Source organism: Pelobates fuscus, chromosome 9 (assembly GCF_036172605.1).
Source record: "Pelobates fuscus isolate aPelFus1 chromosome 9, aPelFus1.pri, whole genome shotgun sequence".
Lineage (NCBI taxonomy): Eukaryota > Metazoa > Chordata > Amphibia > Anura > Pelobatidae > Pelobates > Pelobates fuscus.
The window spans coordinates 151,481,618-151,593,722 of NC_086325.1; the positions used below are offsets into that span (position 1 = coordinate 151,481,618).

General features: G+C 43.8%; 2 protein-coding genes across 2 annotated transcripts; one reads left to right on the top strand and one right to left on the bottom strand.

Annotated features, from left to right (window-relative positions):
• Positions 1–4,615: 4,615 nt before the first annotated feature.
• On the top strand, positions 4,616–50,447 carry LOC134573696 (uncharacterized). The gene is made up of 5 exons (XM_063433479.1): positions 4,616–4,793; positions 37,299–37,574; positions 46,237–46,302; positions 46,548–46,580; positions 50,296–50,447. Exons 1-5 carry the CDS (start codon positions 4,703–4,705, stop codon positions 50,445–50,447), a joined length of 618 nt encoding a protein of 205 aa, XP_063289549.1. The 5' UTR covers positions 4,616–4,702.
• A 10,468-nt stretch (positions 50,448–60,915) lies between these two features.
• On the bottom strand, positions 60,916–81,033 carry LOC134573697 (carcinoembryonic antigen-related cell adhesion molecule 3-like). The gene is made up of 5 exons (XM_063433480.1): positions 80,979–81,033; positions 79,648–80,028; positions 75,694–76,074; positions 64,336–64,716; positions 60,916–61,420 (listed from the first exon to the last, which is right to left on the bottom strand). The coding sequence occupies exons 1-5, from the start codon at positions 81,031–81,033 to the stop codon at positions 61,317–61,319; spliced, it is 1,302 nt and encodes a 433-aa protein (XP_063289550.1). The 3' UTR covers positions 60,916–61,316.
• Positions 81,034–112,105: the final 31,072 nt, after the last annotated feature.

Sequence of the window (112,105 nt, forward strand, 5' to 3'; positions counted from 1 at the left end):
CAGCACCACTACCACCCCTTACCCAAACAGCACCCCTTACCACCCCTTACCCCCAGAGCACCCCTTACCCCCACAGCACCCCCACAGCACCTCTTACCCCCACTGCACCCCCACAGCCCCCTTACCCCCACAGCACCCCTTACTCCCACAGCACCCCTTACCCCCACAGCACCCCTACCACCCCTTTCCCCAACAGCACCCCTACCACCCCTTACCCCCAGAGCACCCCTTACCCCCAGAGCACCCCTTACCCCCACAGCACCCCTACCACCCCTTACCCCCACAGCACCCCTTACCCCCACAGCACCCCTTACCCCCACAGCACCCCTTACCACCCACAGCACCCCTACCACCCCTTACCCCCACAGCACCCTTACCACCCACAGCACCCCTACCCACCCTCAGCACCCCTTACCACCCCTTACCACCCACAGCACCCCTTACCCCCCACAGCACCCCTTACCCCCACAGGACCCCTACCACCACAGCACCACCCACAGCACAGCTCCCCTACCATCCACAGCACCCCTACCCGCCCACACACACACAGCACACCCCACACACACTGAGCACACACCCCACACACACACACAGCACTCCACACCCTTACACACACACACACTGCACCCCTCAATGCAGTATGTGTGTGTATTCAGCAGTCTGTCTGTATGTGTACTCAGCGGACTGTGTGTGTGTGTGTATTTAGCGGACTGTGTGTTTATGTATTTAGCGGATGGGGAGTGTGTATTTAGCGGACGGTGTGTGTGTATGTATTTAGCGGACGGTGTGTGTGTATGTATTTAGCGGACGGTGTGTGTGTATGTATTTAGCGGACGGTGTGTTTGTATGTATTTAGCGGACGGTGTGTGTGTATGTATTTAGCGGACGGTGTGTGTGTATGTATTTAGCGGACGATGTGTGTATGTATTTAGCGGACGATGTGTGTATGTATTTAGCGGACGATGTGTGTATGTATTTAGCGGACTGTGTGAGAATGTGTTCTGCAGTCTGTGTGTATGTATTGCATTTGTTGGAGATACTAATAAATATAAGCTGAATTGTATCTATTTATATCATTATTTAAAATCTGTATCATTGAACTCTCTGTTGTGTTCTTCTTTTAAAACAAAAGTTGTTAATTAGTTCGGACAACTGTACAAGTTGTTTTTTCTAAACTTAAACCTCAGTATTCAGGTTTAATTGCAATGTTGGCACTTTGAGGAAAAAAAAGTTGACATATATTGCGGTTTGGGCACTCGGGCTCAAAAAGGTTCGCCATCACTGGCCTAGAGGAAGGCTTTTTACTCCGTGTAATGATACAGTATAGCTCATAGCCTGCACCCCAGCTATGACTGATTGTTACATTGTGTAACCAGCTCTCTGTGAGAACTGCTAAATACAGGCATACCCCGCTTTACACACACTCACTTTAAGTACACCCGCGAGTACAGACATTCCCGCCCCTCTTCTTTTCGCGAGTGAACAATAAACAGAAGGTTCTATGCTCGCCCAGAGCAGCTCAGTTCAGTGTCTTTGGGGCAAGAACTTATCACACCTTCACACCTTCTGACATGGCACAGGTTAATCATCTCAAATTTATAATGCCTACTCCTAGCTGAACATATATATATATATTTTTCTACCCATACATTGTCCATTTTCCGCAATCGGCTGCCATCCAGTGCAAGGATTTTTGCCGCCCTAGGCAAAAGAAAAATTTGCTGCCCCCCCCATGTGACATCACAATGCCCCACCCATATGATCTGCCATATGAACTAACGCCAGTGCTGCACACTGTGTTTACATTAATAATATACTAGATTGCCTACTTACAACCAGATGAAGATGGTGATGGGCACTGGCTGCAGTTTCGCTACACTGGTCTGGTGTAGAACCGGATCTCTGGAGGCTGTTTGTAACTGCGGTCACAAAATTCAATGTTCTGGGAGAACAGGAAGCAGCTCAAGGTCTGGGCCCCAGGGCCTGACGGTGAGTATTCCCATAAGGCCCACCCATAAGTCCACCTATATGTTCCACCCATTAAATTCGCACACAGGGAGTGTAGTGTGTAGGGGATGTGTTATGTGTTATTGTAGAGGATCTAATGTGTGTGCTTATGGAATGTAGTGTATAGGCATACCAGTTTGTGTAGGTGATGCAGTGTGTTTGTGTGTAGTGGAAGCAGTGTGTGTTTGTGGTTGTGTGTAAGGGATCCATTTTGTGAATCTGTGTTTGTATGCATAAGGGATGCAAGGTGTGTGTCTGTAAGTGTGTGCATTGAGTGTGTGTAAGAAATGCATTGTTTCTGTGTGTATGTAAGAGAAGCAGTGTGTGTGTGTGTGTGTGTGTGTGTTGCATGTGTGTGTAAGGGATGCATTGTGTGTTTCTGTGTATGTATAGGGATGCATTGTGTGTGTGTGTGTGTGCGTGTAGTGTGAAAGAGCTCTCCCTTCTGTCCCTTAGAGCTCTCCCCTGCCACTTAGTGGTCTCTCCTCTCCCCCCACCCTCCCCTGGGGGTGTTTTCCTCACCTCCCCTTCTCCTCATCTCCACTTCTCCTCACCCCTCTCCTGTGTTCTTCTCACCTCCCCCTGTGTCTTCTCACCTCCCCCCGTGTTCTCCTCACCTCCCCTTCTCCTCACCCCCTCTCCCTGTGTTCTTCTCACTCCCCCCTCCCTGTGTTCTTCTCACCTCCCCCCTCCCTGTGTTCTTCTCACTCCCCCTCCCTGTGTTCTTATCGCCTCCCCCTCTCCTCACCCCCCTCCCTGTGTTCTTCTTACTCCCCCCTCCCTGTGTTCTTCTTACTCCCCCCTTCTTCATACCCCCCTCCCCCCTTTCTTCTTACTCCCCCTCCCCCTTTCTTCTTACTTCCCCCTCCCCTCTTCTTCTTACTCCCACTCTCCCCTCTTCTTCTTACTCCCCCCTCCCCTCTTCTTCTTACTCCTCCCCTCCACTTGTCTTCTTCTTACTCCCCTTCCCCCCTTTCTTCTTACTCCCCCTCCCCTTTTTCTTCTTACTCCCCCCTCCCCTCTTCTTCTTACTCCCCCCTCCCCTCTTCTTCTTACTCCCCCCACCCCTCTTCATACTCCCCCTCCCCCCTTCTTAGCCCCCTCCACTTGTCTTCTTCTTACTCCCCCCTCTCTTGTTTTCTTCTTACTCCCCCCTCCCTTGTTTCCTTCTTACTCCCCCACCTTCCCTCTTCTTCTTACCCCCCTCCCCTCGTTCTTCTTACCCCCCCCAGTTCTTCTTATCTCCCTCCCCTCCCCCAGTTCTTCTAACCCCCCTCCCCCAGTTCTCCTCCTAACCTCACCTCCCCTTCCTGTAGCGTGGCTGAGCTCCTCTCCGGTCCGCGGTACAGGAGTTTCTGTTTCCTGTACCCGGCCGGACTGATAGGAAGTAGTGCACACTAAGTGTGCACTTCCTGTCAGTCCGGCTGGGTCGCGGACCGGAGAGGAGCTCGGACACGTTACAGGGGAGGTGAGGCAGTGCGGTAGCCGCCAGAGCGCTCTCTATAGAGCGCTCAGGCGGCTGCAACATTTAAAGGGCCGGCGATGGGGGCGTAGGGCGCCCCCTCCTATATGGCGCCCTACGCGGCTGCCTAGTTCGCCTTATAGGAAGCGCCGGCCCTGGTTTACCCTGCCATTTTCTATTACTATGACTTAGCAGCTTAGCTGCATTAGCCACAATTCTGAGGATTCAAAGTTAAACCATAAAAGTGATGAAGGTGTTTCTAAACAAAGTGTGCAACTAAGCTGCTAACAAATACAATTTGGCATTGTATTGGCAGAAAATGGCCCATGGGCAGGTTTATTTTACTTTTCCTCCCAGTTTAAGGTTGTCAGATGAGTAAAACATTAAAGATAAATGGTACAATCTGGACTGAGATTTTTCTTTTTACTGTTTGTTTTAACTGAATAAAAGCCCAATGGAAATCACTAAATAAATCACTGGGGGAAAAAAATCACTGGAAATCTGCAGTTGCAGTATAAGTTATGCCTGTAAATTACTATTGCAATGCAGTACATGCATTGGGAAGTGAATAAAGGTATTGCTTCACTTTAAGTACATTTTTGTTTTACATACATGCTCTGGTCTCATTGTGTACATTGAGGGGTATTCCTGTATATAAAAAGAAACATCTTTCATTTTCTACAAACAGACATATCAGGGAATCTCACAGGCAACAGTGAGAACTTTTATTGTGGAAGTCAGAGTGCAGTCAAATCAGAATCTGTATAAATGTGTTTGGTTCTATCAGTTTACATTATTTCTACTGTAAATGTTGCTATGCAGTCAGTACCAGTAGGATGGGATGTGCGATCCCAATAGCTTTTTCACCCTCTTTGCCCTGTGTATTTTCTCTGAGGGAGAAAGTTATAGTGGCGTAATAAGGAGGGTGGGCATGTGGGTGGGTATAATAATAGGGGGTGTGTTAATCGGTCGTGCGATAGGTGGTATAATAGGGGGTGTGAGATGATAGAGGGTATGATAATAGGGGGTGTGGTATTCAGTGGCGATTAGGAATTACATTTCATCCCCAGATAGCTGGACGTTCTATTCGGTCTATAAGAACATTCCATCATTCTGTATCCAGTTCACAGAAGCCGTTTTCCTGGAGGACCGTGCAGGCAGTCAGTGAGCGTCTCCGTCACATGGCTGCTGGTACTCGGTGTGTGCAGCACGGAATGTCCCCCGGTACCCGGTATGATGCGGTATGTGCAGCACAGGGTACCCGCCGTCCGGCACATCTCACAGACCCTCTACATACTGCTCCTGCTGGGCACTTACCTGACAGGTGAGAAACTCCTTCCCTAGTTCCCTCCACACATTGACTGTCACCCCTAAACTGCCAGAGAACTTACTGTCAGCCCGAAACTGCCAGTGTGAGGACAGAAGTCAGTATGTGCGTAGTAACTCTATTTTGTCTGGAGTCAGGGCTTGACGTCTTGAGTTAAAGACCAGGGACTTTCCAGGCTTCTGTAGAGCCACTATGATGTACATGATTCTGCAAAAAAAAAAAAAAAATTCCCTTCTCTTGTATGATAGCAGATCCCTGCACTGTAACCCCAATCCTGTCCCAGAACATGATTAATCCCTGTCTGTGGAGATACTCCTTTCTAATACAAGTTTATGGAAAAGTAACATTAATTAATTTATTTTTGGCATGATTTATTTACGTATAAAATATTTTACCAGGAAGGAAACATTGAGATTTCTCTGGATGATGCAAGATCGTGCTAGTCATGGTAATGTGACGTTTCAAAATGATATTCTTTACAGCGTTTACTGCAGTCTCTAATTAAAGGGACTCCTCAGTGCCAGGAAAACAATGCTTTCAATGCTTTACTATGGGGATTTCAGCGACACTGGAGGTCCTCACATAGTGTGAGGACGTCCAGCGTCGTATAACACACTTTTCATGTGCTATAAACACGGAAGTGCCCTCTAGGATAGTGGGAGTTGGCACCCATACCACTCCAATGGGCAGAAGTGGTCTGGGTGCCTGGAGTGTCCCCTTAAAGGACCACTCTAGGCACCCAGATCACTTCAGCTTAATGAAGTGGTCTGGGAGCAGGTCCAGCTGGGGTTAACCCATTTTTTTATAAACATAGCAGTTTCAGAGAAACTGCTATGTTTATAAATGGGTTAAGCCTTCCCCCAAAGCCTCTAGGGGCTGTCTCACTGACAGCCGCTAGAGGCGCTTGCGTGATTCTCACTGTGAAAATCACAGTGAGAGCACGCAAGCGTCCATAGGAAAGCATTGATAATGCTTTCCTATGCGACCGGCTGAATGCGCACGCAGCTCTTGCCGCGCATGCGCATTCAGCCGACAGGGCGGAACGGAGGAGGATCGGAGGCAGAGAGCTCCCCGCCCAGCGCTGGAAAAAGGTACGTTTTACCCCTTTTCCCCTTTCCAGAGCCGGGCGGGAGGGGGACCCTGAGGGTGGGGGCACGAGTATGTTTTCCTGGCACTATAGTGGTCCTTTAATACAGATATTAATCAAACTGTTTGCAAAAAACAGGCAATTTGTTTTTGCTGATTTTTTTCCACCTAAAGCAGATCCAGTAGAAATCTGATGTTTAATAGATGCATAAATGCAAATATTGTAAGCTTGCTTGAGCATGGCCCTCATCTACCTATTGTTCCTGTGTCACTGTGTAATTGTCTCATTTATTGTAATCCCCTCCCCCATTTCATGATATTGTAAAGCGCTGCAGAATTAGTTGGTACTATATAAATACCAGTAATAATAAGTGTTGTGTGTGATGTTTGATTGCGCAGAGATTGGCTATAGCAGGGGTCCTTAAACTTTTCAAACAGGGGGCAAGTTCACTGTCCCTCGGACACGGTTGGGGGCCGGACTAAGGTTTGACATTTTTTTTTAACGAATTCCTATACATACTGAAACAGACATATAGACATATACATACACACAGACACATACTAACATACATACAGACACACACAAGCATAAGGACATACATACACACACACACATGCTGACAGACAAACATACACATACATACAAACACAGACACATACATACACACACACACGTACATACACACAGAGACATACATACAAACACATATAGATACATACACACACAGATAAACATATTGACATACATACTGAAATACATACATACATACAGAAATACATATATAAACATATACAAATACATACAGACATATACTGACATACACACAGACACACACACATACTGAAATACAGACATTCATATTGAAGTATACACACAAACATACATACTGATTGACATACATACACATACATACAAACTGAAATACATATATATACATACATGCATACACATACATACAGATACATACACACACAGACATACTGACATACATACATACAGACATACTGACAGACATACATACACACATACTGACAGACATACTGACATACAGACAGACATACACACAGACAGACTTACTGACAGACATACTGAGATACATACATACATAGACATACTGACATACACACAGACAGACATACTGAGATACATACAGAGACATACTGACATACACACAGAGACATGCTGACATACACACAGACATACATGCTGACATACATACAGACATGCTGACATACATACACACATACATACACACAGACATACTGAGATACATACACACAGACATGCTGACATACACACAGACAGACATTCTGACATACATACACACAGACACACACAGACAGACATACTGACATACATGCATGCACACAGACATGCTGACATACATACACACAGACAGACACACACACACACATAGACAGACATACTGAGATACATACACACAGAGACATGCTGACATACATATAGACAGACATACTGACATACATACTGACATACATACACACACGGACATGCTGACATTCATACATACAGACAGACATGCTGACATACACAGATAGACATGATGACATGCTGACACACACATAGACATACTGGCATACATACACACACACACAGACATACTGACATACATACACACAGACAGACATACTGACATACATGCATACACACAGACATGCTGTCATACATACACACAGACAGACACACACACACACACACACATAGACAGACATACTGAGATACATACACACAGAGACATGCTGACACACATATAGACAGACATACTGACATACATACACACACGGACATGCTGACATTCATACATACAGATAGACATGCTGACATACACAGACAGACATGATGACATACATACATACAGAGACATGCTGACACACACATAGACATACTGGCATACATACACACACACAGACATACTGACATACATACATACATACACACACAGACAGACATACTGACATGCTGACATACATACACAGACAGACATACTGACATACATACAAACAGAGACATACTGACATACATACACACACACACACACAGACATACTGACATACATACACACAGACAGACATACTGACATACATGCATACACACAGACATGCTGACATACATACACACAGACAGACACACACACACACACACACACATAGACAGACATACTGAGATACATACACACAGAGACATGCTGACACACATATAGACAGACATACTGACATACATAAACACACAGACATACTGACATACATACATGCTGACATACAGACAGACATAAAATAGATTCACACCCACTAGAAAATACAGTGTATAAATAAATATACCACCTATTGTAGATATAAGTATTGTAGTTACATCTGCAAAACAAATGGAACATACATAGTGCTTTCCATATATATAAATACAAACAATCTATAATGTATGAGGATTGAACTCACAAAGATGGAGCCTTATAGGCTCTATGTACATCACCATTGGGTGCCTGTCCATGCTCTTGGTAAACTTCTGGTGAAGAACTCGAGGTCCACGAATTCAAATATAAATACAAATTTATTAGATAATAATAAAATATTAATATATAGGGACAAAGGTAAGGCAGGTATAGAAATGGAATATAGCACAGTATTGCACCGCAAATATGTCCAGAAAGTAAAAGCAGTAGAATACCACAACATATAAACAAAGTTACTTAAACCCTGAAGTTTCTCCAGTAATTCAGCACTGAGGAAGGCCCCATCAAGGGCTGAAACGCGTTTGCTTATTACTGAACTTTTATTGGGACTTTTCCTGTTTGGTGGTATTTTTTGTTTATATGCTGTGGTATTCTACTGCTTTTACTTTTTGGCCATATTTGCGGTGCAATACTGTGCTATATTCCATTTCTATACCTGCCTTACCTTTGTCCCTATATATTAATATTTTATTATTATCTAATACATTTGTATTTATATTTGAATTCGTGGACCTCGAGTTCTTCACCAGAAGTTTACCAAGAGCCTGGACAGGCACCCAAGGGTGATGTACATAGAGCCTATGAGGCTCCATCTTTGTGAGTTCAATCCTCATACATTATAGATTGTTTGTATTTATATATATATATATATATGGAAAGCACTATGTATGTTCCATTTGTTTTGCAGATGTAACTACAATAGGTGGTATATTTATTTATACACTGTATTTTCTAGTGGGTGTGAATCTATTTTATTATTTTACCTTGTCTTTAGGTGTTAAGGGATTACACCTTTTTTCACACTCACTTTTATTGTTTATATTTAAGATTGGAAGCGCCTACACAACTGTATACTTTCTGTATATTTTGTTTGATACAGACAGACATGCTGACAGACAGACATACATACACACAGACAGACATACTGAGATACATACACACAGAGACATGCTGACATACATATAGACTGACATATATACTGACATACATACACACACAGACATGCTGACATTCATACATACAGACAGACATGTTGACATAGACAGACATGCTGACATACATACACACAGAGACATGCTGACATACAGACAGACATGCTGACATACACAGACAGACATACTGAGATACATACACACAGAGACATGCTGACATACATATAGACAGATATACTGACATACATACACACACGGACATGCTGACATACATACACACATAGACATGCTGACATTCATACATACAGACAGACATGCTGACATAGACAGACATGTTGACATACATACACACAGAGACATGCTCACATACAGACAGACATGCTGACATACAGACAGACATACTGACATACATACACACAGAGACATACTGACATGCTGGCATACATACACAGACAGACATACTGACATACATACATACAGACAGAGACATACTGACATACATACATACAGACAGAGACATACTGACCTACATACATACACACAGAGACATACTGACATACATACACACAGAGACATACTGACATACATACACACACACATACTGACATACATAAACACACAGACATACTGACATAGAAACAAACAGAGAGATACATACAGGCCCACATACTGACATACATGCACACAGACATACTGACATACATACATGCTGACATACAGACAGACATGCTGACATACAGACAGACAGACAGATATACACACAGACCGACATACTGAGATACATACACACAGAGACATACTGACATACACACACACACAGAGCGATACTAACATACATACTGACATACATACACACAGACATACTGACATACATACATGCTGACATACAGACAGACATGCTGACAGACAGACATACATACATACAGACACACATACTGACATACATACACACAGACATACTGACTTACATACACACACATACAGACATGGTGACATACATATACACAGACTGACATACAGATAGACAGACATACATACACACAGACAGACATATTGAGATACATACACACAGAGACATACTGAGATACATACACACAGAGACATGCTGACATACATATAGACTTACATATATACTGACATACATACACACGGACATGCTGACATACATACACACGGACATGCTGACATACATACACACACAGACATGCTGACATTCATACATACAGACAGACATGTTGACATACATACACACAGAGACATGCTCACATACATACAGACAGACATGCTGACATACATACTGACATACATACACACACGGACATGCTGACATTCATACATACAGACAGACATGCTGACATAGACAGACATGCTAACATACATACACACAGAGACATGCTCACATACAGACAGACATACTGAGATACATACACACAGAGACATGCTGACATACATATAGACAGATATACTGACATACATACACACACGGACATGCTGACATACATGCTGACATTCATACATACAGACAGACATGCTGACATAGACAGACATGCTGACATACATACACACAGAGACATGCTCACATACATACAGACAGACATGCTGACATACAGACAGACATACTGACATACATACACACACAGACATACTGACATGCTGGCATACATAGACAGACATAGAGACATACTGACATACATACACACACACACACATACTGACATACATACACACACGCACATACTGACATACATACACACACAGACATACTGACATACATAAACACACAGACATACAGACATACTGACATAGACACACACAGAGAGATACTGACATGCATACATACAGACCCACATACTGACATACATACACACAGACATACTGACATACATACATGCTGACATACAGACAGACATGCTGACATACAGACATACATACATACATACATACACACAGAGACATACTGACATACATACATACAGAGACATACTGACATACTCTCTCGTTCCCTCGACCTCGGCTTGTCTCTGACCATTCTTTGCTTTCTCCTTACGTTAGTCCGGCCATTCTAAGGTCCGGTATACGTACCTATCTCCTGTTTGTATTCTGCGTGTTGGATCCCTGTCCCGATCCTGACATTACGACAGGGCCATGGATCCTGCAGGTACAAACGCTCAGATTGTTTCTCCTGACTCGAGATTTGAAGCCATGGACCATAGAATGGACCAGATGGCTCTAGCGCTGCAAGCATTGCTATCCCATCCTAGTAATCAAGCAGAGGAGATGTGTACACCACCCATCTCTCTTGTTAATACAGGCCTAGAGGTAGCCACAGTGGGAGCCTCTTCCCGTGTTACTTCCCCTTTACGGTATGGCGGTTCTCCGGATACCTGTCGAGGTTTCCTAAACCAGATAGGGATTCATTTTGAATGACAACCCCGCACCTACCCTACAGACAGGGCGAAGGTTGGATTCATAATCTCGCTACTCATTGACAAAGCTCTTAGATGGGCTAACCCTCTGTGGGAAAATGATAATCCAGTAGTCTATAATTATAATGCATTTGTCACTACTTTTAGGAGGACTTTTGATCCTCCAGGAAGAAAGGCCAGTGCAGCTAGACTACTATTACGTCTTAGACAGCATAGCCTAACCCTTGTGGATTATGCGTTAGAGTTCAGATCCTTGGCGGCAGAGGTCAAGTGGAATGAACAAGCCTATATGGACGTATTTCTGAACGGATTATCAGATGAGATCTTAGACGAGGTTGCCACAAGAGATCTTCCTGAAAATTTGGAAGAATTAATTTCATTTATTTCTCGAATAGATGAACGCATGCGACAGAGGCAGAACACTCGTGATAGAAGTTATAGACCTTCCTTAACCCCTTAACCCCTTAAGGACACATGACATGTGTGACATGTCATGATTCCCTTTTATTCCAGAAGCTTGGTCCTTAAGGGGTTAAGGACACATGACGTGTGTGACACGTCATGATTCCCTTTTATTCCAGAAGTTTGGTCCTTAAGGGGTTAAGACTAGCCCCCGCATTTCAGAATTCTGAATCTACAACTCTAGCTCTCCCAGAACCTATGCAAATTGGTAACACTCGTCTCTCAGAAAGTGAAAGACAATACAGGAGAAGGGAGGGTCTGTGTATGTATTGTGGAGTAGGAGGTCACCTACGCCTAAATTGCCCTAACCGTCCGGGAAACGCTCGCACCTAAGTTTCTCAAGAGGACAGGCCTTGGGTGTTTCTATTTTGTCCTCTACATATGATTACAAGGATCATAGGCTTCTGTTACCTGTTTCTTTAACTTGGGAAAAGGGAGTACTTAATGCTATGGCATTAATAGATTCCGGAGCAGCTGAAAGCTTTATTGACCAAGCCTTTGTCACGAACCACTCTATCCCATCTCAGCTAAGGGATACACCCTTGGCCATTGAGGCCATAGATGGTAGACCATTATCAGATCCTGTTATTTCTCGTGAGACTATACCAGTTAAGTTGACCATTGGTATTTTACACGATGAGGGTATATCTCTCATGCTTATCTCATCTCCTTCAGTTCCAATAGTCTTGGGATACCCCTGGCTTAAGAAGCATAACCCTATTATTGATTGGGAACAATGTGAGATAGTCTCCTGGGGTCAGGGTTGCCAGAAAGGTTGTTTACAGAAAATCTCACCGGTTTGCGTAGTTGACACACCTAGTAACTCTAACCAGCCCACAGATTTACGGATACCATCTCAGTACCTGGATTTAAAGGCAGTCTTTGATAAAAAGAGGGCTGATACTTTACCCCCACACAGGTCCTTTGACTGTAAGATTAGACTCCTGCCTGGTACTATGCCTCCGAGGGGTACTGTATATCCGCTATCCACTAAGGAGAACTTAGTCTTAAAGGAATACATACAGGAGAACCTAGACAAGGGATTTATTAGGAGATCCTCTTCTCCAGCCGGGGCCGGTTTCTTTTTTGTAGATAAGAAAGACGGCACTCTACGGCCTTGCATTGATTATCGGGGCTTGAATACGATAACGATCAGAAATGCTTATCCTATTCCCTTGATTACTGAGCTATTTGATCGCCTGAAAGGCTCCAAGATTTTTACCAAGTTAGATCTGAGGGGAGCTTATAACTTGGTGAGAATTCAGCAGGGTGATGAATGGAAAACGGCTTTCAATACCCGGTGTGGCCACTATGAGTATACGGTAATGCCCTTCGGGCTTTGCAATGCTCCTGCTGTATTCCAGGACCTAATTAATGAGGTTCTTAGGGAATTTCAACATGAATGTGTTATAGTTTATTTGGATGATATACTAATACACTCTAGACAGCCTGAGACTCACCACAAACAAGTCAGAAGGGTATTGCGTAAGCTTCTACAACATGGTTTGTACTGCAAATTGGAGAAGTGTAGCTTTGACCAATCTCAGATAAACTTTCTTGGTTACGTTATTTCTGGAGACGGGTTTAGGATGGACCCGGTTAAACTCCAATCAATCTTAGATTAGCCATTGCCCAAGGGACTCAAGGCCATTCAGAGGTTTATCGGATTCTCCAATTATTATAGGCGCTTCATTAAGGGGTACTCGTCTATTATTGCCCCTATTACCAACATGACTAGACAGGGTGCTGATACCAAGACCTGGTCTCCTGAGGCGCTTGTTGCTTTCAGTACTCTCAAGGAACAGTTTGCCTCAGCACCGATATTAGTTCATCCTGACACCTCTTTGCCTTTTTTACTCGAGGTAGACGCCTCAGAGACAGGTGTAGGCGCTATCTTGTCCCAAAGGCTAGGTTTGAATAAACCGCTGCACCCATGTGGTTTTTTTTCCAAGAAATTGTCTGGGCCTGAAAGCAGATATGATATTGGTGACAGGGAACTATTAGCGGTCATTATGGCTTTAAAGGAGTGGAGACATTTTTTGGAAGGGACTTTACACCCGGTTACTATTTTGACGGATCACAAGAATTTGTCATATATAGGGGAAGCCAAACGCTTGTCCGCCAGGCAGGCTCGTTGGTCTTTGTTTCTTACTCATTTCAACTACGTGCTCACTTATAGACCTGGTTCTAAGAACTCTAAGGCTGATGCATTGTCCCGCCAACATGAACCTTCTACTATGTCTGATATGGTTTTTTCTTCTATAGTTCCCAAGTGTAATATTATTGCCAACACAAGCATCAAGATTCACTCCCCGTTGCTTGCTGAGATCAAAAAATTACAGCATCTGGCTCCCAGACTTGTTCCTGGGGATCGGTACTTCGTTCCTCCTGAACTCCAACTGGAACTTATGCAGTGTTTTCATAACAGTAAATTTGCCGGACACCCTGGCATACGCAAGTCGTGTTCTCTGATTTCTAAAGATTTCTGGTGGCCTTCGTTACGTAAGGATGTAAAGGACTTCGTCCTCATACGCTTCCATGTGGGCTTTTGCACCCCCTAGAAATTCCCGAGAAACCATTGTCGATTTGCCTGTTTCTAAGAAACATACTGTTATCCTCACAGTGATTGACAGGTTTACTAAAATGGCTCATTTTGTACCCCTGCCTAAATTGCCCTTGTAACGGAGCTCTGTGTACTCCGACCGAGTACCCTCCGTTGATGGATGCTCCTAGCGCTCTCAGAGGACTCCAAGCACTGCAGATGACACCACAACCACCGCAGACTCCACAACCGCCGTAGCTTAACTGGAGCCGCGCCGTCTTCCTTCCACCCTGGATCGGCTTCTGTCCTCCAGGACCGTGTGGGGAAGACCTCTCCTCCAGGAGAGCGTATCCGGAACAAGCTCTTAAAAGAGCTAAGTGATTAAGCTCAGGGGAATATGCAGAGCATAGCAATCCCCAGTGTGATACAGCAATTCCCTCCAATAACGAGACAAGGCTACGTTTTGAAGGGTCAAGAAGAACTGAGGACTGGAACACCCAGCCTGCTTTTTATTAGGATAAGGTACACACAGGACACTCCCAGGGGGAGGATGAAATTAACCAATCACATACATGGTACCACCCCCACGTCTCCTCCCCTCAGATATACACATAACATAATTATAGCATACAGTAAAAATACAGTTTTCACACATACACTGTACCTTTAAAACTATACATTCAATCTCCATAAAAATTACATATTCAGACTCAGCATACATCAAACATAAACACTTCCAAAAATCAGCCAAATCCCTCCAGTGGATCAAAAGTTAGCTGGAGGTCCCTTTATGACCGACCGCAAGCACAATTTCCTGCCCAAAACAGTTCCATAGATTTGGGCTGTGCGGACGGTCAATTTCATGCGGAAAAACGACTAAGTCCCATTTCGAACGGGACTTAGTCTCTGGAGCTGAAAAACGAAGTGTAGGAGAAGGTAAGGGTCAGCGGTGTTCGGCAAACTGTGTAGCCGATTTCAGTTCCACAGAATCTTTAGCATACACCGCTGACCGCATTCGAATGAACCAAGATGGCCGCCGCCACGTGCAATTAACCTGCAGTAACCTCACAGCCTGGGAGGTAAATTGCCTGCATACTTTAACTTCTGGGTGGTCCACCTGTGTGGCCCTATTTACTGAACCAAGTGGGGGAAAGCCAGGGGCAAGTTATTTTACAGGTCTGGGAACATAGTCTTAAAGGGGCATTGTTCAGCAAAGTCACAATATGTCCCCAGACGGTTCTTAAAGGGCCATACACACCCAATAAAAGTTAATACGTTTTCAGGGGCACAATCTTCCAGGGGCCATAGTCATGAGGAAGGAGGCTGGCAAACATGCTTCTCCACAATCCAGGGAAGCAGGGCAATTTCTCATTTAAAGGGCCAGTTACAAATAGCAATTTGTAACAGCCCTCTTCTCCCGAATTGGCTGAGATTTTCGCGAGGGAGATTTTTTGTTTACATGGTATTCCTTCTGAAATTGTTTCTGATAGAGGGTCCCAATTTGTTTCCCGGTTTTGGAGGTCCTTCTGTTCTCAATTTGGCATCAAATTGAATTTTTCTTCTGCCTATCATCCCCAGTCCAACGGAGCTGCCGAACGCACCAACCAAAAGGTTGAACAATTTTTGCGTTGTTTTGTTTCTGAACACCAGGACGATTGGGTCGGTCTGATTCCTTGGGCGGAGTTTGCGCACAACAATCTTGTTTGCGATTCTACTCGTTCTAGCCCCTTTTTCATGAATTATGGCTTCCATCCTTCCGTTCTTCCGTCGGTTTCCCCGTCCCAAGGGATACCGTCGGTTGATGTTCATGTTGCCAATCTGAGGAAGTTGTGGGATCAGACTCGACGAATTCTTCTTCATAATTCCACGGTGTCCAAACGACACGCTGACAAACGCAGACGGGTGGCTCCGGTGTTTTCCCCGGGTGATAGGGTATGGCTGAGTACCAGAAACATCCGCTTGAAGGTTCCTTCCATGAAATTTGCTCCTCGTTACATAGGTCCTTACAGGGTTCTGTCTCGTATAAACCCGGTTGCGTATCGTCTGGCTCTTCCGCCTGCCCTGCGCATCCCGAACTCCTTTCATGTTTCCTTATTGAAACCTTTGGTTTGTAACAGATTTTCCTCCGCTGTGTCCTCCCCTCGTTCTGTCCAGGTTGAGGGTCAGGAGGAGTATGAGGTCAAGTCCATTCTCGATTCTCGAGTTTCTCGGGGGAGGGTGCAATATCTTGTTGACTGGAAAGGTTATGGTCCTGAGGAAAGGTCTTGGGTGGTCCGAGAAGATGTGCATGCTCCTCGTCTCCTCAGGGCTTTTCATGCTCGTTTTCCGTCTCGCCCTGGTTCCTTCCGTCCGGTGGGCGTTTCTGAGAGGGGGGGTACTGTCAGGGTACCTGAAGTCTCTACCTCGGAGGAGGTTAGACTTTCAAACGGCCGTCCTCTCAGGGGGGCTGATTCACCCAATCCTCACAGCTCTCATAGCCGTTCACACGCCGGCCGCGATAGCCCCGCTTCCTTTTATGACGCGGCGCTCAGGAGCCGACGTCATGACGGCAATCACATCCCGACCTGTCAATCTAGTTCCGAACAACGAATCAGGGCTCGGCAAGGGCGGAGTCATCAATTAAAGAACCAAGGTATAAAAGAGGGATGTGTGTAATGGTTCATTGCCCTGTCGTGGTTCTAGCTTGTCTGGTCACTCAGTGCTCTTATTACTATTGTCTCTTTGGTTCTGACTCGGCTTGTACTTTCGTTCCTGCTTATCTCTCGTGTCCTTTGACATCGGCTTGTCTCTCGCTTACCTGTTCTCTCGTTCCCTCGACCTCGGCTTGTCTCTGACCATTCTTTGCTTTCTCCTTACGTTAGTCCGGCCATTCTAAGGTCCGGTATACGTACCTATCTCCTGTTTGTATTCTGCGTGTTGGATCCCTGTCCCGATCCTGACAGTGGACTAACAGACATGTAATTTTAACCAGACAATTGGATGTACAGGAACAGAGGGGTGGAGGGCCCTGCTCAATGAGCTTACATTCTAGAGGGAGTGGGGTATAGTGACACAAAGGGTAAAAGTAGGGGTACGAAGTAGGTTGTTAGAAAAGTATTCATTGAGGGTTTTGTAGGTAATTTTTGACAGTTACAGGAGAGGAGTCATGGGGGTGGGGGATAAAAACCTGCTTACAGTTTAACGGATATACTTTCTTGAAGAGGTGAGTTTTCAATGATTTTTTGAATGAGTAGAGACTGGGTGAAAGTCTTACGGAGAAGGGAAGGGAGTTCCACAGAAGAGGTGCAGCCCTGGAGAAATCTTGGAGGCGAGCATTAGAGGTGGAAGTACAGACAGAGGATAGATGTAGGTCTCTGGCAGAGTGTAGGGGCCTCGACGGGACATACTTGTGTATTAGGGAGGATAGGTAGGTTGGAGCAGCATTATGTAGGGACTTGTAAGCAAGCACCAGAATTTTAAATTGAGCCCTATATTTAACTGGAACTGCCAGTGCAGGGACTGACAGAGCGGGGAGGCGTTCATTATAGATTGCAGCGGTGCAATCTGGGAACATGTAAGACCACGGAGAAGGGTATTGCAGAAGTCAAAGCGAGAGACAACAAGAGCATGGACCAGCACCTTAGCCGCATCCGGGGTTAAATAGGGGCGAATGCGCGCTATGTTTTTGAGATGTAAGCGACAGGATTTGGTGATTGATTGGATATGAGGGGTGAAGGAGAGGTTGGAGTCAAAAAGAACACCCAGGCAGCGAGCCTGTGAGGTAGAGGTGATGGTAGCGCCGTTGACTTGGAGGGAGACAGACACAGGAGTAGTAACACTTGAGGGAGGAAAGACCAGAAGTTCTGTTTTTGACAGGTTGAGTTTAAGGAAGAGAGCAGCCATCCAGTTGGAGATCGCAGAGGCAGTCAGAGACACGAGTCAAGATGGGTGGAGAGAGATCAGGAGAGGACAGGTAGATTTGCGTGTCATACATACATACACACACAGACATACATACACATACAGACATACTGACATACATACATACAGACACACATACTGACATACATACACACAGACATACTGACTTACATACACACACATACAGACATGCTGACATACATATACACAGACTGACATACAGATAGACAGACATACATACACACAGACAGACATATTGAGATACATACACACAGAGACATACTGATATGCATACATACAGAGACATGCTGACATACATACATACATACATACATACACACAAACAGACATACTAACATACATACAGACAGACATACTAAAAAAAATAGAAAGAAATGGAATCGGTGGGAAAATAGGTATAAAAGGGAATAAACACCTCCACACTGATCCCGTGCACCAGGAGGGCACTCCAGCAATGCCCAAGGGCTTAACCCTAGATACTAGCAACAGAAACAAAAAAGCAAAAATTCACAAACTGAATATAATGCTGACTGGAGATAAAAATGTAGGCACCAAAGCATCCAGTGGTATGGAACAATGTAACAAGAGGGAGACCACTAAATATCTGAAGTAACAGAAAGTATCAACACAAAATTAATCTAACGCCAACTAATAAATGCCGAACTAGCCTTATAAGGCAACTCCCATGCCTAAGTAAGTGAGGAGATAAAGTTACTAAACACCTAAGTCTGCAATATACATATAAGCTTTATTAGTCCTGGCCCTTTAATGCATAGTGTGTTAGCAAATCTCCACTTAGTACTTAAGCACCAGAAAGAGTGCCAAAGGGAGAAAGGTCACTGTCTACAAGATTGGCAGCCCTAATAATCAAACGTAGACAGACGGATAAAATAAAATAAATACATTTCTCTCCTTGTGGGACTTACTAGATAGGCATAGAAGAAAATGTAAATCATAAATCATAACAAATCCCCATGCCTAAGTAAGTGAGGAGATGAAGTGCTAAACACCTAATTCTGCAATATACATATAGGCTTAATTAGTCCTGGCCTTTTAATGCATAGGGTGTTAGTAGATCTCCCCTTAATTCCTGAGCATCGGTAAAAATGCTAAAGGGAGAAAAGGTTACTGTCTAGAGGATCAGTAGCACTAATAATCAAAAGTAGGATAGATAAAGTAAAGTAGAGAAAGCCTCTCTCCCTGTTAAACTTACTAAATAGGCATAGAAGACAAAAATTGAAAGGAAAAGCTTAAATCATAACAAAACCGTGTATCACACTGTGCAGTGAAGTGCCCATGTGTGTGCAAGTTTAAATTGACCCATAAAAAAGAGCCTGACGCGCGTTTCGGTGCCGTATATATGCACCTTCGTCAGAGGCAAAAGATCTACTGAACGTGGACTCCCTTTTATCAGAGTACTGCACCCAAAGGTAATTAGCAACAGCCAATCAGTTCCCTGGACATCTTGAGGGGGCGTGACCACAAAATGACTGATGTCATACCTGAAGTATATCTTATAAAACATAATAGATGCCCCTTACAGGGCTATCAAATACACTTTTTAGTGCATTTTTATATTATTGTTATTTATTCAACCTGTTATTCGTATTTATTGCTTTTAATGTTTTTAACGTATTCATCCTCGTATTTCCTGTTATTAAGAGTTACAGAGGGTGCATGAAGGTTTCAATGACTGTCTTTGGTCAGGTTAATCTTTAGATGGACACTATAACCACCATGAACAGTTCATCTCACTGAAGTGGTTTAGGTGCAGCGTCCCCGTCCTACCCAGTCATGCAATTCAAATCATTACATGTTAAAAAGTCTCTAACAATGATATATGCAGCCCCCATCAACTTTAACTTCAAAGTACCCCTCAAGCAGACCTAGGATAATGTCAATATAAATAAAAAGTTAACAGTTTCCACATCTGCCAAACATCATTGAACCATTCCGGCTATGCAGCAAGTTATCTAACCTACCAATACATGGAGCCAAAGGTGCACTTGAGGTCTTAATAAACCTTACATGGTATATGGTAAATGTAGATATCGACCCCCTATGAACAAAAGGCAAAAACAAAATAAATAAATAGATAAAAATGCCAGCTAAGGAGATAATACAGTATATACTCGAGTATAAGCTGAGTTTTTCAGCACATTTTTTGACTCGAGTCAATTGTCTGTATTATGGCAATTTATATTGCCATAATACAGACTGGGGGCTGTGTGCGGTTACTTACCTCTCCTGCAGCTCCTGTCAGCTCCCTACTCCTCCGCGCCGGTCCGGTCAGCACCGCTGTCAGCTCCCAGTGTAAGTCTCGCGAGAGCCGCGGGGTCATAGTGCGGCCGCGAGACTTACACTGGGAGCTGACAGAGGTGCTGACCGGACCGGAGGAGGAGGGAGCTGACAGGAGCTGCAGGAGAGGTAAGAGCTTCCTGCCAGCCCCCTCCTACACAGTGCCCATCCACTGGACCACCAGGGAATGAGAGCCCCCATGTATCAAGCAGGGAGGGGGGACGAAAAAATAAAAAATAATAATAAAATAAAATACAAAATAATAATAAAAAATAATAATTAAATAAAATAAAAAATAATAATTAATAATAAAAAAATTATTAAAATAATAATAAAAAATAATAATAAAATTGCCCACCCCCCACCAAGGCTCTGCAACACACACACACACACTACACTCATACACACACACACTGCATTCATACACACACTGCATTCATACACACACGTCACTCATACACACACTGCACTCATACACACACGCTGCACTCATACACACACTGCATTCATACACACACACTGCATTCATACACACACACTGCATTCATACACACACGCTGCACTCATACACACACTGCACTCATACACACACTGCATTCATACACACACTGCATTCATACACATACACTGCATTCATTATATACACACACTGTAAATAAATATTCAATTAATATAAATTTTTTAGGATCTAATTTTATTTAGAAATATACCAGTAGCTGCTGCATTTCCCACCCTAGTCTTATACTCGAGTCAATAAGTTTTCCCAGTTTTTTGGTGTAAAATTAGGGGCCTCGGCTTATATTCGGGTCGGCTTATACTCGAGTATATACGGTAGTTAATGGTCACCATAGTAAACCTAGACTTAAATTGCCCTAATAAAGGGGCCAGTCCACCAAGTTGTGAGCAGTGATTCTCAATGACCCAGTATAGGATACCCAAGTACTGGCCAGAGGTATATGGTATAGGGTTCAATGGCCACAAAATTGTAAATCAAATTATACTGAGCCAAAGTACAGCCATATTTCTAAGTAAGTTTCAAAGTGCCCCATTATGGCTAAATATAAATAGCCAGGTGGATGCAAGTACAACATTTATCATATAGCTGAGCAGGACAGTCCCTATGTATATAAAATTAGGATCCTAAGAACCATAAAGAGGCAGTGCCATCAAATACATCATACAGGGTCAAGAGGCCTAAGGTGCAATTTATAATTGAGTAGATAAATGTTAATAAATCAGTGGGTAAAAACACAGACTGTACATAATTATACAAAGTTCCAGATCAATAATACAGCGGAAAACAAATTCGGAGGATCTAGAGAAGCTAAGTGGATACATAGATATTAACCAAAGCAATAATAAATCGGTGCGTGGTGCCCATATATACAGTGCCAGTCCTCAAAAGAGGGAATCTAATCCGAGATGAATGAGGTGTACGAGAAGCCTTCATTAGGCCCAGTGGTGACAGGGTTTTGAATTTATAGATCCAGAAGCTCTCTCTTTGTAGGAGCTTTCTGTCCAAATCACCCTTCTGTGGCCACAGAGTAACTTTCTCTATGCCACTGAAGCGCAGCCAGACGAGGAACCCCCATGGTAGAGTTTAAGGTGCTTGGAAATGGGGGTATCAACATGTCGCGATGGATTAACAGAGTTTACATGCTCCAAAATCCTCAATTTAAATGCATGCGAGTGTCTTACCCACGTATTGTTTTTGACAGCTACATTTGAGAAGGTAAATCAATCCCTTTATTTGGCAGTTAAAAAAGGAATGAGTTATGAAGCTGTCTGTCTGTGTAGAGTTGGAAAAGTTTTCAGATTGTATCTGTATGTACTACATGCCTTACACCTCCCGCACTGGTAGGTGCCCCTAGCGGGGGATCTAAGCCAAGTAGGGTCCGTTGAGGGAGTCTTAAGATGACTCGGGACCAAAATGTCCCTAAGATTACGCCCCCGTCTCGCTGTCATGGAGACGTGTGCAGGGATGACCTGATGGACATGTTGATCATGATGGAGTAAGGGCCAAAATCGTTCAAATATGCCTTTGACTGCATACCATCCTGCATCAAAGTTCCCTATACATCTGATCGGTTCTCTACTTGGTATGGTAGACCGAGGTTCCCTTAGAAGGTCTGATCTATTAGCCAGGAGTGCCCTTTTGTACGCCATTTTAAGGCATCTGTTCGGATAGCCTTTGCTTTTGAACTGGGATTGAAGTCTTCTGTAGACGAACAATTGCGTCTTAACCGGAGGTATTGCCCTATTCCTTTCTTCAGGGCCGGAGGGTGGTAACTTCTCCAGTCCAAGAAGCTGTTGGTGGTGGTAGTTTTACGGAAGAGGGTGGTAGTTAACCTATTTTCCTGATTCACATAAATGGTGATATCAAGAAAGTTAAGTGCCTATCCTCCTATCTCAGATGTAAGTTTCAGATTGATGTTATTCTGGTTCAGGATATTGACACATTCAAGGAAGGCCATCTCAGTACCAGTCCAAATGCTAAGCACATCATCGATGTAGCGTTTCCAAAGTTGGATGTGATTGGTATAGTACGCTAGTTCATTGCTGAACACTATAGTTTTTTCCCACCAGCCCAGGTGGGAGTTGGCATATGAGGGGGCACAAGCTGTCCCCATAGCTGTCCCCCTCACTTGCTGTTAGTACTTGCCCTGGAACAGAAAATAATTATGTGCCAAGATAAACTGCATAAGATTCTTGACAAACTGATTGTGAGTCTGGACAGATGGGTTCCGTGTATCAAGGAATGACATCATATGGTTGAGTCCTATTTCGTGTGGGATGGAACTATAGAGGGACTCAACATCTAGACCAGTGGTAGTCAACCTGGTCCCTACCGCCCACTAGTGGGCGGTTTGGGATTTTAGGTGAGCAGTGGTGGGTTCTGGAGAAAATGCCCAGTGGGCCTCGATGTCCACGGACCAAGGCCGGCAGGGGAGATTACTTCCAGCAGAGGGAGGGAAGGGTCTGGGAGGCTTTGTGTTCCTCCCATGAGCAGGTTGGTCGGAGCAGTGCTGTGTTCGCAGGAGGACAGGTGAGTCAGCCTGCAGCCAGAGGAGCTGCAGGCTAAGGTGAAAATGCCACCATTGGGCCACCAGGGCTTGCAGCATTATGTCTCCTCTCACTGGTAAAAGGTAAGAAGAAGGGAGGGAGAGACATTAAGATAGATTTTACATCTCACCCACCTACACACAGCAAAGACCCTATGCACCCTTCACACACACACACAAAGATTGCCCCCTCACACATACACTGCCCCTTCACACACACAGTACCCTTTTCACACGCACAGTACCCTTTTCACATGCACAGCACCCTTCACACACACACACACACAGCACCCTTCACACACACAGCATCTCTCTCACACCTATACACACTTTTAACACACACACACACACACACTACACCCTTTACACACAAACACAGATTACCCTTCACACACACAGCACCCCACAGACACACATCCCTTCTTTCTAAAAAAATAAAAATAAATAAAAATCGCACTTGTGCTATAAAATTAGTTACTGCGGCACTGGTGGGCGGAAAGGAAATTTTACCATCAACAAAGACACAAAAGTAGGTGATCTAGACTACAGAGGATGGCATTCTCTGAAACTTGTAAGTTTTCCACAACATTTAAGGTTTGCTTGGTGTCTCTAAGGTATGATGGTAAGTTCTCAACTATTTCCTTTAGGACCTGATCAACATAAACACTGATGTTTTGTGTCAAATTATTACTGCCAGAAACAATAGGTCTGCCAGTCAGTATTCATTGTTTCTTGTGAATCTTTGGGAGTGCGTTATTGATGAGCATAAAATTGCACTCATCTCTGGTTATTAATACAGACTCTAGGGCAGTGATGGCGAACCTTTTTGAGCCCGAGTGCCCAAACCCGCAATACATGCCAACTTTTTTTTTCCTTAAAGTGCCAACACGGCAATTGCGTGTGTGTGTGGGGGGGGGGGTGCGTGTGTGTGTGTGTGTGGGGGGGGGGGGTGCGTGTGTGGGGGGGTGCGTGTGTGTAGGGGGGTGCGTGTGTGTGTGGGGGTGCATGTGTGTGGGGGTGTGTGCATGTGTGTGGGGGTGTGTGCATGTGTGTGGGGGTGTGTGCATGTGTGTGGGGGGGGTGCATGTGTGTGGGGGGTGCGTGTGTGGGGGAGGGTGCGTGTGTGGTGGAGGGTGCGTGTGTGTGGGGGGGTGGGTGTTGTATGTTTAAATGAGGGGTGCTGTGTGTGTATGAGGGGTGCTGTGTGTGTGTATGAGGGGTGCTGTGTGTGTATGAGGGGTGCTGTGTGTGTGTGTGGGGTGCTGTGTGTGTGTGGGGGGTGCTGTGTGTGTGTGGGGTGCTGTGTGTGTGGGGGGTGCTGTGTGTGTGTGGGGGGTGCTGTGTGTGTGTGGGGGGTGCTGTGTGTGTGGGGGGGTTGTGGGTGTGTGGGGGGGGTGCTGGGTGTGTGTGTGGGGGGTGCTGTGTGTTTGGGGGGGTGCTGTGTGTTTGGGGGGTGCTGTGTGTGTGTTTGGGGGGGTGCTGTGTGTGTGTGAGAGGGGTGCTGTGTGTGGAGTGTGGGGGGGGTGCTGTGTGTGTGTTTGGGGGGTGCTGTGTGTGTGTGAGAGGGGTGCTGTGTGTGTGTGTGTGTGGGACGAGTGCTGTGCTGTGTGTGGGGTAGGGGTGCTGTATGTGTGTGAGAGGGGTGCTGTATGTGTGGGGTAAGGGGTACTGTGTGGGGGGTAGGGATACTGTGTGTGGGGGGTAGGGATACTGTGTGTGGGGGGTAGGGGTGCTGTGGGGGGGTAGGGGTACTGTGTGTGGGGGTAGGGGTGCTGTGTGTTGGGGGTAGGGGTGCTGTGTGTGGGTAGGGGTACTGTGTGTGGGGGGGTAGGGGTACTGTGTGTGGGGGGTAGGGGTACTGTTGTGGGGGAGTAGGGGTACTGCTGGGGGGTAGGGTTTTTTCTGGGGGGTAGGGGTACTTCTGGGGGGGTGGGGGTGCTGCTGGGGGGGTGGTGCTGTGGGGGTAGGGTGCTGCTGGGGGGGTGGGGTGGGGTGGTGCTGTGTGGGGGTAGGGTGCTGCTGGGGGGTAGGGGTGGTGCTGGGGGGGTAGGGTGCTGCTGGGGGGGTAGGGGTGGTGCTCTGGTGGGTAGGGGTGGTGCTGTGGGGGGTAGGGGTGGTGCTGTGGTGGGTAGGGGTGGTGCTGTGGTGGGTAGGGGTGGTGCTGGGGGTGGGGTGCTGCTGGGGGGGTAAGGGTACTTCTGGGGGGGTAGGGTTGGTGTGTTAGTATCCCACCCCCCTCCTTCTTACCTTCAATGAAGTGTGGGGGGGGGGGACACAGCCATCCCTGGTGGTCCGGTGGTGGTAAGTACTGCAGGGGGAGGGATCTGTGTAGCAGCTCCCCCTGTCCTCCCGCGCGATGCTGTGTGGAGCGTTGCCATGGTAACGCTCGGCAACGCTCCACACAGCATCGCGCGGGAGGACAGGGGAGCTGCTACACAGATCCCTCCCCCTGCCTCCCGACCCGGAAGCAGAATAGGCGCCTGCCATTTCGGGCAGGCAGGCGCCTATTCTGCAGTGATGGCGGACCTGTGGCCGCGTGCCCACAGAGAGGGCTCGGCGTGCCACAGGTTCGCCATCACTGCTCTAGGGCCTTATCAAGGAGCAATTTGAGTTCCAGTTGGTATTTTCTAGTTGGATCTGCACTCAGAATATCGTAAGTGTCTGAATCCCCAACCAAGCTTAGTGACATCTCAATATATTGACTCCTATCCATTACCACCACATTCCCTCCCTTGTCCGAGGGCTTAATCACAAGTGATTCATTCTGGCTCAGTTTTTGCAATGCTTTGCATTCGCTCACATTTAGATTGCTACAAGGTTTAAGTAACATGTCACTTTTCACAATTTTGTCAATACGTGCACAGGTTAATTCGACAAATAAATCAATATACTTAAATTCAGTCAAATGAGGAGTAAATTTACTCCTACATTTCAGTTTGGTAAATGGTGCTGCCATTTTGTCTTGTCTATCATTATATGTGAGGAGTTCCACTAGAGTATCCAATATTGCTACATCTGATGCTTCAAGACAGTGGCGTACATACGGTGGCGGAACCAACCTCGCCACTGAGAACTGGAGAAGCCTGGTTGCTAGCCTCCTGCCCAGTGATTATGGTCCCTGGGAGATATTGCCCTTTAAGGGACTGAATTGGGGCTTATGGACTGCTACCATAATGTACTGACCCTTTGGGTACTACTTTTGGGCATGGGGATTGTATAATACTGTCCCTAGCCCTTTAAATACTTTGGGGACAGATTGGTACTTTTGTATATGGCACTTCGGACACAGTCGAAGCTGTCGAAGTTACCGAAGGTGTCGAAGTTACCGAAGTTACCGAAGTTGTCGAAGTCGTCGAAGTGGCCGGTATCGGACAAAGGACCACGTGGCGGCGGCCATTTTAACTTCGAACACTGCCGACCCTTAACATCGACTCCACTTCGACACTTCGACTAAAGTCGAAGTACAGGCACACTTCGAATGGGACTTAGCCGTTTTTATGCCAGGAATTGACCGACCGCACAGCCCAAATCTATGGAACTGTTTTGGGCAAGAAAATGTGCTTGCGGTCGGTCATAAAAGGACTTCCGTGTAACTTTTGATCCACTGGAGGGATTTGCCTGATTTTTGGAAGTGTTTATGTTTAAAGTATGCTGAGTCTGAATATGTGATTTGTATGTGAATGTGATGTATGGTTTTGAAGTTATAGATATTGTGTAAAAGTTATGTTTTAAACTGTATATTAAGTGGATTATCTCTCAGGCTAAGGGGAGGGGATGTGTGGGTTGTACCATATCTCGGATTGGTTATTTTATGCCTCCCCCTGGGCGTGGCCTGTATGTGTGAGATGGAAATAAAAGCCAGGCTGGATGAGCCAGTCCAGAGTTCCTGTTTTACCCTCAAAGTGAAGTGTCGTCTCATTATTGGGGGAAGGATTGATTGCATGCTGTTCCAGTTGACTGCTAGGAGTGTAAGCCTATTCGTATGGTTCCTATTCAACGGTCTATAGCATTCATATGCTGCATCGGTTCGGTGATTGTGGTGTCTGCCAGAGTGCTTGGAGGCCTCAGGAAGCGCTAGGAGCATCCATTAACGGAGGTCCCAAGTCGGGGTGCCAGGCGATCCGTTACATTGGTGGCAAGCAGTGGGATGGCGTCCTAGTGCGAGGTAAAGCAGCTCAGAGACACTGTTTGGATTTACAAATTGAGGGCAACGCTAGCAGTCGTGCAGCGCCCCTGGGAGCAGACAAGTATGGAAGGTTCTGGCTCTGGAGATGATTGGCTGGCCGAGGTGAGGCAGCGAGTGGCCGAGTATGGGGATGATATACCCATGGAGACACGCCGGGTGATCTGGAACCAGGTCATGGCCGAGCGAAACACAAGGCTGGACCGAGAATTCCGGCTGGCAAAAGAGAGGAAGTATGCTCAGCAGCAGGAGCGTTACAGCAGCCGAGTAGAGGCTGCATCCGAGGAGGTTAGCTGTCTTTCCCTGAGGCGGCGGGAGGAACCCGAAGTGGGGGTCCTCATAGACTGGTCCTGTGAGGAACCACAACAGGCAGGTAGAGATGGGACCAAGGTCTCTCCACCGGGCCCACCGGGATGCTGGGCAGCCGGCCCAGATCCCCAGCAGCAGCCAGAGTTGCCAGGTGGGGAAGCAGGTGGCCCTTACTCACAAATGTTGAGGGGCCTCACGGATTGGTCCTGGGAAGACCCACAGATGGCAGGTGGAGATGCGACTGCGGTCTCTATACCGGCCCTACAGGGATGCTGGGCAGTCGGCCCAGATCCCCAGCGGCAGTGTGCGTTACAGGGAGCTGAATGTGCCGTTCTTGCTCCCCAGCGGCAGTCTACGGTGCAGGGAGAGGAGCCTGTTATCCCCTCTCCCCAGCGGCTGAAGGTGTGTAAGGGAGAGGAGTTTGTTATTCCCTCTCCCCAGCGGCAGCACAGCTCACCAAGGGGAGACAGTAAGCCCCTCACCAGCGCAGATGGGACCGTGGTCTCTGCGCCCTGCCTACAGGGAGTACAGAGGGTCAGCCCTGCTCCCCAGCGGCTGAAAGTGTGTAAGGGAGAGGAGTTTGTTACCCCCTCTCCCCAGCGGCAGCTTAGCACACCAAGGGGAGACAGTAAGCCCCACACCAGCACAGATGGGACCGTGGTCTCTGCGCCCAAGTTACAGGGAGCTGAAGGGGCCGTCCTCCCTCCCCAGCGGCAGTGTGATTTGTTGGGAATTGGGAGCCCAGTCTCCATTCCCCAGCGGCAGAGTATCCAGCAGGGAATGGAGAGCCCAGCCCCCTTTCCCCCACAGCAGGACTCTGTGCTGGGAGGAGAGACAGTCGGTCTCCCTCCGCAGAGACGGGAAGTATGTATGGGAGAGGAGATTGTTACCACCTCTCCCCAGCGGCGGATCATTAATGTACAGGGAATAGAGAGCCCAGTCTCCATTCCCCAGCGGCAGAGTGTTCTAATGGGAGAGGAGCTGGTTACCACCTCTCCCCAGCAGCAGCTTAATGTACCAGGGGGAGACTGTAAGCCCCACACCTGTGCAGATGGGACCGTGGTCTCTGCACTTCCAGCACAGGGTGTAGGGACGGTCGGTCCTGCCCCCCCACAACAGGGCTGTTTAGCCAAAGGGGAGACAGTCGGTCTCCAGCAGCAGCGCAGTGTATCTAAAGGGGAGACAGTCGGTATCCAGCAACCAGGCTTCAACCCGATTACTCCCATGGTAGTGCTGGCATCCGGGCAGAGTACCGCTGGTCTCTGCCCACTTAGCAACCCACCAAGGCAGCCTACCAGTCCCCCACACAGCCACAGGCACCTGGACATGGACCAATTTCTCCTCTACCCAGGTGTAGTAACCAGTTATTGTGGGTGGGCTGTACTGCTGTTTCTGTTTTGTGGGTGGGTTGCTGGACTAACCAGGGCACTGACCGGCAGGAGGTCAGATACCCTGTTAGTCTATTTGGTAAAGGGGAGAAATGTGGCGGAACCAACCTCGCCACTGAGAACTGGAGAAGCCTGGTTGCTAGCCTCCTGCCCAGTGATTATGGTCCCTGGGAGATATTGCCCTTTAAGGGACTGAATTGGGGCTTATGGACTGATACCATAATGTACTGACCCTTTGGGAACTACTTTTGGGCATGGGGATTGTATAATACTGTCCCTAGCCCTTTAAATACTTTGGGGACAGATTGGTACTTTTGTATATGGCACTTCGGACACAGTCGAAGCTGTCGAAGTTACCGAAGGTGTCGAAGTTACCGAAGTTGTCGAAGTCGTTGAAGTGGCCGGTATCGGACAAAGGACCACGTGGCGGCGGCCATTTTAACTTCGAACACTGCCGACCCTTAACATCAACTCCACTTCGACACTTCGACTAAAGTCGAAGTACAGGCACACTTCGAATGAGACTTAGCCGTTTTTATGCCAGGAATTGACCGACCGCACAGCCCAAATCTATGGAACTGTTTTGGGCAAGAAAATGTGCTTGCGGTCGGTCATAAAAGGACTTCCGTGTAACTTTTGATCCACTGGAGGGATTTGCCTGATTTTTGGAAGTGTTTATGTTTAAAGTATGCTGAGTCTGAATATGTGATTTGTATGTGAATGTGATGTATGGTTTTGAAGTTATAGATATTGTGTAAAAGTTATGTTTTAAACTGTATATTAAGTGGATTATCTCTCAGGCTAAGGGGAGGGGATGTGTGGGTTGTACCATATCTCGGATTGGTTATTTTATGCCTCCCCCTGGGTGTGGCCTGTATGTGTGAGATGGAAATAAAAGCCAGGCTGGATGAGCCAGTCCAGAGTTCCTGTTTAACCCTCAAAGTGAAGTGTCGTCTCATTATTGGGGGAAGGATTTATTGCATGCTGTTCCAGTTGACTGCTAGGAGTGTAAGCCTATTCGTATGGTTCCTATTCAACAGTCTGGAGCATTCCTATGCTTGGGAAGATTCATATGCTGAATCGGTTCGGTGATTGTGGTGTCTGCCAGAGTGCTTGGAGTCCTCAGGAAGCGCTAGGAGCATCCATTAACGGAGGTACCAAGTCGGGGTGCGAGGCGATCCGTTACACATACCAAGGTTGCAGGGGTCGCGGCTGCAACCGGGCCTGGGCCCACCAGGGGGCCCGGCCGCCCTGCGACCCGGTATGTATGCCACTATGGCCAGCCTCTTCGTCTGGGGGGCCCAGGAGCCGGGCACCTCAGGGCCCCCTGAGGCTGGCCCTGGTATTGCTGGGGGGCGCGCGAGGGAGCACTCTCCCCTGAGTGCTTCCTCTTCAGCTCCCTCGCGCGCCATGTACTGATGCTGGAGCCGGAAGATGACGTCATCTTCCGGCTCCGGTATCAGTACGCGACACGCGAGGGAGCACACAGGGGAGAGTGCTCCCTCGCGCGCCCACCACCCAGACAGCCAACCAGCCCGCCCACCCAGTGACACCACTGGACCCCAGGGAATCCCCTCATCTCTCCCAAAGGTAGGGAGGCTGGGGGGATTAAATGTAAAAAAAAAATGTGTGTTAGTGTGTGCGTGTGTGTTAGAGTGTGCGTGTGTTAGAGTGTGTGTGTTAGTGTTAGTGTGTCAGTGTGTGTGTGTGTGTTAATTTGTGTGCGTCTGTTAGTGAGTGGGTGTTTTGTAAGTGAGTGAGTGTGTGTCTGTCTGTCAGTGAGTGTGTATGTATGTCTGTCACTGAGTGTGTGTCTGTTAGCTAGTGTGTATGCGTCTGTTCCTGAGAGTGTGTGTGTGTGTCTTAAGCACTTACCTTTCTCCCTTGGCGCTGGGGATCTCTCCGCCCTGATCCGCCTCTCAGCTCCGAATGCGCGTTACTCAATGCTTTCCTATGGACGTTCAGCGTCTTCTCACTGTGATTGTCACAGTGAGAATCGCGGAAGCTCCTCTAGCAGCTGAATTAAAGGACCACTCTAGTGCCAGGAAAACATACTCGTTTTCCTGGCACTAGAGTGCCCTGAGGGTGCCCCCACCCTCAGGGACCCCCTCCCGCCCGGCTCTGGAAAGGGGAAAGGGGTTAAATCTTACCTTTTTCCAGCGCTGGGCGGAGAGCTCTCCTCCTGCTCTCCTCCTCCGATCCGCCTCTTCTCCTCCCCGTCGGCTGAATGCGCACGCGCGGCAAGAGCTGCGCGCGCATTCAGCCGGTCACATAGGAAAGCATTTATAATGCTTTGGTTGGTGCTGCGTTGGTTCCGCCCAAGGCTCAGTCTCTTGGACATCCCGCCCCCTACAGCAAGGGTGAGTGCAGTCTAGAGTTCACTCACCACTGGACAAGGGGTGGCAGCAGCACTGCCCCCCCTCCCTACAAAAGGTAAGAAGGGGGGCTATTAACTAAATGGTCCCCCGCCCCCACACAATACACACAAACAGCACACACACACAGCACCCATACACAGCGCACACTAACAGCACCCTCACACATACAGCACCCATACACACACACAGCACCCTTGCACAGCCCACACTAACAGCACCCACACACATACATCACCCTTACACACACAGCACCCTTACACTCACATACACCAACACTAACAGCACCCTCACACTAACAGCACCCTTACACACACACAGCACCCTTACACATACATACACACAGCACCTTTACACACACACACACACACACACACACTAACAGCACCCTCATACACACAGCACCCTCATACACACAGCACCCTTACACACACACCACACTCACAAACACACACACTAACCACACACACACAGCACACACACACTAACAGCACCCTCACACACACACAGTGCCCTCACACACACACACACACACACACACTAACCGCACCCTCACACACACACAGCACCTTTAAACACCCCCCCCCCCACAAACACACACACACCGCACCCTCACACACACAGCACCCAATGTGTGTGTGTGTGTATATATATATATATATATATATAAACAAAACCAAGAGGGCTGCACTCACCTGAACATGCATACATTATAGGGTGCTGCTGGGGCCAAAATATACAAAATACAGATTCCAGCGCACTCGCTTATTCACTAAACAATGATTTCAAATCTTAGAGATTGTAATAGTTTTATTTAAAAACACCTCACCTAGGCAAAAAATGATGGGGGTTTAGTTACATTATATCATCATACATTGCATAAGCCTGCCAACTACGTCAAAGTACTCCATATTCGGCAGGTCCTATCCTAGCAGCCTAATGCTTGCTCTTATGAGATTAATCCACTTACTTGAGAAATGCTTCCTTACTGGGACTGTCTGCATATATATATCCATCCAAAATAGGCAGGAGCACTCACTTGTTAAAAGTCCAACATTTATTAGAACATCTTTAAAAAACGATCAACGTTGCATAGAGGACTTTCATCAGGATCAATCCGGTTTCACTATATCCTCACCTCTCACTGTAGCGAGTACTACAGTCTATCACTACCATCAACTCCAGCCAGTCTCCAAAAATACAACTATTACTAACCCCTCAAACTACCACATCTACGCAATCTCATAAATGAAAAAAAAAATAAAAAAAGGGTTTAACTCTTAAAGGTACATACCTATAATACAACAGACGTAGTAAGGTGAGATAATAACTTCCACACAAATGTCCATTCTTACAAATCGCTCACTATCTAAGCACATTACTTCAAATATTAGCTTATTCTGTGTTATTTTGTGTTACAGTTGTTCATAGTCACTGTTGCAACTCTGCCATATTAAGGGCAGCCAACGCCACCTTGTAAACCTTGTCACTCATAGCCTCTGTTAAACAGTCACTCTATCCATATGCGTATTCCTTTGCTATATCTTTTACACACATCCTAACAAACTGTTAGTAATTCGGGTAGTATGGAAATCAAGTGCCAAGGCAGGGTCAGTGGCACTCTGATGCCAGTATTTAGTCATTTTGTTATACAGGTCAGCTGGGTATGACAGTCTTGTCGTTTTATCGTACATGGCATGATCATGTCCCTTAGTTTGCAATATGGTTGCTATTTAATTAGCCTTGTTCAGTCAAACTTACAGTGACCTAGCAAGTTCCTTAGTTAACTTTGTCACCTCATTAGCATATTCGGTGGTTTCACACAAGTATATGTTAATTCCACTTCCCCATTGGAGGGTTCCTTTTCTAGGTTAGTGCTTTCCGAATATGCACAGTAGGGCCGCTAGGTTCACACTCACGTTCAACCACCATTTGTACGGCTAAGTTTGGAGCCTCAGCTTCGTTCGATTCTGGTTGCACATGAGTATGTATTACAGAGGGACCATTTCCTATGTTTACTTATGTCTGTCCATCCCCCTCCCACCCCGCCTATTCTGCCACTTAATTTGTCACATTGATATAGGTTATGGGCAACCAGGTCACCTAACATTCCACGTACCAATTTGTCGCAAGTTATTTCAATTAATGAAGTAGCCTGCCCTCAGCTTCTAGATGGCCGGCATTTAAAGCATACAATTCTATTTCTCTACCCCTGAGAGTCCAGCAAATAAACCAGGGATCTTATACTGTCCACCCGCTATTTCCAGGTCATTTACGACTCCCACAATCTTGGATGCTTTACCGACCGTAGCAACGCACAAATGATACATCTATTACGGCACGTTACACAGCTGGTCAGCTCCTATGTCAGTTCCAGCCATGAGAATCAAATACCACTCTACTATACTGCGTTCAACCAGTACTCATGGCCTCCCTCCATATGTTCCAAACAACCTCTGCAAGCTATCCAATACACCCACATTACATATCCTCGAATGGGCAATCACACATGGAATAATCTCTACATTCTGTCACTTAGCCTTCAGTAATACCACCATGTGCAGCTTCATTAGGCCATCACTACATACGTTACATACGGCCCTCCGTGGGCAATCGTTACGACACTATTAAGGCCCTTCACTTGAACATTTACACACGACCGCAGCAACATTAGACCCACTCAACTCCTTGTACGATCCTCTCCACGCCACAATTATGTGTACAGTCACAGGCAATTCTGGCATATCTGATTTTGCTTCCTGACATTAAAGTTAAGACTTGGGTCAAATACATACTTCAGCTCCGTTGGGAATACCCCTATACGAAGCCCCCAATAGGTCGTCACTACCTACGTAACATATGGCCCGCGGTGGGCAATTATCTATGACACTATTCCGTCCCCTCTTCTGGACTACTACATACATCCTGGACCCTCTAGGACCCACTAAATTCCTAGCACGACCCTCTCTCTGCTTTTCTAAGTTCAGTAGCAGGCTTAAGGAATCTCTGACGTTCACCTTGTTAAATACATGTGTCAGGTCCTCTAGAGAGCCTGATATGCGACCCTAACTTGGATCGGCACGACATACTGCCCCCCGCGGGCAATCCACGATATATCAGTTCCGGCCCCTCACTCGGGCCATTACATACTACTGTCGCTTCATCTGGCTCTATCAGTCACCCGTAAGCCTCTCTCTCTTCGCTCCTAAGAGTCCGGTCCCAGACTCTCACCGAATCTCCGACATATATATCCCTATAGTAAACTAGAGACGTTGTTCTACTAAATACCTCAGGTCCTTCAGACATACCTCTATACGCGGCCCTCACGAGCCACCACTACCCATGTTACATATTGTTCTCCACGGGTAATTCACCGCAACCACGACTCCGACCCCCACTTAGGCTATCACATACGGCCATGGCCTCAGTGGGCCTACTCAATTCCACGTGCGACCCTCTCTCCGCATTTGTTATGTCCAGTTGCAGGCACTTTTGTATCTCTGACGCTCGCCTTGGCAGTGAAATAGGGACTTTGCGTAATACAAGTTCGGGTCCTTCAGAAATACCTCTACCCACGACCTCACTGGGCCATCAGTTCCTACTCCAATATGCCACAGTGGACTCACACTTAAGAGAATTCTCCAAGCCGGAAATTTGCTGCCTATACCCCCATCTCCGTGACAGTCACTGCGTTCCAAAAGGAAGGTACGTACTGTCTCGCCAGGTGTCGGACATTTGGGGGGCTGAGAGTAGCCTCGAACTTTAGACAACTTCACGGAAACACTACGCGAGCACCTCCAAAATATGTGAATCACTGCCCAGTAGCAATATGCTACCCCAATGATTTCCTCCAGGTCAAGGTCCCCAACTGTTCCCATCAAAAACATCATCGTCACCATGGCACTATGCGCCTCAACAGGAGTCTCCCCTACCTGGCAAGGAAACGATAGGGCCTTTCACCAACCTAACCTTTTAGGTATCCTCCTGGACACCTTTCACCAAGCCTTCACAGAATGAGTTGGGCAATCGATATTAGCATTATAGTGTTACGATAAAATCTTTTTGCCCTCATTTATTTCAGGCCTACCCGATCGTCGGTTTAGGCACACCACAACCGACTCTCATACATAGCCAACGGCGTTATGTACGGCTTATTATCCCCGACTACAAATGTTAAGGCGGAGCCTGTAGTTGTGGGAGGGGTTTTACCGGCCTATTTATACCCAGACTTTCCTCCACTCAGGGCCGACACCGATCCAGACTACCCACCCGCCACACCCCTTAACAAACACTTCCTTGGTGGGCCCTCATTTATTTCAGGCCTACCCGATCGTCGATTTAGGCACACCACAACCGACTCTCATACATAGCCAATGGCGTTATGTACGGCTTATTATCCCCGACTACAAATATATATATATATATATATATATATATATATAAACGCGGCGTGTGTGTTTGTGCTTTAGGGTGCACACCCTTATGCAATAGGCTGCGCATGCCTATGTTAAAAGTTACATAGTTACATAGCTGAAAAGAGACATGCGTCCATCAAGTTCAGCCTTCCTCACATTTGTTTTTTGCTGTTGATCCAAAAGAAGGCAAAAAAACCCAGTTTGAAGCACAATTTTGCAACAAGCTAGGAAAAAAATTCCTTCTTGACCCCAGAATGGCAGTCAGATTTATCCTTGGATCAAGCAGTTATTACCCTACATTGAGAGATTATATCCTTGAATATTCTGTTTTTGCAAGTATGCATCTAGTAGCTGTTTGAACATCTGTATGGACTCTGATAAAACCACTTCTTCAGGCAGAGAATTCCACATCCTGATTGTTCTTACAGTAAAAAAACCTTTCCTTTGCCTTAGACGGAATCTTTTTTTCTTCCAGTCTAAACGCAAGTTAGTTTTCTTCTTGTAGAACAACCCACACAAACAAGCAACTTACACACTCTCTCTCATTCTTTCTCTCTGACATTGGGCTGTAATAATTGTATACTACTCAGTATTCAGTGTGTACATGTTAATTATATCTGGATATTTCCTTGCAGGTTACACTGCTGCGGAGTGCATAGAGCGGCATTTCAATGAGACAGCGACTATACTGCATTATAAGAATATATCACAAGTTCGTGCTACTCTGCGCTGTCACAGCCACCCTCAGGAGAAAGTGTGGCTCAGGAATGGGAAAGTAAAGGGAACATCTATCATAAAGTGTGCCGTGAACGCTGATGAAATATTTCTAGATGCAGATACCCGCCCAGTGGGATGCTCCCTAGACATAGATGTCAATTTTGTCGAGATTCATGTTAACTGCACCGCAGATGGTAAGTAGCCCTGGCTGAATCTCTTCTCTCTCTGTAGCGTGTAGACCAGTTGTACTTGTTTGTTTGTTTTTTAAATTACTTTATATGGGAGAGATTCCAATAAAAGGCTTAGCATTGCATTTTTAATTTTTCAAAGTTTTTTTCTTTTATAATTCGCTCAGTGGCCCATTCTTCAATTGTGTAATAATAAACAATATTTTTTTTTTTTATTATTGCAAAACACCTCTTAATTAGACAGTTCCCAATGTCACATGGGTTTCTCCTACACTGGGGGTTGTGCTATGAGCAGATTTATATGAACCATACCTTTCATTATATCCATAAATTTCATTATATTTTTTGCCTTACCATTTATTTTTTATTTTTTTATGAAACTTAAAAGAAACACTATACCATTGGGAATAGAACTGTATTCCATATACTATATCGTCCCTCTGCTTCTGCACCCCCCAAGTTATGAAAGGGTTACAAAAAACTTTATTCCCACTTACCTCTTTAGGTCCATTGGCGCTGGCTCGGTCTTCTTCACCAGAGGGCCCCGTGTGCCTTAGAGCTTTCCTAAAGGAAATCAGTGCTTTCCTGTGGGGATTTTGAGGATGCTTTGCATGGGGACATCAGCATCATTTAACAGAGTTAAACTCTGAATTCAGGAAGCACCTCTTGTATCTGCCTGGAAGACAGTTAATAGAGCCTATAAACATTGCAGTTTCTCTGAAAACACTGCACCCAGACCACCTTAATCAGATGAAGTATCCTGAGTGCATATAGTGTCCCTTCAAGAAGGGTTTCCTATCAACCTTCCTTAGCAAAAAACGCAATTTAAAAAAAAGTTTTTGTAAAAGGAAGAAAAAAATCTCCTGAGAAAAATGTAATTACTTGTGGCAAAGATGGCATAAAATAGTGTTTTTGGATCAATAATAGCTATAACAGCTGCACAGTTCCATGTGGTGTCTTTTGAAAACTCTAATGGGATTTTAGGTTATGTGATATTTTTTTCATTTTTTTGAGCCTTTGTATAAAAATATTTTGTACAATTTTAAAGTTTAATGAAGGGCTGCTATCAAAAGCTTGATTTAGTTTTTTCCCCTGAGGTACTTTCTAATGGGAAATATGTGTGGCAGAAAAATCAAATTGTTACTCAGTCCTTCAGCGTAAAAAGAAATTGTTGAAACTCCCCCAAAAAATGAAAAATTGGACCAAAAAAATTTAATCATGGACCACTTTCATAACAAATAAAATTCCCCAAAATTATGAATAACTCAATTTAAAGCAATTTCCAATTTTGACACATAGTCAGGAAAAAATCCTCTTTCTACAGGTGATACTCGAATAATTAGAATATCGTGCAAAAGTTAATTTATTTCATTAATGGGAAATAAAGGGGAAACAAATATTTGAGATAGACGCATTACATGCAAAGCAAGATAGTTCAAGCCGTGATTTGTCATAAGTGCGATGATTATGGCTTACAGCTCGTGAAAACTACAAATCCACAATCTCAGTGCCACAGGCTGATAGCTTCCATGACACGCCGCATTGAGGCAGTAATTGCTGCAAAAGGGGCCCAAACCAAGTACTGAGTCTAAATGCTTGCTTATACTTTTCAGAGGTCCGATATTGGACCCTACACTACTTGTTTTATTGATTGCATGTAAAATTACCAGATTTTACTAATTACATGACGTAAAGTCATGATTTTATAAAGGACACGGAGGCGAATATTATGCTTATCTCTTTCTTTATTATACCTCAGCAGCAAAGTGAAGGTATAAGATATTCATAGAAAAAAGAAAATCAATAAGAACAGGTTCTCAAAGGGTTAACATAACATTCTACCCTTAACCAATAGGAACAGTCCTCTTGTCCATAACCTCCCATGTGACCTCTCCTCTCCCTCTTTCTTTGGTCATGCCGAAGCTGGATCATCATACTTGAGAAGAACAATTTGGAAACTTTATCCCTTGTAACAAACTCTTCTATGTAACTGAACTGTAGAAATTATCCTTTTGAACTGAGCTGACAACTGGTCATCTGAAGGTTTCGATATTTGATCTTCAGGCTGAAATGGGATAGAGAAAAGAAGTGGTAAAATATGGTCTCATAACTGTTTGCCACATTGGTGTTGTTTAACTCTATGTATTCGTTATCTGTACAGATTAACTTGCCTGTTGTATGAGCTATGGTATGTAGTATAACTTATGATACATAATCGACTCGTATCTAGACAACTCAACCTTACCTGAATGTCAGGATATATCGGGTGGGCATACAATTCTTGTCTTAAACTGGTTTGAAATGACATACTTACCGGGTGGGCGAATATTCGCCTCCGTGTCCTTTATAAAATCATGACTTTACGTCATGTAATTAGTAAAATCTGGTAATTTTATTAAAGGACACGGAGGCTCATATTATGCTAGTTCAAAGCTGTGCAATGACTGTCGATGATATGTGGTCTGTAGGGTGAAAATAGTAATCTTTAAAGGTGGACTCACAGGACCAATCCGCCGTCCGCAATAGGTCTTCTAACCTGCATCCCAAAGTGAACGCTTTGGACGCCATAGCTCCCCTAGTGGAGTGTGCGCCATATATGGACGTGTCTATATTAGCGGTGGTCATTATCCACTTCACCCATCGGGCTATTGTCACCGAGGATACTGGTTGGTGTGGCGTGTTGATGGCCAAAAACAGTTCGTGGTGTCTCGGGTTTCTAAATGCCTGTGTCCGTTTTTCATATTCCTTCAGGCAGGCTATTGGACATAAGTTTACGTTATGAGGGAATGCTGGGTATGATACTGATGAGATCGTTGTTTTGGTACGTCTGGAGATGTTGAATGTTACTCCCGTTGGGGTGAACGAGCGTGCATCAACGTCTAGTGCTCGAACATCCGAAACTCTTTTGCATGAAATCAGGCAGAAGAGCATGGCCAGTTTCGCTGATAGTTGCTTTAACGTGAGAATAGAGTTCTGTGGCCATCTTTCTAATAAGTTTAAGACTAGATTCACGTCCCACACTGATGTGTATCGGGATTGTGGGGGTCTGGCAAAACGAACCCCACGTAGGAATCTGCACACTAATAGGTGTTTGCCCGCTGGGGATCCTTCCCAGCCTTTGTGTCCAGCGGAGATCGCTGATCTGTAAACGTTGATCGTCCGATACGCCAGGCCTTGGTCGTTTAGGAGTGTGAGGAAACGTAACATATAATTCACAGGGGCGCATACGGGATCCACTTGTTGTTCCATACACCAACCACTCCAGGCGTTCCAGGCCCTACTGTAGGATCTCCGTGTTCCTGGAGCCCAGGCTCCCGCCAATAGTTCGAGAGTTGTCTGTGGAACATCTGGTATGATCCAGGGTCCCCTGAGAGGAGCCATGCTAGCAATTTGAGTTGACCCTGCATCACCAGTGGATGTGGATTCCCTTCGGGATCCGAAAGGAGGTGAGGATGCTCTGGTAGCAATCTGGGAACATCTATGGACATCTCCATGAGTGAAGGGAACCAAGACTGCGTTGTCCAGAATGGTGTTATGAGGACCATGGACGTCCGCGAGCGGTCGAGATGTACCAATGTTCGTGCCAGTAGGGCGAATGGAGGGAAAGCGTATAATCTTCTGACCGGCCAGGGCTGGAGGAATGCATCCGTAGCTACTGCTTCTGGGTCCGGCCTCCAACTGAAAAATTTCGGAAGTTGAGTATTCAATCTCGATGCAAACAGGTCCATGTACATCGGGCCCCATAATGTCTGAAGTTTTAAGAACGTTGCGCGGTTCAGGTGCCAATCGCTGGCATCCTGTAGGTACCTGGAATTCCAGTCTGCTACGGTGTTCGAGAGTCCCGGAATGTATTCTGCTTGAACTGATATGTTGCGTTCCAAGCAGAACTGCCAGAAGTCTGTGGCTAAGTCTGCCAGGATTTTGGATCTGGTGCCGCCGAGGCGGTTGATGTACTGGACTGCAGATATGTTGTCCATCCGTAAAATGATGGAGCAGTGTGTCTTGGGACCCAGGAGGCTCTTCAGTGCGAAGGAGCCTGCCATAAGTTCCAGGCTGTTGATGTGCAGTGCCTTTTCCGGTTGAGACCATCTTCCTCCTGTGGAGATAGGCCCACAACGCGCTCCCCAGCCCCGCGTGCTGGCATCGGACTCTATTATGCAATCTGGGGTGGTGCCGAAGATTGCCCTGCCATTCCATGCTTCCATGTGTTGGAGCCACCACCTGAGCTCCTCTTTGGCTGTGTGATCGAGTGGCACGGAGTCTGAGTAGGAGTGACCTGATTGTAGTTGCGCGGTTTTCAGTCTCTGTAGGGCTCTGTAATGAAGGGGGCCCGGGAAGATTGCCTGTATGGAGGCTGAGAGGAGTCCGATTATTCTGGCTAGTTGTCTCACGGTGAGCGTTGGACGGGCCAGCGTTCTGCGGATCTCTTTCTTGATCGTCTTGATCTTCGAAGGTGGCAGGCTTAGGGTCCCTTGGACTGCCTCTATAGTGAATCCCAAGAATTCCATGGACTGGGAGGGTATTAGGACCGATTTCTCCCAGTTGATTAGGAATCCCAGGTTGTGAAGGAGGGATAATGCCCAGGATAGGTGTTGTTGAAGTAGGAGGGCATCCTGTGCCATAATCAGCATATCGTCCAAATATATGATCATGCGCACCCCTCTGCTGCGTAGCAGTGCCACTACCGGTTTTAGCAGTTTTGTAAAGCACCATGGTGCTGATGAGAGGCCAAATGGTAGGCACCGGAACCTGTCTGTTGGTTCCATTGAAACTGGAGGAGGTGATGACACTCCTCTGCGATGGGGATGGTGAGGTAGGCATCTTGGAGGTCCAGTTTGACCATCCAATCCCCTAGCCTGAGAAGGTCTCGTAGACAATGGATCCCTTCCATTTTGAAGTGGTGATATCGTACGAATGTATTGAGAGGGCGTAGGTTGATTACCGGCCTCACGCCGCCGCCCTTTTTGGGAACCAAGAACAGGTTGCTCAGGAAGCCTGGGGAGTGAGGCGCGACCTGGTAGATCGCGCCCTTCTCCGTCAATGTTTCGATTTCCCTCGACACAAGTTTCTTGTCTTGGGGGGCAAACACCATCCGCCTTGGCATAGTGTATTGTATTGGGTTTTGCACAAATTCTATGTGGTACCCTAGTACTGTGTTGAGGATCCAGGCATCGGATGTGAGTCTTTGCCATGCCCCGAAAAACTGAGATAGTCTGCCTCCCACATGTGTTATACCAGAATGAGATAGGGGAAGAGAACTTACCATAAGGCCGTCGGCCGTATGTGGCACCTCTGTGTCCTCTGGACTGCCATGATCTGCCCCTGACAGGAAAGAAGGGTGTAGGATTCCTGGCTTCTGTCTGTGGGAACCTGGATGTAGTGGGGCCTCGGAAGCCCCGGTAGGAGCCCCGTGATGAGCGGCTGGACAGACGGCCCCGATGTCTGCCAGCCCCCCCCCAAAACCTTTGGTGAGAACACTCATTTGAGATTTGTTTGCGCCTTGTCCAGGGCTGTAAATGTGCTCACATAGGTACCCAACTCTTTCACAAAATTGTCTCCAAAAAGGAGGCCTTTTGCCTGTGTACCAGGCTCAGATATGGCCATGTTGACCAGTTTCGGGTCGATCTTCATGAGGATCGCCTTTCGCCTCTCTGTGCTTAGTGCAGCGTTGGAATTGCCGATGAGGCAAATAGAGCGCTGTGCCCATTCTCGAATAGCTAGGAGGTCCACAGGTGTGTCACCTGAGAGTGCCGCTTCGACCATGTCGAAGATTTTTGCGCTAGGGCCCAAGGAATCAAGCACCTTGTCCTGGCAGTGGCGCAGCGAATAATCCAAACCCTTTTTGGTCTTCCAGCCAGCTTTGCCCAGGAACTGGGCAATTTTTGGGTCCACTTCTGGTGTGGCACAGGCCATATCAGGGACCGTCGGGCGTGGACATTCCGCCCTTAGCTTGTTCCTGGTATTTTTATCCAGGGGTTTCCTAATCCTGGCCGCAATATACTGGGCCACATGGTCAGCCGGAAACCATTCGGTAGACCTAGGATGTTGTAGGTCGTCCGGGTTAAAGAGGGGCTCGCCCTGAGGGTCCAGGATGATGGAATCATCCTTAGCCGCCTTACCCGTGTTGGTAGGGTTTGCTGCCAGGCTGCGTTCCGGAGAGGAGTTCTCCGATTCAACAGAGTCTATTTCTTCAGACTCGTTCAATACCTCCTCCAGTTCCGAATCAGAGTCGGATGTCTCAGTTTGGGCCTTAGCCCATTTCCATTTCCTCACCGTTTTTGCCCGGTGGGAGGCTCGTTTACGTGGGGGCCCCATGTCCTCATTAGTGACAGGACGCAACCTGTCCGTCATATATGTTTTGGAGGTTCGTCTGCCCAAGTGGTGGGTCTTTTCAGTGGCCTTGCGACCGGTGAGGGAAGCAGGCTTGTCATCTTGGGCCTTGGGGTGGATGCCGCTAGGGTAGTGACTAGACGCCAAGATGGCGTTACTAATGGATTGTGTCAGGTTGTCTGACATTGCCCCCATAGCCGTGTATATGGCCTGTGTGACCGACTTGGTCATGGTCGCGTCCAGGAGCGTATGGAACTCTTCAGAGTTCAGCTGCTCCATAGAAACCGCGTCTTCCCTCTGTGGTGAGAGGGGGCGCGTGGCAGTAGTAGGAGTGCTAGTCTCCTGGGCTCTGGTGTTCAGCATGCTAGATATATTGGCTGAAGGGGGGTGAGCAACAGATTAAAATTCAGTGTATGTGTAACTATATGAGTGTACACTCAGACTGTATGTATACACAGAATATATACAATATTATTCACAGAGTTCTTATGCAAGAAAAACTGAGTAATGTGGCTGGCTGGGAGTGATGGGACAAGGCACAAGCAAAAAAGGCTGTCAGCTTACCGAGTGTTCCCTCCGGAATGGCCGCAAGGGAGCACTGGTAAGCTGCAAGCCCCAGCCAGCAGCCAATCCGCTCACTCCCGCCCGCCCTCAGAACATAGGAGGGCGTCGGGAAAAAGGCGGGAAATCCTGTCCGCCGTTGGAGTTAATGGCTGCCGCTCTGAGCGGCTGCCAATGCGCATGCGCGAGCGTCTCCCAGCCGCGAAAAGGTCGCGCCGGAGAAACGGTCGCGGTGAGCGCTCGGGGGGGGGGGGGGGGGGAGGATGGGGGTACGGAACGGGTAATAAACTACCCGGAGCGGTGAGGGAGGGGGTGGGTTTACCGCCTGAGGCGGCAAACCGCTGAGTAAATGAAAAAACCCCAAAGCGTGTTGGACACGCTGGCTTAAAGGGGTATACCTAAGGAAGAAAAAACTGTGGAAAATACATAAAACAAGTACACAAATGCAAGCAAATAAGCAATAAATTCCTCAGAGAGAAATAAAATTAGGTGATACTTAGCTGAGGCAGCAGCAAAGAAAGAGGGAGAGGAGAAGTCACATGGGAGGTTATGGACAAGAGGACTGTTCCTATTGGTTAAGGGTAGAATGTTATGTTAACCCTTTGAGAACCTGTTCTTATTGATTTTCTTTTTTCTATGAATATCTTATACCTTCACTTTGCTGCTGAGGTATAATAAAGAAAGAGATAAGCATAATATGAGCCTCCGCGTCCTTTAATAAAATTCTAATTTACTGAGATTGTGGATTTGGGGTTTTCATGAGCTGTAAGCCATACTCATCGCACTTATGACCAATCACAACTTGAAATATCTTGCTTTGAATGTAATGCGTCTATCTCATACATTAGTTACCCCTTTTACGTTGCATTACTGAAATAAATGAGCTTTTGCGCGATATTCTAATTTTATCGAGTATCACCTTTATATAGCCAATACATGCTTTGTGTAACGGAGTTTACCAAAATGTACAGGGTAATTTTGACAAGGTGAATTAAAAGTGAATTTCAAATTTAAGGCCAGATTAGTTGAACTGAAAGCGTTTTTGACCTTATGTTTGCAATTCACCTTGAATTCACCTTGAACATTCACTTTAGTGAATAACCCTGCTGGACTTGAGTGGGCTGGCATTTGGGATACCTTTGTATTATCCTCAGGTCTGGTTCGAGACAAGGAGGTACTTAATTCAGATTAGGAACCTTGAAGCCAAAACAAGAAAAATATGTCAGATGATCAACCTGCAGTGTGCAGTAACTATGACACACAGAGTGGAATTTGTCATTAGGTAGAGTAGACAACTACCTACACACATGTCCTGTAGGGGGAGCTTGTTTGCAGCGTGTAAATATGTATTTTTATTTTTTTGCTCAAATGTGCTGGTGGGGAAAGATCTCTTTCTTTGTACTAAATGTAACCACTCAAAGCCAAACCCACTAAACAGGAACCTGTAGGTGGAGCAGGTAGCACCTTAGAATTCCGTGCCTACAGGCACCTGACATTTGCCACATTTTCTCAACACCAATTCTCAAAAAATAATTGTCTGGTTATTAGTAATCTAAACTCCATCAGTACCCTAAAGTTTAAATCATCTGCTTCTGGGGCTTTATCTATCTCGATTTTATTTAACTTTTTTAGCGAACACCTTTGTTGTATATAATGAACGTTAGTATCTGACTGAATAGGACATCTGTATGGTTTTTTTTTTAAGTGTTTATTAAATTACCCGTAAACTTGTTTTCATTTTTTTTTTTTTATTTGTTCACATTTTTTTTCTTCTCAGATACAGTGAGCATTTCAACTGTCTCTCCAAATGTGCCTTTGCCTTTACATACAAACTCCTCCAAAGGTAAATTGTGGATAAATGTTTTTTTTTTGTATTCACAATGTCTATATATGTAATGCACATTGTTTTCAGTGTCTTCACGGTGTAACAGTTCAAAGTTCCAACTACATTTAGAGCTTAATAGATCTTTAATTAGGCATATTTCTATGATGCCTTACCTAGTATACATTTTAAATTGTACTTATTTTACTTTCTTTTTTGTTTCATTTTGTCGACTTTCACTAATTCCCTCTAACCTTTTCTTGCAGATGATGTATCCACATGTGCGGACGAGTATCTGTGTAAGTTTGTGTGTAAATTATGAATTAGACAAGGTGTTTGCAGCTAAAAACATTTTACATATAATATATTTGAGAGAAACACGTATTATGGTAAAATAATGCCATTTCGGTGGTTCTGTGGACATGGTAATAAACCATAAAACAAAAGGTCGAGTGATTTATAAATGCCTCCACAACCCCAAAATTTAGAAATCTCAGTGTTATGTAACTTTTATTTGTGTGGGTGTTACTGTCACAGGTTTATGGTGAATGGGCTCAGTATGCAGAGATTTGAACAAAACATATATTGTTGAAATAATGGATTGAATCGGAAAATCTTCGAAGTAAAAAAAATTTATGGGACCTGGACCTTTTAACAAATAAAGTTTAGAAAGTCTTCTAGACAGGGTAAGCAAATAAAAGTATAAAGTTTTAGGTTAGTAAACCACACATCAACTGAGCACAGATTCATGGGGTTCTAGGCTTTAATAGGGTAGAGGAATGAAAGCCCTCCCATTAGGAAGGCCCCTCTAATGAGAGTAGACATCCATGCCCTTAGTATAACTAGCTATGTCCGTTTGGCTGCCCAAACCAACTGTTCCATGCACTGCACTCTGGAATACCAGGATGGGTCTGACACCTTTAGAGGATCCTGGAGCAGGGGACACATACCACCTAGCATGCTCGCTGTGGCGGACTGCCTGGTACCCCGACTGAGTACCTCCGCCAAACACACTTCCTAGCTATCCCCTCGACATTATAAGCACTTTCAGCCCCTGGTCACCGCAGCTTGGCTGGGGTCTCCCCGTCTCTTCCCACACTGGACCAGGGTCCTGGATCCACTTCCCAGTGATCAAAGCTCTCCTACAGAGAGTATAGCTGTCTAATAGTAGTTATATCCAGTATAGCATTCCCCCCACCCATTAGCCAAGACTTAATGCTGGGAGTAGTTCTGTTCAATGCAGGCAAGCATTCTCAATTCATACACACAGTAAACTCCTCCCCTGTGCCTGAGAGATAATTGAGTCAGGAACTGTACAAACTCAATTATCTCCAGATACAGAAAAACACACAATTTCACAACATCCCAAAAGTACCCCCAAAATCCATGGAAATCCCTTAAGAGTCACATCCCCGGATAGCCCTGATCTGAGTGACCATCATATCCAAAAATCACTCCGATCAGTAGTGTAAAAACAATGATGGAGGTGTTAGGAGAGGTCAATAGGGGGTTAACATGCCCAGAGGTGATCCACAGTTCTTGGGTTTGTTAGATTCCCGAACAGAGGCATCGTTGCCACACCTGCCGGAGGGGAGGCGAGCAGAAGGACAGACAAGGCAGACCTCCCTTCTCCTGCATGTCACAACCCACGTGGAATGGCTCCAATGGAGGGCAGACAGGGAGAGTATGCGGCATGCCTTGCACTCATGGCATGCCGCTGAGAAGCTACGGGTATGGCTGGCGTGTCTGGGACGCCGAGAAACACGTGGCAGCCGGTGAGCGACTTGACAGTCGCACTTCTGGTCAGTAGTTACTATTTGTAGCAGCCCACATTAATTCTGTCTTCTGTTGGCTTAAGATTATTGCAGTTTCCAGTATTGTTTTTTGAGAATACATATATATATATATATATATATATATATATATATAAAATATATATAGAGAGAATATATTTAGAAAGCTTAACTGCAATATATTATATATCTTATTTATGCTCAATTTTTTACTTTTTCCAGTAGCGAATACAATCAGGTTTATTTTTTTATTTTTTTAATCTCTCAATAACAAAATAGTCGATAAGGTGCAAAGAAACAAGCTCCAACATATTATGCAGTGCTTTACAATCATAGAATTGGGATAAATGGCAATACAAATTATTGTATAGGTGATCCTCACTTTCCAACCTACCTGTTTTGTGATGGCTCACACTTACGACCAGCTGTCTAGCATGGGAATTTAAGAGATTCTCGACATTAGAGAGCTGGTCTATGTTCTGGGAATTGTCCCCAAACATAGATTAGCGTGATTCCCTGCCAGGTCTATGTTCGGGGAAATTTCCCCGAAAATAGATTAGAGGGATTCCCTGCTCTGGTGCGTATGTCTACGTTCGGGGAAATTTTCCCGAACATAGAAAAGGGCACCAGAGCAGGGAATCCTTCTAATCTATGTTCAGGAAAATTTCCCCGAACATAGAAAAACGTACCAGAGCAGAGAATCCATCTAATCTATGTCAGGGGAACATTCCCTGAACATAGATCTGAGGGACTCCCTGCTCTGCTGGGCTTGTCTTTCCCTGTCGCTGGCTTGTCTTTTCCCCAAACATAAACCTGCACTGGTACAAAAGTGCCTCACTTACTGACCAATTCGTTTTACGACCAGGTCGTAAGAACTGAACATGGTCGGTGTGTGAGATCTGTATTAACAAGAGGTGAAGAACACCCTGCTCAAACAAGCTTACAATTTTACATAACTCTTTTCTCCAGGGGATTTCCAAGAACTCTCAAACTGTATAGAGAAAGATAAGTAGACCAGAAAACTGTGTGCCCTATTGCCTCACCCAGCAAATAACCTTCTAGATTTAACACATTGATAAAGAAAGGGTTCCACTGCCTAAAGTAGTAGAACACTAAGAGCAAGTATTCTTAAAATCAATTATAATATTTAGTGGTTAAAAACACTCATTTAAAAAATAATAAAAAGATACACTGAAACAATAGCGCTTGTTCTTGTAATAATTGAGGGAAAGTTGATGCTTGTTATATACCTTTTAGCCCTTGTCCCAATTTATGCCAGCAAGTTCCCTCTGCACGAGAGATACAGCAACCCCAGACAATCGTTTCAGCCTCCTTTTGGGCCTTGTCAGTGAGGCCTTTTTTGCTTAAATGCATTAATTTGGCTCACCCCAAGTGAAAAGGATAATCCAGACGTGGACCCCGTGCTCACTGTGCCTAGAGGGGTATCAGCTACACCTCACTGACGAGGCCCAAAAGAAGGCCAAAATGATCGTCTGGTGTTGCTGTATCTCTCGTGTAGAAGGAACTTGCTGGCATTTCGGATCTGGACTGCCCGTACGAGTGGGACCAGTCTGATATGCTTCAGATATGTTCTCTCTGTAATGGCACAAGTGACCAAAAACTGTTTTGAGACCTGAGTAGCGATCTACCGAAGGGCAAACTATTGAGTCTCTCTAAGCTTTTGTCCATTCTCAGAGTTTTTATCCTTTCTTTTTTAAACCAATAGAAGAACTCACGTTGTGAACTGTTTTTTACTGTTTATTTTTATGAGTGTTTTGTAACAAGTAAAGATTATAAATGATTTTAGATATACCTGACACTTAGTGTTTCACTCTCAAATTTTAAGCAGGTCAGCTTCTGTTTATTATATGTTAAGGTTTGGGAAACGCACGCATGTTGTGTTGTGAGTTTAGCAGATTATTTATGCTGCAATAGTTGGTGCTTTTAACAGGGAAGGCAGGCAATGTGTGGCCTGGGACAATTACAAACAAATGACCTTTGTCTGCATATGATACGCCCAGATCTCTGTGTCCTGTTTGCACTGCTCAGAATATCAATGGTTCGCAAGATGTGACAACATACATTCCTTCAACCTTCTTAAGTATGTGCTTTCCCTATTTAATGCAGACACATTTTTTTCATGACTATTTGCACGTCTCAGCTTACCTTGCAGCCTCGTCAAACACCTCTACGTCATACACAATTAGATTTTGTTTTACAGTCTTGGCAAGGCACCAGCTCACGCACAAATCTACGCAGTGCCTGACTTGCACAGGACCTTCACAGTTTCTGCCTGGTTCCTTACTCCTGCTGTACCCTGCCAACATACATCCCAACCAGTTGCCTTTCATCAGCAGAAGAATGATGTTCTAATCTAAGGCTTATACCAACAAACCTGCTTTCCTCTGGTTTTTAAATATATTTGAATTAAAAGTGAATCCAGCTGTGGTTCTGGCTTGTGTGTCTAATGATCTGGCTGAGGGTTGTGAGTGTGGAGGAATATAAACTGGGAATGACTCTGGCAGACCTGTCTGTTTATAAAGCAGTGCACGGGCCTGCTTTCTGATGTCATAAATATATATAAAACATTGAAATGATTAACTACTCATTGCGTGTCTTTAGAAACCATTTTTACATTATTTTATGTATTTTCCAGGTATCATGAGGGCTATTTGGACAGTTCTATGTCTTTTGACATTGGTTTTTCTGCATGTACTGTGTACGTATGTTTTATGAATTCATTTAAATGTTATCCTTGAATGTACGCTATTATAGTACTACCCCTTAAATATCAAATACCTTATAATTGTATTCACTTAATACAGAATGCCATAAGTTTGCAGCTCAGCATGTTTAATTCGTTTTCTCTTTTTTGAAAATTCAATGAAATGCCTTTAACCCCTTAAGGACACATGACATGTGTGACATGTCATGATTCCCTTTTATTCCAGAAGTTTGGTCCTTAAGGGGTTAAGCATGTCTCCTGATACATGGATGACTCCAATAACAGATGAAGAGCAGAGACAAGAGAGGAAATCTTAGAAGTGGACAGAGCCCACATCAGGATTCCTAAAGGGTTACAGAGATATCAGGGGGCATGGACCCCATACAATGGTTAAAGTAGACAGAAAAGACTAGAGTGAAATGGTTGTTCCACTAAAGATGGAAAAATTGGACAACCATTCCACAAGTTGATATCTCTAAAAAGTAAAAATAATTATAGGGTATAACCTTTATTAAGCCGCTTACGGACAAAACAAAAATAAAGTGTATTAAAGGTGAAACACTCGTGGAAATATAGGTGAATTAAAAACTGGGTAGATGCACTGTGGATATTCTACACGGGTAATGGGGGTGACAACTGTATCCGAGATAAAGTTTAGAGTAAAGAGTACATTTTATAGTATAATCTATATTAAATCGGATATCGCACCGCCCCTATTCCTTAAGAGAGAGGTTCCCTCAATGTGCAGGATTTAGTAGATATCCCGGCTATAAACGTGAGTCCACAGCTCATTCCCACAGACTCTGGTATATTTGTAGTAGGAATAGACAATTTGAAATAAATACGTATTATCCATGTGTAATCATGTATTATTCCTCTAAATTGTTCCAAGTGATGGAGAGTCTAGAATGAGCTGAAGGAGAGTGTGTATCTATTATATCACTCTGTATTCAGATAGAGTGTTGATACATAGGAGATGTCTCCTTACATGGGTAAAGTACCTTAGGAGTAGATTTTGATATCTATAATCAATACTTAGAGACAACAGAGCAGCAAATGTCTCAATAGATTGATTAGAGCACAGGTAAATAGATGTACCAAAGAGACTGGTTTCGCAGGATACACATGAGGGTCAGTCCACAGATGTCCCAAAGTAAATGGGTAAGGACACAGACCCCATATAGAAGTAAATACCTGCCAATAAACCAGATTCCTCCCAGAGATAGAGGTCACCAAGGCAGATTTAAATCAAATGAGCTATGAGTATGACTTTAACCAGGTCTAGCTCCTATATACAGTTAAATACACTGCTGCTTCAAGGCAGCCTAACGCTGTAATTGGTAGACAGACTGTCTAACTGACCAGAAAGAATGTTTCAAAACAGTCTCTCTCTAATATATGACAAATAGACTGTCAAGCTGGCTAAAGGAACAGCTGAATATATCCCCTATTATTGCCAGAAACTGCTGCTGCTACTAAAAGGACAGTTACATAGTCTAGTGTCTAAACAGAGGTTGAGATGAGCTGCTGAGTCCCTATTTCCTAGTAATACCAGGAAGTGACTATATTATTACTACTGCTAGAGAGACAGTCTAAGGTACAAGGTACTAATTCCCCATGCTATTCAAAAGTAAGCCGTCTGTATCCCCCAGTAATAAAAACAAAATACGGCCTTGGTGACCTCTAACTCTGGGAGGAATCTGGTTTATTGGCAGGTATTTACTTCTATATGGGGTCTGTGTCCTTACCCATTTACTTTGGGACATCTGTGGACTGACCCTCATGTGTATCCTGCGAAACCAGTCTCTTTGGTACATCTATTTACCTGTGCTCTAATCAATCTATTGAGACATTTGCTGCTCTGTTGTCTCTAAGTATTGATTATAGATATCAAAATCTACTCCTAAGGTACTTTACCCATGTAAGGAGACATCTCCTATGTATCAACACTCTATCTGAATACAGAGTGATATAATAGATACACACTCTCCTTCAGCTCATTCTAGACTCTCCATTACTTGGAACAATTTAGAGGAATAATACATGATTACACATGGATAATACGTATTTATTTCAAATTGTCTATTCCTACTACAAATATACCAGAGTCTGTGGGAATGAGCTGTGGACTCACGTTTATAGCCGGGATATCTACTAAATCCTGCACATTGAGGGAACCTCTCTCTTAAGGAATAGGGGCGGTGCGATATCCGATTTAATATAGATTATACTATAAAATGTACTCTTTACTCTAAACTTTATCTCGGATACAGTTGTCACCCCCATTACCCGTGTAGAATATCCACAGTGCATCTACCCAGTTTTTAATTCACCTATATTTCCACAAGTGTTTCACCTTTAATACACTTTATTTTTGTTTTGTCCGTAAGCAGCTTAATAAAGGTTATACCCTATAATTATTTTTACTTTTTAGAGATATCAACTTGTGGAATGGTTGTCCAATTTTTCCATCTTTAGTGGAACAACCATTTCACTCTAGTCTTTTCTGTCTACAGATGAAGAGCAGATAAGCTCTAGTTTAGTACGTCGAGAAAAATTAGAACAGATATAGAGGGGGGAAAAAGTTATAAGCAAACCTGATTTAAAAATAATTAATTTGCAGTCCAAATTCTCTATGGCATAACTATAAGGCAAATCTATTAGGTCCTACCCCAGTAATAACCTGCAAAAAATGTTTTAATTTGCATAAATACAGTGCTTGGCAAAACTACCGACGCTGCTCGTCCATGCCCCGTTGGGACATCAACAGCACTCACATGGACCAATCAAAGGCTTCTTTTTCATAGAGATTGGACCAATTTACTGTCTCAGAGTGCATGCATGCGCTCTAGGCCAGCTAGGGAAGGGAGGGAATTTCTCAACTTTATTTTAAATGTAGTGCACTCTGGCTACAGATATTAAATATGCACAGAATTGACTATGGGCATCCCGGAGCAGAGTACTGGGCTGCCAATTTCACGTGGGCTGGGATGCAAGTTGCAAATATCTGTATGTGCAGTGGTTCAAGCAGAAAGACAGCACATACTGACTCCTACCACCATCACCACTTCAAATCACTGAAATGGTGGTGGTGGTTGCATTAACTCTTTAAGGCTATCATTCTTCCATTTGCAGTAAATCTTCTAAAGTGCATTTTGCCCAGACGAAGAAGATTTACTCATGATGCTTCGATAATGTTCTGTCAGTAGTGAGCTCATCCCATAAATTCTTGCACATCAAGGTTTGGTGTTTTGTTGTTTGTCTGCTTTTTAATATAGAAACCTGAAGCTGAATTACAACCCCCAGAAACTGCTGATGTGCAGCCTCTCTGGATAACACAATACTCTAATAGATTTATTGAGCAAGGGGCAGTGATTTTACAAATTAAAGCTGCGGTAACTTTTGCAAATTGTTTTAGTAATAAGGCGTTGTGCAATGAGACAGAGAGAGGGATTTGCATCATTTTTAGTTTTTTTTTTTAGCTGCAGGGTACTCAAGACAAGTTTATGGACTATTGTAGAATTCCAACACTTTCCAGTAGGAATTATAGTTATAGTAAATACACATATAAATCATTTCCACTCCTTACTATTTCTTCTCTTTCTGAAGGTATTGAAAAAAGGAAATAGACCTCATTCTGTCTAATGTGACTGGAAATTCACAGCAATCACAAGGAAGCAATGTTCAGGTATCTTACTGTCAGTATGTGTGTTTATTTCTCCTGTGTGTGTGTGTATGTACGTGTGTATATAACATATAATGTCTGTTATTTAAATTCATCTTCTCTTCTATTTTTGTAGAAAGATGAAAAGAACATTACATTTTCTGATGACGGAGGAGTAAAAAGTCAAACGGATACCAACAAAACAGTAGTGTATGAAAAGGTATATCCATGTTACGCTTTTACCCATCATATCTATCTATCCATCTATCATTTAACCCCTTGATGACCAAAGATTTGTATTCCGAGATTTCGGCCATTCATGACCAAAGCCTTTCTGGCACATTTTGTCGTCCTCCCCCCTCAACCCACCACTACTGTAGGGATTTGTGACATTGACAGACATTGACAGACATTTAACAAGTTATAGAGTCAAATAATAGACATGCCAATTCCAGCTTTCAAATTTCCAATTTACACTGGTGGATATACTGGGACCAAGTCACATTGGGAACACAATATCGGCGTTTTGCCCCCATCATGGCATGTAGGAGAGAGATTCGAATAGGTGTACCATTATAGTTAGTGTACACATAATATTAATATTAAAGAAAGGGTGGGAGAAAAAATGCTAAATGTTTATCTGGTAAGGTCAAGGGGAAAAATGGGCATGAACCCAATAATCTAAAGAAAAAAGATTGGACTAATACCCTGACCACTAAGTAGAAACGAAATAAAACGTAACCTTTAATGGGTATCTGTTAAGAATAAGAAATGTAGAAGTAAAAATTAAACAGAATCAATATACAACTGCCACATTGACATAAAGACATGAGAAAAACCGAAAAAACTAGATTTCATGTGAACAGTATTTACATGTGTGCACAAAAAACACAATATCTCCTCTGTCTTTGGCAGGGGAGTACTTAATAGCACCTGCGATTTTTTCGGTGAGATAAATCAAGGTTGAAACTCTGGAACTGGACTCCTCACTTGCAGCTTCCAAGCAACTCTCCAAGTGCTCCATCCCAGGGCCCAAACACACACTAATATAAAGTCCACCATCCATTTTAAAACAACACGTTTCCCTGAGGCTAATATTCTGCACTATACAAAGTAGGAACCTTGCAGAATTTGGGGAGATATTTAGACTCCATCCAACACAATTCCTTTCTTTCGGTCACAATACATACTGGTTTACTTATATTGGATTTTCTGTACATTGACACTTACTCCAAACAGCTTCTGGTGGATTGGAGCCCCTTATTTAACATCAGTTGGGCACTTTTATATCAGACGTATGGTGATTTATGTATTTATCTCAATCTTACAGGTCTCACTTCATGATGAAACAGAAATCAAAGAGCTCCACTAAATGTATGCGTTTAAAGAAAAACACACTCTGCACAATTCACCATAAGTCTTTGTCGAGTTTCTTTCAAGAACACAGACTTATGAATTCCTTCATCACCTATTGGAATGAATGTTTATTTTTAGTAGTATAGTCTTCAACAGAGGAAAAGAAAAACCCATACAACTCTTAAGCCACAAATTGCCTGGAGAACAAAAATGTGAAATATGAATATCCTTATCAAGGAGAAAATGATCTTACTATTGATCTCCACCTGTGAAGCAGTAAACCGACTGCCAGACTTTCAGGTTAAATCCTCTACTGTTGATGGGTCATCAGTCAGGCTATAATTCTAAATGACGATGAAGAGCTTTCGGCAGAAGTTTATATTTGTGTATACTCTCTTCCTAGCCTGACAATTTGTATGACTTCATCTCCCAAGTAGTTGCATATCCTATTGAGCACAGCTAGATCAATAATCAGAAAGTGGACTCAGCATTACATGTTTTAGAGCAGAGGTGGCCAAATTATAGACCTTCAGCGGTTGAAGAACTATACCTGCTATGTTTTGTATGCCTTAAGACTACGTTTTGGCTACTTCTAATTTAGACAATGCCAAAGAAAAGGATGTTTCTTGAAACACATTTAAAACAAGGAGTCGATTCATGGGTCCAGAGAGATCCCAACAATCACAATGTAGATGCTACAGAGATCAGTCTGTGGAGGTTCCACCAGTCAGCCATTTCTAGGGTTCTCATTTACCTGGAAAAGAGAACGTGGCAAGAAAGACGTCATTACTCAGAATGTGTCAGCTGAAAGCACATTTGGCAGAAAGTGCGCTATTCCTCCAACTGCGATTTGTAAGAGAATGTTTTTTTTATTGGTCAGATGGAACCAAGACAAATCTATGCTACAAAGATTTAAAGCACCTAGTGTGGTGTAAAAGTAACATCGCCCATACCTCAGGTCAAACCACCCCTAAATTGAATTTAGATGGTGGCAGCATCCTGATTTGTGAAGGCTTGAGGTCAGCATTGACTTTGCCACTTGTTTAACCCCTTAAGGACACATGACATGTGTGACATGTCATGATTCCCTTTTATTCCAGAAGTTTGGTCCTTAAGGGGTTAAGCTCAAGGAAAATTTGATAAAGCAAAATCTAGAGGAATACTGCCAAAGAACCTGTTTCTGAACCTCCCCAAAAAACTGGAGCTTTGGAGTTAATTCATCTTTCATTGGAACAATTCCCCTGATCAAAACGCTAAAGAAAAAATGAAGTGCCTGAAGAACAAAATGATAAATGTTCTAGAGTGGGAAAAAATGCCCAGGATGGGATAATATCAAATAGACAGACTGTGTGATATGTTGCAATAAAAGTATCTCTGAATTATGAGAAACATTTGATCAATTTAAGTTAAAACCTCACCCACCAGCAGTATGTCTAAGTGAATGTTATTACCGACTATCTCATAACTCTTATTTGGTACGTAATAATAATTATGCAACAATGTGTGTGGTTTACTTGCCAGTACAATGAGATTGTTACATCCAGCACATCGACACGTGTTGAAGGAACACAGAACCACATTTTGACCAACAAATAGGATTTGTGGATTAACAATTTATTATGCAGCTAAAGTAATCAAGTTTGGTATTTTGTAACATGCCAGCCAGCAACTAATTTAAATTAAGATAATTCAGCTATTATGTACTGTTTGCAGGTGGGATGTCCCAGGGTGTTGAAGTAGACCTCCCATAGCTCAGGTAGCTTATTTAGAGCGTTATGGCCGTTATAGTTCAACAACAGCTGGGGAGATGCACCATGTTGTTCTGTAATGCCTAATAAGTGTTTCGTAAGAGTTTTGTAATTTATTGTCCATTTTATGGGATTCCTGCTTTATATTTATACATAGATATAGTATACATTTCACCAGTATCTTACTTTTGCTATTATGAAGCTATTTTGGTTACAAAAGGCATTATCAAGTGTGAATTCTGTAACATTAAATTGTAATATTGAAAAAGATATATTTAACCTTTTCTGCCTTACTACGGTAGCACCAGCCAATAACACTTAAATAGTTAACTGTTTGTAATCACTCATGTGTATATGTTTGCTGAATATGAAAAGTGTTTTGTTTGTGAAATGACAACTGAATGTCAAATGTGCATGTCAAATGTGTATTCCTGAAACTATAGTTTAACAGTAGCCATTTAAGTAGCCAACCCCATTTAACTCCTCCCATCCTTTAAAAAAGATATTTATTCACCTTTTTTCAGTACCACACGAGTCTCATCTTGGCTGGCCCGCCTCCACTGCGCCTCCTTAGCTGAGATCACCAAATTAGACAATCTCAGACAATACAATGCTTTCCCAAAGGAAAACATTGGGAGGCTATTGCGCATGTGCGGCAAAATGCAACGCTGCGCCAATCAGCATCTCCTCATAGAGATGCATTGAATCAAATCTAGTGGTAATCTGAGTGACTGCTACTAGAGGTGTTACTAGGCAGTAATGTAAACACTACCTTTTCTCTTAAAAGGCAGTGTTTTCATTAGAAAGCCTACAGGGAAAGGCAGTAGACACCACTACTTTGGATATCTGACATACTACACTATATTAGTGGTTTTGTTCTGTTTGTAGTATATATATGAATTATACCCCATTGGACCAAGACTCCAGGCCTATATCCATAGGTGGCATTGCACTGCCCAGGCTCTACATCTGGAGCTAGTATATCGCTCCAAACACTGCAAGTGTATTTCTTATTTTCTATATTAGAAATATCTACCTACTACACTATATTCCCTTTTTTTGTCCTCATTTTCCATTCCATAGCACTTTAGATTTGAGGACCTCGTGAAGGTGCTGCTCCTTAATTTTAGCTTTTCTGCTATCTGATGCTGCTGCTCCTCTGTTTTTTAATGTTCCCACACTCCTTATGTGAATGCTGCTAATGTTATGAATTTTCTTGGTGCTACCTATGTTTAAAGCTTTGTGTAAATGGTATGTGCATATATTGTGGGTGCTGTTATAGATCTAAGGGTTACATGACATGTGACCGTTAAACTTTAATACAGTGACTGCATATCTTGAATGTAATGGCTGGCTGGCCCTCTAATACTTGTACTGGCTCCTAAAACCTGGATACATCTGACCAGCCCCAGTCCAATGCATTTCCTGTTTCCATAACCCATGGGTTTGTTTTTTTACTCCAAGTAGAATATGTTTAAACTAGAGTTTGCCTTATGCACCTCATAAACCATTGCCTTCATCTCAGACAGATAGATTAGGTCAGGGCCTGTGAAAGGAACCACACCTTAAAATGAGTACCCCTGTTGACTGACAGCCTGTCCTCGCAAGAAAGACCATGAGCAGAGTGCTGCAGAAGTGGTCTGTCAGTGGTCTTTGTGACCAGTTCCTCCCTGCGTATTAAGAAATCTGCCTTCAGATTTCAAAATGCAGGACAGGTCAACAAGTCCTATGTTTGCTGGGGAAGTACCCCAAAATGCATGACTGTTCAGACAAATTCTGGCCTCTTGGCATCTATGGCAATATACTGCACAAAAATGATTAATATTGATGATTTAATCATCACTTTTAGTGTTGAACACACATGCAGCTTGTAAATATCTAAAACAATTAAAGATTTGACAAAGTAAATCTACAGATTATGCTGTTTTCTATAAATGATAAAACATTGAACGTGCCCATACGTCTGGATGATTAGACCAGAGTTTGGGCGACGTTTACTTACAGTAATGACTCTTGTGAAACTGTTCATCATGCACTTCATAAACTGTATACAATAAAAAAAATAAAAAAAAGTGAACCACTATGTGGAGATCTGCGCATCTCACCTTTTGTATGTCTTATTTCTTTCTCACTGTTACTCGTTTATTTTGGAAGGAAATGACGTATCTCCCTAAGTGGAGACCAGCATATGAAACTGTATTTTGAAAAATGAAAATGTATTTTAATAAACAGAAATTCACAAAAGAAAAAAAAAAAGGGATACCGTGCACTTTTTGTGGATAAACAGTGAATATATAATAGATAAAAGTGATATACCATACTGGTTCTTCTTAAATATGACTACAAAGTAATAACTATCATAGCGCAATATGGTTTGTACGTGGATGGATCAGATGCTATCACATTCACATTTTCTTCAGCCTGAATTTGCTCAGCAAGTTGTGATTTAAAAGTCCTGGAGCAGATATTTCAGCAGATGGACCCTCCAAAATATGTAAAAAAAAAAGGCACCACCGATTATGATAAAATCGTCAGATTTATTAAATAAAACATAAAAGTTCTTACATGTAAGTAAAGTGCCACAATGTCAGTCCCACGACTGAAGGTGCACGACTCATTTCCCATCGAAAATATAATTGGTCTTTAATAGCTTAAAGGATCACTATAAGCGCCATAACAACTTTGCATCATACAATTTACCCCCTTACTGCTTCGACAGAAAGAGACTGAGCAAACGATATGCACATATTCAGTCACTGGTACAGGAATCCAGTCCACACAGCACTGCTTAAAGGACCACTATATTGCCAGGAAAACAAACTCGTTTTCCTGGCACTATAGTGCCCTGAGGGTGCCCCCACCCTCAGGGTCCCCCTCCCTCCTGGCTCTGCGGAGAGGAAAGGGGTTAAAACTTACCTTTCTCCAGCGCCGGGCGGGGAGCTCTCCTCCTCTCCTCCCATTTGGCTGAATGCGCACACGCGGCAAGAGCTGCGCGCGCATTCAGCCGGTCTCATAGGAAAGCATTACAATGCTTTCCTATGGACGCTTGCGTGCTCTCACTGATTTTCACAGTGAGAATCACGCAAGCACCTCTAGCGGCTGTCAATGAGACAGCCACTAGAGGCTTTGAGGGCTGGATTAACCCATTTATAAACATACCAGTTTCTCTGAAACTGCTATGCTTATAAAAAAAAAATGGGTTAACCCTAGCTGGACTTGGCACCCAGACCACTTCATTAAGCTGAAGTGATCTGGGTGCCGAGAGTGGTCCTTTAAAAAAAACTGTAAACTTGGCTGTTTATAAACTGATGTTAATAAACTACGAATCCCATAATCCCTCTGATCAGATCCTATTGTTTTATTTATTTATTTGTTGGCACTATATAAATTCTAAAATAATAATAGGCTAGAAATTAGAGCCTCTTGATTGGTGGAACCTCTACTTAGTCAGGATGGGGTTTGTCATCTGCACCATTTGCCTGGGTAAGTGGAACATCTTTAGAAGGTGACACATTTATTTTTTGCATAATTTTCATAAGAAATAATATATGTATTGCATTAAAAAAAATGGGGGTCAATTCGTGACCTTTGTGTCTCTTTAAATATTGATATAAAACACATTTATACACAATTAAAACATTTGTAGGATTTATAAGGATATAACCCCTAGTGATATAATCTGCATATAATTGTATCCATAGGTTAGAAATTTACACATAAATAAAACTTCACAGGGTTCACGATGAGCGTCACGTCCAACATTGCATGAGAAACACAAGTGTAATAACTGGAAGGAAACATAATATGATGCGTGTGATAAAAATGGTGAATTTCTTCCCTTCAGAGACGCCATCTAAAAAAAAAAAGAAAATTTGAAAATTACTTTGAATTCCCACTTAAGATTGATTTCCTACTTTTTTTGGTAAGGGAATGATTTAAACAATTATTTATTTACTCAACTGTAAACCACAACAGGACTGCAGAATATAGTGAAAATTACCCCAGCTGGGGGAATTGTAAGAGGTTTTGAAATGTAGCAATTTTGTTTGGTATGGACTAATGTATGGATTAAGCTTGACCAGTGGCGGAACTGCAGAGGTCGTAGCTGTGACCGGGTCGTCACTCCAGGGGGCCCAACCGCCCTGTCGACCCTCAGACCGGGGTGCCTGCTGGCATTGTAGTGCGGCCCCGGCGTGAGACAACTGCCGGTGCTGCATTGAAGTGGCCCAATGGGGGGGCCCACGCTCTTGGGGCTACCTGATGGCAATGTATTTCCTGGGGCCCAGTCATTGCTGTGGCGCTTTAAGAGTATGACCAGGCCCCAGTGATGATGTCAGGAGGAGAGCACCGGGAAAGGATAGGAGTAATTCAGAGTGGGAGTCAGCCTGAAGCAGACCCCAGAGAAGTCACCCTCCTGCACCTATAGTGTAGTAACAGGAGGGTGACTAAATCTTGTTTTACAGTTTCCATGTGTGTGTGGTAGGTATCTGTATGTCTGTATATCCCTGTTTGTTTGTATGGGTATCTGTGTGTCTGTATGTTTATCTGTTTTTCTGCATGTGTGTCTGTATAGGTATCTGTTTACATGTGTATAAGCATGTGTGTCAGTGTGTCCTCTTATGTATCTGTGTGTGCTACTGTTTGTAACTGTATGAGTGTCATTGTGTGTATCTGAATGTTTGTAATTAGGTGTCTGTGTATCTGTCTTTATGTGTGTCAGTGTATCTGTATATGTTGATTTTTGTATCTGTAGAAGTGTCATTATGTGTGTTTGTGTATCAGCATGTGTTATATTGTGTGTATCTGCATGTATGTCAGTGTGTTTGTCTGTTTATCTGTATGTTTGTCAGTGTTTGTACCTGTGAGTATGTGTATCTGTTACCCCCCCCCCACCCCCCCCCACCCCCTCCAAACACACAGCCATGCTTACAATAACTCACCCTATCCTGTCACTTACCCACATGGGGGGGTGTGAATAAGAGACATGAAGGGGCTGTGGGGCGTAAATGAAACACATAGAGGGGGGGGGGGGGATGCATTGGGGGGCCAGGGCATTTTTCGCACCAGGGCCCTTGTGGGTTCTAGTCACGCCTCTGATCTTGATTCTGATACAGGGTTACTTACTAAAGCAGAAATTAGCAAGGGAATATCCAAGACAAATTTTATGTACATTTTCAATGCATATATTTAATTTTTGAAAAAAAACATGCATTTAGTTAAACAAGAAAAAAAAAATCATCAGCCCCAAAATCTTACCCGAAGTAAAAAGATTGAACAAAAAAAACTATTGAAATGGTAAGTAAAAAATGTTTTCAGTTCCTTGTTCGTTATTCTAGATTTGTCAGGCCTTCATTCACTGTTATTAGTGAATGAGGTACGTTGGAATGTATTTGGAGAGGTGGCTAGGGTTTGGGGATCTCAACCAACATAGGAGCGAGGGAGGAGATGCCCATTCAGTTATATATACTGGGCACCTTTATCAGGACAGTAATAGATGCCGTGAGACTAGGCATCTCCTGGGTCTCCCTATGCCTATAGGGGTCTAGTAAACTAGGTATTTTCTGGGCCCCATTGTAGAGGAAGTTATAGAGATCCAGGAGCCTAGGCATCCATTATTACCATTCACCCCACTGCCAGTATGGTGAAGGATGGGACATTGGCCACTCACCGTACCCCTACCTTATATTACTGGAATACAGAGGGGCTACACACTTTTCTTGTTTTTTGTTTTTTTTTATATATTTTCTCTGCCTTTCATGGTGCCTCTGCATTTTGTGATGCAGCAGAGGGCATTGCATATTTTTTTGTTATCCACTACAGCACAGTGAAAGGCGTTATGGACCAGTTAAGTTTTAGAAAGGAATTGCTACATGCATTTGTTTTTCAATTTTTACAGCAGTAATTGCTGCGATGATCAGTTGTGGCTGATATCACTATCAGAAGACTGAAAAAATAAATATAGCTACAAACGTGGAATTTAGTCAGTAATTTGTGTCCAGAATTCTGTTCTGGGTTGTCTGAGTCACGTGTGCCGTGGGTGTAACTAGCCCAGCACAAAAGTGAAAATATCTCTTTATGTGCAAATGTTCAAGCAGAAACACTGCACATACAGTTTCCTAAAACCTGGTGGCCATGATGGTTGGAGTTAGCCTTTAAATTGCCCAAGATCTGGTAGCACGAGCTTTGATAGAGTGTGTGTTACTCAACCAGCTATGGATAGCCTCTCCAACACATCTAGTTTATATGCTCAGCATGCTGTATGTACTGAAACCAAACACAAAAGTTGCACAAAAATAATATTGCCAACAAGGATAAGAGTACTCCATCTGGTTGATCGCCATTCCTAGGAGGTAAAACTACACAGAGAAAATGTGTTTGTCTCCAGAATTAGTTTACTTTTATACACAAATGCTCTATACATAAATGTCTTTACTGCATATTATCCCCTTCCTGCCTTTGTCCTGACAGTGATTTCACCAAAATATGAAAAGGAAGGAAAACCACAAAAAAGCAAACAAAAATAGATAACTAAATTCTATTGTTTAATAAATATTAAAACATCAGCAGTTGCTGATGAGCTGTTAATGGTGTCGACCTCCATATAATGAAAAAGGGCTCCGTATCGTACATGAAAAACAATCAACTTTAACTGATCACAATTTACCTGAAGAAGATTTATCAATACTTTAACCAAACCACCCTCACTCAGAAAGAGAAAAACGTAGTAGAACAAAATAGCCACCAGCATACATTTTTTTGGTTACATACCAATTACTTGTACGTTGTTCTGTACCGACACATAGATTTCTTTACTCAATATTCTCTCAAAACTCATTAATGTAGCATAGTATGTCCCGCTGTCATTAAGCTGGATGTTCTTCAACAGTAGAGACCCATTCATTTGGTAGAATTCCACACGTCCTTCATACCCATCAAATATTTTTGTTTTCCCAAGGAGCCAAGTAGGGAAGCCTTTAGAGTTGAGTGTTACATTATATAAGGAGTAGTACAAAACGCTCTTACTGCCAAAATCCCACTGTATGGATGGCCAGTTGTGGAGGTTACGAGAGATGGTGTAAGATGCGGGCAGGAGAACAGTTTCACCAACTGTGGCATTGATGGAATCCAGATGGACAAACAATTCAAGTTCTGCAGAAGTTTATGGGAAAAACAATCTGTATGTCAATGTAGATAGAGAATTTTCTTCCATGTAAAATCTCTACCTCTTTTGAGTCTTAACTCAAAATCCTCCAAATAGTTATATTGTTTTATACAGTGCTTTATTAAGATGAATGTAAGATGAATTTCCTATTTAAGGTCAAAATAGCTGAAATTCAAACATCAAACCTAAGCACCTATCCAAACTGTTTTCTGCCGCCTCTGCTCGACCTGTAGGCTGAGGCCACTCTACACTCCCTCACAACACACTTCCTAAATTCATTAGAATTTTAAAACAATTTTAAAACAAAGTAATATACCCCCTGCCATCAATTTATATTTTCCTTCATCCACCACAGCTCATATCTTCCTTCTGTTGCTTCCCTGGGACATTCCCCATTTCTCATATCCGGCCTTGTGTCCCACTCATCCTAGGAACTGTAACACCATATGGTATTTATATATTCATGGGTTAAAAAAATAAATTTTACTGACTGAAATTATATACCTTCTGCGGCTGGGAAAGTATTTGAAAGGTTATTAAGGGATAATAGTCAAGAATTCCTTAAGAAGGATGTGGTTATCAGCAAAAATTAGCATGGTTCTATGAAGCACAGGTCATGTCAAACTAACTTGATTGCGTTCTACGAAGAAGTAAGTAGAAGTATAGATCAGGGTGTTGCAGTGGATGTGATCTATTTGGATTTTGCCAAGGCATTTGATACAGTTCCACAGAATAGATTAGTGTTCAAATTTAAAGAAATCGGTCTAGATGAAAATTCTTGTTCTTGGGTAGAACATTGACTTAAAAATAGTTAGTCAGTCCAGAGAGTTGACATTAATGGTAAATTTTCAAGCTGGACAGAGATGGTAAGTGGCGTCCCTCAGGGTTCTTTTCTGGGACCCCTTCTATTTAACATGTTTATAAATTATCTTCAAAAAAGCATTGAAAGTCATGTTTCAGTGTTTGCAGATGACACAAAACTCTGTAAAGTAATACAATGTGAGCAAGATATTACTTTGCTGCAGAGGGGTTTAGATAGACTGGGGGACTGGGCACTCAAATGGCAAATTAAATGTAATGTAGAAAAATGCAAAGTTATGCACTCGGGGTAAAGAGGGAACAAGCAACTTATACCATAAATAGAAGTGAATTAGGGATAACAACACACAAGAAGGATTTGGGAATTGTTATAGACAAAAAACGAGGCAACAATGTGCAATGTCAATCTGCAGTGGCTAAGGCCAGTAAGGTATTGTCATGCATAAAAAGGGCATTAATTCTCGGGATGAGAATATAATTTTGCCTCTTTATAAATTAATGGTAAGAACACATCTGGAATATTCTGTGCAATTTTGGGCGCCTGTTCTAAAGAAGAATATTATGGCACTAGAAAAAGTGCAGAGGCGGGTTACAAAATTAATAAAAGGAATGGAACATTTTAGATATGAAGAAAGGTAAACAAATTTAAACCTCTTAAGTTTAGAAAAATGTTGCCTCCGAGGGTATAGGATAACATTATACTAATATACCCAGGGCAAATACAAACCATTGTGTGGAAATCTTTTCACAAACAGGACTTTACATTGGACATGAGGTCATGTGGTTAGACTGAAAGAAAGAAGATTTAGTCTAAGGCAAATTAAAGGTTTTTTTTCCATAAGAACAATAAGTATGTGGAATTCTCTACTTGAAGAAGTGGTTTTATTAGTCTGTACAGATGTTTAAACAGCAACCAGATGCATACTTCCAAAAACATAATATTCAAAGATATATTTTTTCAACTGTAGGGTAATAACTTCTTGATCCAAGGATAAATCTGACTGCCAATCTGGGGTCAATAAATATATTTTTTCCTATTTTGTTGCAAAATTGGAAGTGTTCAGTGGCGTACTAAGGGGAGGGGGGCAGTGGGGGCGGTCCGCCCTGGGTACCATCAGGTAGGGGGGTGCCACCAGGGCTGGCCAGGCTTGGAGTTCAGTGAGCTGTGTGGCTGCACCGGGTGCCATAGCAGCAGGGGCGCCGGGCAGCCGACACAGCTCACACGCAGGGGCTGGGAGCAGGAGCTGGAAACCTGCACGGAGAGTTGGGGGCGGAGCCAGGTCGGCCGTGGGGGCGGAGTCATGCCGGATGTGGGGGTGGGGCTAAATGCAGCCTCTTACTGCTGCACACAGAGAGAGGGGAAGCAGGAAGGAGTCCCTGCTTCCCCAACTACAGCACAGGAGGGACTGGATCCACTCCTCCTCCAACCCAAGCATACTGTAAGTGAGAGAGTGTGTGCTGTGTGTAACTGTGATTGTGACTGTCTTTGACTGTGTGTGTGACTGCCTGTGATTGTCTGTGTGACTGTGTGTTTGATTGCCTGTGATTGTCTGCCTGACTCTGTGTGTGTGATACTCTGCCTGTGATTGTCTGTGTGACTGTGTGTGTGTGATTGTCTGTGTGACTCTGTGTGTGTGATACTCTGCCTGTGATTGTCTGTGTGACTGTGTGTGTGATTGTCTGTGTGACTCTGTGTGTGTGATACTCTGCCTGTGATTGTCTGTGTGACTCTGTGTGTGTGATTGTCTGCCTGTGTGTGTGACTGCCTGTAATTGTCTGCGTGACTGTGTGTATGATTGTCTGCCTGACTCTGTGTGTGTGATTGTCTGCCAGTGGTTGTCTGCCTGACTCTGTGTGTGTGATTCTCTGCCGGTAATTGTGTGTGTGATTTTATAACAAGACACGGAGGCTCATATTGCATAACCCTTTCTTTACTGTCCACCAATAGCAGCAAAGAATACAAATATATTGAAAAAAATGAAGAACATACATTAACATAGGCCCCTCCCCGCTCAGGTCCCGGTATATTAGGCAGCACTTCCCTTCCATAACCCTCTTTCTTTGCTGCTCCGATCAAAGATAAGTACATGTCACTTCTTTCAATACTATTTTACATTTATTGATATATTTATATTATCAGTATTAGTTGTTTTTTCTTTATAACCATTAACTATCGTTATGGTTATTATTGTTATTATTATTTTATTGGTATTTTATATATTTTATTAATATTTTATTAATATTTTGTATTATAATTTTTTCTATCCTGATTACCTTATTGATTCTTACTTTTATGGTATTTCACCTCTACTACACTTGGTAGTTGTGTTTTGTACCCAGGGTCCAGACCTCTCTGTCTTCTCTTACTCCCCGTTTTTTCGCTTTCTTCATTGCTTTCCTGCATCGGCGCCATCTTGCGCACATTTTTCTCTAAACTGTCTTTCATAGTGCACTCTCATCGCTATCACCGTTCGGCAGTTTAGGCCATTCGACTGTTTTGCCGCGTTCGCCTGTTTCTTGCAAACGGCCCATTCGGCAGTTTTGCATTTTGTCCTATACTCTCCATTGTATTCACTTATTCACCTCTTTTAACCGAATGTTTGGTTTTTTTCTTTTATTCACCTTACTTCATTTTACCGTGAATCTCGCGAGATTCTCGGCGGCCATTTTCTAACCTCCTGTCTCCTTCCCTATTCCCTGTCAGAGTGTGCACTGGTCTGGGCCCTGGTGAGATCGCTTTTTGTTTTGCTCGTTCGTACTTTGGGTGACTAACCCAACAAACTGTTCCTTGTCAGTTTTTCTTTAGATTTATTGATTCACTCTATTTAAAATGCCTAAACCCAGACTAAACTCTGGTTCACCTCCCTCTGGGGAGTCTGATACTCCACTCGGCAGGGGAGAAGGCCCTGTCACCTCAGGTAATTCACCTACTCACTCCGATAGAACTACCCACTCAGATGGGACTCAGTTCTTAGCGCTACAGCGCTCAGTGACAGACGCCATTATGGCAGCCATGGGGTCCATGTCCTCTACTCTCTCCCACACCATTTCCCAGGCCCTCCAGCCACGTCCTTTGGACGAGCGCTACTCGGGCTCCACGACGCCTCAGCCGCGTCCTCCTGTGGACCCACCGGGAGATTTACCCAGGAAAGCTACCCACAAATCTAAAGGTCCCTCTGCCTCCAGAAACACCATGACTGGCGTACCTCGGTCGCCCCTGAAAGCGTGTCACAACCACGCAAGAGAGCCTTTCCGCGCCAGGCAGAACGGGCGCGGCTATGGAAATGTGCCAGAGCACAGGTAGAGAGCGACTCCGACTCAGAAATCGGGTCAAGTGAGGAGGCTAAGATTGAGTCTGACAGCGACTCCGAAGCGGATACCGCTCATTCAGGTTTTGACCTCCTTCCCTCTGCCCAGGCAGAGATGTCCGGAGGCGAACCAGGGACTAGGCACTCCGCGACCGCGGAGTCCGCCCTTGTGGACCCGTCGGGCGTTCCACTCTTCGACCCGGATGATTTACACCATCCGAGATCGGCAGAGTGGCTCCCGGCTGACCATGTTGCCACATATTTAGAGAAGTGGGTGCGACACCCACTTAGTAAAGCGGCACGCAACAAAATGAGGGCAGAGTGTCCAAGGCCTGTTGTGCCTAACAAAGTTTGCGACACTCCAGAGGTAGACCCCAAGATGACCCAATTCCTTACCAAGCTAGGCTGGAACCCCCGTAAAGGGCTTGAATCCGCCTTGAAATCCTGCCAGGATAAGCACTTGGACATATTTGGCCCTTTGGCTAAACTTTTTGATTTGGCGGAAGATGCCAGAGCGGAAAACCGCATGGTTGACCCTGAAGACCTACGTGGTTGGGTCCAGAGAGCAATCTGTATTGCAGGGAATGTTAACACCTCTTTATCTATTGAGAGACGTAAGGCTATCTTATTTAAGATAGAGCCCAAATTGGCGAACCTCGCCCTAACAGAAGCCGGTAAGGACGCCCAAGGCTTCCTCTTCGGCGATTCCTTTATAAAAGACTTGGGGCGTTTTGTTGGGGCATTTACTGCCCTGGATAAGGCTCAATCCTCTATGAGGCGAGTTTTCCAGGGACGGGTCTCTACCAGGGCCGGCAGATCCAGGAGCCGTCTGTCCGGCCGGAACTATGTCCAATCCCGTGGCACGGGACGAGGCTCTTTTCACCAACGCTCCCAATACCAGGAGGCTAACACCCGCCCCTCCTTCTTCCCATCTCGTGGACGTCCGTGGCGATCTAGAGGCTTCCGAGGACAACCTGGTTCGAGACGACCCTACGGTGAGTTACCTCAAGCCTCATGTTTTTTCTCATGTTTGTGTAGGGGGCAGACTCCGACATTTTTTGCCAGCTTGGTCACAAATTACCTCAGACCCCTGGGTACTGACTACCATTCGAGGGTTTCACATAGAACTGATAGACAACATCGTACACATTCCCCCTCCTCGACCGATCTGCTTTTCACTCCAGGATCGCAGACGGATCGACATGGAGCTTTCCACCCTTCTTACCAAAAGGGCTATAGAAAAAGCTCCTCCCGAACCCACAGGGGTCATAAGCAATATTTTCCTTGTGGAAAAGAAAGGCGGACAATTGAGGCCTGTCATAAATCTACGCCCCCTCAATGCCATAGTCCGATACCGCCATTTCAAGATGGAAGGTATTCACCTATTACGGGACCTTCTCCTTCACGGAGACTGGCTAGCAAAACTAGACCTCAAGGATGCATACTTGACGGTGCCTATTGCCCCGGACTCCCGAGACCTCCTACGCTTCCAATGGCAATGAGAGACTTGGCGGTTTACATGCCTACCCTTCGGCCTCTCCTCGGCACCGTGGTGCTTCACAAAGCTACTACGTCCTGTCATGGCATGGCTACGCAGCCGGGGAGTTCGTCTAATCGTATACCTAGACGACATACTCCTTATGGCCCAAGATCGCTCCACTCTCCTTGCCCACCTACGGCTGGCCATAGACCTCCTCTCCCGCTTGGGCTTCGTTATCAATTGGGAAAAGTCATGCCTAACCCCCGCCACGCGAATGGAATTCCTAGGATTCCTCGTGGACTCAAAGGAGGCGACTCTGAGCCTGCCAAGGTCCAAGATTCTCACCATACGCAAGGAGTTACGCAGAGCTCTAGTTCGGCCCCAACTCACCCTGCGACAGCTGGCACGGCTCATTGGCCTACTGGCCTCATCTATACAGGCAGTGTTCCCGGGCCCACTCCACTACCGGGCACTGCAGCGCCTGAAGATCGCACATCTGAGAACCGGTGCGTCTTACGCAGACCTAGTGTCCCTGGACACCGAAACGAAAGACGAATTGCGTTGGTGGATTCTCAACCTCTCTGCATGGAACGGCAAGGCGATCTTCGGCCCGCAACCGGAATTCACAATCGATTCCGATGCAAGCCTCCACGGATGGGGGGCCCATTGCGACGGGATATCTACAGGGGGTCGTTGGTCGGCAGCCGAGTCACGGCTACACATCAACGCACTGGAACTTCTGGCAGGCTCCTTCGCCATCCGCAGCTTCGCGAGGGACAGAGCCCTAACCTGCATCCGTCTACGAATGGACAAGGTCTCGGCGGTGAGATATGTCAACCATCTGGGGGGTACACAATCAGCAGTGTTGGCCACCCTGGCGAAGGACTTTTGGGAATTCTGCCTGGAACGGAACCTGATGGTTCACGCGGAGTATCTACCTGGTCTGCACAACGTCCAAGCAGACTGGGGGTCACGTTATCTCTCAGACTCCAGTGACTGGAAGTTGGACACGGAGGTGTTCTCCAGTTTATCATCTCTCTGGGGTCCCTTTTCTATCGACCTCTTCGCTTCCCGACTCAACACCCAGCTATCTCGATTCTTCAGCTGGAGGCCAGACCCGATGGCGGAGGCAGTAGACGCCTTCCTGCAAGACTGGAGCAGGGACCTCCTATATGCCTTTCCACCGTTTTCCATGATTCCACGCTCCCTCCTTCAGACCCGCAGACACCGGGCAGAACTAGTCATGGTAACCCCATTCTGGGACACCCAATCTTGGTTCCCCCAGATTCTCGAGATGACGTTGGACTACCCACGGTTGCTACCGCCACACCACAATCTGCTGCTAGACCCGACGGGACGGTGTCACCCGCTCCGCTTGGACGGCTCCCTCCCACTCCTGGCATGGCGGATCTCCGGGGACCCTGGGAAATCCAAGGAGTTTCGGACACAACTAGACGCCTGTTGGCGGAAGCATGGGCCCCAGGAACTAGACGAGCCTATGGGTCAGCTTGGCGAGCTTGGACTGGCTGGTGCATGGCTAGGGACGTGGATCCCGTTTCGGCCCCTGTAACCATGGTTCTGCAATTTTTGACGTCCCTCTTCGAGGCGGGGAAGGCTTACAGGACTATCAACCTTTACAGGTCAGCCATCTCGGCAATTCATCAAGGTTTCGATGGATGCCCGGCGGGTCAACATCACTTGGTGTGCCGGCTCCTTCGGGGCTCACGCTTCTCCAGACCTCGCTACTCCACGTCATGGGATGTGTCCATTGTACTATCCTTTATCTCGTCGTGGCCCGCTAACTCAGCGCTCTCCCTGAAGCAACTTTCTGCCAAATTGGTCGGCCTGCTCTGCCTCGTATCCTGCAAGAGAGTTTCGGACGTTAGAACCCTGGACTTCGATGCCAAGTCGTACACCCCGGACGGGGTCACGTTCAACATTAATCGCCGGACAAAAACCTCTATCAAGTCAGTGTCCTACCCCGCTTTTCCTACCTCTCCAGCGTTATGTCCAGTGGCTTGCCTTCGTGAATACGAAGATCGTACCAGATGTCATCGTTCACAGGTATCCCCACAGCTGTTCCTATCCTTTCGGCCACCTTTCCGTCCGGTCTCTAGCACCACACTGTCACGATGGGTGCGATGGTTATTGGATCAGGCAGGCATCGATACCACGATCTTCGGCGCCCATTCGGTCCGGGGAGCCTCAGCATCCTCGATGATGACTGCAGGGGCTCGTCTGGAAGATATTATGAGGACAGCCGACTGGTCTAGGGAATCTACCTTCCGTGAATTTTACTTTCGCCCGGCCCCACATTCTTTTACGGCCGTAGTTAATCAGCTTTAAACTTGCAATATGAGCCTCCGTGTCTTGTTATAAAATTGCATGATTTTGCTATTACATGACGAAAAGTCATGATTTTATTAAAGACACGGAGGCGAGTATTGTCCCACCCGCGTTTATTATTCATGTCTCCCCACCCCTTATTTCGTAGGTTGCAACGAGTCACATGGAAGATTTGGGTACGGTAAGTGGGGCCATGTCTCAAGGATAAGTTTATGTTTTGATAGGCTTACTAATCACACTAAGATGTGGGTTTGTATTTATTTGGAATTTTTCTCCTCAGTTGGTACCTGACAATAGTTACAATTATCGATCTTAACCTCTCGGCTCCTGTCTCTTTATGTTTTCACAGCCTAATCCAACAAGATGGCATGCTGTTCTCCAAGTTGAATGGACTCTTCCCGCTGCAAATCTCTGGTCCTACAGCTCATCTGGTCGTGCTTCCCTGTTATGAGAATCTCTTATTTGGACTATTGGACTATGTTTTCGTTCTTGTTCGGACATTGTTACTAAGTCGCATCTTCAGAAAGAGGGTTATGGAAGGGAAGTGCTGCCTAATATACCGGGACCTGAGCGGGGAGGGGCCTATGTTAATGTATGTTCTTCATTTTTTTCAATATATTTGTATTCTTTGCTGCTATTGGTGGACAGTAAAGAAAGGGTTATGCAATACTCGCCTCCGTGTCTTTAATAAAATCATGACTTTTCGTCATGTAATAGCAAAATCATGCAATTGTCTGCCTGTGTGTGTGACTGCCTGTGATTGTCTGCCTGTGATTGTCTGTGTGACTGTGTGTGTGATTGTCTGCCTGACTCTGTGTGTGTGATTGTCTGCCTGTGATTGTCTGTGTGACTGTGTGTGATTGTCTGCCTGTGATTGTCTGTGTGACTGTGTGTGTGATTGTCTGCCTATGATTGTCTGTGTGACTCTGTGTGTGTGATTGTCTGCCTGTGTGTGACTGCCTGTGATTGTCTGTGTGACTGTGTGTGTGATTATCTGCCTGACTGTGTGTGTGATTGTCTGCCTGTGGTTGTCTGCCTGACTCTGTGTGTGTGATTCTCTGCCTGTGATTGTGTGTGTGATTGACTGCCTGTGTGTGTGACTGCCTGTGATTGTCTGCCTGTGATTGTCTGTGTGACTGTGTGTGTGATTGTCTGCCTGACTCTGTGTGTGTGATTGTCTGCCTGTGATTGTCTGTGTGATTGCCTGTGATTGTCTGCCTGTGATTGTCTGTGTGACTGTGTGTGTGATTGTCTGCCTGTGATTGTCTGTGTGACTGTGTGTGTGTGATTGTGTGTATGTGTGTGTGTGAGACTGCCTGCCTGTGTGTGTGTCTGTCTGTGTGTGTGACTGTCTGCCTGTGTGTGTGTGTGTGTGTCTGTGTGTGTGTGTGACTGTCTGCCTGTGATTGTGGGTGTGTGTGTGTGTGTGTGTGTGAGTGACTGTCTGTGACTGTGTGTGTGTGACTGTCTGCCTGTGATTGTGTGTGACTATGTGAGTGTGTGTGGGACTGTGTGCATCTGACTGTGTCTGACGGTCTTCGCCCTGCAGTGAGCCGGAAGCCAGGATATGATGTCATCGCGGCCTCTGCGTCATTACAGGGCTTGCGATGGAACTGTGCAGAAAGAGCACAGAGATCCCAGCAGCAACCACTGACCACCAGGGACTGAGGATCCACCCCAGCCCTTCTAGAGCAAGGTAGGGAGGCTGGGTGGACCTCTTAATTATTAAATGTGTGTATGTATGTAATGTTTGTGTGTGTATGTGATTGTGTGTCTGTGATTGTATGTGTGTGGGTTAGTGATTGTGTTTGTGTATATCTGTGATTATGTGTGTGATTGTGTGTATCTCTGCGTATGTGTTTAGTAGATAGCTCCCTTATTTCCTGTCCTTAAATATTGCAATCCCACATAAGGATAACAAATAAGGGATTTATCTACTAAACAACTGAAAATAAGAAAAGGGCGTTTTTAATCCTTTAGCTGTTTAGTAGATCATTCCCTGAATTGCTGCCCTTATGTGATATATCCATATTTAAAGATGCCAAATGAGGGTGCTGTTTAGCAGATAGCACCTTATTTGGTGTCCTTAAATATGTATATGTATCTGCATGTGTGTATGTCCGTGTATGTGTATATGTGCAGACATCTAAAAATCTCGCCAACATTACACACAAATACACACATGCATTTCAACGTCAACACTACATACAAACCCCACCATTATATATAACCATACCACACAACACACAAATGCATGCTTGCAATCAAACGCCAACACTACATACAAACACACCGCTACATTCACTCACATATACTCCATACAAAAACATGCATACATTCAAACACACAAACACTGCTTAGTGCTAAATACATTAAAACAAATTTGGTTGTTTTTATATTTAAAGTTTAGGGGGGGGGGGGAGGCAAGGGGGGGTGCCAAAAATAGGACCCGCCCCAGGTGCCAAATGCTCAAGGTACGCCCCTGGAAGTGTTTCAAACTGTTTTTTTTGTTTTTTTGCCATCTTTTGGATCTACGGCAAAAAACAGATGTGAGGAAAGCTGAACTTGGTGGACACATATCTCCTTTCAACCTATGCAACTACGTACCTAGGCATTAGGTATCAATGGATTAATGCCTTCAATAAGATCAATCATTTCAGTGCCACAGTTGCTCCTTATGGAGATTTTGCAGGGCTAAGGGGCTGGTCAGGAAATATCTAGTCTCTTGGACCCCTAAAATACCTCTTAGGGGCCAAGAGATGGCCAATGTTTTAATCCCTAAAATGCCCCAAAGGGTTAACCTTAGTCCAGTAGGCTAAGTCATAGCTGGCTTTTCCTAAAAAAATATTCAAATGATGAAGGCACGTGGCTATGCTAAAATTGTATTATGTTCAATGTAGTCATGCCTTCACAGGTGAAAATATTTATTTAAAATTGGCGTGGGTTGAAGTGGGCATACTCTTCTAGCTAAACATTATATTGACAGAAATATTTTTTTAGAAATTACATACCAATTGGTGGAGTGTTCCTCTTTACCATCATGTGGATTTCTTTCTTCAATGTACTTTTAAAGCTATGCAAACTAACAAAGTATGTCATACTGTCATTAAGCTGGATATTTCTTAGCAACATTGAACCATTTTCATGATACAACTTCACTCGTCCTTGAAACTTGGGAGAGATTCTGGTTTCCCCAAGAGACCATGTAGGAGAGCCTTGTGAGTTGAAACTTCCATTGACTAAGGAGTAGTGCAAAATGGTCTGATGTCCAGCACTCCACTTTATGGACGGCCCATTGTGGAAGTCAGGAGATATGGTGTAGGTTGCTAGGAGAAGGACAGTCTGGCCAACGATGGCATTGATAGACTCTCGGTGGACAACCAGCTCATGTCCTACAGAGCAATACGTAGGTAAAATAAATTTACATATTGTTAAAGAGATTTTGCATTGCTTTTCTGATTTTATTTCCCTTCTCTCTTTTTTCATAATTAAAAAAAATATATTATACTTTTATGACATTTAAAAACATTTGTGCTGTTCAATACAGAGATTACAGAAATGTTTGAGGGACTTAACACCATCAAATGTGAGTATAATAATTTTTTTGTACTGCATCACATATTTATGTTTACAGTGAGCACTTGTCAGGATCCTATCCTGACAACTAAGTTAGTTTCTTTTATTTCTGTTACTTTAAAACAAGTTCCAGCTCTCCCCCACTAGTGGCCTCCCTAACCACTAACCTTGCAAGTCACCTTATCATCCTCACCTGCCTGGACTAATCAAGCAGCTTCATAAGGGTGCACCCTGCTCTCAACAGGGCTTTACATTGAAGTTGATGCTCATCCTAAAACACTTCAGATCTTGGCTCCTGTGAAGCAACCTGTGGACTTTCCTTCTTTGCTTCGATCCTGTTTACTTCCAACCCTTCTCCCTACCAACCTGAATTGCTTACATCCTGCCAACCTGATTTATACCAACCTGCTCCAAATCAGCCTAACCTACGCTACCATCCTGCCAACCTGATTTATACCAACCTGCATAACTCCTACCTGGACATTGCTGCTACCTCCTTTAACAAGGTGTTATTTTCTTACTCCATCAGTACTCCTTCCAAAAAGGGACTGATTCACTAATGTTCTGCTTTACCCATAATCCTGAAACCCTATTGTTCTGTATATTTGTCTTACTATTCACCCTATACTTTTATCTATAGCTTTCTTATTATTTACAAACTTCCTGTTTATTATATATATATATATTCATAAGATATCCTGCTGTGTTTAATTATATCAAAACCCACCAATAAAGCCTCTGTTGTTAACACTGGCCAGAGTCTCCTATCTGACCTGCTCAAGAACATGACAGCACTATTGGATATTTTCTTTTTTTTTCCATATACCTACCTGCATATCGAGATAATCGCCTCATAAGTAAATCCAACAGTGGAGATTGTACCGCTGCAAGCAATCTTACTTAGAGCTAGTTTAAACTCCATAACATGTGAGTGCTACCTCATATACTACTGTTGTGAGTCCTATTTTCCTGCCAAAAAAGTCTTCACTATTATTTGTAGGCATGTGCATGGTGAAAATTTTCGGTTCGGCATTCCGAAATTCAGGACTTCGGCACTTTGGAATTTCGGAACTTTGGCATTTCGGGACTTCAGCACTTCAGGACTTCTCTTGCAGCCGCTTAGTAGATAACTCCTTAATTCCCACGGTATTAGGGAGTTATCTACCAAAAGGCTGAAAGACCTAAATTGGTCTTTCAGCCAAATTTACTAATACTAACTAAAAATTAATACACCAATCCAAGTGCTATGAGTCAAATTACACAGCGTAGGAAAATTCCAAAGAACTCAAAAAAGGCCAACTAAAAAAATCCATAATAACCGACATACTTAAAAAAATAAAAAAAAATAAAAACAGAGCGCAAAAAAAAAAAATACATCTTCACCCATGGAGGGCTCCGCGCAGACTGAGCTCTGCAGGGCAGGGGAAGGCTTATGAAGCCTTGCCCCGCCCTGCAATTAGGCTCAGAGCACTCTGATTGGTGGATTTCAAGCCAACCAATAAGAGTGCTGTGACAGGTAAATGTAGAGATTTACCTGTCAGTCTCTTCATTTACCTGTCGGAGCACTCTGATTGGATGGCTTAAACCCACCAATCAGAGTGCTCTGAGCCTAATTGCAGGGCGGGGCAAGGCTTCATAAGCCTTCCCCTGCCCTGCAGAGCTCAGTCTGCGCGGAGCCCTCCATGGGTGAAGATGTATTTTTTTTTTTTGCGCTCTGTTTTTATTTATTTTATTTTTTTTAAGTATGTCGGTTATTATGGATTTTTTTAGTTGGCCTTTTTTGAGGCTGAAAAAAAGAAGATTTTAGAAGAAAGAAAACATCAAATGGTAAGTTTTATTTTTTTTACAGGTACTTGGTTAATCGCCCCCCTCATTATTTTTAGGGTGAGGGGGTAGTTAGATTTTTTTTTGGGAGGGAGGTGACTAGGGGTTTGGGGACCCCTAGTCACCTGGGAGAGGTAACATTTTTATTTAGAGCCCCCACCCGCCGCTCAGGGGTGGGGTCAAGGGGGAGGGCATTAGGTCCACCTTATTTGTGTTTAAGGCCCCCACCCACCGCTCAGGGGTGGAGGCCAGTGGGGAGGACATTAGGTCCCCCCTTATTAGTATTTAGGGCCCCCACCCACCGCTCAGGGGTGGGGGCCAGGGGGGAGGACATTAGGTCCCCAGTCCCTTATTAGTATTTAGGGCCCCCACCCGCCATTCAGGGGTGTGGGTCAGGGGGGGCAACAATAGGTCCCCTTTTTTTTTAAGTGCTCCACAGGCTGCTCACTGTTTAATAGACATGCCCCTACTCGCGGTATAGTGAGTAGGGGCATAATTTACAAATACTAAGTAATCTTTACTTAATACTAGTAAATTTGGCTGAAAGGCCAATTTAGGTCTTTCAGCCTTTTAGTAGATAGCTCCCTAATACCGTGGGAATTAGGGAGTTATCTACTTATTCATTCCTGTCATTTCACTGACTGGCTAAGTAACTTACATTTTATATGAATGTATGTTACTTGATTGTTGTAAGTGTTGCAAATGCTTACAGCTGAATACTGGCTATGTTTGTATACTTTTTATTTAAAATTGTATACAGTGTAACATTCTTCATTCTTCCACTGGGTAAGTATATTAGTTCTTAGGCAATACTGTGCTTCGGAACTTCGGCACTTCGGCACTTCGGAACTTCCGCGCTTCAGCACTTCGGCATTTTGACACTTCGGAAATTCGGTAAATTTCAGAACTTCGGGACTTCGACCATTCGGCAATTCATCTATTCAGACATTCGGAAGTACCTGAATGTCTGAATTGCCTGAAATTCGTCCGAATTTACATTCGGACCGAAACGAATTGTACATGTCTAATTATTTGTCACTTTGTTTCTTCCTACATATATTTGCAAGCAGCTTAAACACGAACCAAAATTCCCCAAGAATCCAGAAACAGCTGGGATTGTGATATTTTGACTGAATATTTGGACTTTTTATATATATTTTTTTATTATGATATTATTTTATTGTTTTACACCTATAGTCTGCATACTTTACATTTCGATGGCCCCCTCTGTAAATTAACTAGATTTGGAACGCCATAATGGTATTCCGTCAGCCCTCTCTACATACCCTCTTTAAATCGGAGAGCAGATGCTTAGAACAGGGGAAGGAGCCAAGTGGTTATACTGCAGTTATACCAATTTATTTCACAAATCCTCAAGATTAAAAAGAGACCTTCTTAATGCAGCTTAAATATTTTTGTAAGCGTAGCATTTAACATGAATACCAATTGTTCTGCTAATTAAAATCAGTGTAGGAATAACAAATTAGGTGAACATTTCAACATTATTGGCCATGGCTTGTATTATTGGACATTTCTTAAAGTAAGGATTTGTTTTAGTCACGTACCAATCCATGGCGTGTTCTTCTTTACCATCAAACTGATATTTTTCTTCAATGTACTTTCAAAGCCGTGCAAGCTAACATAGTATGTCCCACTGTCATTAAATTGGACATTCTTGAGCAGTAGGGACCCATTTATAAAGTAGAATTCCACTCGTTCTTGAAATAGGGGGCAGATTCTAGATTCTCCAGAGGTCCATGTTGGCAATCCTCGGTCATCAAGAGTCCAATTTAATAAGGAGTAGAACACAATGGTCTGTTCTCCAGCTCTCCACTCTATGGATTTCCAGTCATGGAAGGGAGGAGAGATGTTGTATGTTGCTGGAAGAATGACAGTTTCACCAACTGTGGCATTGATAGAATCCAGATGGACAACCAGCTCATGATCTACAGAAGAATACAAAGAGGAAAAAAATGCCCATTAGCTTAGTCAATTTGAATAAATGTATCTTATTTATTTAGACAATTATAAAGTAGAGGATCAGAAAATGTCAAATACAGCAGTACGTATTGCAATTGTACAGTTTGTATCGTATGTAAACAGTGACAGGTGATTTCCAAAGGTTTATTCATTTATATAAATTCACAGAAGATCAAGTTCTCATTAGTATTAAAGTTTCCAATATATCACAACCAGCAATAACTCAAGAAAAAGGAAAAGGGAAGATCAGCCTTAGAATTTGGAAATGGTTACACAGTGCACATGCAATAGTAAATAGTCTTAACATATGGGCATGCTGGGCAGTTGCGTCAGGGTCACATGAACATAGGGGTCCCATGGGCTCACCAACCTTTTAGTATATTATTCCAGGAGATTTATTCAGAACCTTCAAATCTTCTTTATTAAAACATTTAGGTGGACTAACCACCTCGGTTTCAGTTGTTATCTATACATGCGATCTTGCTGTTGAGAATATGTATCTTGACCTTGACTAAAATCACATACACATACTAATTGTACAAAAGCAAAACAAAATCAACACAGAATTTTAAAGCCATAAAGCTATAATAAAGGTTTTTTTAACAGTCCATGTCAGTTGCCTCCCCCTGTTACCTACTAAATGTTTGTGTGGATTAATCTCTGCTGATTTTGTTGGAGGTACCAATAAACATAAACTTAATTTTATCGATAATCAAAAATGTTATTCCTGTGAATGGTTGTGTAGGCACTGCTTCAATAGTTTGTTGCTCCTGTTTATATCCACATGCTGTGTCATTTGTATAGAAATGTCAGAAAAAGTGAAATTCTAATTTATGGCCAAAATACGCCATTTGAAGATTGAAGACTGTGTGATTGCACAGTTTCTTATAGAACACTCTAATGGCGGTTCTCTTACCTGATGCCAGGGTTTGAGTTGTGAGCATGAAGAAAATCACCCTCTCAATTTCCATTCTTCAGACAGAAATGAAACCGGTACAAACTACTGCATTGTCTTCTAGTGTGGTTTCACCACAGGAAGTCCACTTAGATATTTTTTTTTTCCACTTATAGCAAACCCACCCATGTAAGAAATGCTTTATATTGTCTCAATTATTTTTTAAAAAACAACAGCACCTAAAGATTTCCTGTCAACAAAGTTATTCAAATGACCTCTGATGCCCCATCCCGTATAGATAGATGCTATAGTTAATAAGACCTCAAAAATATGGACAGTGTGTGCCAGGAAATAAAGACTAGTAATTGATAATTGTGGAAATCTAGACGTTTGAGAATGTTGCTTCCGAGGAGATATGTGGACCTAAAATATCCAAGATGCCAAGGTTACCCACCAATGATATAGGCAAAACTAGCAGCTGCCACTATGGAGTTTGTTGGCAGTCTCATATAAGATGGGGAAATGAGTGAGGTCACCCTGTGATCACATTAACCAGGATAGCTTTCCCCGAGCAGTGATTGATTTCTGTGAGGTCTGATTAACATAGGGGCCATTGGAGCAGCAGCTCCAGGCCCATCCTCTGAGATAGTCCCAAAGCAGCCTCAATATAAATGTTCAGTATCTATTTTCCGTTTGTCACGACTAGTAATGTGGTCCAGCACGCAGAAAGATTTCCTGTCAACAAAGTTATTCAAATGACCTCTGATGCCCCATCCCGTATAGATAGATGCTATAGTTAATAAGACCTCAAAAATATGGACAGTGTGTGCCAGGAAATAAAGACTAGTAATTGATAATTGTGGAAATCTAGACGTTTGAGAATGTTGCTTCCGAGGAGATATGTGGACCTAAAATATCCAAGATGCCAAGGTTACCCACCAATGATATAGGCAAAACTAGCAGCTGCCACTATGGAGTTTGTTGGCAGTCTCATATAAGATGGGGAAATGAGTGAGGTCACCCTGTGATCACATTAACCAGGATAGCTTTCCCCGAGCAGTGATTGATTTCTGTGAGGTCTGATTAACATAGGGGCCATTGGAGCAGCAGCTCCAGGCCCATCCTCTGAGATAGTCCCAAAGCAGCCTCAATATAAATGTTCAGTATCTATTTTCCGTTTGTCACGACTAGTAATGTGGTCCAGCACGCAGAAACTATGTAAACATATACATAAGTCAGAAAAGGAAAAATAACAGGACAGAGCGTAAACCGGACCTTAGAATGGCCGGACTAATACGCTAGAGACAGAGAATGGTCAAAGGGAAAGCCGAGGTCAAGGAAGCCAGAAAATACTCAATACCGATACAACAAGCCAAGTCAGGGAAACCAGAGATCAGAATAACCAGGGAAACGCCAAGGATCAGGATACCAGGAAATCAGAAACACGAAAATAGCACTTTCAGGAAACCAGGGAACTGAAACCACGACATGGCAAAGTACTAGGGTGAATTAGGGGTTTAAATACCCCTCTCTAAGCTATGATTGGTCAGAGGGCGACCTCTGACCCCAGAACGTGCGTGTGCGTTGACGTCGTGACGTCACGCACACGTTAGTATAATTCTCGGGGGCGGGGCTATCCATAGACGCGACCACGTGGTCGGCGCCATATTGGATTCGGGCGTGATGCCCGGAAGAACTACACGCGCGGTTCCCGGCTCGCCGACGAGCAGGTAAGCTCGTGTAGTCGGAGCGGTCGTGCCGGTCGGGCACGACCGTGAGGCTCGGCGGGCCGGTGACCGCAACAGTACCCCCCACTCGAAGACCGCGCACCGAGCGGGAAGGACCCGGCTTAAGAGGAAAGCGGTTGTGAAATGACCGGATAAGACGGGACGCATGGACCCGGTCAGCAGGAACCCAACAACGTTCCTCGGGACCATAACCCTTCCAGTCAACAAGATAGGACAAGACACCTCTGGATAATTTGGAGTCCATGATAGAACGGACTTCGTATTCCTCTTGATCACCCACTACCAAGGGCGGAGGAGGAGTGGATACCCTTGTGTAGCGATTGCAAGTAAGGGGCTTGAGCAGAGACACATGGAAAGTATTCGCTATTCTCATATGAGCCGGTAGTGCCAAAGTATAGGTCACTGGATTAATACGTTGGGTAACTCGAAAGGGACCAATGTACCGAGGGGCAAATTTCATGGACGGGACCTTAAGCTTGATATGTCTTGTGGAGAGCCACACCCTGTCACCTGGAATATAGACAGGATTAGCGCCCCGTTTCTTGTCAGCTTGGACCTTCGCTCGTAATGAGGCTTTTTACAGAGCTGAATGGACGGAATCCCAAGTATCATGAATCGAATCTAAACGGGTGTTCAAAGCGGGGATTTCTGTGTCTGAGAATGCAGAAGGAAAAACAGTGGGGTGATAACCCTGATTAACAAAGAATGGACTGTGATTAGAAGATTCATGAGTGGCGTTGTTTCTGGCGAACTCAGCCATGGGTAAGAGCTCGTACCAGTTAGATTGATTGGCATTTATAAAGCAACGTAAATAGGCTTCTAAAGACTGATTCGCCCTCTCTGCTGCTCCATTTGTTTGAGGGTGATATGCTGACGAAAAGGAGAGTTCGACGCCCAATTGTTTGCAAAAGGAACGCCAAAACCTAGAAACAAACTGGGTACCTCTGTCAGATACTATGCTTTTGGGTACACCGTGCAACCGAAAGATCTCTCTCAAGAATATTTGAACTAGATCTTGAGCAGATGGTAATTTTTTAAGTGGGACGAAATGTGCCATCTTCGTGAATCTATCAATGACCATAAGGACTGTATTAAACCCGTTTGAACTGGGTAGATACACAATGAAATCCATGGCCAAGTGGGTCCATGGAGCACTAGGTATGGGCAGTGGTTGTAATAGTCCAGGAAGTGACCTGGGAGGAACTTTAGAAACAGCACATATTTGACATGCCCCAACATAATCTTTGACATCGTTTCTAAGAGCAGGCCACCAAAATCTCCTGGAGATGGCAGAGAGAGTTTTATGGACTCCAGGATGGCCCGCTGTGAGGCTGTCATGGAACAAATCTAGTACCTTCTTTTGAAACTGAGGTGACACATACAGTTTATCCGGAGGTTTTCCCACAGGTGCCTGAGTTTGATCTGCTATTATGGCACAGAAGAGTGGAGAAGACACTTCGGAAACTGTAGTGGCAATGAGGCATTCAGGAGGTAAAATAGGATATATCACCTGTTCCGGAACTTCATCTGTCTCAAACTGCCGAGAAAGTGCATCTGCCTTGGTGTTTTTAGTACCAGGTCTGTATGTAATTACGAAATTGAATCGGGAGAGGAACAATGACCACCTAGCCTGACGAGAGGACAGTCTCTTAGCGTCCCCAATATAAGCCAAATTCTTATGATCAGTAAAGATCAAAAGTGGCTCTTTGGAACCTTCCAAGAGATGCCTCCATTCCTTAAGGGCAAGTACAATGGCCAAAAGTTCCCTATTCCCTATGTCGTAATTCCTCTCTGCAGGTGTGAGTTTGCGAGAGTAAAATCCACAGGGATGTAAAGGCGTATCAGGACTCTCTCTTTGAGACAGAATGGCTCCAACTCCTGTCTCTGATGCATCCACCTCTAGGATAAATGGTTTGGATGGATCAGGATGGGTCAGGACAGGTGCTGAGGAAAATAAAGATTTTAATCGTTCAAATGCCTCTCTTGCTTCTTTGGGCCAAGATATACAATTTGCTCCTTTTTTTGTTAAATTGGTTATAGGGGAAATCACGGAGGAAAATCCCCTTATGAATTTGCGGTAGTAATTCGCAAAACCTATAAAGCGTTGAGTAGCTTTAAGGCCCTTGGGTAATGGCCACTGTAAGACTGCCTCCAGTTTACGAGGATCCATCTGGAAACCAGACGGAGATATAACGTATCCAAGGAATTGTATCTCCGTTTGGTCAAACTGGCATTTCTCCAGTTTACAGTAAAGGCCGTTCTGTAACAGGGTTTTCAGTACAATTCTCACATGTTCGTGATGTGTCTCTAGGTCTGGGGAATAGATGAGAATGTCGTCCAAATACACTAGAACGAACATGTGAAGGTACTCTCTTAGGACATCGTTGATAAAATCCTGGAATACCGCTGGAGCGTTACATAATCCAAACGGCATAACCAGGTATTCGTAATGTCCCATTCTGGTGTTAAATGCGGTCTTCCATTCGTGACCGTCCTTAATTCTGACTAGATTGTAGGCACTTCGGAGATCGAGCTTGGTAAAGACTCGAGCTCCCTTTAATCTGTCGAATAGCTCTGATATAAGGGGAATAGGGTAGGCATTTTTTATGGTAATCCTATTCAAACCCCTATAATCAATACAAGGGCGTAGGTCTCCTTCTTTTTTAGAGACAAAGAAGAATCCAGCCCCGGCTGGTGAGGAGGACCTACGGATATGACCCTTTCTGAGAGCATCCTTAATATATTCCTCCAAACAAAGATTTTCCTGGGGGGACAAGGCATAGACTCCTCCCTTGGGAGGCATAGTCCCTGGTAATAAGTTTATAGTACAGTCATAAGGTCTATGAGGAGGTAACCCTTCTGACTGGACCTTGTTAAATACCTCTTTCAAATCCATATACTGCTGTGGAATTTGTGTGGTCAAGGGAGGTGTAACAGGAACATTAATGGTGCCAATAGGTTGTGGGATTTGCTTAAAGCAAACACCTTTGCATCTCTCACCCCAACTCACAATCTCTCCTTCAATCCAATCCAAACGTGGATTGTGTTTCAGGAGCCAAGGGAAACCGAGTATTATCGGAACTGTAGGTGAAGATATGATTTGAAAGGTAATTTCTTCAGAGTGGAGAATACCCACTGAAACAGTGATTGGCAGAGTTTCGTGTGTGATGAAAGGCTGGGTAAGAGGCCTTCCATCAATGGCCTCGACTGCTATAGGTTTCTCTTTATGTCTTAAGGGCAGGAGATGTTTAGCAGAGAACTCTTTGTCTAGGAAATTCTCCGCTGCCCCAGAGTCAATCATAGCCTCACACTGAACAGTAGTGTTCTCGAAAGATAAGGTTACTTTGACCAGGAAACGGTTCTTAGTCAATTTAGGGGACATATACATCACACCTAAGGTCGGTCCCCGTACGTGCCTTAGGTGTGCAAGTTTTCCGGCCGAACCGGGCATGACGATCTTAGATGTCCCTTCTTGCCACAATACATACATAACCCCTCGTTACGTCTGTGTTGTCTCTCTGCCTCAGTGAGTTTAGCACTACCCAATTGCATGGGTTCAGGTTCTGGAAGAGGCGTTTGGCTACTCACCACTGGGTTAGAGAAACGAGGAGCTATGGACAAATTAGAACGTCTGTTACGTTGTTTGTTTTTCTCTCTCTCTCTGAGCCGGTTATCAATGTTTATCATGTAGGCAATAAACTCATTAAGACTAACCGGAAGGTCTCTAGCTGCAGTTTCATCTTGTATATTCTCAGCTAAACCTTCAGAGAAAGCAGCCACCAGACCGCTATTGGTCCAATCAACCTCAGACGCTAATGTCCTGAACTCTATTGCATAATCGGCTACAGAACGACTGCCTTGCCTGATTCTCATAAGGGCTTTGGCAGCGTTCTTCTCCCTGCCTTTAGGTTCAAATGTAGCCTTAAAGGCCGTAAGAAAGGTACTGTAATCACGGGCTATTGCGTCACCACTTTCCCATAAGGGGTTAGCCCAAGTCAAGGCTTTTCCAGTTAATTGGTTCATCAGATAGCCTATTTTTGATCTATCTGTTGGGAATGAACCTGGGGAGGCCTCAAAGTGGTATTCTATTTGGTTTAAAAAACCTCTGAATTCCTTAGAATCACCTCCATAACGAGGGGGCGGTGACAAGGTTATGGACGGTGGTTTATGTGGTACGGGAACCACTACAGGTGGCGGAACCACAGGTGGTACAGGAGGGACCTCTAAATAGGCAGTCCTCTGGAGCAAGGTCTGAAATGCCTGAGCAAATTGGTCTAACCTGTGGTCCATATCCTCCACCCTATTTTCACAGGCGATCATATGTTTGCATAGTTCTGCAGGATCCATGGCCATGTCGTAATGTCACGACTAGTAATGTGGTCCAGCACGCAGAAACTATGTAAACATATACATAAGTCAGAAAAGGAAAAATAACAGGACAGAGCGTAAACCGGACCTTAGAATGGCCGGACTAATACGCTAGAGACAGAGAATGGTCAAAGGGAAAGCCGAGATCAAGGAAGCCAGAAAATACTCAATACCGATACAACAAGCCAAGTCAGGGAAACCAGAGATCAGAATAACCAGGGAAACGCCAAGGATCAGGATACCAGGAAATCAGAAACACGAAAATAGCACTTTCAGGAAACCAGGGAACTGAAACCACGACATGGCAAAGTACTAGGGTGAATTAGGGGTTTAATTAAGCTATGATTGGTCAGAGGGCGACCTCTGACCCCAGAACATGCGTGTGCGTTGACGTCGTGACGTCACGCACACGTTAGTATAATTCTCGGGGGCGGGGCTATCCATAGATGCGACCACGTGGTCGGCGCCATATTGGATTCGGGCGTGATGCCCGGAAGAACTACACGCGCGGTTCCCGGCTCGCCGACGAGCAGGTAAGCTCGTGTAGTCGGAGCGGTCGTGCCGGTCGGGCACGACCGTGAGGCTCGGCGGGCCGGTGACCGCAACACCGTTTTATACAATGCTCCACTTATGTATTAGAATTCAGAGATCCTCTTGACCTAATGAGAGTTCCAGACCAATTAAGCCCTGAATCCAGCACTGGATTCCATGTGTGCCATAGCATAAATATAAACTTTTATTTCTCTGGAAATTCAATATAAAAACAAATAGAAAGTTGGTGAAAATACTCTTTGCAGTGGATTAAATATTGGATTGAATAATGGAATAGTGGGGGGAGATGGAGAGAAAGCGCACTGAGGGAGTAGAGAGGAAGGTTTTATACAGTTTCTGTTACTAGCACACAGTGCGCGCTGGTGACAGCCATTTTTTAATGAACAGATTTAACATTAGGTGGCCTGGAGCAGAGTTCTCGGCCAGTGCAGCGCTTCAAGCTGAAACACTGCACAAAACAGATTTCGATCATGATGACAACTTCTAAAAGCAGAAGTGATCACGGTGGTTGGAGTAACCCTTCAAGGCCGGGCAAGTAGCGCAGGACTTAAAATTCCAAGCCTTGTTTATATGCCAGTGTGTATATGTTGTGACAGAGCCCAAGGGGAAGTACAGAGTGGTGTGTGTATATATAGCAGCACCTAGGTTGCTCCACAAAGAAGCGTGAGATAAATGCAGACCCAGGGAAGTGAATACAAAGCAGTGTATTTGGGTCGCTGGGGTGAAGTATTCAGAGAAGCAGGGACGATACTCCATTCAGAGTGTTTGCTAACAATCCAGGCCAGGTTTTCTTGGTGTATTGTCACTTTGACAATTAATGACTATTGTGTACACCTGCGGCTGTCCAATGAGCTTTAAAATAAGGTAATGGGAGTTCCAAGCACGTTTGTCATGCGGTAAACTGCTGTGTAGTAGAGAATCATTTGTTTAGTTAGAGGTCAGATGAGCAGAATTTGTTTTGGTTTATTTCCTGTCAGCTGCTATAATAAAAGAAGGCTAAAGATCTTTTATATTCAAATGTTTGGCAAGTGTTTAGAGGAAGACGTGAAGCTATATTAAAGCCAGTGGTTTTGGTTTCTGAATGTGTCTTGTGTTGCAGATCGGTGTTTAACCCCTTCACTACAAGAATCATCTGCATATTTCATATGTACAATTTTAACAGCAAATAAAACTCTTTTATTGCAAACAAATTTTGTTTGCAATTGCTGCTCATATAGCAGAGGTGGCTCCACCATTATAGAACTAGGTATAGATGATCTCACTGACCAGCCCTCACATATTTTCTGCTTTTTTAGATTGGATGGGATTAGATTGCTGCTAATGCTTCCTATTAGAGACTGAAAGGGAGCATTCAGAGAAGTCTGCACCCATCTGGAGTCCGGACCTCTACTTACAACCCACTAGGCCACCAGGTAAATGGCTGGACTATCAGGGAAGAAATTAATTGCCTCCATCCAATCCCAATAGGTACGCGACAGGGAGACAACACTAAAATAAAAATAACATTGCACTACAGTGTGTGGAGGATGAACAACCTACACACCAACCTACAACCTACCCACACACAGTTACCTACACATGCTCACCTCCATATTCACTCTGCACCATTTAGCCCACACTTATATACCCACACTTACTCTGTCACTTATTGTGCCACACTCACATGTCAAAGTTAGTCTTTTACACTCACCCTGTCAGTCACATCCCCAACAGCGACCCTCAAACAGTCAAACTCATAAACAATCACCCTCATATACAAATTCACCCCTCACACACAACACAGCCTCGTCATAAGCACAACATGACAACATGCACATCAAGACTACAAGCAGCCCCCATACACAGACGCTCGATTCCCAGACAAAAAGATACATGTGCTCATAAACACAGAGATACGCAGACACACTCAGATATCAATAAAGACTCCCAGAAACACTCAGCTAGAAATACATACAGGCAGATACACGCTGTCAGCCACACACTATGACTTAGTATCAGTCTCTGTCAATGTGTTTGTGTCATTGTATGTCTCTGAGCATTCTGTCTGCTCAACCTGACCTTTTTTTTTTAACTTTACTTGTTAAAAAAAAAAAAGAAAAAAAGTATTTTCTAAAAGCTTTTTATACTGTGATCAGTCAGTCATCTTTTTTTGGTGGGATATATAATTATTATTATTATTGGTATTTATATAGCACCAGCGTATTCCGCAGCGCTTTACAATAAAATGGGAATTTACCAAATGTGACAATAACAAAATGTAACAGGAACAATAGGTAGTTGAGGACCCTGCTCAAACATGCTTACAGTCTAGAGCAGGCATAGGCAACCTTTGGCATTGCAGATGTTTTTGACTACACCTTCCATGATGCTTTGCCAGCATTATGTCTGTAAGAGCATTGTGGGGGTCGTAGTCCACAACATCTGGAGTGCCGAAGGTTGCCTACCCCTGGTCTAGAGGATATGGTTTACTTTGGGTAGAAGTGGGAATTGGGGAGTGGCTTGAGGGAGCTGGTACTATGTAGACAGGTAGGACATTTAAAAAACAAACAAAAAAAAACCACATTTTTTTTAAAGCCTGTTCTCAACATGGCACATTACTATTCAGAGGAAGTGGTTTACACCATTGTAACGTGTGAATCAGAGTGACACATTTGAGAACGCGAATAGGGACACTCTTGCAGCATATTACGAGGCTTCGGAGTTGCTCAGAATGTAAATTGGGTACCCCAAAACCTTATCTCCCCTAAAGCACCCCATATTTACAGCAACTCCAGCATTGAAGTTTGTGAGTCAGTAAATTGTTCTGAACTCTTTTTAAAAAAAGTTTTTATTTGTAGCTCCATCCATATACTTCATCGACATATACGCAAAAAAAAAAAAAAACTCATTCGAAAATACAAAATAACATAATATAAAATTGCAAGTACTAACATGTGGAATGAGGTTTTTTGTTCTGACCTAAACTGTGAAATTTACACTCAATGACAATGTTATTCGAAGCAGAAGTAAAGATCCGAATGCCAGAGCCACGGCAGCGTTAGAACTGGTGTAAACTGACTTAGCAGGTTTCAATATCTCATAGCATTCAGTGATGATTACTTAAGAGCAGTGTTTGTATAATCCTATAACAATAAGAGTGCTACAATATTAGCTGCATGAGATCTTACTGCCGACACAGCAGCATATGGAAACAAAGTGTATGAGATTTGACAATGAGTTCATGGCTGAGAGTTTTTAGTTACTATTTAACAAGCAGAGTATTAGACACAAGACCTCCGCACCTTACTAACACCATCAAAATGGTACTGCTAAGAGATACTGGAGAACACAATGTCACATCTCCCATGTGTCTCTATTTATGAGGGACAGACCCTATTTCGCACCAATATCCCCCTGTCCTTCTTTTCTATCCTAATGTCCCTCTTTGCTAGGAGCTTCATATTGTTTGAAACAATGTTTCTGAGTGTATAACAGAGCTCCACAGCAATAATACTCCCAGTAATGTGTCTGAGTGTATAACAGAGCTCCACAGCAATAATACTCCCAGTAATGTGTCTGATTGTATAACAGAGCTCCACAGCAACAATACTCCCAGTAATCTGTCTGAGTGTATAACAGAACTCCCCAGCAATAATCCTCCCAGTAATGTGTCTGAGGGTATAACAGAGCTCCACAGCAATAATACTCCCAGTAATGTGTCTGAGTGTATAACAGAGCTCCACAGCAATAATACTCCCAGTAATGTGTCTGAGGGTATAACAGAGCTCCACGGCAATAATACTCCCAGTACTGTGTCTGAGTGTATAACATAGCTCCACAGCAATAATACTCCCAGTAATGTGTCTGAGTGTATAACAGAGCTCCACAGCAATAATACTCAATGTAATGTGTCTGAGTGTATAACAGAGCTCCCCATCAATAATACTCCCAGTAATGTGTCTGAGTGTATAACAGAGCTCCACAACAATAATACTCCCAGTAATGTGTCTGAGTGTATAACAGAGCTCCACAGCAATAATACTCAATGTAATGTGCCTGAGTGTTTAACACAGCTCCACAGCAATAATACTACCAGTAATGTTTCTGAGTGTATAACAGAGCCCCAAAGCAATAATACTCCCAGTAATGTGTCTGAGGGTATAACAGAGCTCCACGGCAATAATACTCCCAGTACTGTGTCTGAGTGTATAACATAGCTCCACAGCAATAATACTCCCAGTAATGTGTCTGAGTGTATAACAGAGCTCCACAGCAATAATACTCAATGTAATGTGTCTGAGTGTATAACATAGCTCCACAGCAATAATACTCCCAGTAATGTGTCTGAGTGTATAACAGAGCTCCACAACAAAAATACTCCCAGTAATGTGTCTGAGTGTATAACAGAGCTCCACAGCAATAATACTCAATGTAATGTGCCTGAGTGTTTAACAGAGCTCCACAGCAATAATACTACCAGTAATGTTTCTGAGTGTATAACAGAGCCCCAAAGCAATAATACTCCCAGTAATGTGTCTGAGTGTATAACAGAGCTCCACAGCAATAATACTCCCAGTAATGTGTCTGAGTGTATAACAGAGCTCCACAGCAATAATACTCCCAGTAATGTGTCTGAGGGTATAACAGAGCTCCACAGCAATAATACTCCCAGTAATGTGTCTGAGGGTATAACAGAGCTCCACACCAATAATACTCAATATAATGTGTCTGAGTGTATAACAGAGCTCCACAGCAATAATACTCAATGTAATGTGCCTGAGTGTTTAACAGAGCTCCACAGCAATAATACTCCCAGTAATGTTTCTGAGTGCATAACAGAGCCCCAAAGCAATAATACTCCCAGTAATGTGCCTGAGTGTATAACAGAGCTCCACAGCAATAATACTCCCAGTAATGTGTCTGAGTGTATAACAGAGCTCCACAGCAATAATACTCCCAATAATGTGTCTGAGTGTATAACAGAGCTCCACAGCAATAATACTCCCTGTAATGTGTCTGAGTGTATAACAGAGCTCCACAGCAATAATACTCCCAGTAATGTTTCTGAGTGTATAACAGAGCTCCACAGCAATAATACTCCCAGTAATGTGTCTGAGTGTATAACAGAGCTCCACAGCAATAATACTCCCAGTAATGTGTCTGAGGGTATAACAGAGCTCCACGGCAATAATACTCCCAGTACTGTGTCTGAGTGTATAACATAGCTCCACAGCAATAATACTCCCAGTAATGTGTCTGAGTGTATAACAGAGCTCCACAGCAATAATACTCAATGTAATGTGTCTGAGTGTATAACATAGCTCCACAGCAATAATACTCCCAGTAATGTGTCTGAGTGTATAACAGAGCTCCACAACAAAAATACTCCCAGTAATGTGTCTGAGTGTATAACAGAGCTCCACAGCAATAATACTCAATGTAATGTGCCTGAGTGTTTAACAGAGCTCCACAGCAATAATACTACCAGTAATGTTTCTGAGTGTATAACAGAGCCCCAAAGCAATAATACTCCCAGTAATGTGTCTGAGTGTATAACAGAGCTCCACAGCAATAATACTCCCAGTAATGTGTCTGAGTGTATAACAGAGCTCCACAGCAATAATACTCCCAGTAATGTGTCTGAGGGTATAACAGAGCTCCACAGCAATAATACTCCCAGTAATGTGTCTGAGTGTATAACAGAGCTCCACAGCAATAATACTCAATGTAATGTGTCTGAGTGTATAACAGAGCTCCCCATCAATAATACTCCCAGTAATGTGTCTGAGTGTATAACAGAGCTCCACAACAATAATACTCCCAGTAATGTGTCTGAGTGTATAACAGAGCTCCACAGCAATAATACTCAATGTAATGTGCCTGAGTGTTTAACACAGCTCCACAGCAATAATACTACCAGTAATGTTTCTGAGTGTATAACAGAGCCCCAAAGCAATAATACTCCCAGTAATGTGTCTGAGGGTATAACAGAGCTCCACGGCAATAATACTCCCAGTACTGTGTCTGAGTGTATAACATAGCTCCACAGCAATAATACTCCCAGTAATGTGTCTGAGTGTATAACAGAGCTCCACAGCAATAATACTCAATGTAATGTGTCTGAGTGTATAACATAGCTCCACAGCAATAATACTCCCAGTAATGTGTCTGAGTGTATAACAGAGCTCCACAACAAAAATACTCCCAGTAATGTGTCTGAGTGTATAACAGAGCTCCACAGCAATAATACTCAATGTAATGTGCCTGAGTGTTTAACAGAGCTCCACAGCAATAATACTACCAGTAATGTTTCTGAGTGTATAACAGAGCCCCAAAGCAATAATACTCCCAGTAATGTGTCTGAGTGTATAACAGAGCTCCACAGCAATAATACTCCCAGTAATGTGTCTGAGTGTATAACAGAGCTCCACAGCAATAATACTCCCAGTAATGTGTCTGAGGGTATAACAGAGCTCCACAGCAATAATACTCCCAGTAATGTGTCTGAGGGTATAACAGAGCTCCACACCAATAATACTCAATATAATGTGTCTGAGTGTATAACAGAGCTCCACAGCAATAATACTCAATGTAATGTGCCTGAGTGTTTAACAGAGCTCCACAGCAATAATACTCCCAGTAATGTTTCTGAGTGCATAACAGAGCCCCAAAGCAATAATACTCCCAGTAATGTGCCTGAGTGTATAACAGAGCTCCACAGCAATAATACTCCCAGTAATGTGTCTGAGTGTATAACAGAGCTCCACAGCAATAATACTCCCAATAATGTGTCTGAGTGTATAACAGAGCTCCACAGCAATAATACTCCCTGTAATGTGTCTGAGTGTATAACAGAGCTCCACAGCAATAATACTCCCAGTAATGTTTCTGAGTGTATAACAGAGCTCCACAGCAATAATACTCCCAGTAATGTGTCTGAGTGTATAACAGAGCTCCACAGCAATAATACTCCCAGTAATGTGTCTGAGGGTATAACAGAGCTCCACGGCAATAATACTCCCAGTACTGTGTCTGAGTGTATAACATAGCTCCACAGCAATAATACTCCCAGTAATGTGTCTGAGTGTATAACAGAGCTCCACAGCAATAATACTCAATGTAATGTGTCTGAGTGTATAACATAGCTCCACAGCAATAATACTCCCAGTAATGTGTCTGAGTGTATAACAGAGCTCCACAACAAAAATACTCCCAGTAATGTGTCTGAGTGTATAACAGAGCTCCACAGCAATAATACTCAATGTAATGTGCCTGAGTGTTTAACAGAGCTCCACAGCAATAATACTACCAGTAATGTTTCTGAGTGTATAACAGAGCCCCAAAGCAATAATACTCCCAGTAATGTGTCTGAGTGTATAACAGAGCTCCACAGCAATAATACTCCCAGTAATGTGTCTGAGTGTATAACAGAGCTCCACAGCAATAATACTCCCAGTAATGTGTCTGAGGGTATAACAGAGCTCCACAGCAATAATACTCCCAGTAATGTGTCTGAGGGTATAACAGAGCTCCACACCAATAATACTCAATATAATGTGTCTGAGTGTATAACAGAGCTCCACAGCAATAATACTCAATGTAATGTGCCTGAGTGTTTAACAGAGCTCCACAGCAATAATACTCCCAGTAATGTTTCTGAGTGCATAACAGAGCCCCACAGCAATAATACTCCCAGTAATGTGCCTGAGTGTATAACAGAGCTCCACAGCAATAATACTCCCAGTAATGTGTCTGAGTGTATAACAGAGCTCCACAGCAATAATACTCCCAATAATGTGTCTGAGTGTATAACAGAGCTCCACAGCAATAATACTCCCTGTAATGTGTCTGAGTGTATAACAGAGCTCCACAGCAATAATACTCCCAGTAATGTTTCTGAGTGTATAACAGAGCACCACAGCAATAAAACTCCCAGTAATGTGTCTGAGCGTATAACAGAGCTCCCCAGCAATAATAATCCCAGTAATGTGTCTGAGTGTATAACAGAGCTCCACAACAATAATACTCCCAGTAATGTGTCTGAGTGTATAACAGAGCTCCCCAGCAATAATACTCCCAGTAATGTGTCTGAGTGTATAACAGAGCTCCACAACAATAATACTCCCAGTAATGTGTCTGAGTTTATAACAGAGCTCCACAACAATAATACTCCCAGTAATGTGTCTGAGGGTATAACAGAGCTCCACACTAATAATACTCCCAGTAATGTGTCTGAGTGTATAACAGAGCTCCACAGCAATAATACTCCCAGTAATGTGTCTGAGTGTATAACAGAGCTCCACAGCAATAATACTCCCAGTAATGTGTCTGAGTGTATAACAGAGCTCCACAGCAATAATACTCCCAGTAATGTGCCTGAGTGTATAACAGAGCTCCCCAGCAATAATACTCCCAGTAATGTGTCTGAGTGTATAACAGAGCTCCCCAGCAATAATAATCCCAGTAATGTGTCTGAATGTATAACAGAGCTCCACAGTAATAATACTCCCAGTAATGTGTCTGAGTGTATAACAGAGCTCCCCAGCAATAATAATCCCAGTAATGTGTCTGAATGTATAACAGAGCTCCCCAGCAATAATACTCCCAGTAATGTGTCTGAGTGTATAACAGAGCTCCCCAGCAATAATAATCCCAGTAATGTGTCTGAATGTATAACAGAGCTCCACAGCAATAATACTCCCAGTAATGTGTCTGAGTGTATAACAGAGCTCCACAGCAATAATACTCCCAGTAATGTGTCTGAGTGTATAACAGAGCTCCACAGCAATAATACTCCCAGTAATGTGTCTGAGTGTATAACAGAGCTCCACAGCAATAATACTCCCAGTAATGTGTCTGAGTGTATAACAGAGCTCCCCAGCAATAATACTCCCAGTAATGTGTCTGAGTGTATAACAGAGCTCCACAGCAATAATACTCCCAGTAATGTGTCTGAGTGTATAACAGAGCTCCACACTAATAATACTCCCAGTAATGTGTCTGAGTGTATAACAGAGCTCCGCAGTAATAATACTCCTAGTAATGTGACTGAGTGTGGAAACAGAGCCCCACAGCAATAATACTCCCAGTAATGTGTCTGAGTGTATAACAGAGCTCCGCAGTAATAATACTCCCAGTAATGTGACTGAGTGTGGAAACAGAGCTCCACAGTAATAATACTCCCAGTAATGTGTCCGAGTGTATAATAGAGCTCCACAGCAATAATACTCCCAGTAATGTGTCTGAGTGTATAACAGAGCTCCACAGCAATAATACTCCCAGTAACGTGTCTGAGTGTATAACATAGCTCCACAGCAATAATACTCCCAGTAATGTGTCTGAGTGTATAACAGAGCTCCACAGCAATAATACTCAATGTAATGTGTCTGAGTGTATAACAGAGCTCCCCATCAATAATACTCCCAGTAATGTGTCTGAGTGTATAACAGAGCTCCACAACAATAATACTCCCAGTAATGTGTCTGAGTGTATAACAGAGCTCCACAGCAATAATACTCAATGTAATGTGCCTGAGTGTTTAACACAGCTCCACAGCAATAATACTACCAGTAATGTTTCTGAGTGTATAACAGAGCCCCAAAGCAATAATACTCCCAGTAATGTGTCTGAGGGTATAACAGAGCTCCACGGCAATAATACTCCCAGTACTGTGTCTGAGTGTATAACATAGCTCCACAGCAATAATACTCCCAGTAATGTGTCTGAGTGTATAACAGAGCTCCACAGCAATAATACTCAATGTAATGTGTCTGAGTGTATAACATAGCTCCACAGCAATAATACTCCCAGTAATGTGTCTGAGTGTATAACAGAGCTCCACAACAAAAATACTCCCAGTAATGTGTCTGAGTGTATAACAGAGCTCCACAGCAATAATACTCAATGTAATGTGCCTGAGTGTTTAACAGAGCTCCACAGCAATAATACTACCAGTAATGTTTCTGAGTGTATAACAGAGCCCCAAAGCAATAATACTCCCAGTAATGTGTCTGAGTGTATAACAGAGCTCCACAGCAATAATACTCCCAGTAATGTGTCTGAGTGTATAACAGAGCTCCACAGCAATAATACTCCCAGTAATGTGTCTGAGGGTATAACAGAGCTCCACAGCAATAATACTCCCAGTAATGTGTCTGAGGGTATAACAGAGCTCCACACCAATAATACTCAATATAATGTGTCTGAGTGTATAACAGAGCTCCACAGCAATAATACTCAATGTAATGTGCCTGAGTGTTTAACAGAGCTCCACAGCAATAATACTCCCAGTAATGTTTCTGAGTGCATAACAGAGCCCCAAAGCAATAATACTCCCAGTAATGTGTCTGAGTGTATAACAGAGCTCCACAGCAATAATACTCCCAGTAATGTGTCTGAGTGTATAACAGAGCTCCACAGCAATAATACTCCCAATAATGTGTCTGAGTGTATAACAGAGCTCCACAGCAATAATACTCCCTGTAATGTGTCTGAGTGTATAACAGAGCTCCACAGCAATAATACTCCCAGTAATGTGTCTGAGTGTATAACAGAGCACCACAGCAATAAAACTCCCAGTAATGTGTCTGAGCGTATAACAGAGCTCCCCAGCAATAATAATCCCAGTAATGTGTCTGAGTGTATAACAGAGCTCCACAACAATAATACTCCCAGTAATGTGTCTGAGTGTATAACAGAGCTCCCCAGCAATAATACTCCCAGTAATGTGTCTGAGTGTATAACAGAGCTCCACAACAATAATACTCCCAGTAATGTGTCTGAGTTTATAACAGAGCTCCACAACAATAATACTCCCAGTAATGTGTCTGAGGGTATAACAGAGCTCCACACTAATAATACTCCCAGTAATGTGTCTGAGTGTATAACAGAGCTCCACACTAATAATACTCCCAGTAATGTGTCTGAGTGTATAACAGAGCTCCACAGCAATAATACTCCCAGTAATGTGTCTGAGTGTATAACAGAGCTCCACAGCAATAATACTCCCAGTAATGTGTCTGAGTGTATAACAGAGCTCCACAGCAATAATACTCCCAGTAATGTGTCTGAGTGTATAACAGAGCTCCACAGCAATAATACTCCCAGTAATGTGCCTGAGTGTATAACAGAGCTCCCCAGCAATAATACTCCCAGTAATGTGTCTGAGTGTATAACAGAGCTCCCCAGCAATAATAATCCCAGTAATGTGTCTGAATGTATAACAGAGCTCCACAGTAATAATACTCCCAGTAATGTGTCTGAGTGTATAACAGAGCTCCCCAGCAATAATAATCCCAGTAATGTGTCTGAATGTATAACAGAGCTCCCCAGCAATAATACTCCCAGTAATGTGTCTGAGTGTATAACAGAGCTCCCCAGCAATAATAATCCCAGTAATGTGTCTGAATGTATAACAGAGCTCCACAGCAATAATACTCCCAGTAATGTGTCTGAGTGTATAACAGAGCTCCACAGCAATAATACTCCCAGTAATGTGTCTGAGTGTATAACAGAGCTCCACAGCAATAATACTCCCAGTAATGTGTCTGAGTGTATAACAGAGCTCCACAGCAATAATACTCCCAGTAATGTGTCTGAGTGTATAACAGAGCTCCCCAGCAATAATACTCCCAGTAATGTGTCTGAGTGTATAACAGAGCTCCACAGCAATAATACTCCCAGTAATGTGTCTGAGTGTATAACAGAGCTCCACACTAATAATACTCCCAGTAATGTGTCTGAGTGTATAACAGAGCTCCGCAGTAATAATACTCCTAGTAATGTGACTGAGTGTGGAAACAGAGCCCCACAGCAATAATACTCCCAGTAATGTGTCTGAGTGTATAACAGAGCTCCGCAGTAATAATACTCCCAGTAATGTGACTGAGTGTGGAAACAGAGCTCCACAGTAATAATACTCCCAGTAATGTGTCCGAGTGTATAATAGAGCTCCACAGCAATAATACTCCCAGTAATGTGTCTGAGTGTATAACAGAGCTCCACAGCAATAATACTCCCAGTAACGTGTCTGAGTGTATAACAGAGCTTCACAGCAATAATACTCCCAGTAATGTGTCTGAGTGTATAACAGAGCTCCACAGCAATAATACTCCCAGTAATGTGTCTGAGTTTATAACAGAGCTCCACAACAATAATACTCCCAGTAATGTGTCTGAGGGTATAACAGAGCTCCACACTAATAATACTCCCAGTAATGTGTCTGAGTGTATAACAGAGCTCCACACTAATAATACTCCCAGTAATGTGTCTGAGTGTATAACAGAGCTCCACAGCAATAATACTCCCAGTAATGTGTCTGAGTGTATAACAGAGCTCCACAGCAATAATACTCCCAGTAATGTGTCTGAGTGTATAACAGAGCTCCACAGCAATAATACTCCCAGTAATGTGTCTGAGTGTATAACAGAGCTCCACAGCAATAATACTCCCAGTAATGTGCCTGAGTGTATAACAGAGCTCCCCAGCAATAATACTCCCAGTAATGTGTCTGAGTGTATAACAGAGCTCCCCAGCAATAATAATCCCAGTAATGTGTCTGAATGTATAACAGAGCTCCACAGTAATAATACTCCCAGTAATGTGTCTGAGTGTATAACAGAGCTCCCCAGCAATAATAATCCCAGTAATGTGTCTGAATGTATAACAGAGCTCCCCAGCAATAATACTCCCAGTAATGTGTCTGAGTGTATAACAGAGCTCCCCAGCAATAATAATCCCAGTAATGTGTCTAAATGTATAACAGAGCTCCACAGCAATAATACTCCCAGTAATGTGTCTGAGTGTATAACAGAGCTCCACAGCAATAATACTCCCAGTAATGTGTCTGAGTGTATAACAGAGCTCCACAGCAATAATACTCCCAGTAATGTGTCTGAGTGTATAACAGAGCTCCACAGCAATAATACTCCCAGTAATGTGTCTGAGTGTATAACAGAGCTCCCCAGCAATAATACTCCCAGTAATGTGTCTGAGTGTATAACAGAGCTCCACAGCAATAATACTCCCAGTAATGTGTCTGAGTGTATAACAGAGCTCCACACTAATAATACTCCCAGTAATGTGTCTGAGTGTATAACAGAGCTCCGCAGTAATAATACTCCTAGTAATGTGACTGAGTGTGGAAACAGAGCCCCACAGCAATAATACTCCCAGTAATGTGTCCGAGTGTATAATAGAGCTCCACAGCAATAATACTCCCAGTAATGTGTCTGAGTGTATAACAGAGCTCCACAGCAATAATACTCCCAGTAACGTGTCTGACTGTATAACAGAGCTCCACAGCTATAATACTCCCAGTAATGTGTCTGAGTGTATAACAGAGCTTCACAGCAATAATACTCCCAGTAATGTGTCTGAGTGTATAACAGAGCTCCACAGCAATAATACTCCCAGTAATGTGTCTGAGTGTATAACAGAGCTCCACAGCAATAATACTCCCAGTAATGTGTCTGAGTGTATAACAGAGCTCTACAGTAATAATACTCCCAGTAATGTGTCTGAGGGTATAACAGAGCTCCACACAATCATACTCCCAGTACTGTGTCTTTAAACTACAATAGATATGTTTAGAAATTGGGAAAGAGTGCAGGTAACTTGTTTTCTTTGTTTTTTACTGTATATATTGGGGCTGATGGGTACTATGGTTGTTGCTGCCGCCCAACAGTAGTGGGAGTCTGTGTAAAGATTCATGGTTCTTCTTTATACATTTAGTTCCATAAATTCTTATCAGTAAATTACCTAAAAGTTCTCAGAACCACCTCCCTGTGGTCACACACCCACCTACACCCCTAAAATTAAAGTGTCCTTCTTTGTCCATTCCAAATGTTAGGTGCTGTATTTATTTATTTATTTTTAATTGCAAAGAGACAAACAAATTATGGACATACACAGTAATGACTAGACTTGGGCACTGCCAACATTTTTGTGTCATTCAAATCAATTCGGACAGAAAAAAATAATCTCCTCATCTTTACCAAATTTCATCTGTTTGTTAATTTGTTTTTGGACAATATTCGCACATTATTTTTGTTTTGAAATTTCAGGGAGCCTTGAGTTCGTAACTCCCTCCTTGTAATAACAAAAATGAAAGAAAGAATCACATTTTTTATATTTGGTCCAACACGCAATTAGTTTTTCGTTTTATTTGTTGTGTTTTGCATTCGTACATTTGTCCTTCCGACGAATTGATAAATGGCAGAAAAATTGGAAGAAAACCTGAAAACATGTTCGTCTGAAAACGAATCTCCAAGTCTGGTAATGATGGATGCACAGATCTGGAACAGGTACTTTAATAACCGTCTAGTGAAAACGCTATATTTATCTGTTAACTGGTAAAAGGTCTAACTTTTCTAAAATTAAGATTTTTGGGTCAAAATTCTTAGCATGTGAGTATGATAGAAAGAAGTTAGATTAAAAATGCGAGAGAGGAGTGTTGATAGGACAAGAACAGTCCTTTGTATTTAGTATATTTTCTTGACATGTTCTTGAAATGTGCGAAACAAAGACTTGCAAAATGTGTTACAAAGAAATTTGTTGAAAGACAAACTCAAACTGATCTATTGCATAATAAAGGTGACCTACTCAGAGACGCCAGCATGGCGTGTGCTCTGGAAACTAATCATACTTAAGTAGAAATCAAGATAGAACCCAAAAGTAGGTGAATCGTCAAACAGGAAATGATCAAAGTACATGTTATTCTAAACGAGAGGGGAAAAAATCCCCAGTATCTGAAAAGCAATTTCTCAGATTTCAAATGTAATTTATTGACAAACATAGATTACTGTTGCATTGTGTTTGACATACTATAAGCTCACACCGCAGTCACAGCTCTGGCTTAATGCTATAAAAGAGAAACCGACATTAAACCATTCTGCCAGAAGGTATATTTCCACATGGCCCTACTTGCTCAGCCGCAGTGATTCTAGGTGTGCCTCCATGATATGGGAGACCCTGAAAAGACCCTGGAGAGGTCTCCCTGAATTCCCCTCTGCCCTGTGATCAGCGCTGGGTTTTGCCAACTGCCCAGCACCGATCACAGCATGTAAATGTAAAATTAAGGGGGGTAAGATTGTATTCTTTGCAATTTTTAATATATTATTATTATTATTATTATTATTTTGTTAAGTATACTTATGGGGTATCAAAAGAGAGCCTTATTTATCCTTAAACAAAATATATATAATATGTATAGGGTGCACTTAAACACGGGGAAATAGTGGTAGAATGACTGCATTGCAAAAGTGTCTTATTTATTTATTTATAAAATATTTTACCAGGAAGGACACGTTGAGATTTCTCTTTTTTTCAAGGGTCCACAAAACATTGCATTGATACAATAGGAACTGAAGGTGGACCCAAGCCCAGATGAGCTCAGGGGCACCAGGAAAGATTCTATGAGTCTACTCTTTATGGAAAAAATAATAAAAAAAACACCTTTATTGTAGGGTATAAATTCATTTATTAGATGTGTTAGCATTATCTATAAGTTTCCTTTACTTTTCTGGGGAATTTATACCCTACAATAAAGGTGTTTTTTTTATTATTTTTTCCATAAAGAGTAGACTCATAGAATCTTTCCTGGTGCCCCTGAGCTCATCTGGGCTTGGGTCCACCTTCAGTTGCTACATTTATTATATATTCAAGGGTTATCCCCTATTTAAGATTCTGTGGGCACACTATAGATCCTGTTTATCGGGAGTCTCACTACTTTACAATTATTCGTTGATACAATAGGACACAATATTACAAACCAATATACAAACAATATTCATGCACACACACACACACACACACACCCACACATATAAATGTAACACATAATAGGTGATAAATATAGTCAACCACGACACGTGCATTCTTTATTGAGGTATGTTGCCATAGATCTCTTAAAAGATTTTAGATTGAGGTGACTAAGGCCATATAAGCCTTAGTCACCTCAAAACAGCCTTGGTCATTAAGGGGTTAATACGTTGTTTACAGGCTGAGCTGGGCTGGGTGTGTGTAATGCCTGAAGAACTAGGAAGGCGGGTTAGATACTAGTTATATATATGTAGAACACCAGAGGCAGATTTATTATATTGAGGGTGGACCATATCTCTATGGAACTGGATTTGTCACCATTTAGCCTCTCCCACTTCCCCTCCCCCTCCCTCACCCCCTCCCGATGTTCTCGGCCTTTCCTCTCCCCCTCCCCCACACCCCATGGTCTCATGCGTGTTAGTAACAAAGCTAGCAGGAGGTGTGTGCCTTGGTGACTCTTTGTTGGCAGTTACTGTAATAGATATTTCTTTCCATGACCTTTGTGCATGTTCACTTCTGTATCTCTTTATGCCACAACAAACACTCACTGAAAACTAAACAGCTGGTGCATTAACAGAAAACGAATAAATGTAGATATATAGTATATATAATATAGATATATTGTGCTTGAGATGTCACTAGTGACTGATATATGGTATAAACACCTCAAATAATGTGAAGTATGGGGGGAGATCAAAATAAAGAGGAGTCAGGTTTTATTAATGCTAAACTGCAGAGTTTGATATCAGAGTTTAGTTTGAGATAAAGTGTTATGGGGTGGGGGCGCTGGGGAGCCATGATTCCCCCCCCAAAAAAAAACTAATAGACACATGAATTAGTGCGGTGAAGTTTGTCAGGAGTAGGGGAGGGGGGAGGAACCATGATCTCCCTAGAACTACTAACCTAAAATAAAGTGACTGGTTGTGGTATGTCTGCTCAGTCTTATATTGTGCTCCCTGTATGAAATCTCACTTCCTCAAAGTTCCTGTTCTCTGAGGAAACAATGTTACAGCAGTTCATGGTGAGTTACTGTCTCAGGTTTTTTCCAGAGAGACTTTTAAGAGCAGAGTCTGACTGGGTGTTGGTGTATTCAGTAAATTCTGTTCGGTCAGATTCCAGAGATTATCAATCTGCCTCAGAATTCCTGTATCTGAAAAAGCTGCTCGGCGAGGTATGTCAAGTTGCTGTCACACTCAAGTTATAGTTATTTCATATTTTTCCCCCAGATGTCACTAATCTGTCAATAAAAAAAATAAAAAAATACTCCCGACATCTAACCCTAATTCTTACTCTTGACTTAACCCTACCTGTCCCGTGTCCCAGTACTGCAGCAAAGCCCCTTACTATAAACTGAGTGTGACAGTAACCAGGGCCGGTGCAGGGATTTTTCCATACACAGGCGAAGATGCATTTTGCCGCCCCATCATCCCTACATTTACACAGAGGCGCCACTGTAGCGGAGCGCTAGTTCCACATGGACTTTCTCCGCAGATAATCCAAGAGTAGCTCAGGAACAAGTAGTTAACACTGCAAGCACAGCATAAGCAGTAAATAAAATAATCCAAGAATATCCCATCATGTTTCCCAATAACTGGACGACACTCAGTATCAGGAGCAGAACTCGTGTTTAATTTTACATACCCTGCTTTTATGCATCTCTCCCATGCAAGGGAGACACCCTCAGACAAATGTACATTAACCAATCACATACAAGTTACAGCCCACACATCTCCTCCCCTCAGCCTGAGAGCTAACCCGATTAACAGAACAGTTTCCACACACCTTTTTCCCCGTTTTCCAGATGCACCCCAAAGACATGACATACACCCCTAAATGATACATCGCCTGATAGCCCTGATCTGGGTGAGCAACATACTTAAAAATCACCCAGATCGGATCAGGGGTTCGTGAATTTCCTGTAAGTGTTAGTTTGAGCGACCGCACATGAGGCAATAGCCGATAGTAGTTCCATGTATTCTGGCCTTGCGGTCGGTCTCTGTTCGCAGGGTAACAGACACGAAAATACTGGACAGAATAGACTTTGCCTGGATTCGTATGAATCCCCTTGTTTGTGGGCATCTTTCTACCGAACGCTGGGCTGTTCATGTGTTTCCTCATGAACGGGTGAGGGTATTGAGGTCTCTGCGGTGTTCGCGTGGTCGAGTGTCCGATTTGGGTTCCAGACACTCGACGACCAAACACCACTGGGCATTCGTATGGCAAGATGGCTGCTGCCACGTGTTCGTATGTTGAACGGCGCCCACCCAGGGAATACACAGTACATTTGTATACTTTGCAATTAGGCTGGTGTGAAGAACGATGGGGAGGTAAATTGGAGCCACACTTCTCTCCGGGGTGGTCTGGTTGTTCGGTAGTTTGTTCGTATGTCGAACTGAGGTATTCGACTCTGTATCTATTGCGTTTTTACCGAACAACCAGACGAATGCTTAGGAAATACATTGCATACAAGTAACAAAACCATAGGGAATATTGTGGATAAAAGGCATATTGTACAGTCTGTTGCTCTACAAAATTAATTTTCAGCACTTTCAGAGTGTAATGGTGTTGTGGAGACAGGCTCAGGGACCGAGTGTAGTGGTGCTGTGGAGACAGGCTCAGGCACTGAGTGTAGTGGTGTTATGGAGACAGGCTCATGCACCGAGTGTAGTGGTGTTGTGGAGACAGGCTCAGGCACCGAGTGCAGTGGTGTTGTGGAGACAGGCTCAGGCATTGAGTGTAGTGGTGTTGTGGAGACAGGTTCAGACACTGAATTTAGTGGTGTTGTGGAGACAGGCTCAGACACTGAGTTTAGAGGTGTTGTGGAGACAGGCTCAGGCACCAAGTGTAGGGATGTTATGGAGACAGGATCGGGCACCGAGTGTAATGATGTTATGGAGACTAGGCATGTGCATGGGAAAAATATTTGGTCCGGTTCAGCATTCCGAAATTCGGTACTTTCGCAATTTGGGACTTCGGCAATTCGGCACTTCAACACTTTGGAACTTCGGAACTTTGCCACTTCAGCACTTCAGCACTTCGACATTTTGGAACTTTGGCATTTCGGCACTTCTGGACTTCTCTTGCAGCCGCTTAGGAGATAACTCCCTAATTCCCATGGTATTAGGGAGTTATCTACCAAAAGGCTGAAAAAACTAAATTGGTCTTTCAGCCAAATTTACTAATACTAAGTAAAAATTATTTAGTATTAGTAAATTTTGTCCCTACTCGCCATACATGTCTAGTAAACAGCGAGTAGCCTGTGGCTGCTCCCTGCTAAAAAAAAAAAAAGGCCCCCACCCGCAACGCACGAGTGGGGGCTTTTAAACTAAAGGGGGGACCTATAGCCCCCCTGGCCCCCTCCCCTGAGTGGCAGGTGGGGGCCCAACAGTAAAATAAGGGGGGGACCTAATGTCCTCCCCCTGTCCCCACCCCTGAGCGGCTGGTGGGGGCCCTAAATACTAATACCTAATGTCCTCCCCCCTGGCCCCCAACCCTGTGCGGCGGGAGGGGGCCCTAAATTGGAATAAGGGGGGGACCTAATGTCCTCCCCACTGTCCCTACTCCTGAGTGGCGGGTGGGGGCCCTAAATACCAATGGGGGGACCTATTGTCCTCCCTCCACCGGCCCCCACCCCTGAGCAGCTGGTGGGGGCCCTAAAAAAATGTTACCCCCCCAGGTGACTAGGGGTCCTCAAACCCCTAGTCACCCCCTCCCCCCCCAAAAAAAATTAACCCCCTACCTACCCCCCTCACCCTAAAAATAATGAGGGGGGGGACCTTTAACTAAGTACCTGTAAAAAAAATAAAACATTAGGACATTAGGTCCCACCCCTTATTAGTATTTAGGGCCCCCACCCACCGCTAAGGGGTGGGGGCCAGGGGGGAAGGACATTAGGTCCCCCCCATTATAATTTATGGCCCCCATCCACTGCTCAGGGGTTTGGGCCAGGGGGGAGGACATTAGGTCCCCCCCTTATTCTGATTTAGGGCCCCCACCTGCCGCTCAGGGGTGGGGGCCCGGAGGGAGGACAATAGGTCCCCCCCATTATTTTACATTAGGGCCCCCACCCAGGCTGCTCACTGTTTAATAGACATGCCCCTATTCGCGGTATTGCGAGTAGGGGCATAATTTACTAATACTAAGTAATCTTTACTTAGTATTAGTAAATTTGGCTGAAAGACCAATTTAGCGCTATAAAGGAGAGCTCTTAGCAGCTCAGAAAAGTGTGAGTTGAACACCTATACACTTTAAAAATACTCTAATACAGATTTGATATATTGCACTATTATCTGTAGATATTGTTCTTTGTTTTAAAGTCCTGTGAGATCTGGAATTGCCAATCTTTGATTTTAAATAAATGTACGCATTTTTCTGAATGTACATTATTTACACTACAAGGACACATCCCATTTTTATTTATTTTTTTGTTCTGTGTGGCTGTTTTGGCGCGGTAGATCAGTTCTGTCTTTTTCACAATGTGACAAGAACAGTTCTTTGTATCTAGCTTATTTTCCTGAAAGCTTCTGAAACAGTCGCTGGCAAAATGTGTTACCAAAAAAAAAAAAGGTGTAAAAGACGAACTCCAACTGCAAGAAACAAAAGATCGACTCAGAGATACCAGTATCCTCTGCACGGGAAACTAAAAATACTTAAGCAGAAGTCAAGATTTCTAAAATAGAAACTGAAATGAGTGAGATGAATCATCAAACAAGTAATGATCACGGTACATTTCACTCAAAGACCGAGGAAAACCCCCCAGTGTCTGAAAGACTAGTTCTCTGATTTAAAAAGAAAGGACTATATGTATTAGCACACATAGGTTACAGTTGCAGAGTGCTTGACATACCATAAAGTCACACTACAGTCACATAGCTCAGTGCTATGAAGGAGGAAATGGATTTACTAAACATTCATTTTACCACTCTGCCAGAAATTTCCTTTTGACATAACACTGAGCTTACTGCAGTGCAGTGGTGTGTTCCTTTGCCCAGCTTTGGGTAGCTTCTCGTCTCGGCCGGGAGGCATGAGTGTTGACGTGTACCCAGGCAGTGGGTGGTCTGCATCCTGGCACACCTTTCTGTCCTCCTCTCCGCTGAAGTGCCAAGTCTGTCTTCAGTTTTGCGTCAGGAAGGTGGCTTTTGCGATGCCGCCGACCATAAGCCATAGCTGTTGAGGGGGGCACAGTGCGCAGGGGCCGCTCGTTTACTAGACAGAAAAGCACCTTTGTGCTTTTTCAAAAAAGTTTATTACCCTATATTGTATTTTATCTAGAGCCTAGAGGTACTCCTTGTGAGGCTGTTTTTTCCTCCTCTTTTTTAGGGGATAACCATCCTCATTAGTTCTCAGTATTATGACATTCACAGTTAGAACGACACACAGAACTTGAAAAATAACAAAATATCGTATTTTGTCACACTTTTACTAGATTTTATTCATATTACATTCTTTGATATATAAATATTTGATGTGAAATGAAAGCCCTGTTTCTTCTGAACAAAATGCTATTTAATAAGTGTGGGCGCACTAAACCTGAAAGATGTGGATTATGGTTGAACAGTCAAATGAAAGCTTATCTTTCTGTACTGACACAGTCCTATCCCCGCCTTTTCACATTCTATTTCACGTACACGCCTAGTAGTTTCACATGTTTCCAGGAGGACAGCACAGACTGTAACGAAGGTAGGGGGTGAATGTGAGACGGGGAAGGGAGTCAGAAATTGAGGGAAATATGGAGAACAATTAAGGTGTTAGGGAGAAGAATATGGAGAGAAGTAGAAAATATAGGGGATGATATGGAGATGACAGAGACAGAAGATAGGGGATATTAGAGAGGGAGATAGACAGAAAATGTTGGAAGACTACTGAGAAAGAAATGCCTTTAGGGTGTAATGACACGTCCTGCAGATTTGGTGTGAGCACAGTTAAAGGGACACTCCAGTGCCAGGAAAACAATCTGTTTTCCTGGCACTGCAGGTCCCCTCTCCCTCCCACCCCCCATTCCATGTTGCTGAAGGGGTTAAAACCCCTTCAGTGACTTACCTATATCCAGTGCTGATGTCCCTCGGTGCTGGGTCAGGGTCCGCCACGCTTCTCCCCCGCCGACGTCATCCGGCGGGGGAGACCTATTGAGCACGCGCATTAGACCTCCCCATAGGAAACCATTGAATAATGCTTTCAATGCTTTCTTATGGGGATTTCAGCAACGCTGGAGGTCCTCACATAGCGTGTGGACGTCCAGCGACGCTATAACACACTTTGTGTTCTATGGACATGGAAGAGTCCTCTAGTGGCTGTCTAGTAGACAGAGGAGGACTTAACCCTTCAAGGTAAATATTGCAGTTTCTGAAAACTGCAATAATTACAGTTGCAGGGTTAAGGGTAGTGGGAGTTGGCACCCAGACCACTCCAATGGGCAGAAGTGGTCTGGGTGTCTGCAGTGTCCCTTTAAATCCATGCTCCCCAGGATCAGTGGATACCTGGGGCTCCACTCTGACTGCCGGAGCCATTTGTAGTGGCTCAAAACTTTTTGTAGATAAATTGCGGTGGCAGCTCAAATTCGAGTTGACACCAGGGAGCAGAGGAAAGTAGATTAGACATTGAAGAGTTATGTGGAGAATTTAAGCATTGTATTGTAGATGGGCAGGGGGCGGTACTGCAGAATGTGATGCTAGGTTATGGGCCTTTTTTTTGTTGTTTGTTAACCCCTTAAGGACACATGACATGTGTGACATGGCATGATTCCCTTTTATTCCAGAAGTTTGGTCCTTTAAAGGATCACTATAGTGTCAGGAAAACATACTCGTTTTCCTGACACTATATAACCCTTAGGAGCCCCACACCCTCAGGGCCCCCCTCCCTTGGCGCTGAAGAGGTTTATACCCCTTCAGCAACTTACCTTAATCCAGTGGCGGGCTCCCTCGGCGCTGGTGACCTCTCCTCCACCGCCAATGTCAGCTCCTGAGTGGAGCGGAATGCGCATGCGCGGCAAGAGCCGCGCGCACATTCAAACGGTCCATAGGAAAGCATTCCTTAATGCTTTCCTATGGACGTTCTGCATGCTGGATGCGAATTTCGCATCCAGTGTCGCAGAAGCGCCTCTAGTGGCTGTCAGGAAGACAGCCACTAGAGGCTGGATTAACCCATATGTAAACATAGCAGGTTCTCTGAAACTGCTATGTTTACATCTGAAGGGTTAAAACCTGGGGGACCTGGCACCCAGACCACTTAATTGAGCTGAAGCGGTCTGGGTGACTATAGTGTCCCTTTAATTGGTGACTATAGTGTCCCTTTAATTGGTGACTATAGTGTCCCTTTAATTTCGAAACACTTGCGGGGTTTCAGGATTACAATGTTGGCAGTTACAGATAACCACTCCCTTGTGTACTGTTTTACTTGTCTTTTCTGTAAGGATCCAGGGACATTGCACAGCGCTGCAGAATCTGTTGGCGCATTATAAATAGTAATAATAATAATAATAATAATAACAGTTGACTGAGATTTAAGCAGTTGTATTAACACATACTAAATGATATATAGTTATATAGTACTTAGTGACATCACTAGTGGCTGATATATGGTGTAAACACCTCAGAGAATGAGAACTATTGGGGGGGGAGGAGGGGGGATGAAGTAAGGTTTTATTGATGTTAATCTGCAGAGTTTGTGATTGGAGTTTAGTTTGACATTGAGGGAGCCCCCGGGCAAGTTTAACAGATATACATGAATTAGAAATGTGACTCATAGCCCGGCATTTTATCCAAAGGACGGCAGTTCATACTCTCTCGGAGGAGATGGCAGTTCATACTGTCTCAGGTTTTATACCAGGCAGTCTGGGCGGGTGATGGTCTATTCAGTTACCCGCTATATGTCCAGCATCTGATAGTCTAATTTTCAAATCATAAAAAGAAAACCCACAGAGAAATAACAAGAAAAAAATGAAATGGAGCTCTGGTAAAAGGCAGAGACCTGAGTATCATGGCGGCCATTCTAGCAAATGCCAGGGCTGGTATTTTTGTCTGATTGAACTCTGAGAGTAGGAGAGATACATTCTTGCAGATCTGCGAGATAACCATTGTACAGCGCTACGGAATCTGATGGCGCTATATAAATAATAATATAATAATAATATTCTCAGACCATTTGTTTTTCTCCTCCTGTCTCCTCCCCTCACTCTGTGCACATTGAGGCGTGCTCTGTTCTGCTCTCTGTATGTGCTGTAGCTGCCTACATTCCCAGCACTGAAGAGGTTAATAGGCAGAGAAGCAGTTTACAGCTCTGCAGTCAGCAGACTTCACTCCCTCCTCCCCCTCCACAAACTGACACAGAGAGAGAAACCTCTAAACAAACAGCCAGGTCACTGTGCAGGGAGGGTTTATAGAGGGAGAGGAGAGCTGCTAAATTATGAAGATGGGACAGTTAGGGACATAAATAAATATAAATATTCAGAAACATTTATTTATTATGTACTGTAAGTAGTAGTTAATTAGTAAATCTGTTAACCCCTAAGTGAGAAGGGTTGAAAAGAAATGTGTGCCCCATTAAGAGAGTCAGTTGTGACTAAGAGAAAGAGTGGACAGAATTATTAGACTTGTGCTTGATCAGACACAGATTAACAGTATGCACAGAGTGCTATACAGACACTTAGACAATGTATACACACAATCACCTACTGCTAAACACACA

Bases quoted from the DNA above. Each gene is read 5' to 3' on its own strand.
- LOC134573696 (XM_063433479.1), top strand. From the start codon at position 4,703: ATGATGCGGTATGTGCAGCACAGGGTACCCGCCGTCCGGCACATCTCA. The intron at 4,794-37,298 runs GTGAGAAACTCC...ATTTCCTTGCAG, and splicing joins GCTGGGCACTTACCTGACAG to GTTACACTGCTGCGGAGTGC. The intron at 46,581-50,295 runs GTAAGTTTGTGT...TTTGTTTTACAG, and splicing joins ATGTGCGGACGAGTATCTGT to TCTTGGCAAGGCACCAGCTC.
- LOC134573697 (XM_063433480.1), bottom strand. From the start codon at position 81,033: ATGGAAATTGAGAGGGTGATTTTCTTCATGCTCACAACTCAAACCCTG. The intron at 64,717-75,693 runs GTATGTAATTTC...AAACTTCTGCAG, and splicing joins GAGGAACACTCCACCAATTG to AACTTGAATTGTTTGTCCAT. The intron at 61,421-64,335 runs GTATGTAACCAA...TTTTTTTTTTAG, and splicing joins GAACAACGTACAAGTAATTG to ATGGCGTCTCTGAAGGGAAG.